The sequence below is a fragment of the Hoplias malabaricus genome, chromosome Y, assembly GCF_029633855.1.
Source record: "Hoplias malabaricus isolate fHopMal1 chromosome Y, fHopMal1.hap1, whole genome shotgun sequence".
In the NCBI taxonomy this organism is placed as follows: domain Eukaryota; kingdom Metazoa; phylum Chordata; class Actinopteri; order Characiformes; family Erythrinidae; genus Hoplias; species Hoplias malabaricus.
Genome location: NC_089820.1, coordinates 54748066 through 54890305, shown reverse-complemented (window position 1 = coordinate 54890305; position 142240 = coordinate 54748066). Strand labels below are relative to the sequence as shown.

General features: G+C 42.7%; 7 protein-coding genes across 18 annotated transcripts in view; 5 read left to right on the top strand and 2 right to left on the bottom strand.

Moving 5' to 3' along the window:
• LOC136678986 (zinc finger protein 280C-like) overlaps positions 1-18511 on the top strand; it is a 20521-nt gene extending 2010 nt beyond the window's left edge. Inside the window, exons 2-21 of one of the 3 annotated variants that reach the window (XM_066657215.1) lie at positions 262-423; positions 792-1045; positions 1234-1336; positions 3685-3966; positions 4213-4287; positions 4374-4456; positions 4673-4899; positions 6535-6692; positions 7758-7858; positions 9752-9898; positions 10660-10794; positions 11982-12178; positions 12381-12521; positions 12626-12688; positions 14086-14204; positions 14289-14310; positions 15694-15718; positions 16822-16890; positions 17157-17194; positions 17307-18511. In XM_066657215.1, the coding sequence (XP_066513312.1) occupies positions 270-423; positions 792-1045; positions 1234-1336; positions 3685-3966; positions 4213-4287; positions 4374-4456; positions 4673-4899; positions 6535-6692; positions 7758-7858; positions 9752-9898; positions 10660-10794; positions 11982-12178; positions 12381-12521; positions 12626-12688; positions 14086-14204; positions 14289-14310; positions 15694-15718; positions 16822-16890; positions 17157-17194; positions 17307-17796 (2883 nt within the window). In that variant the 5' untranslated portion in view covers positions 262-269 and the 3' untranslated portion in view covers positions 17797-18511. Of the gene's footprint in view, positions 1-261; positions 424-791; positions 1046-1233; positions 1337-3681; positions 3967-4212; positions 4288-4373; positions 4457-4672; positions 4900-6534; positions 6693-7757; positions 7859-9751; positions 9899-10659; positions 10795-11981; positions 12179-12380; positions 12522-12625; positions 12689-14085; positions 14205-14288; positions 14311-15693; positions 15719-16821; positions 16891-17156; positions 17195-17306 lie in introns of all 3 variants that reach the window. The other 2 variants (XM_066657214.1, XM_066657216.1) reach the window with 2 other exon arrangements.
• Positions 18512-23042: 4531 nt separating this feature from the next.
• On the top strand, positions 23043-27048 carry LOC136679325 (methionyl-tRNA formyltransferase, mitochondrial-like). The gene is made up of 9 exons (XM_066657777.1): positions 23043-23523; positions 24284-24478; positions 24582-24704; positions 24905-25007; positions 25255-25330; positions 25417-25508; positions 25595-25670; positions 26447-26520; positions 26685-27048. Exons 1-9 carry the CDS (start codon positions 23279-23281, stop codon positions 26883-26885), a joined length of 1185 nt encoding a protein of 394 aa, XP_066513874.1. The 5' UTR covers positions 23043-23278; the 3' UTR covers positions 26886-27048.
• Positions 27049-30033: 2985 nt separating this feature from the next.
• Positions 30034-84036, top strand: LOC136678643 (inositol hexakisphosphate and diphosphoinositol-pentakisphosphate kinase 2-like). Of its 4 annotated transcripts, XM_066656717.1 has the most exons (33): positions 30056-30073; positions 32276-32405; positions 33162-33622; positions 35450-35645; positions 36330-36420; positions 36517-36602; positions 37387-37541; positions 38188-38289; positions 38566-38727; positions 39969-40090; positions 40262-40363; positions 40530-40616; positions 42418-42493; positions 42655-42764; positions 43137-43222; positions 43329-43454; positions 44140-44261; positions 44386-44568; positions 45287-45428; positions 45777-46000; positions 46890-47017; positions 47288-47402; positions 47489-47596; positions 47913-48026; positions 48178-48309; positions 48514-48607; positions 49750-49875; positions 52260-52322; positions 57417-57554; positions 57719-57832; positions 58305-58843; positions 83156-83199; positions 83850-84036. In XM_066656717.1, exons 3-33 carry the CDS (start codon positions 33473-33475, stop codon positions 83923-83925), a joined length of 4113 nt encoding a protein of 1370 aa, XP_066512814.1. In that variant the 5' UTR covers positions 30056-30073; positions 32276-32405; positions 33162-33472; the 3' UTR covers positions 83926-84036. The 4 variants fall into 4 exon arrangements, with proteins under 4 accessions (XP_066512813.1, XP_066512815.1, XP_066512816.1 ...); XM_066656716.1 differs by lacking the exon at positions 32276-32405 and having other exon boundaries at positions 30034-30073; XM_066656718.1 differs by lacking the exons at positions 32276-32405; positions 52260-52322 and having other exon boundaries at positions 30034-30073.
• On the bottom strand, positions 65292-104465 carry LOC136678642 (microtubule-associated protein 1A-like). 2 transcript variants are annotated; one of them, XM_066656714.1, is made up of 7 exons: positions 104318-104465; positions 102769-102870; positions 79117-79199; positions 78845-78985; positions 70816-77809; positions 69561-69793; positions 65292-69232 (listed from the first exon to the last, which is right to left on the bottom strand). In XM_066656714.1, the coding sequence occupies exons 1-7, from the start codon at positions 104463-104465 to the stop codon at positions 69077-69079; spliced, it is 7857 nt and encodes a 2618-aa protein (XP_066512811.1). In that variant the 3' UTR covers positions 65292-69076. The 2 variants fall into 2 exon arrangements, with proteins under 2 accessions (XP_066512811.1, XP_066512812.1); XM_066656715.1 differs by lacking the exons at positions 102769-102870; positions 104318-104465 and adding an exon at positions 87369-87390.
• A 6600-nt stretch (positions 104466-111065) lies between these two features.
• Positions 111066-138122, top strand: LOC136679554 (TP53-binding protein 1-like). Of its 4 annotated transcripts, none has more exons than XM_066658153.1 (29): positions 111066-111186; positions 114535-114743; positions 115764-115827; positions 115917-115998; positions 116114-116175; positions 116397-116540; positions 117510-117564; positions 117663-117820; positions 119080-119206; positions 119376-119470; positions 120167-120366; positions 120754-122101; positions 122202-122318; positions 122515-122715; positions 123640-123706; positions 124480-124563; positions 125506-125821; positions 125915-125983; positions 126271-126420; positions 133403-133623; positions 134291-134431; positions 134907-135295; positions 135512-135703; positions 135822-135995; positions 136628-136816; positions 137095-137189; positions 137283-137479; positions 137564-137700; positions 137814-138122. In XM_066658153.1, exons 2-29 carry the CDS (start codon positions 114564-114566, stop codon positions 137996-137998), a joined length of 5439 nt encoding a protein of 1812 aa, XP_066514250.1. In that variant the 5' UTR covers positions 111066-111186; positions 114535-114563; the 3' UTR covers positions 137999-138122. The 4 variants fall into 4 exon arrangements, with proteins under 4 accessions (XP_066514250.1, XP_066514248.1, XP_066514251.1 ...); XM_066658151.1 differs by lacking the exon at positions 111066-111186 and adding an exon at positions 112607-112701; XM_066658152.1 differs by lacking the exon at positions 111066-111186 and adding an exon at positions 112649-112715.
• Positions 127603-130090, top strand: LOC136679556 (piggyBac transposable element-derived protein 4-like). Its single transcript, XM_066658159.1, has 2 exons — positions 127603-127792; positions 128082-130090. The coding sequence occupies exon 2, from the start codon at positions 128413-128415 to the stop codon at positions 129682-129684; it is 1272 nt and encodes a 423-aa protein (XP_066514256.1). The 5' UTR covers positions 127603-127792; positions 128082-128412; the 3' UTR covers positions 129685-130090.
• LOC136679555 (gamma-tubulin complex component 4) overlaps positions 138104-142240 on the bottom strand; it is an 11745-nt gene continuing 7608 nt past the window's right edge. For 2 of the 3 annotated variants that reach the window (XM_066658155.1, XM_066658157.1), the window contains 11 exons: positions 141668-141833; positions 141253-141377; positions 141107-141157; positions 140202-140307; positions 140010-140117; positions 139517-139661; positions 139166-139343; positions 138948-139082; positions 138727-138843; positions 138387-138526; positions 138105-138315 (listed from right to left, as the gene is read on the bottom strand). In XM_066658155.1, the coding sequence (XP_066514252.1) occupies positions 138303-138315; positions 138387-138526; positions 138727-138843; positions 138948-139082; positions 139166-139343; positions 139517-139661; positions 140010-140117; positions 140202-140307; positions 141107-141157; positions 141253-141377; positions 141668-141833 (1284 nt within the window). In that variant the 3' untranslated portion in view covers positions 138105-138302. Of the gene's footprint in view, positions 138316-138386; positions 138527-138726; positions 138844-138947; positions 139083-139165; positions 139344-139516; positions 139662-140009; positions 140118-140201; positions 140308-141106; positions 141158-141252; positions 141378-141667; positions 141834-142240 lie in introns of all 3 variants that reach the window. The other variant, XM_066658156.1, reaches the window with a different exon arrangement.

The window sequence follows — 142240 nt, the reverse complement described above, 5'->3', positions numbered from 1 at the left end:
CTAACCATCTAACATCAGCATAGGAACTCACTAACACTCGGCTTACAACCATGTTCCAATATATAGTCTTTACAGAAGAGTAGGGAAGTAGTGTCACTGCAGTGAAGGTGGAAAATTAACCCTGTAAACACTGGATGAGCAGGTGTCTACAAAAACATACAGACAGACCATCCTTAATAAACTCACTGTGGTGCTAGTCTTTTACTGCTGTCTGTAGAAGCTTAAACGAGAAGTGCATGTGTGGGGCTTTTCCCTTTCTAGGTCCAGCCATGTCTGAACTGTTTATGGAATGCGAGGAGGAAGAGTTAGAGCCATGGCAGAGAGCAATACCAGAAATCAGTTTGATTGAAGACGACGACGACGATGAGCCGATATTTGTGGGAGAAATCTGCAGCTCCAAGCCCACATCTAACAGCAGACCAAGTATGGACACTTTATAGAGTGTTGTAACAGAGAAGAGTTGCATATCGTCGTTGTCCAATGAATAAAATGTATTTAGAATATAGCAACTTTACTGGAGAAGAAGAAAAACACATTCTTAACCTTTTATGGAAGTCAGTGTTAAAACATTTAATTCGAAGTAAGTTTGAAGCATTTCTATTCGTCCGTTCGTTATGAAATATTCGTAAAATGTAAGAGAGAGCTGCCGTGTTCAAGTGATAAACTAAAAATGGAGATAGATCTTTTTATTTTATTGGACAGCGATGATATATATAATAATTTGCTGAACACTGTCAACACTCAAAACAGTTTTAACACCTTTTAATGTTTTAATTTTCTTTCTTTCCTAGATGTGGGCAACCAGACAAGTGCCACTTTTCAGAGGACTCCTGCAACTCCTGGACTCCTGACTTCACCGCAAAAGACTGGTCAGATACAGATTAACTCTGTCAAACCGCCCCCAGTTCCTCAACTCACGATCAGAGGTCCAACACCGTTGACTAGCAACTCTATCCTCATTCCTGTGAGCTCTGCATCGGGGCCATTGCAGGTACCCAGAACACTCAACACGGTTTCCCCTCAGCCTATCATCATCAACAAACAGGTACACACTGATTTAATTCTTTGTTTACGTCATTGCATCTCACCTTGAAGTTTTTAGTAGTGTTTTTAAAAGCCAAAATGTCAAACGACCATTTCACATATCAGGGAAATGTCGACCCCTGCTTACAAAGCCCCTCAGGCATGCCCTGATTTACCTTCTTGTTGAATCTCACTGCTGTGTCTTACTAGGGTTACATAGTGGCCTCACCACAGAACCTCAACAATAACTCCACCTTCATCACCTCGCTGGACTCGCAGTATCCTCCAGGCACATCCATCACTGTTCTGCCAGGTAGGCCTCAGTTCTGTTCTCAGTTCATCTTAAAAGACTGATAGATTTTCAATTTCCTGTGTTGTTAAAAAGCATCAATATTTGAACTGTAACTTTTGCAAAGTAAAGGCAACTCACTGAAAATAATAAATGAGGGTTTAGTAATCTTTTCTGTGATGGGAGACTGAATTGTAAGCATTTACATTAAAGACAAAACCAGTAAATATTGCCTTAAACACCTTATACTCTTATGCAAAATTGTTCTCTTGCTCTCTCTGGGTGGGTGGGATTCCCCAGTCCCTCCTCTTATTACACTGCATGCTGCCAGTCTGCACAGGCATCTGTCAGGTGATGTGACCGACCTGTGCGTAGGGCTGCCCAGTGGGATTGCATTAGTGGCAGAGCTGAAAGAGGCGGTGTTTGACATTATGTATGTTAGAGGAAGCAAGTGCTTGTCCTCACGCTGCCAGTGTTGGTGGCTTTGTGTTTGTGATGGGGGAGTTCAGTTAATAACTAACTGTTGAAGTAGATTTGGGCAAAAACCTGGGCATAAAGATATTTTAAAAAGATTATAATTTCTCTTGAAGGTGACGTTCACAATTGTTAGCTCTCCAGTCTGCACTCAGAACTAGTCTAATGTGTGTATGAAGTCCCAGTGTCTGTAAATGAGTTAAAAAAATAAAAATAAAAACTGCCTCGGTCCATTATGCTAGGCTTTACTTATCTGGAAATATTTTTTTAGACATAAGAGAGAACTCCAAACATTGAAAAGCACAAACTGAGATGAGGATATTGTCCTATTCCTGCACCATAGGAGCGTAATATTGAATTATTGCTGCTTTTGGAACACTTAAGGTGGAAATGTCTCCAAACTCGGGACACGGCTAACTGCATTAGCGACAATGCTACAAAACTAAACAACTCGAGCTACAAATGAGTTTTTGTGGTAATTCAAACTTATAGACAGGTTAGATTTCAGCCACGTACAAACAAGTCGTTATTCTCCCTCAAACATACCACTCCACCTTAAAAGAGGTGGAGCTTCTGAATGTAAACAACCAGTTCCCACAATCGTAGACGTTCTTAAATAACGAACAAGTGACTCTAATCTCAATACCAAAGAATGTCTGTATATCTGATATGAAACTCAAAGGAAAGCTACTGTTTGTGGGGGGATATTTATTGTATGTTCACCTCTTTCTCTCCGTAATTTCTGTTTTTCTGCTTTTTCATGCAAAAACTGACCTGCGCGACCTAGCAGATTCATGCTAAGCATTTAATAGAGGGGAGTGGAAGTGTTGAATGATGGGATTTTACAATGAGATGTTTGCATCCTGTTCCTCATTAGCTGCACAGCGAATTTGTATCCATCTGTTTAATGCCATACCTGTGTGGCGTGATATTTTGAATTTATGGGGATAACAGCTACACACTGTCGGCAGTACAGCAGAGTAGCAGTGGGGAAAAGCACCAATTTGGAGGCACTCTAGAAGGTATCCCGTTCATACAACGGTGTTAACAAGATAATCACACGAAACCATGGCAAAGACAAAGACGTTCGTGCAAACATCAATGGCTGTATGATGCCAATTCTACCCATCTGTGCTATTTTATTGTGTATCTTGTGTAAAATGACAATCGCGGTTCAGAGAAAAAAAACCCTGTGACTGCTCTGTCTGGAGGCTGTGTTGCCATGGTAATGTAAACATCATTCTGTTCTCCAGTGATAGAGAGCTGTGAGTCACGCATCATTAGTATTGGACCACGCCCACATCGTTCTCAGAGAGCTCAGAAGAGTGTTTTGGTCTTTTTTGAGGATTTATCATATTTCTGTTTTTTATTTAAACTTTGCTGAACATTTCACATAACACAGATGTTTAGAATTATACACAAACATGTTCAAAATTTTAAAATGGGTTCCCAGGGGCTTTAAATATGAATGGTTCTCCGTATACAATTTCCGTTATAAGAAAAGTGTCATATCTTAGGATTTGTAAGTGTTGAGGTGTAGGATTCAACAGGAATTTTGTTGTTGCAGGTAGGAAGAGTGTGGTGGGCCCTGTGTGAAGCTCTAATGGATTGGCATAGGATATTTTACTTCGTATCTTGTGTATGATTATAATTCCTGGACCTGGATTAATCCTTGTTTTTGGCTGAATTGCAATGCCAGTACTTGATTTGTGCAGTGCCACTGACAACGCATTTGTGTATGGAAAGATATAATCAGTGTTCGTTTGGACAGTTTTGGACCGGTTCACGTTGTGTGTACATCAAAAAAAAAAGGCATTAGAGATTTTCAAATGGGTTAAAAACAAAAGTATCAAGCCATATAATGCCAGCCATTATCTCTGTACCACAAAATAAAGCAGCAGGTCAGCAGATTATGCAGCAGGTTCCTGCTCCACCAAAGCCTGTGCCGGGCGTCATCCACAGACCCCAAGTGCAGCTCATCCAGAACAACATAGTGACCCTATCCAATGTCGAGGGGCCAGCTGATATCCCAGCTCAGTCTCATTCCACCTCCAACCTGCCGAGCATTCGGCAGAGTGTCCGACAGACCATGCGGCAGCCCGTGCCCCAGAGACCCAACCCCAGCATCATGGGACCTTCAAAACAGACCGCACCTACTCTACAAGTTGTGAACAATCGCGGTGAGTACGTACGTTTGGGTGTTGTTGAGAAATTTGGCATATTAACCACTAAACAGAAGCTGTGTTTCTTGGAATCATTTTGAAGACCAAGATTAAGCTTCACAGAACCAAGCAAATATAACAGCCATCTACTAATTTTATGACGACTGTTAATAACCTCTGCTAATGAACGTCGTTATAAGCAAAGTTGCTTTCTTTGTTCCCTCTGTGTTTCTCGCCGTCCCCCGTCCCGTCTGTTGCCCTCAGATAATGGCAAAATGAAAAGGACTATACTGCCCGACTCAAACAACAGCACCACCAAAAGAACCAGGATTGACACAGGTAAATATTTACTCACTGTGTAGTAATAGAGAACTTTTCTCCATCATTTATGATTTTACTCAGTGAGAGAATTTCATTTGATACAGAGAATGAGACCCCCTTCAGTAGGAAGTGTCCCAAATGTCACATTCATTTCAACTTTGTGGAGCCTTTAAAAAGTCACATGCGGGTAAGTTTGTCCTGACGCTGTGGCATTTTGATTTGAGATGATTTGTTTAGATGTTTGTTTATGTAGTGATAAGACACATGAGACGCCATGTCAGATCTCCTCAAATATAAATGCATTTTCTGTCAAGTCTATTGGTGAAATTTTGGTCATACTCCATCTGTATGAAGCAGAATGTACAGCACTCGAATAAGTTGTGCTTCCTCTTGCCTGATTCAGTCGTGCTGCCCACAATTATTGGACACTACTTTCCCATCAACCTCGAAGCCGGATAAAACTGCAGCTCCGGCACGAACAAACGACACCGAGCGAGGAAAGCTGATCATGCTGGTGACCGACTTCTACTATGGGAAAAGTGAGGGAGATCAGTCTGTCACTCGGGAACAGAAGTCCAACACCACCTTCAAGTGCAACAACTGCTTGAAAACGCTGAAAAACAACATCAGGTACTGTTTTGCTGTATTTATTAACACACTCCTATTGGACTCACTTGGACTGTGCTGGAGTACAGTGATATAAAGCATTTCAATAAGTTATAGGTATATTCATCTTGAGCGTCAGGACTGTTAGTGAAGAGCTGTGGATCCAGAGAATGTGAAAAGCTGTAGTAAAATAAGGAAAAGAAAGTGAGAGAGTGAAGGAGAAAGGAGGGGAGGTGTACTTTCTCGCTCTGAGCCCCCATCACAGTTTCCCCACTATAGATGGATGACATTATCAGCCCTCTCGCTCCCCCCTGGGTCCTGAAATGAATAATGGTTGGTAGTTTGGCTGGTGTAAGAACTGTTGGTGTGATTAAATAACTTCACTCTGCCACGGCGTGAGAAAAGCCTCGCTAAGCTCCTTTTAATGGGGAGACGCGTTTGCAGTGCACCCCGCGTTCTGGCAGCCGGGGTCACAGTTCAGCCGCATAAAAATCCCTATTAGGGGAGCTGAGGTAGCAGAACGGCGTGGCTGAAAAATAGGCTGTTGCACGTCAGGGCAGGATGGCAGGCAGAGGGAGAGGAGCTAGAGGAGCATCACACCATTAAGCGAAACAAAAAAAGCCCTGTATAATTGCCAGTATTATAATGGCTATTATACACACTTAGAAAGTGAGGCGTGAGGAGAACGATTGCTAATTTATCTTTGGAAAACCTCTGGGAGCCCGAACGCTGCTTTGATGCACATACAGGCCATGCGCTGTTTAAAAGTGTTTTTTAATGCGGCAAGTTCATAATTTGGTTTGTTATATTTAACGGTGTATGGCCTTTATTCCCAAATGGCATTAAAGGTTAGCTGGCTTCTGCTCTGTTTGCACTGCTTTTGTCCTGCTAGACAAGTTTGATTTATAGAGGATTAAACCCGTGTCTTTTAACGAACCGCAGTCACATCCAGCGACATGACCCGTTTTGAAAAATAGGACATGCTGGTTTGAACATCTGAAATTCTATAATTCACCAATCTCAGAGGATGCCATGTGTCTATTTTGAGCAAAGCTTTGTGGTGGAAAAGAAAGCTCTTGTTTTGAAAGAGCAGCCGCTTTGTAGTGGTTTACCTGTGTGAATGGGGCTCATCTGCATGACATTCACTTCCGCTCAGATCAAAGCCTTTCCTGTTTGGTTTAACATGCTGTCGTCAACGGCATCCCCTCATGCGCTCGGCACAGTTTTCCCTACACGCGCTCCGTCTGTGAATGCCGGCATTTACCTCACAGATTGGCATTAATGTCACAGGTTGCAGGTGTCCCTGATGGTGTAACTCTTGTGGGGTCTCTCCATCTGCTCTCTCTTTCTTCCTCGCTGACTTGTACTTTCACGGATTCCTTTTTTTAGTTTTGTTGGCATGCTAGTTTCCCAGCAGAGTTTTACACTTAATCTTGCATATAAATTCTCTGCTAAATTAATTAGAGCCCTGCTTATTAGTGAATTACCAAACCTTGATAGAAAGCACTGAAACCTGCACTACAATTTTGTTTATTTATTTATTTAATATCTGATCCAAAAAAAAGACTTTAATTGTACTAACATTGGGGCCATAATGTTTATAACTTATAAACTCATGACTGATGTTTGCTAAAGTCTGTCCCTTTCTATCTCTCATAGGTTTATGAACCATATGAAGCATCATCTAGAGCTGGAGAAGCAGAACAGCGAGAGTTGGGAGAGTCACACCACGTGTCAGCACTGTTATCGGCAGTACTCCACTCCTTTCCAGTTGCAGTGCCACATAGAGAGCGCCCACAGCCCCTACGAGTCCACCAGTATGCCAACACACCTCATGTAACCCAACACTGTCGCTCATAAAGCAGCTCACAAATGCCACCCTTGGGGTGATGCCGCAGACGATTCATTTTTGTTCTTTTAAAAAGCGTTCACTGGATGTTTTTAGGGAATGACTTTATTAATTGAGATGTGAGTGTGAGGACTCAATCAATGAATCCCTATTAATATTAAATGTCTATGACTATTATAGGTTTTTCTACATTTATTGTAATGTGCAAAAATCATAGGCACCTAAATATAGTGAATGTAAAGGGGCATCTGTGGCCTAGTAGTTTGAGGACCGGGCTAAGTACCAGAAGGTTGCTGGTTCCATCCCCATGAACATCGGTGGCTGAAGTGCCTTGAGCAGAGCACCATTAAAAAATGGCGGCCCGCTGCTCCAGGTGTGAGTGTTCATTGTCCCTAATCACTAATGTGTGGGGTCACTGCCACGGAGGGGTTAAATTTCATTCTATGGTCATACATTGATCATGTCTCTAATTCAGTACAATGTTTTATTGTTTTCTCTGAAATCTAATAAATGTGTTGGGAGCTAGTGTGAAGAACAAAGACAAACTTGATCGTATGGATTTATTAAATCAATAGCACACTTGATTTAACATAATGAAGTGTTTATTAACCGGTATGGCTCGCTATTGGATGATGACCTCAGATAATACTGGACAGCCACAAGGAGAGATATTAGGAAATACGTTGAAATTCAGAATATCAATGCGTACGGTAATAATAATATGTAAATAACGGTTTATATATCATTGTCTCAGGGGCCTTAAACTTTTGCACAGTACTGTATATGTCCAAGTAATGAACCAGTTAAGTGGCTTTTACTTTTATCAAGAGTGCACACTTGAGGTTTTTTTTTCCTGCTGATTCTACCTCCAATTTTATTTAACAATACACACTCTGTAATTAAGTGCAAAGAAAATTGTCCCAGGCATTACGTGTGAACTGAGATTATGCTACCAGATGGCTAGCGGTAATCTGATATGTCTTCACACCTATGTTTACACCTATGCTCCTCTCTTTCCTTTGTTTAATTTCAGCTAACTGTAAGATTTGTGAATTGGCCTTTGAGACGGAGCAAATCCTCCTGGAGCACATGAAGGATAATCACAAACCTGGAGAGATGCCATACAGCTGTCAGGTAGCTTCAGCTCCATTGTAGTGCGCTCCTTTCTTTTGTTGAAACTTTTTATTGTGGGATAGACAGTTAAATTCCTGGGATTTGGTGGACAATCTATCTGGACCCTTTAAAAGAGGTTTCTAAGGTTTAGTCATCTAGAATTGAAAGCAAGAAATGGTATTGCTTATTTTATTTATTATTATTATTATGTAGAGCTTATATTTTTTGGTGACTTTTATTTATTTATTTATTTTTTTATTTTATTTAGTTTTTTAAAAGTGTTGATTGTGTCCATTCATATGATGTGAAGTAAAATTATTAAATTTGTCACGCTAACTTATAGCGGTACGGTGGTGCAGCAGGTAGGTGTCGCAGTCACACAGCTCCAGGGACCTGGGGGTTGTGGGTTCGATTCCCGCTCCGGGTGACTGTCTGTGAGGAGTGTGGTGTGTTCTCCCCGTGTCTGCGTGGGTTTCCTCCGGGTGCTCCCACAGTCCAAAAACAGTAGGTGGATTGGCGACTCAAAAGTGTTCGTAGGTGTGAATGTGTGTGTGTCTGTGTTGCCCTGTGAAGGACTGGCGCCCCCTCCAGGGTGTATTCCTGCCTTGCGCCCAATGATTCCAGGTAGGCTCTGGACCCACCACGACCCTGAACTGGATAAGGGTTACAGACAATGAATGAATGAATGAACACTGACTTATATATACAGGAGGTCCTCGGGTTACGTCAGTCCCGAGTTACGATGTTTCATGGTTACGACACATCTCCCATTTACTGTATAAAGCCTTGTTTTGACTTAAGTGGTTTTGCGTCGTAAAGGTCGTAACGTGAACTTCGTGTTTGGTGTGGCGCGGCGCGGCGGAAGAATACACGGTTACGCGGCTCGGGACCGAGGAGGATAGGTGTTAGGATAGGATAAGTGCTTACAGTATGTTATTTACGTACAGTATGTACGTATGTTCTGACTTACACCGAAAATCGGTTTACGACGCGACGTAGGAACGGATCAACGTCGTAAGTCGAGGACCCCCTGTATGTGTGTGTGTGTATATATATATGTGTGTGTGTGTGTTAATTATTGGTACCACTTTAAAATAACACTACAGTTATAAAGGTTTGTTAATTGTTCAAAAATTCCTTAAAGGCCATTAATGATCATTTATAACACAGAGAAAGAAATGAAAACAGTGACCTTATTTTGTCTAATACTGAAAGTGTCAGGGAATTTACTTGAGAATGTGAATTTAGCCGTTTCACCACATCATCACTGATGTTTTAAAAGACTCTGTTGGTGGTTAATTCAGTAATTGGTTAAGTTTATTAACAAATATGTGAGGAAGCCAACAGGCTTTAATGCTGACTGAGAGAAGACAAGGTAAGGTCCGTATCTGGGAAGAACTGACTGTGTTGATGGATATGGGTTCACTATCTGGCAAACAACAGGTCACTGTTATAACTGGTTATTAATGACTTTTAATGTCCTTAATAACCTAATAAGATATTTTAAACCATTTTTATTTTTGCTCATAACAATGAGAGTTTACAAATCTCTACATTCGGCAAACAAAAATAAACAACAATGACTTATACTTCCTGATGGAATCTGTTTTTGCGATGTATAACCCACAACACCACCTGCAGTCCTGAAGCCACACACACCGACAGAGACAGCTGTCGCTCGGTTGTTTTGGGGACACTATGAAAAAAAGCAAAAACAAAGGCGGAAGGCAGAGACATGGGAATCGATGAGGGGCAGAGTCTGAAAACATGGAAGTGCGCTGTCAGTCGAGGAAGTTATCAGAATGATCTTTAATTGACTGGAAGAGGGCAGGGTGTATGAAACTTATGATGTTAGTGTAATAGTATTTACTGCCCCCAGTAGGACGTTCAACATTATGACCTCTCTCCTCACAGGTCTGTAACTACAGGTCCTCCTTCTTCTCGGACGTGGAGACACACTTCCGTACCGTCCACGAAAACACTAAAGATCTCCTCTGCCCTTTCTGCCTTAAAGTCCTGCGCAGTGGCCACATGTACATGCAGCATTACATGAAACACCAGGTGAGCCTTAAGGAGCTCTTTCTAGAATATAATTATTGGACAGAAGGAATGCATTGGTGGATCTGACTAATCTCCATTTAGTCCGTCTGATGCTCTGCATACTTTGTTTCCCCCCTTTCACCCTAATTTCCAATGGTCAGGACCCCTCAGGGTAGGTGATCTGTCTCAGTGCTGGTCATAATGTTATGGCTAGTTGGTGCAAGTCCTTTTCAAATATTCCTCTCAAACATTCAAAGCCTTGGAAGTGTTGAATTTGGAAGAAGGTCAGTTCCAGGAGGGTTCGGAACCTTGAACTGTGTCGAAATCCCTCATCTGTCCGTCTGTGGATTTGGCGCCCGAGGCTATGCTGATCTGAAGTCAGCAAAATGTGGAAGTCGCTTGTGAGCTGCCCTGTTGGCTCTCTCCTCGAGCTTGGATTGATTTGGTTGTCTGCTGAGCACCTTGGTGTAATACATAACAGTGTGACAGCAGAGGCAGACTCCCTTCACCTGCCTTAAGGGGTTCTACCTGGCAACAGGAAACCAGACCAACCAGGAGCCATTTCAGCCCCCAAAACAATATGAATCTAGTAACAATAAAATAATAACAATAAATGTGGTAATCTGGGTCAGAGTCTTGGGTTAAACTAACTTAAACCTGTACATTTAAAACAATGGGTATTGACTATGATTCAGTATGAACAGCACTGGACTGTGGAGAACTGCATTTGCTCCTAAATATTATCCTCCTAACATTTGCTTCTTTATTTGTTGGTTTAATAGAAAAAAGGAATTCAACGCTGTGGAAAATGCAGATTGAATTTTCTCACCTACAAGGAGAAAGTTGAGCACAAAACGCTCCATCATCGAACTTTTAAGAAACCAAAAAGCCTTGAAGGACTGCCTCCAGGAACTAAGGTTAGATCTGGCTCACTTCAGCTTTCAGCAAAAATGCATCAGAACTAAAAAAGAGTGATTGTAAAAATGTTATAATGATTGTGCTAATGTTACCTTTTGTCTGTGAATTTAAACACAACTTTTAGCGATCCATGGATTTTAATGCTCAGAATGGTCTGCTCTATTGATATATGGACATTGTATTATACATGGCATTTAAAATGTTGGAATATTGATATTAATGGATTAATGAACATGGGTTTGATGGTACAGTTACGTGAAAAGGTTTGGGTGTGTCAGGATCTGGACTGACGGAGGCGGAAGCACACGCTAAAACACAGTACTTCATTAACGAAATATAACAAAACAAAGAAACAAAACAAACACAAACGGACTTGAGAGCAAATACGAAGTGAGGAAACAACAAGACTAGGAATTTAAACAAAACGACATGACTTGGAATAGGAAGTAAACAACACGACACGACTAGGAATAAGAAAGAATCAACACGACATGACTAGGAAAGAGAAAGACACAAAACGACACGACTTGGACTTAGCATAGCAAAACAAAGAGACTTTTACAGAAAGACAACAAACAGGGAGCCAAGCAGGCTAAACTGGACACGGGGAGCTAACCAGGGCAAACGAGACAGACAGACTAAAGAGATAACCAGACTACAAAACGAAACAACGACAGAGGAAATGAAACGACAACGTGGAAAACAATGACGGAGAAACTGCAGAGACAGACAGACTTGATAACATTACAGACTTGATTACAGGGACCGAAACAGTACAAAGGAGAAATGTCCAACAAGAGGAAGTGAGAGAAGGGGACTTAAATACACACAAGGACACCCGAGACTAATAATGGACACTGACAAGGAGGAGGAAAGAAGGCGGGGCAAGGGCGGAGACATGGACAACAACAAACAGATCCATGTGCTGAGAGAGCACATGGCAGGGAAAACAGACATGACAGGAAGAGGGCGTGACAGGGTGCTGGATTTCATATTAGTTTTGTTAATTTTCTAAGAGAGAATAAGTGCTAATCAAAGTTTAATGCAGGTACTTTTTATCTGTTGAATACACTGGACAAAATAAAAGCTGGATGAGGGGTGTTATTCTTTTTGCATGTTACTGCATGTATAATATTTGTATTTGCACATTGTTCTATTGCACTATAAGCTTATTGTTTCTTTCCAGGTGACTATCCGAGCCTCTCTCTCTGGAGGGTCCAGTATGGCTCCTGAAGGTCAGTGCAAGTCGTTTGTGAACCTCGTTGCCGGGAGCCCCGAATCAGCCAAACCTGCTCATCAGAAATCCAACCTAGCAAGGGCAAAGATGAACCAAGCGGGTAGAAGTCGGATCTCCCCTCACAACCATGAGCTTAAAGGCTTGATGTGAGAACTTGTTTCTTGAAATTGTCGTCTGATCATTAGTATACTTGTAGTAACTGTTAATAACGATTTCTGAATATTAAGCTTGTGCCTAAACATTGTATTTTATTCCTTTATTTATTTACTATTTACAAATGTTTTCGTTTGATCAGATAAGTATGTATGTATGTAATATGCATGTTAAAGCATTTTTTGTCATTCACAGACTAACACCCGGCATTCACAAATGCATTGAATGCCAAAGCGAAGTTTCTGACCCATACGTCCACTATCCTCTATCACTGAAATGTTCTGTTTGCAAGTATCGGACAAGCTGTCAGAAGTCTTTTGGACAACATATGCTGAGGTAATAACAGTCCATACGTGAACTTGTATGACAGTGAATGTAAAACCTAATCTTATAAATGATCATAAAAATAATTATGAATGTTTGCTTTCTTTCACACCAAGGTTTCACAGCAGCTCCTCAAAACAGCGATTAAGCAAGGCCAAGAGGTTTCACCCTGGTGGGAAGTAAGTCCTTATACCTGCCTTTGTATGAACTTCCATTCATCTCTAGATTAACTTTCAAGTTGACTTTGGCTGATGCAGTGTCATGGAAATCATCAACAAATAAGAAGTGAGACTGAAAGTGGTCTTTGAGTAACCTTTATTGAGAGCAGCTAAAAGCATGCACTAACCTTCTACTCTGAGACAGAGAACAAAACACCTTCTTTCTTAGCTGAGCCAACTATCAGAGAGAAAGAGATAACAGTTTTTATATCGAAACAATGTTCCAGGAACCAGCTACATCCCATGCTCATTGAAACAAAAAACGTCCTTGATACCTATCATGCAGGAGTGTAACTCTTTCAAGCTGCACTCCTATGTACTCCCATCAAATTCCTTTTCTACTAAAGACTCAGTTGCCCTGTGAAGGACTGGCGCCCCCTCCAGGGTGTATTCCTGCCTTGCGCCCAATGATTCCAGGTAGGCTCTGGACCCACCGTGACCCTGAACTGGATAAGGGTTACAGATAATGAACGAATGAATAAAGACTCAGTTGGTGAAACTGTCTAAAGACAGAATAATGCAACATACATTTCATAAAGCAGCTCATCTATAAAACAAAGACTAATCATCAGTGATTACTATTAATTACTACTAAATACTAGTGATTACTACTAAATACTAGTGATTACTACTCAATACTAGTGACTACTACTTAATACTAATGATTACCACTAAATACTAGTGATTACTAAATAATAATGATTACTACTAAATACTAGTGATTACTACTCAATACTAGTGATTACTACTCAATACTAGTGATTACTACTAAATACTAATGATTACTACTAAATGCTAGTGATTACTAAATAGTAAAGATTACTACTAAATTCTAGTGATTACTTCTAAATACTAATGATTACTTCTAAATACTAGTGATTACTACTCAATACTAGTGATTACTACTCAATACTAGTGATTACTACTAAATACTAATGATTACTACTAAATGCTAGTGATTACTAAATAGTAAAGATTACTACTAAATTCTAGTGATTACTACTAAATACTAATGATTACTTCTAAATACTAGTGATTCAGTGAGCACATGTTTGTAAAAGAAACACACATTTAAAATGCTCCTTCACAGCAGTGAATGGATGTTGGTCAGAGTATTTTAATGTCTAATGAAGCAGGGCATTACCTGTTGTGTAATGTGATGTGTGAAAGACATTTGTGTACTTATGTGGTTATATGTTAAATGATTTCTAAAAATAGCCCTGCACCAGCCTCAATAAGGGATTGTCAGAAGTCTTGTCAAATACCTTTCAAACACTTGAACACAGAAGCGTGAATATCGTATTACAATTGCGTACACGAATCTCTGATATCAAAATATGTTCTCTGACTTCTTATAGGAGCCTGACTCTCGTTTGTCTGAACTGTGAATTCCTGGCAGACGCCTCTAATACCGACCGCATGTGTGAACATCTAATCAGCAGATCCAATCACACCTGCCAGCTCATTTTAGAGACAGGTACTGAAATCCTGCCGCACGTTTTACTCTTCTTTATACTCTGAAACAGAATTACATTTAGATCTTACTTCTTTATACTTGCAGCAGGGGAATCGGCAGAGAAGAGGTAAGTCAGTTCCTTTTTTTTTCTTCTGCTATGCTGTTATTTCTTGAAAGATGCAAGGTGTAATTAATCAATGTGTGCTTCCTTTATAAAAGCTGCACAGAGATTTAAGTGAAAAATCAACACAAGGGCTTAAGGCAGTAACAGAGAGTGAAGCCTCTTCTGTGTCTTTGTGTCTTTGTGGATGTGATGGAACTGATTGTCTTTAATGTTGTTGAAGATGGTGGTTTTTGTGGCACTTTGCCTCCTTTTTTTAAATCCTTTTAGCGAGTTTATTGTATGTAAAGTACTTTTATACATTGTCAGTTGTTTTTCAGTTTTAGTGCGTGTTAGAAATATGATTTTGGTGCATCACTGTTGATAATTTTATGTATTTTATTTTGTTTTGGAGGGATTCTCATGAACCATGTCACACTCAGCAGGGTTTTAATGTAAAAAAAACCTTAATTTTTGGTGCTAATTTTTGTAAACACTAGAATACACAATACACAAAAAAATAAACAAAAATATCCAAATGCATACGGACATGGCCCATATAACTCTGTTATTGCATCCTACAATGTTTTGGTCCACATTCTTCCTGTGTGTGTTTATTCATTATGAATTTTATCACTTTGTTATTGTTGCTCTAAACTGGTAAGACATTAGTAATACTTCTGAAGGTTGCTTGTACCTCTCCACCCTGCCTCTCACTGGAGCTACATGATGATGTATTGTGAGACAGTGACACCAGATGTTTGGTGCTTTTGTTGGACATAGAGGGTAACATAGTAAAGAAAAGAGGACCAAAATAGATGGTGGTGTTTCACATCCTCTGATTTAGATAAATTGCCCTTTCTGGTGAAATATGTGTGTAAATTTAAACTCCCTGACCCCTAAACGGTTTGAAAAAAAAATCATTCGTTCTGAAAACCCCGTGCCTAATTTCATTACTCTAATTCGGGTGCATGTTAAGTGCTTTGCAGACGGCATGTAAATTAGGATTGGAGTTGTGGCCTTAATTAAAGCAGAAGAACACATTATAATTAATGTGCACCAGAGACAGAGAGGTCCTTAGAAGTCACTGTAAAGTATTACATTAGGGAGGTGTAAGAAAACATGTACTGCTTACTCCTGTAGCCCACTTGGCTTGAGGTTTCCCAGGAGCCTGTGTCAGCAATGCACCTGAGAGCTATTGTTCTCTGATTCAAAACTCTTAAAATAAACTAAACTTTCCTTTGTCGTTTTTCTTAATTTGGTTATCTCTTGATGTGACTCGTGTTCACGAAGCTATTACAAAGGACTTGCTCTACTTTAACTTTCAAAATTTCACTGAAGTTACAGAGAAAAGAATGAGGAACAGCCTTAAAATAAAATGTATTTTTTTTTTTGGGTTAATTTATTTAGGCCTGTCATCCCGGACTCTGACAAGGTGAGTACTGTTCACAACATTTAAGAACACTAGCGTAATTACCCCAAATTCCAGCCACTTTAATTACAATATTGGAATTCTTAGCTAACTGTAAATAAATAGAAGTACTTTACTCACTCAAATCAACATTTTTCAGGGGTCAAATGTGTGTAGATTAATGTCCAAGACCTGTTTGACTTTGACAGTAAATGTTTTTATATAAAGATGTTTTTGTTTAAGTAGGCGCTAATACTGCTAAGATTACTAGCGCCCCCTAACTTCGGCCACCTCCCCTGCTTGTGACAGTCAAACGAGACAGTTACTACCACATTCAGTGGTTTTGAGAGGTTCACAATGAGATTACGTTTGTCCTGTGTTGGTATCCGTACTCTACATGTAAGGATTAAAATGGCGGTAGATTTTCCCCTCAGAAAAAAGGAAGCTAACCGCTAAGCTAACTTTTACACTGAGGTAAATATCTGTCGCGAAATGGAAATGTGTTGTGTTCCACATGCAGTTTTGCACACAAAGAATTACAACACTGTTAGAGATACTTAAATATAGTTAAAATAGGTGATTTTTTGCAAAACTGATGTTTAAAGGCCCTACTAAGGCTTGATCTTATGTTTTATTGTTTTACCCAATGCGATTAGCGAAGAGAGAGAGAGCGGAATTGCACCATATACGGCAGTGGCCGGAATTAGGGGACGGTCGGAAATAGCAGGAATACTGATAACTCCCAAATCGCCTTTTTATTTCTCTCTTTTCATTTGCACTAAAGCCTGACTGATGCGAATATTCCAACACAAATTTTGAATGGAACGTATGTTTAGTTTATATTTGGATTTAAATGACCACTAGTGGCTGTTATGGTTTGGTTTATTGGCAGTTTGGTGTATGATTCAAATTGAGTCTCAAATCACGAGTCAGATATTCATGAATAATTTATTAGGTATCTTATAAATATTCATATAATTTGACTCTTTAAAATGAGCTTTCTCTTCACAAAATAACACAAGCGAATGCAAAGCACTGCAGCATCGTTTTAAATTTGACGCTGCGGTGTCACTCAAGAGCTCAACATGCTTGGAGGAGAACACTAACTTCCAGTTTTGTTACATCAGTTAATAGATGCCTGCATTGGCATGAGGGAGATGGAAGACCACCCTCACCATCCAGATGGAGAGAGGATGGTAGGGCTGTGATGTGTTTATTTCCTTGTACATATCTCAATGCTGAATCACATCAATTTTGTGACGTTGCAGTGATTTTATTTCATTTATCTCTCCTCGACGAGTATCACGTTCCTGAAGGTGGTGTTTTATTTCAATTCTTTTAGGGATTTTGGGGCCAAAGTTGACACTCTCTTATTTAAACGTTGGGTTTAAAACATATATGTAATGATTAACTCCCACAGTTGCTAACTCCTACTCTATTTTTCGCTTATTTTTCCCTATAGACCCTAAGCCTGATTGAGTTTGTGAGACGTACTGACAGGTAAGACCTATTTCCTTTAGGTTGTGTTTAATATCTTTGTATGTAGCAGCTCCCATTAAGTCCATCATTCATCCTGTTGGGGGCATTTTTGTTTGTCTGTTTTACCCTTTAGTTCGGCTGAAACCAAAGATCCCTCCTCACAAATGTTGCCCGTGAGTTCAGAGCAAGAGGAAATGGAACCTCTCATCGCTGAAGTCTGGAGTGAAGAACCTGACTTTCAGATAAAGGAGAAGGATGTAGCAGAATGTGTCGATGATGATGATGATCCAGTAGAAAATGGAGAGAAACCAACTCAAGAAAGAGACACTGAGGCTGAAGAAAAGATGGAGGACGAGACAGCGGACAGTACGGTTGAGGAAAAATGTGCAGACGAGGATATCCGACCCGCTTCAGCCTCCAGTCCCTCTCACTCTGAAGCAGGAGGCGGCTCTGTGAGCGTGGAAGACTTCCTGAATAAATCGGAGAAAGCGGAGTCTGTGAGCGTTCGCTCGCCGCTGGAACCTCTTACACCGTCCAACATTTTAGAATGTGACGCAGGGGAAAACGTGCAGGAAACGGTGGAGGAGAGTGCACCCAGCCTTGAAACAAACCCGAAGGAGTAGCCCTCTGGACCCGAACGTCTTCAGGAACCGCCCGTTTCAGAGAGGAATCAAAGGAGGTTGTTCCCAAGAAACTCTATCTTTTTTTTACACATTGTCCCTATTTTTAACTTCGCTCTGGCTGTGAGGCTTCTCCAGAAATCTTGACTGATGATGCTTCTCATAAGACTTCATGTAATCTGGAAGAAACCAGTCTACTTTTAAAAAAATAAAATAAAATAAAACCAGTGAAACATGTCTGTGGTGATGAAACGACGCCTGACTGTGTTATTGTACTTGACTTCAATACAAAGAGAGTATTGCCTTTCATTAAGAATCATTCTCCCGAAGTGAACACGTGAACTGAGACTAGGACAACGTCAGTTGCTCAACACACACCTGTCTGCTTCCCACATTCAACAAAGGACAACTGGCACACAGAAAGGGAGAGGATTATAAGCTGTAACTTTGTATTTTTTATTTTTAGAATGTGACTTACTGAGATATTATACTATGTACACTGTATTGGAGTGACAAGAAAACTTCTCAAAAGGAAAACTGACATTAATTTTGCTTTCCTTGTAAGATATTCTTTTATATGCTTGTTTTCAGTAGGAATCCTTTACATTTCAGGTTGTTTCAAGCTGATATCTTGTTATAACCATTGTGGTATTCTCCAGTGGACAGAGGCTAAGTGGGTTTTAGAGGTAACACGCCGTATGATACACTAATTACTAAATAAACCATTTTAAATTTATATGCCCGTATGTGTCTTCATATTTTTATTTTAAAGATACCTGGAATTAGTATGTGACCTAGTCCTTAATGGCCTTGGCTGCTGATTTTAGTGGGGGGCAATTAAGCTCTTAGGGGTGGGCAGTGTTACACACAGAGGGTCGGTGTGGCTACTGGATTTTAGTCCATTTCACTCCTTTAATTACTTCATTCATTAATTCATTATCTGTAAGCACTTATCCAGTTCAGGGTCGTGGTTGGTCCAGAGCCTACCTGGTATCATTGGGCACCAGTCCTTCACAGGGCAACACACACTCACACATTCACACCTACGGACACTTTTGAGTCGCCAATCCACCTACCAACGTGTGGTTTTGGAGGAACCCCACGCAGACACAAGGAGAACACACCACACTCCTCACAGACAGTCACCTGGAGGAAACCCACGCGGACACAGGGAGAACACACCACACTCCTCACAGACAGTCACCTGGAGGAAACCCACGCGGACACAGGGAGAACACCACACTCCTCACAGACAGTCACCCGGAGAAAACCCACGCAGACACAGGGAGAACACACCACACTCCTCACAGACAGTCACCCGGAGGAAACCCACGCAGACACAGGGAGAACACACCACACTCCTCACAGACAGTCACCTGGAGGAAACCCACGCAGACACAGGGAGAACACACCACACTCCTCACAGACAGTCACCTGGAGGAAACCCACGCGGACACAGGGAGAACACACCACACTCCTTACAGACAGTCACCCGGAGGAAACCCACGCAGACACAGAGAGAACACACCACACTCCTCACAGACAGTCACCTGGAGGAAACCCACGCGGACACAGGGAGAACACACCACACTCCTCACAGACAGTCACCTGGAGGAAACCCACGCGGACACAGGGAGAACACACCACACTCCTCACAGACAGTCACCTGGAGGAAACCCATGCGGACACAGGGAGAACACCACACTCCTCACAGACAGTCACCTGGAGAAAACCCACGCAGACACAGGGAGAACACACCACACTCCTCACAGACAGTCACCCGGAGGAAACCCACGCGGACACGGGGAGAACACACCACACTCCTCACAGACAGTCACCTGGAGGAAACCCACGCAGACACAGGGCGAACACACCACACTCCTCACAGACAGTCACCCAGAGGAAACCCACGCAGACACAGGGAGAACACACCACACTCCTCACAGTCACCCGGAGGAAACCCACGCAGACACAGGGAGAACACACCACACTCCTCACAGACAGTCACCCGGAGGAAACCCACGCAGACACAGGGAGAACACACCACACTCCTCACAGACAGTCACCCGGAGGAAACCCACGCAGACACAGAGAGAACACACCACACTCCTCACAGACAGTCACCCGGAGGAAACCCACGCAGACACAGGGAGAACACACCACACTCCTCACAGACAGTCATCCGGAGCGGGAATCGAACCCACAACCTCCAGGTCCCTGGAACTGTGTGACTGCGACACCTACCTGCTGCGCCTCCTTTAATTAGTTGGTCTCAGTAAAACAACTGATCATGTGACCTCCTGGTTGGTTGAAACAAAAACCAGAAACCACACCGGCTTTAGTTGCCCAGTGAATCTGTGTAACGCGTCCTGGCCTTTTGTAATTTGATAAAAGACATATTCGGGAACTTCGAGAGAGTGTAGTTTCTCTGGACTTTATAATTCTGTGAAGCTGCGTGGGCACTTACAACAACTGTTAGGAGTTATAGACTCATATAAATTTGCCTTAGTGTCAAGAACTAAAGTCACCCTCGAAAGTAACAGAGTTTTGCTTCATTCCTGGAAATGAAATGTTTTATTGAGACGATTCTTCATACACACATTAAACCCTTTGCTTACTGTTGCTGGATGTTCCTGTTTGTCCTACTTTAAGGCCTCTGCTGTAATGGTCCTCGTATTAGAAGCTCAATGGCACCATCTAGTGGTTTCCTCTAAAAGTGCAACCTAAAACATTTCAACAGATTCATATATATCGCCTCCAAAAATGTATTTTTAAAAGCTGTTTTAGCCCAAAATATTTCCAGCTTCAGAGACAATATTTGTCCCTCTGTTTGTGAATGTAAATCCAGAGCAGCTCTGCATCACACACCTGACTCACACTCCAGACTCCTGACAAAAACGACCATTTCGAGTCTGCGAGTTTACTAAAGCAGCTTTTTGATATTGTATCACAGTGAGGTCACTTAAGTGTAAAGAAATCTGAAAGTGTGTGAAATTCTCCTTTAAAGGTTCAGTAGTAAATTAATGAAAATTATCATTTAAAAAAAATAGTGAACATGATTCAAAAATATTTTTACCAACGACTGCATTCTGGGACAGAGCCGCCTTTATTTCTTTTTTTTTTTTTGGTTCACCTGCTTGGCCACTGTAGGTACACTCATGCAGTGGCCTGGAAGTGGGTTGCACTACCTCTGGCCGCTCAGTAGGTGAACTACAATAACAAACACTCCACAGTGACTTCTTTGTGAATACCTTGTGCACCTAAAGGCTTTTTTTAAAGGCTGAGCACCACTTAATGGACCTCCATGAATATTTCACATTATTGTAGTTACTGACAGATATAAGTATGAATTAAAATGAAAATAGCTGCTTAATTTTCTTTAAAACTGACAATTTTATTAAATTGACGGAAAAACCCGAGCTCGCTACGGAAATTCTTGAACGCGACCGTGACGTCACTGGTGGACAACAGCTGAACAACGCCGCAGTAAAACACCGTTATGACTGACTGTTATGACAGTATCTAGCTAAATAACCAACATTATTCATGACAATAGCCTAGCAATAAGCTAAACTCAAATGTAGAGGTACCGTTATTCTTGTAAATGTGATCGAAGTCGAACTCGAATTCATCCGACACTATAAACCTCCGTAATGCAGCTACGTAGCCGAGTATAATCTGAGCCACCGAGTTTAGCGAGTCAAGCTAACGCTAACTAACACCAACTAAAACAGGCGAAGTAAGTGTCCTTACCCTGTTTACCTCCATGTTACAGAGGCTCTTGAACACCTTTCGTTGGTGTCCTTACATGCCCATATTGTTGGAAAAGCGCCAGTGAAATGAGCTACAGATAACGGAGTGAGCGGAGGGTCCTTTCCAAAGTGTCCGTTTAAAGTGGACAAATTTAGTCCATGTTCTGGATATTTTGGGATCTTTGGGCCGTTTGTGCACAGATGTCCCACTGTACATTGAATGATTGCAGCCAAAAACAACACACCTTTTCATCATTTTGCATTAAATTAAGTGCAGCTTCTAGAGTTGTTGTCCACCATCTACGTCACAGGCAAGACGCCTATTAGAGTTTCCCAACACCTTTGGGGGGGGGGGGGACCAACGGTCTTTTAAACCTTATTCCTTCAATTAGTAAGAAATAACATGTTTTCTGACTATCAATAAACACAAGTTAGGAACTCAAACTCCACTGTATTTGTTTGACACTTTCATAGAGCTGGTGCTTAGCGTTCAAGGCTTCTGTAGACATTATTAGACAATGTGGTAAAACCTCGAAAAGCGTCCTTTCTAGTGTCCTGCATATTAATTATAATATATATATATAGTGCACCAGTATGCAAGTAAACAATGTACAAAGCATATACACACTGAACTATCACTGAATTAGGAACACGTACCTTGTATCTACACTCATTGTCTATTTTATCAGCTCCACCGACAGTACAGGAGCACTTTATAGTTCTACAATTACAGACTTTAGTTCATCTGTTTTTCTCCATTCTTTCTTGTTCCCATTTCACCCTGCCCTTCAATGGTCAGGACCACCACAGGTCTGGTACGAGTGGATCAGACACAGTGGGGCTGCTAGAGTTTTTTGTAAAGCCGTCAATACCACTGCTGGACTGAAAAATTCCTCCACCCAACATTGTCCAGTAGGTGGCGTCCTATGTCCACTGATGGAGAACTAGAAGACGACCAAAGCAAACTGTGCAGTAAGAGTTGCGGTACTCTCTCTGATTTTATATCTACGAGGTGGACCCAGAGGTAGGTGTGTCATAGAGTGGACAGTGAGTGGACACAGTGTTTAAAATCTTGAGCAGATCCGCTGTGTCTGATCCACTCAGCACAACAACACATCACCACAGTTTGTAAGTAGAGTGTTGTCAGTGAAGCTGATGAAATTGGACAGTGAATGTACTGTAGATACAAGGTAGGTGTTCCTAATCCAGTGATAATTCAGTGTAAATAACTATAGAAATAGATGTAGACATTTTAAACAGCTGAGTGTGCGAGGCTTGGGTCCTTTATACAAATGTAGACAAACTGTGTAAACATATCTAACAAAACAGGAGTGTGTGATAAACCGAGTGCCTAAACCTCTAGGTGTGTGTAGTTCACAAGTTCATAACGCAGAGCACTATGTAGGGAGTGTGGATCCATTTGAGACTCAGCCCAATGCGCGTTCATGTTTTCACAGCTCGTTGCTGATTGGTCAGGCGCTTCGGTGGAAGTGACGCATTAGTTAAAGATGGCCCGGTGTGTTTGGTAAATGTGAAACTTACTGTGTTTAGAGTTTTTAAACTGTAGAATTCACTAATGCTTCGTTTACTGTAGAAACTTAGGGTCCCGTAAATACAGCAACATGGAAAACACGCGGTCTACAGAAGCTCGGACACTGGCGGTCAGTGTGAGATAGAGTAACAGTGTCGTGGTGTAAGGTCACTGCTCCCTGTAGTCAGCACTGAAGGTGTGGATGTTTGTAAATATGTGGACTGTGATGTGTATAAAAGTCCTCTCTGGTCGCTCAGTTCAGAGAGGACTCCGTGGGACGTTTCAGGGAAAGTCTGCAGTGAATGGGAATAAAACTCAAGCCTGTGTTTGTAGAAGCTCTTCATTTACACAAACGCACAGGACTGGCTCTGAGCCTCCTTGGAGGGTCCTGTTCTTTGGAAGCGATGATTTTGCTGTGGAATCATTAAAACGCCTTCATGCTTCTAGGTAAGACACTTGTTATTTAATATTCATATGAATTGTGTTGCGTATAATTGTGTATTAAACTGGTTCCAAGTGGGGGCGGCACGGTGGCGCAGAAGGTAGTGTGTCAGTCACACAGCTCCAGGGGCCTGGAGGTTGTGGGTTCGATTCCCGCTCCGGGTGACTGTCTGTGAGGAGTGTGGTGTGTTCTCTCTGTGTCTGCGTGGGTTTCCTTCGGGTGACTGTCTGTGAGGAGTGTGGTGTGTTCTCCCTGTGTCTGCGTGGGTTTCCTCCGGGTGACTGTCTGTGAGGAGTGTGGTGTGTTCTCCCTGTGTCTGTGTGGGTTTCCTCCAGGAGTGTGGTGTGTTCTCCCTGTGTCAGCGTGGGTTTCCTCCAGGTGACTGTCTGTGAGGAGTGTGGTGTGTTCTCCCTGTGTCAGCGTGGGTTTCCGGGTGCTCTGGTTTCCTCCCAGAGTCCAAAAACACACGTTGGTAGGTGGATTGGCGACTCAAAGTGTCCGTGTGTGTGTTGCCCTATGAAGGACTGGCGCCCCCTCCAGGGTGTATTCCTGCCTTGTGCCCAATGATTCCAGGTAGGCTCTGGACCCACTGCAACCCTGAACTGGATAAATGCTTACAGATAATAAATGAATGGTTCCAATTGTCCAAACTCAAGTCTAGTGTCCTCATGAAATTTAATTCCAGTCCTAATTTATACAAACTACAGTCGTGATTTTGAACATGATTATTATGTATTTTTAAAATGATTAATATTTACCTTCCAGTGGAGATGGAGCCGTGGTGGATTTGCTCGAGGTCGTGACACTGTCCAGTAGTGTTCCCATCCATAAATACGCACAACAGCACAAACTCAGAGTACACAGCTGGCCAGATGTGGACTTCAGTAGCCAGTTTGATGTTGGAGTTGTGGTGTCTTTTGGCTGCCTTCTTCAAGAGCGTGTTATCAACAAACTGCCATAGTAAGAAATAATTTTGCTTTCACAAGCGCTTCTGATTTCTGTTTCTGGGAACGTTTGCAAACGTTAGTTATGTCCACAAGCTCACAGGTTTTAATTTTAACAGTGGGATACTCAATGTCCATCCCAGTCTTCTGCCTCGCTGGCGAGGTCCAGCGCCAGTGTTTCACACAGTTCTACATGGAGATAAACTCACTGGAGTCAGCATCATGCAGATCAGGCCAAAGAGGTATTTCCATTTTTGTTTGGGAATAGTTTGGCAGCACTTCCTGTGAATCCTGTATTGATACATCTTTATAAATGCATTTTAAGGCGTTATGTGGCACATGTTATGTAATCAAAGCTTTGGCAGAAGCCTGTATTGTTGCTTTAAATAAAATGTAAATCACTATAATGTTATTTATTTAAGTACTTTTGATTTTCTTTTAGGTTTGATGTGGGTCCAATACTCAATCAGGAGCTTTTTCCGGTTCCTCACAAGGTCACAGCTGAGGAGCTGGGAGCTGCTTTGGCTGTCAAGGGAGCCGAGCTGGTAACCTACTTCTGAATATACAGAATTGATAACTGATCAGTTTTCATAAACTACATAAATCTGGAATAAGGCTGTTATATAGATGTACCACATTTGGTATAGATACAAAATTCTATTAGAACACAATAGATAAGAACAGATAAGTCCTTTACAGTCCCATGTAAGTACCATACATTTGAATGCATCCAGTAACGTGATTATGATAATGATATATGAATATGTTTAATAGTCAGATTTCATTTTACAGTTAATAAACACACTGAGAAACCTTCCAGAAAAAATAGCAAACAGAAGAGAGCAGAACAAAGACGGTGCGACGTTTGGTAAGAGAAGGAGTCTTCACAACACTCACAAGTACCAATTATAAACACGTAAAGAATAAAAAACACTAACGCTGTTTCATTTTCAGCTCCTAAAATCAGTTCCGCTTTGAGCTGGCTGGTTTGGGAGGAGCAGACGTGTGACGGGATTGATCGTCTGTATCGTGCTATTGGGTCAAGGGTAAGACTCTTTGAGCAGTTGATTGAATCCATAAATTGTTCATTATGACAAATACAACATTAAGATTTTTTTTTATAAATGAATAGATTCCTTTAAGAACTGTTTGGATGGGCAAGCAGATCAAACTTCTGGACTTTGTTGGTCAGTGCCACCCACATTTAGGTATGACACTGTTTCATTTTCCTCATACATAATTCATTCAATCATTATCTGTAAGCGCTTATCCAGAGCCTACCTGGAATCATTGGGCGCAAGGCAGGAATACACCCTGGAGGGGGCGCCAGTCCTTCACAGGGCAACACAGACACACACTCACACCTACGGACACTTTTGATTTGCCAGTCCACCTACCACCATGTGTTTTTGGACTGTGGGAGGAAACCCACGCGGACACAGAGAGAACACACCACACTCCTCACAGACAGTCACCCGGAGGAAACCCACGCAGACACAGGGAGAACACACCACACTCCTCACAGACAGTCACCCGGAGGAAACCCACGCAGACACAGGGAGAACACACCACACTCCTCACAGACAGTCACCCGGAGGAACCCCACGCAGACACAGGGAGAACACACCACACTCCTCACAGACAGTCACCTGGAGGAAACCCACGCAGACACAGGGAGAACACACCACACTCCTCACAGATACTCACCCGGAGCGGGAATCGAACCCACAACCTCCAGGTCCCTGGAGCTGTGTGACTGCGACACCTACCTGCTGCTCCACTGTGCCGCCCCTCTCATACATAATCAACATCTTAAATTAGAGATTATAATGTCATAATAAAATAAAGGCTAATAATCGCGTCATCATACTGTTATCTGTTAAGATCTGTTAGCTAGAAAATGTAAGCTTGATGCCAACAGAAATGCACTTGATAAATGTATATTTTTTCTTTCAATATTTGAATATTCTTTCTTCTGGAGCAGGTTCACTTTCCGCTGCAGTTCCAGGGTCCATCCGTTACCAAAAGGAATCAAACACGCTGCTAGTCCGTTGCAAGGTGAAATGCAGAGGCTTTGTCTTGTAAAATGTATTTAATGTTTCACACACAGCCATATTTGTTTTTGGTTTATTATATAAACAGTTTTAATTTATTTGCACCTCTATATTTTGATACTGAATACTATACAAAGTAAAATATTTACACTGCTTTTCTCCTTTCAGGACGGCTGGGTTGGGTTTAAATCTGTGAAGCTGAAGAAAAGTTTGTCAGCAGCAGATTTCTACAATGGATATCTTCACCAGAGCTTTCTGAAGAAATCCCTATCACAGAGCAGCTGCCGATTTCAGAGCTACAGAGAGACCACTCAGCACTGTTCTTTTGGAAATGATAAACCCTTACTCTTCAACACAGGAGTCCATTAAACTCCAGCTGTGAACACAGATGAAAAACTCAATGTTTTATAATGATTTTGCAAATCTTTGTCTGTTTTAAGACAATGGTATCCACTGCTTCTCTGTTGTAAAATACTAGTCCAATGTTGCAAAGATAAAGTCCAGTGTATGCTGATGAATGTGGATATTTTAAAGAAGAATTTATTTGAAAAGTGTGCAGTTTTATTATTGTTTACACACAGAAGTCTTGAAATTACGTTGATACGTAAATATACAAAAAATTACAAGCATTGTCCCATGGAGCTCTAAGCTTCTCTACTTTACAATGAACAAACAGAACATGCCTTTTGTGAAGATCAATTCAAAACTGATCCTATGTTTTATTAATTGTGAGTTCATTTGGTTTCCCAAATGACACTGTACACCTTAAATATACAAATACGTTAACAAATGAACATAACCTTCACGCTGTGCACACAACCACTCAGACAAGTTCAGGGAGAAGAAGAAAAAAAATATGTATTTATTAATGTACAGGGGTTGGACGATGAAAGTGAAACACCTGGTTTTAGACCACAGTAATTTATTAGTGTGGTGTAGGGCCTCCTTTTGCGGCCGATACAGCGTCAGTTCGTCTTGGGAATGACATACACAAGTCCTGCACAGTGGTCAGGGGGGTTTGAAGCCATTCTTCTTGCAGGATAGTGGCCAGGTCTCTACGTGATGCTGGTGGAGGAAAACGTTTCCTGACTCGCTCCTCCAAAACACCCCAAAGTGGCTCAATAATATTTAGATCTGGTGACTGTGCAGGCCATGGGAGATGTTCAACTTCACTTTCATGTTCATCAAACCAATCTCTCACCAGTCTTGCTGTGTGTATTGGTGCATTGTCGTCCTGATACACGGCACCGCCTTCAGGACACAGTGTTTGAACCATTGGATGCACATGGTCCTCCAGAATGGTTCGGTAGTCCTTGGCAGTGACGCGCACATCTAGCACAAGTATTGGACCATGATATGGCAGCCCAAACCATCACTGATCCACCACCATTTTTCACTCTGGGCATGCAACAGTCTGGATGTGGGGAAAACAGTAACGGTGGACTCATCAGAGAACAATACATGTTTCACATTATCCACAGCCCATTATTTGCGCTCCTTGCACCATTGAAGCCGATGTTTGGCATTGGCATGAGTGACCAAAGGTGTGGCTACAGCAGCCCGGCCGTGTGTATTGACCCCGTGGAGCTCCCGACGGACAGTTCTGGTGGAAACAGGAGAGTTGAGGTGCACATTTAATTCTGCCGTGATCTGGGCAGCCGTGGTTTTATGTTTTTTGGATACAATCCGGGTCAGCACCCGAACATCCCTTTCAGACAGCTCCTTCTTGCATCCACAGTTAATCCTGTTGGATATGTTTTGTTGCCCCCTCCAGGGTGTATTCCCGCCTTGCGCTCAATGATTCCAGGTAGGCTCTGGACCCACCGCGACCCTGAATTGGATAAGGGTTACAGATAATGAATGAATGAATGAATGATATGTTTTGTTCTTCTTGGTGGTACGCTGACATTACCCTGGATACCGTGGCTCTTGATCCATCACAAAGACTTCTTGGTCACAGATGCGCCAGCAAGACGTGCACCAACAATTTGTCCTCTTTTGAACTCTGGTATGTCACCCATAATGTTGTGTGCATTGCAATATTTTAAGAAAACTGTGCTCTTACCCTCTGCTAATTAACCCTTCACACTGCTCTTACTGGTGCAATGTGCAGTTAATGAAGATTGGACACCAGGCTGCTCCAATTTAGCCATGAATCCTCCCACACTACAATGACAGGTGTTTCAGGTTCATTGTCCAACCCCTGTATAACAAATATTTTCACTAGTATATTGTCTTTATTGATTTTTTATATATAGACTCCATAATGTATAATAAATAATCAGAGGCTGAAGTGTCAGTGTGCTGTTCAGTATTTTCTATACATTTGGCAAACATCAAAAGCCATTTTTGTTTATTTTCATCTTGAGTTTATGAATTATTCATTCATTATCTGTAAGCGCTTATCCAATTCAGGGCCGCGGTGGGTCCAGAGCCTACCTGGAATCATAGGGCGCAAGGTGGGAACACACCCTGGAGGGGGCGCCAGTCCTTCACAGGGCAACACAGACACACACACACTTTTTTGAGCCGCCAATCCATGTGTTTTTTGGACTGTGGGAGGAAACCGGAGCACCCGGAGGAAACCCACGCGGACACGCGGAGAACACACCACACTCCTCACAGACAGTCGGGAATCGAACCCACAACCTCCAAGCCCCTGGAGCTGTGTGACACTACCTGCTGCGCCACTGTGCCACCCCCACCTCTAAATTTGAGTTTAGCTTATTGCTAGGCTATTGTCATGAATAATGTTGGTTATTTAGCTAGATACTGTCATAACAGTCAGTCATAACGGTGTTTTACCGCGGCGTTATTCAGCTCTTGTCCAACAGTGACGTCACGGTTGCGTTCAAGAATTTCCGTAGCGAGCTCGAGTTTTTCCGTCAATTTAATAAAATTGTCAGTTTTAAAGCAAATTAAGCTGCTATTTTCATTTTAACTCATACTTATCCAATATGTTTAATTTTGCAAATAGGATAATTTCCTGTTCTCTGTGGAGAATATGTACTTTTTTTCACTTGAGATTTAACTAAGTATGTCAATCTTTTGGTGCCCCCACCAAACAAAGACTGTCACCCCTAGTCCTAACATAATTAACTCCTAAATATAGACTTTCTCTTCTCGTCCACCCTCAGGTATCAAGGGAATATCGTTTTGTTTTTTTGTTTTTTTCTAGTTAACACATCAGTGTGGTTGTGTTTACACAGTAGAAGACGTATGTTCAAAAAATTTGTCAATTCCATGGATGAGCGTTTAAACTTTGAAACTGCTGGGGCAGATTTATACAGCTACAGTTCCCTAGTTTTCGTTCCCTAAAGAGTCAGTCAATGAGGGGACGAGGCAAAAGGAGAAAAGGCCTCGATTTGAGACACACGCTGACAACTGGTTCCCTATTGGACAAAAATCCTTTGCGCACGTAGGTGAAGCCCCACCTACTTTGAATCCTGCTCTCCTATTGGCGGACGGATTTGTTTATTCCAGCGACTTTAGACAAGTTGGGTTTTACTCGGTGCCTGTCAGAGATCTGTCAGCTACGGAGCCTAGCGCCGCGGACTGTGAGTAAAACTCATTTAATCCAGCGGTACAGTGTTTGTGCTCGTATGAAGACAGATGTGATACTGTCAGGCTGTGGTTCAGTTTATTTGCGTAGTGTATGCTTCAGTTTTGTTATTTATTTCAGAGCTAGCAGACTCTTAGCGAATAAGCTAGTTTAGCTTTAGCTTCTCAGCTAACTGTGACTGTCATAAATGTACACAGTCAGACATGTCCTTATAAACCGTCATTTTCACAAATAGAGTTGAGTCTGTGCAGCTTCTTTAATTCTCATTTTCGTTATTATTATGAGGCTTCTGTTTCACAGGAAAGCTGCTTTGTTTTTTTCTCAGTGATGTATTATGTAAGTACATTTTAAATAAATTAATTCGTTTATATGTGCACTCTAATATTCTACGCTCATTGTAAATTTTATCTGCTCCGTTCCTATAGGAACGTTGTAGTTCTTTAATTATAGGCTGTATATTTTGTGTTCTGCATACATTATCACCTTGTTCTTCAATGGCCAGCACCACCACAGAGAAAGTATTGGCACTGCACTCACAATGGTGTGGTGGAGTGTGCCTTGCACTGGTCATAAGTGGATCAGACACAGCAGTGCTGCCTAAAATTTTTAAAACTTTATTGTCACTGCCATTCAGTGTCCTCTGAAGCACCGATGACCAACATGAGCAACTGTCTCTGACTTTGCCAATGCATGGACAGTAAGTAGACACAGATTTAAAAACTCCAACAGCACTGATGTGTCTGTTCCACGCTAACACTAACACACCACCACAACGAGCCGAGAATGATCCACTTCTCACGCTGTCGTTAGAGCTGATTAAAAAATGGAAAGTGATTGTATAAACACGGAGGATGATTTATGTTCTGGCTTATCAGTGCATAGCTGTTCGCTCCAGTGGCTCCTGTTCCATGGCTGACAGGTTCTATATAAATTTTTGTTAAGCTGCACAATAGCTAATAAAGAGATAGGAGCATTAGAGCAGTTAAATGACCCATGACTGGAGTAACATTTACAACTACAGTGAAAACCCACTCTCAGTTTCCACAGGGACCATATAAAGTGAATCTTTGGGCGTTTTGACCAGAAATCATATTGTGAAGGTTGACATTTTTTTGACTTTGAATAAATCAGCACATGTTCATTTGGAGAAATGCTGGAAAAAGCCTCGGATCACATGCATTCCTCTCTAGTAACACGAGCAGAACTAAGGTAACATTATCCTCTGGGTGCTGGTGTTTTGAATGAGAAAAAGCGATGTGTGAAACCTACAGGTGAGTTGACTCCCTGTACGAGATAAAAATCTTTCACGCAGCAGTTGTTGTGTTCAGTAGGAACTGGGAGACTTCACAAACAGGCTGGGAATATTAATTGGCTGGTACATGATATCTTAAGATAAGATAACAGTCAAACACTTTTCTTAAAGGTGCAAGGCAGAATGACAGGCTTTAGCTTTTTATTTTAGAGAGTAAAGATTTAGAAAACGAGAATTACAGTTCCGAACCATCTACTGTTCCTATAATGATAGAAGCTGGGTGTATTGAGTGGTTCCAAAGTTCCCAGTAACTCATTGCATGTCTTTGAATGCTTATGACATAGCAGTAGAGGAAAAAAAACATCTTCTTCTACTTCTTTTTGAGAACGGATTTAGGCTCTTTAACCCACTGCTGAGTGTGAACCTCTAGGATAAAGGAGGCTTTCCAGTACATGATGTAATACTCCGTGTAGGTGACGGCTAATCCTGTTATGTATAGAGCCAGGTTTAAAATCTTAGATGCAGCACATATCTCCGTAAACTGGATTATTGGAGTGTAGCCTTTTTTGTTTTAAAACATTATATTAAACCGATTGTTGGGTGTTTGTACATTTGGGCTACTTTTACTTTAAAAATCCTCCTGGCTGTGTAGTACCTTGCTGACTCAGTAGAAGGTAGATTAGGTATAATTATCACGCTCAAACATCTGCGTCAAGGAAAATGAGGCTTTCTGATGTAGGGCATGTTTTGCATTGATTTAGCCATGGGCTGCTCTCTCAGAGTTTAAATTTAGTATCTTGTGTGTCAAAGTTTGTTTTTCTCAGGTTGGTCTGTGGCATATAATAGGTATGAACAAATGCTAATGAATGTGCTCTTGCTGTGGTTGAGATGAGCTGGAACCCTGTGTTTATGACCAGTCTCTTAGGTCTGTTTCTGTTTTTGCAGTTTGTTGGATCTGCGCAGGTCAGGGCAGAAGTTACAGTGGATGCTTGAAATTTCCTCCATTCCAGAGAGACCACCCCAGGTGTGGGTGACTAACTGGACCTGACGTGTGTCCTGCGCGGTTTCTTTTCTGGTCTGTTTCACTACCTTTATGCTACAGGGGTTGGACCGTGAAACTGAAACCCCTGTCATTGTAGTGTGGGAGGCTTCACGGCTGAATTGGAGCAGCCTGGTGGACAATCTTCATTCATTACACATTGCACCAGTAAGACCATGTGCATCCAATGGTTCAAACACTGTGTCCTGAAGGCGGTGCCGTGTATCAGGACGACAACGCACCAATACACACAGCAAGACTGGTGAAAGACTGGTTTGATGAACATGAAAGTGAAGTTGAACATCTCCCATGGCCTGCACACTCACCAGATCTAAATATAATTGAGCCACTTTGGGGTGTTGTGGAGGAGCGAGTCAGGACACGTTTTCCTCCACCAGCATCACGTAGAGACCTGGCCACTATCCTGCAAGAAGAATGGCGTAAAATCCCTCTGACCACTGTGCAGGACTTGTGTATGTCATTCCCAAGACAAACTGACGCTGTATTGGCCGCAAAAAGAGGCCCTACACCATACTAATAAATTACTGTGGTCTAAAACCAGGTGTTTCACTTTCATTGTCCAACCCCTGTACAGCTGCACAAATGACATTGTGTCTTAATTGTTATTGTGAGGTTGACTTTTTGACTTTTACAGAGCCGCTTAAACATCACAATGGTTTTATGCAGTTTTACCTAAATGCAGTTATGGTTTTACCAAAGGAAGTGAGTTTATAGAGAAAGGAACTGTAGTACCTCTGCCATATATTGTATGTTTTGTCTTGTTGTTTGCAGGTACCAAGTTGTTGCTCTTCTTTGTGAGATGAGGCTACTCTTGTAGTTCGGAGTCCTGGAATGATTCATCCCAAAGCGTGTCCTTGGACAGCACCTTATCAAGCCCCCAAATCACCTCCCTCAGCTTCGTCGCCTGCGTCCACTCCAGCTCATCTTCTTCCAGACCCCTTTTGTTGCCCCTCTGGCTGCCTGCTCGGTTTGGGGAGAGCTGTGTCTGGGCTTGGATCCCCTCCACCCTGAGTGGTGGTCCTCGCAAAGTGTTGGCGTGCGATGGCGCGGTGGGACGCTGAGGCTTGCAGCTGTGGGCTGTGATGTCAGAGCCCGGCAGCCCCCGTGAGAGCCAGCGCGGCGCTCCCAGATTCTTCGTGGGCTGCGAGGAGGATGAGAGCGAGGGCCTTGACCCCTACAGCAGCATGAGGACAGACATGGAGCCGTATGATGATTTCCAGGATGCTGAATCGGTAAGGTGCTTCAAAGGTGGGGCATGGAGAAGTTGGAGCAGTAATGTTAAAAAAAACAAAACAAGACATTTAAGCTTTAGTCATTTTTAGTCATTTTCTCCTAATATAATATAGTCCCTTAAAGTTAGAAATCCACAATATAACATTAGTAAATTGCACTCACTTTTAAAGTTTGTTTAAAAATATTAATATCAACAAAAGGGGGCACAATTGCGCAGCAGGTAGGTGTCGCAGTCACACAGCTCCAGGGGCCTGGAGATTGTGGGTTCGATTCCCGCTCCGGGTGACTGTCTGTGAGGAGTGTGGTGTGTTCTCCGTGTGTCTGCGTGGGTTTGCTCCGGGTGACTGTCTGTGAGGAGTGTGGTGTGTTCTCCCTGTGTCTGCGTGGGTTTCCTCCGGGTGACTGTCTGTGAGGAGTGTGGTGTGTTCTCCGTGTCTGCGTGGGTTTGCTCCGGGTGACTGTCTGTGAGGAGTGTGGTGTGTTCTCCCTGTGTCTGCGTGGGTTTCCTCCGAGTGACTGTCTGTGAGGAGTGTGGTGTGTTCTCCCTGTGTCTGCGTGGGTTTCCTCCGGGTGACTGTCTGTGAGGAGTGTGGTGTGTTCTCCCTGTGTCTGCGTGGGTTTCCTCCAGGTCACTGTCTGTGAGGAGTGTGGTGTGTTCTCCCTGTGTCTGCGTGGGTTTCCTCCGGGTGACTGTCTGTGAGGAGTGTTCTGTGTTCTCCCTGTGTCTGCGTGGGTTTCCTCCGGGTGACTGTCTGTGAGGAGTGTGGTGTGTTCTCCCTGTGTCTGCGTGGGTTTCCTCCAGGTCACTGTCTGTGAGGAGTGTGGTGTGTTCTCCCTGTGTCTGCGTGGGTTTCCTCCGGGTCACTGTCTGTGAGGAGTGTGGTGTGTTCTCCCTGTGTCTGTGTGGGTTTACTCCAGGTGCTCCGGTTTCCTCCCACAGTCCAAAAACACACGTTGGTAGGTGGATTGGCGACTCAAAAGTGTCCGTAGGTGTGAGTGTGTGAGTGAATGTATGTGTGTGTGTGTGTTGCCTTGTGAAGGACTGGCGTCCCCTCCAGGGTGTATTCCCGCCTTGCGCCCAATGATTCCAGGTAGACTCTGGACCCACTGTGACTCTGGATGTGAACTGGATAAGGATTACAGATAATGAATGAATGAATATCAACAAAGCTAAGAGGTTTTTGATTGATGGTGATGTCATGTTGTTTCAGTTTTTGCCGGTTTTTCTGTGTGTTTTTTTTATTGTTTATATCGATATCGGAATTTATCGTATTAACCAACATTAAGAAATATATTGTGATATAAATTTTGGCCGTAGCGTCCAGCTCTAAATAAGGCAAGTTAGTTATAACAGATAGAGCTTTAATTTTTTTTAGTTTGATTACACTATTTAATTGTACCTCGGCGGGAGGGGGGCTCACTTACAGGGTACTTCTAATAGTTCAACCGTACATTGGTTTTAATGTTTTTTAATTTGACTTATTGTCATTTTCTTGTTTAATTCATAAACATTTTATTATTACTACTACTACTACTGTTATTAATAATGATTATTATTACTATATGAAAATTGTAACACTAATAATATATGAATCTTTTCTTACAATATTAATAAATGCTGCACCTGACCAGAAATGATACGTTTACATTTTAAAAGTTCAGAAACTACTTTCTGGAGAGTTGTTTTTGCTGACCTCAATGTCATAAACCAACCTGCTCAGCTTCTTACCTGTAAGGGTGGTGATGACATAGTAATGACCATTTTGGTTTGTAATGTTAATGCTGACGGCTGTGCTCTCCACCCTTTTCATTGTGACTCTCCGTAGCCTCCTGAGCGTCAGATTGTGGTGGGGATCTGCTGTATGATGAAGAAGTCCAAGTCCAAACCCATGACTCAGATCCTAGAGCGGCTCTGTAAGTTTGAGTACATCACTGTGGTCATCTTCCCTGAAGACGTCATACTCAACGAGCCAGTCGAGAAATGGCCACTGTGTGACTGCCTCATCTCCTTTCACTCCAAAGGTGACTGCTTTTTTTTTTTCAGAGCCAGAGGGGGACAAATAAGATGTCATTTACAGGCAGTTTGCTTTAATAATAGTCCACACTGAGACAAACATAGTAACAATTAATTAAAGAAAATAGAACAGTGGTTCTAGTCCCCTAGAGAGTGGATGGCAATCAGTGTTCTTAAGGGCTTGGTTCAAGATAGCAGGGGCTGGAAGTGGAGCAACATTCAGGTCCTGGTTTAAGTACTGGTGCGTACATATGTTTAGTTATATATACATTTTATTCCAGGGGATGACATTAGTAGAAAAATATAGAGGTAGCGGCCCTCACCCACTACAACTTCAGAAGCTTTTGCACGGTCTACAAGAGACTACTATTCAAAATCTGCTATACTTTGCATACACTACAGACACTGATTTCATATGCACCCTTAAAGGGGCAACACAGGTTTCTCTAGACGATGATTTAGAACGTGTCAACAGCTCAACAGAGTCATAACATGTCATACAAGAGCCAACTGTGCAGTAGTTAATCTGTTATCAGTAATTTATGAGCCGCTATATATTTGTAAAAACACTTAAATTTTGAAGTTTCACAGTGTCTACAGATTTCCAACTTCTTCAATTCAAGTCTCATTTACCAAATCAGCTGTTTTCACATTTGATTTGTACTCACACCACATCTCTTGTTCACTGACAGGTTTTCCGTTGGATAAGGCAGTGAGTTACGCAAAACTCCGTAACCCACTGCTCATTAATGACCTTAACATGCAGTACTACATACAGGACAGGTACGGCACGTCAGCACACAATCAAATAACCAGTGACCTATTCAGCTACACTGTAAACACTGTTTAAAGCGGAACTGTTCTAATGTGTTATTTTAGGAGGGAGGTATATCGGATCCTACAGGAAGAGGGGATTGACCTGCCACGCTACGCCATTCTGAACCGAGACCCGGACAAGCCTGATGGTATATCACATGGATGAACCTCAGAGTTTCTGAGCATTCAGTAGTCACCAAGGAGAGGAGAATGAATAGACCTCTAGGGCAGCTGAACATCCTGTTCTTTGTTTTCACGCTGCTTTATTTGAGACCTTGTGTGTATAAATAGCCACTAATGTAGAGCAGTTAGAAGAGTGCATTGCTTTGAGGGATCCATTAAGCATCCATTAACCACAGGGGTGCCAAGTCCATATCTTCAGTGCAGACAGTCCAAGTAATCTGAGCTTTCAAGCACAACTGGACACTGGGCTTAGGAATACACAAATACACAGATCGTGAATCTCTGGCAGTTTTCTTGGATTCCCTGGTTTAGCGAGTATATGTGGATAAATATTTTACTGATATAAAGAAATATGGTAATTTACAATGGAAGCATTTTCTGTTCTAAATCAGTGCCAGTGTAGCGTGTAATACATTAAAATGTCCTTATCAATTTAATAACTCTATAATGAGTAATGAATAAATATAGAAGCAGAAAGCTGTTGTGCATGAAAGGTTTGTCTATAGATCTGAGGGTTTATGTGTGTTTGTATGTGTGTCTAGTTTACCAATATGTTAAAATTCATCTAAGTGCTTCACCCTGATCAGTGTTGCTGTGAGTCTAGAGCCTCTCTGAAATGGATGGATTCGAAATAAAAAAACACCCGGGAATTGGGCCTAGTCCATCACAAGCCTCGGTTTCGGTCCAGTGTTGGAGAACCCTACTGCAACTAATTTGTTGAGTCAACGGTGTCTGTTTTCTGTTTTCCAGAGTGCAACTTAGTGGAGGGGGAAGACCACGTAGAAGTGAATGGTGAGATCTTTCCTAAACCCTTTGTAGAGAAGCCTGTCTCTGCAGAAGATCACAATGTTTACATCTACTACCCTACGTCAGCTGGAGGAGGCAGTCAGCGGCTCTTCAGAAAGGTTTGAATTATTTTTTTCCTGTGAACAGTCTTTCCATGTGCTCAGCTTCTCCAAAGTGTTCTAACAGACACCGTGTCTTTAATGGACAGCCAGAGAAGCTCATCCAGAAATAGAGCAGACTCATCGCTTTGTGAGATGCCAGAAAACCCAAAGTACAAACTGACATTTGGATTCACTGTCACCAATTGGCCACTAGTCACTTATATCTCCAACAGCACCTGTTAGCACGAAGAAAACAATAAGAGGTGGTGGGGGTGGGCAGGTTTTTGCCGTGTTATATCTGAAGGATGACACAGCACTGTGGAATTAGTGATGCATCATGATGTGTCAGATGAGTGTCTTGTCTCATTTCCATTCCCAAGTGCATGTTTAAGTTTAATCAGTTAACCCTTAAGCTGTAGAATTATTATTAGTTATAAACCACCTGAAATGTACAGTATGTCATAAATATATTTATTGCTAGATGTTTTCTTTAGTGGGCCCAGCATATACAATAAAAGACAGTAAATACTGTGAAACGACTAGTTACTGTATATCTACGCTGTTATGTGTGCAGTTACAAGAGAGGAATTGCCTGGAGCAGTCTGCAATGAGACATTTATACTCATTAATGCAAACATTTACGAATCTTTCCTTCCTCCTCTAGATTGGAAGCCGGAGCAGTGTTTATTCTCCAGAGAGCAGTGTGAGAAAGACTGGGTCCTATATATATGAAGAATTCATGCCCACGGATGGCACAGATGTGAAGGTATGTATAGTTTAGCACTGTTATCTGAGACTCTTCAGCTGTGCAGTGTGCATATGGCAGAATACATATTCATCTAATGATGTGGCCTTGTTCCTTCCCTGGAGGAATGACACGGCAAAAGTTCTCACACCAGCTACTATACAGATATTTGTTTTATAGATTAAAACAGGCTGTGCTGGAAAGAAGCCCTTCAGGAGCTTTGCACATTAATCTCTGTGGAAATGTTGATAAGCACTGTTTCAGCACTTTCTGTTCGTGTGTGGTTTTGTTTCTCAGGTTTACACAGTAGGACCTGATTATGCCCACGCTGAGGCGCGCAAATCTCCTGCACTGGACGGCAAGGTTGAACGAGACAGTGAGGGAAAAGAAATCCGTTATCCAGTAATGCTGACTGCCATGGAGAAACTGGTGGCACGCAAAGTGTGTCTGGCTTTTAAGGTTAGTATTTGGGCCAGTGCTGTGCCGTCTGAGATCAAAAATTCTGCCTAACTTTATTGCTTAAACACAGTCGGGTCGAGAGGTATTTGGACAGTGACACAGGTTTTCGTAATTTTGTTTATGTACACCAACCAAATTATTTTGAATCAAAGGAACAAATATATGATTGAAGTGTAGCTTTTCAGTTTTACTTCAAGGGGTTTAGCAAGAATTTCATTCCATTCTATTATCTGTAAGCACTTATCCAATTCAGGGTCACGGTGGCTCCAGAGCCTACCTGGAATCACTGGGCGCAAGGCGGGAATACACCCTGGAGGGGGCACCAGTCCTTCACAGGACAACACAGATACACACACCTACGGACACTTTTGAGTCGCCAATCCACCTACCAACGTGTGTTTTTGGACTGTGGGAGGAAACCGGAGCACCCGGAGGAAACCCACGCAGACACAGGGAGAACACACCACACTCCTCACAGACAGTCACCCGGAGGAAACCCACGCAGACACAGGGAGAACACACCACACTCCTCACAGACAGTCGCCCGGAGGAAACCCACGCAGACACAGGGAGAACACACCACACTCCTCACAGGTTTAGCAAGAATATTACATAAAATGTTTAGGAATAGCCACCATGTTAATATAGTACCTCCATTTTTGCAGGCCCAACATAATTGGAGAATTCATTGAGAGGCAGTTTCATAGCCAGATGTGGCCTGTTTCTACAATATTTCATGACAAATTAATGAGCTGAAATGTCTTACAAAAGCATTTAATGGGAGGAAACTCGGCATTGTGTGGTATATAGGGGTTCCAGACTTCAGGCAGTCATTGGCTGCAAAGGACAGTATTAAAATGACCCTTATAATTAAAATGGTTAATTTCTTCATTTAATTTTCGGGGGGCGGAAAAAGAACTATGTACAAATGCCTCTGATGAAAGTCTACACTTCAATCACAAATTGATTTCTTTCCCATCCAGTTGGTTGTGTAGAGAAGTTACAAATCTAAAACTGTGTTACTTTCCAAATACTTCTGGATCTGACTATGTATACTGTCATAAATAGTGACCACGCAGATAATCAGAATTGTTTAGAGTTTCTGATAGGAATTCATACTTCACCTGAAGTTTTAGATGCCTTTAGAAGCTCCCAAACAGAAAACTATTCAGAGTCAAAACTGTTGTTCTACAATGCACCATTTCATATCAAACCACAAAACACTAGCATCTTTACTGCAGCAAACGGTCTGTGGGTTTGACCTCCTCCGTGCCAACGGACATTCATACGTGTGTGACGTGAATGGATTCAGCTTTGTGAAGAACTCTATGAAATATTACGATGACTGTGCAAAGATACTTGGGTGAGTCAGTTTAATATTCTACACTTAAAAGAGAGTTTGTTGAAAGTAGAACACTTACAGTGCAGTGATATTTGTTGTTTTGTCATTTTTCACTGCCAATACATTTGCAGGACGCTTAAATTTGTTAGTACAGTGATGGTGAGAGTTTTACAGTGTTCTCTGTGGATATAGGAACATTGTGATGAGGGAGCTGGCTCCCCAGTTCCAAATTCCCTGGTCCATCCCCACTGAGGCCGAAGACATACCCATAGTCCCCACCACATCCGGCACAATGTGAGTGCACGCTCTCTGCAGCATTCGCTGGGTCCCTCACTGAGATTACTGGTTTATTGTGATCTTAATTAAATAAACCTTTTCCATATGCACATTGTTTAATTTGTACAGAAAAACAGATGGGACTGGTTTGCATCGATGAGTGAAAGATTGTTGTCTTCCGCAGGATGGAGCTACGCTGTGTGATCGCAGTGATCCGTCATGGAGACCGCACACCAAAGCAGAAGATGAAGATGGAAGTCAGGAATCCCATGTGAGCTCATGTGACTCATGGCACGATTCTTTCGTGGCACAACCTTTAGACCCTTTGGTGTTGAGGGATTAACCCTTCTGTAAAACAAATGTGCTTGGTAAAAACACAAGTAAAGGAAATTTCAGTGGCAACAAGGTGGCCCTTTATTTTAAGCGGATTTCAATGACTACGTGAGTGACAAAAGAACTACATAAAGTGCAAAGCTAAGATAATTACAAATTCAGTAAACAAATACAGAAATAAGTCCATAAGAATCTAAATCTTACTTTTTTTTAAATAACTCATCCTTTAAAGGCTGAGCACCACTGAATGGACCTCCATAAATATTCCACATTATTGTAGTTACTGACAGATATAAGTATGAATTAAAATGAAAATAGCTGCTTAATTTGCTTTAAAACTGACAATTTTATTAAATTGACGGAAAAACCCGAGCTCGCTACGGAAATTCTTGAACGTGAACGTGACGTCACTGGTGGACAACAGCTGAACAACGCCGCGGTAAAACACCGTTATGACTGACTGTTATGACAGTATCTAGCTAAATAACCAACATTATTCATGACAATAGCCTAGCAATAAGCTAAACTCAAATGTAGAGGTACCGTTATTCTTGTAAATGTGATCGAAGTCGAACTCGAATTCATCCGACACTATAAACCTCCGTAATGCAGCTACGTAGCCGAGTATAATCTGAGACACCGAGTTTAGCGAGTCAAGCTAACGTTAACTAACACCAACTAAAACAGGCGAAGTGAGTGTCCTTACCCTGTTTACCTCCATGTTACAGAGGCTCTTGAACACCTTTCGTTGGTGTCCTTACATGCCCATATTGTTGGAAAAGCGCCAGTGAAATGAGCTACAGATAACGGAGTGAGCGGATGGTCCTTTCCAAAGTGCCCGTTTAAAGTGGACAAATTTTAGTCCATTTTCTTTGGGCCATTTGTTCACAGATGTCCCACTGTACATTGAATGATTGCAGCCAAAAACAACACACCTTTTCGTCATTTCGCATTAAATTAAGCGCAACTTCTAGAGTTGTTGTCCACCATCTACGTCACAGGCAAGACGCCTATTAGAGTTTCCGAACACCTTTGGGGGGGGGGGGGACCAACGGTCTTTTAAACCTTATTCCTTCAATTAGTAAGAAATAACATGTTTTCTGACTATCAATAAACACAAGTTAGGAACTCAAACTCTACTGTATTTATTTATTTGACACTTTCATATCGCTGCTGCTTAGCCTTTAACAAAGGAATCAATGATCAAAGCATCATCAGAACAAATAGCCTTTCCAAACAGACTACGTAATCAAACTCACTGGCAGAGTGGGTCTATTATATACAGGTTTGCTGATCATTCAATTCCATTCAAGTAAATAGGAAAGGGGAAGGCCTATTTCGCTATTTTTGCTCAGCAACAGACAAGGAGTGTCTCTACAGCTCTATGAAAAATATTATCTAGTCTTTGTGCCTTTTAACTCTTCAGTGTTTGCCCCAGAGTGCATTTGCATGTCCAAATTGGCAATTCTAAAATGGTGTGAAAGTACAGCTGTGTATGTGTTGCAATGTAGTCTATCACCACGTACAAGAAGCTCTATGCTGCCGTTATTGTTGGGTGCACTGTGGTATTTTATAAAATGCTTTTGACTGATTTGTTTAAATAGTAAAAAAGAGGCATGAGTTACATGTGTGGTTTTGTATCCCCCACCAATCATGTTCTTATAGGAGATGAGTAGAATTAAAAAAAAGGAAACAGGGTCTTTTTTGAGGAAGTTAAAGGGTTTGTATTTTTTTCTCAGGTTTTTTGAGCTGTTTGAAAAATATGGTGGTTACAAAACTGGGAAGTTGAAGTTGAAGAAACCCAAACAACTGCAGGTAATGGATTACATTTGCATGATTAAAGCACCCGATACCAAACGATGGTTTCTGGGGCCCAATGACGCTGGAATAAATTTCTGTGTTTGTTTCACATCCTTATTTCTTTTACAGTCAATAAACGAGACACTCCAAAAACATTTTGCTGTTTTACCCTTTAGGAAGTGCTGGACATTACCAGGCAGCTGTTGGCAGATCTGGGACAGCACAATGACTGTGAGATCGAGGAGAAAAAGTCGAAACTGGAGCAGCTAAAGACTGTTCTGGAGATGTGAGTGAGATGTTTAGAACTGGGCCACTTGAACTGGCACACAGTCTCCCACAGGAATGTCAAGAGCATCTGAATGAAATACGTTTAAGGACTGTTTCAAAAGACAACTGCAGTGGAAACTGTACATTGCGTCGCATCAGTGAGGCGTACACTTTGTTAAGTGTAGGATAAGAATCATTGAATGTGACTTATTATCCACCATTCCCCATGACAAATATTGGAAGCATATCAGCAGTTTCACAATTGAATACACATGGCACCTCTTTGAAATACGGTGCCTTCAGGGCTGTCCACTAGTGAATCGGATAAAAGCGCTATCTCTGAAGTCATTAGGAGTTCACTCAGTCCTTTGTGGGTTTTCTTTGTTGTCAGGTATGGGCATTTCTCCGGGATCAATAGGAAAGTGCAGTTGACTTATCTTCCCTATGGACGGCCTAGGACTTCCAGTGAAGATGAAGGTAGGTGATGAATCAGCTCAGTTATTATCCCAGTTTACGTTGCTATACGTTTCAAGAAAAGTTGTGTAGGGTTTGTAGCATTCGCTCTTGTTTATTTTATGTGTAGACACACGTAAGGATGGTCCATCTTTGCTGCTGGTGCTGAAATGGGGGGGTGAGTTGACTCCTGCAGGTCGTGTCCAGGCAGAGGAACTGGGACGAGCTTTTCGCTGCATGTACCCTGGAGGACAAGGTACCGACTCTGAGCTTCCTGGAGTTCATCATTTCTTTTCTTACTTTGGGCTGTTTCCTGTTTGTCTCTTCTTTCTTTTCTCTGCTTCCCCCTCTGCATCGTCTTTCCTCTAATTTTCCCTTATGCCATTACCACTCACGTTTCTCTTGTGTCCTGCTGAAGTCCCTCTGCTCATTGTTCTCATCTCTCTCTCAAACCACAGAGCTGTAATATCTTTCCAGGAATGGCCAAGCTCAGGTTTACTTACAAAGGGAGGAGAGTGCTTCAGGCTAATACTTCCTGCTTTATATTTACTTTTCCAGTACAATTAATATCTCATATCTCTCCTGTTATAGAGTAAATATAGTGTTGTTTAATACTGTACTCAGGCATATTCCATTAGCTGAAAATGTCTTAACTTTCCAGCCTCCATCTTCTCACATTAATACAAGCCCCAGTTTCTTCTCGGCAGTCTATAGATGCTGTGTTCGTTGGCCAACATGAATTTTCTTTGTCAAATGACTTTATCAAGTGTTTCTGATACCTGCTGAACGCCAAGGTCCACAGACGTCCTGCTGGCATTTGTATTTATTTGTTTGTTTGTTTTTTTGTGGTTCACCTTGATGCCCTATTAAATAGATGGGGCTTATGCTTGTCAGTTTCTTTCATGAACATGTGACCATGATGTTCTCATTTTTATGTGTAGGAGACTACGCTGGGTTCCCTGGCTGTGGCCTGCTTCGTCTCCACAGCACCTATCGACACGACCTCAAAATCTATGCCTCTGATGAGGGCAGGGTGCAAATGACTGCAGCTGCTTTTGCCAAGGTACCATTGAAATACCTATTTAGATAAACTTAGCTGGAATGCTGTGTGTGTATATGGGTGTGTTTTGTGTATATGCAGAGTTAACAGAGGTCTTGGTAACAGAGTGTTGTGATGTTCCTGGCAGGGTTTGTTGGCGCTAGAGGGTGAGCTGACACCCATCCTGGTGCAGATGGTAAAGAGCGCCAACATGAACGGCCTGCTGGATAACGACATAGATTCACTGAGTGGCTGCCAGCATCGTGTCAAGGCCAGGCTTCACGAGATCATGCAGAAGGATCAGCCCTTCAGTGAGGAAGACTATGAGAAGGTGAACCCTGCTGACAGCCGCTTCAGTTCACTTGTTTTAAACAGCAGCCCATAATATACTACACTCCCAGTCAATATTAATATCAATTTAATATATTTAATGACATGCTGCTAGGAGTGTGGTGTGTTCTCCCTGTGTCTGCGTGGGGTTCCTCTGGAGGCTCCGGTTTCTTTCCACAGTCCAAAAACACACATTGGTAGGTGGATTGGCGACTCAAAAGTGTCCGTAGGTGTGTGTGAGTGTGTGTGAGTGTGTGTGAGAGGTCCTGTGAAGGACTGGCGCCCCTTCCAGGGTGTATTCCCACCTTGCGCACAACGATTCCAGGTAGGCTCTGGACCCACCGCGACCCTGAACTGGATAAGGGTTACAGATAATGAATGAATGACATGCTGCTAGTTTGTATATAACACATGAATACAACATTTACCTGTTTAATCATTAACCATGGTCATTTTTAAACTGCCATCAAAATAGAAACACCAGTTGTAACCTAAAGACTATCCACACTGATGCTATGAATCCCGTCTGTGCAACTCTTAAATAAATACCTCTTATAATTGTTAGTTTCCATTATTTGATCCCTTGCTAAAATACAACTTTGACCGGAAATGTACCTATGCACAAATATGTAAATAATTTCATTTCTGAGTTATGTTTAGTGTGTTGTTAAATAGATTAACGGCATGTATAAGTTAATTGACTTTATTTTCCTGCTCAGCTGGCCCCAACACATGGCACTTCTGTGGTGAACTCTATGAGCGCAGTAGAGAATCCAGTCAGCACGTGTGATCAAGTCTACAGCCTCGTCCAGAGCCTGACTTCACAAATCCGCAAGAGATTAGAAGATCCAAAGTCTGCAGGTTGCTGCCCTGAGTGATTCTGATTTGGATATATTTCTTTAATAACAACATGTTTTATAATATGTTTACCATATATAAATGTACAATAACAATGTAAACAATACACGTTAAATTTTGTGCGTTAAACATTTCTGACCTGAGCCAGCTGTGATGTTTGTGATCATGGACAATAAGATATTTAGTATGAAGTTTTGTTTAAACCTGTTTCCTTCTCTGACGATAAAGTAGAGTCCAGTTCAGTTGACATCAGTTCACTTCAGGTTGGTTCAGTCCAGTCCTGTGTAGTGCAGAGCTGTGCAATTAATATACTGCAGTTCATTGCAAAGTGTGCCTTGTTTTTACTTTCAGATTTGCAGCTCTACCACAGTGAGACTCTGGAGCTGATGCTGCAGCGCTGGTCCAAACTGGAGAGAGACTTCCACATGAAGAACGGCCGATATGACATCAGCAAAATCCCCGACATTTACGACTGTGTGAAATATGATGTTCAGCACAACAGCTCGCTGGGCCTGGAGAACACATTGGAGCTCTTCACGCTGTCCAGAGCACTGGCTGACATTGTCATTCCACAGGTATACAAACATATCCGGACCACAATGACTTTGCTTATGCAATGGAGGCCTCATACTTTAAAGTGTAGTACCATTATGACTAATACACTTTAAAACATTATAAAACTTGAAAATAGTCCGGAGTTTTAATTGCTTATTTTTTTAGCATTTTTAAACTTGCTGCACCAACATGCAAATCACAACAATGCAAAGTATATATCTGCTTTGATATATACATATAGAGTTTGGACTTTGTGGTTGATGGTATAGCTACTCCCCACTGAATTTAATATTTTTGATGACTGTACTGGGCATGGGCAGCACGGTGGTGCAGCAGGTAGGTGTCGCAGTCACACAGCTCCAGGGACCTGGAGGTTGTGGGTTCGATTCTCGCTCCGGGTGACTGTCTGTGAGGAGTGTGGTGTGTTCTCCCTGTGTCTGCGTGGGTTTCCTCCGGGTGACTGTCTGTGAGGAGTGTGGTGTGTTCTCCTTGTGTCTGCGTGGGTTTCCTCCGGGTGCTCCGGTTTCCTCCAACAGTCCAAAAACACACGTTAGTAGGTGGATTGGCGACTCAAAAAAGTGTCCGTAGGTGTGAGTGTGTGAGTGAATGTGAGTGTGTGTCTGTGTTGCCCTGTGAAGGACTGGCGCCCCCTCCAGGGTGTATTCCCGCCTTGCGCCCAATGATTCCAGGTAGGCTCTGGACCCACCGCGACCCTGAATTGGATAAGCAGTTACAGAGAATGAATGAATGAATGTACTGGGCATCATTTACTTTGATGGACCCTTGCAGGTCATCTACAGGTGTTAGAAAAACGTTTCATAAAAATGCTAACTATAATTTAGAATGTATTTACACTGTAATAATGTTTTGTTTCATATTCTGCTAAATATGTGCCTTTTTTCTGTGTAGGAATATGGCATTAGCAAGGTGGAGAAGTTAGACATAGCATATGCCTACTGCCTGCCCCTGATCAAGAAGATCCAGCTGGACCTGCAAAGAACCCATGAGGATGAGTCTGTAAACAAACTCCATCCATTGTGAGCATGTCTCCTTCTCTCTCTTTCTCTTTCTCTCTCTCTCTTTCTCTCTCTCTCTTTCTCTCTCTCTTTCTCTTTCTCTCTCTCTCTTTCTTTCTCTCTCTCTCTCTTTCTTTCTCTCTCTCTCTCTCTTTCTTTCTCTCTCTCTCTCTCTTTCTCTCTCTCTCTCTCTCTCTCTCTCTCTCTCAGTAGTGTGAATTCTGTTTGCCAGTATATTGTTTCTCTAATGGTCCTGTGTGTGTATTATTGTTTTTGTTACTCATGTCTCAGGTATTCCCGTGGCGTGCTGTCCCCTGGCAGACACGTTCGGACGCGGCTGTACTTCACCAGCGAGAGTCACGTCCACTCCCTGCTCAGCATCTTTCGATATGGAGGCCTGCTTGATGTAAGCTTTTGGAGCCCTCCTGAAGCAAGCCTAGACTGCATGCTTACATGGCCAGCTAATTGACTTGAGTATTCGCTCTGTTGCAGGAGGAGAAGGATCAGCAGTGGAAAAGGGCCATGGACTATTTGAGTGCAGTCTCTGAGCTCAACTACATGACTCAGATAGTCATCATGCTGTATGAGGACAACAACAAGGTATGTGGTGTTTTCTCTACACATTGGGTATCCAACACAAAGCACAACTGATCATCTGTGTGGCAATCAAATCTTTCTCCTACCTCAAAATGTAATCAGTCTTAAGATTGAAGTCTGTTTGCACTGAAGCTGAATTGTGTAACGAGTAGTAGAAGTGCTTTGCCACAGGTTTTGCATAGTTCAAAATGCATGCAAATATATACTGGCCACAAATAAGCGCACGTCATGTTGACTAGTCTCGTTGATGTGGTTTCTGACCCTGTATGACTTTAGTTATCAAGAAAAGTGTGCAGAAATATTGTTCTTTCTTTTGGAGGACCCTTCATCAGAAGAGCGCTTTCATGTGGAGCTGCATTTCAGCCCAGGGGTTAAAGTGTGTGAGGAGGAGAATGCACCGATGGGCTTTGGCTTTCGTCCTGCTTCCTCTGAAGTAAGTCGTTCCTGCAGGGTTACTGTCAAATTTATATAAAGTGACCTTGTATAGTGTGTTGAAGCATGTTGATTTTTCTGTATTATTATTGTTACTACATTTTTGGTACATAACAGCATGTGTGTTTGTGTATTTTATTTAAAATGACCAGAAACAGTCAGACCCTGGCAGCTTAGAGAACCTTGTGCGGGATGAGCCAGACCGTGCCTTGCCTCTCTCTGAAACAGTCAGCACTCAGCGCAGGTCCCCTCTGATCCGGAACCGGAAGACTGGCTCCATGGAGGTGAGGCACAGCCGCACCATGCAAATCCACCCTTATCTGCACTGCTAAATACACTGCCCCAATATGTTTATACTGACTGTGATAGTGTTGCACTGCAACTGCTGTAACACTGAACTTTGAGCAGATACCAAACTATATGATGTCAGGACTAAATTAGGTTTGGTTTAACATGTCTGTGTCTGTGGTTGCCGTGCTTCGCTGCAGGTCCTGTCAGAAAGCGCCTCCTCTAAAGCAGGCAGCCACCGCCTCTTCCCCTCCTGCTCACGTCAGTCTCCAGAGATGAAGCAGAGTGGATTAGGTGGGTATCAAGTGTCTTGTTGTTTGCCTTAACCATCCACATTGGCTTGCGTCCCTCTCCCTTCTGTCAGGAAAAAAAAAATACTTAAATCCAAACCCGTAGTGAATCCCTTACTGACGTAAACCAAGTGGAAATGTGATCGGCTGAAACCCCCAATGGTTTACAGTGTGTCAGTTAAGACGTGATTTCAGACTCAACGACTGACTGGGAGATGCAGGTTATTTTTGTCTTTGGTGTACCCTTGAATCTCTGGAGAGTTCAGTGAGTCTGAGTTGTGTTCAGGGCTGCTGCAGTTGTGTTATAACTTTGCACAAAAACTGTACAATGTACAAACAAAAGTTTGGATACTCCTTTAATATGTTTAAAAAAGGTGTCCATTTAAAGGACACCAAACATAAATAATGTCATTATTGCTATGTCAGATGGGAACACAAAATGCCTACAGTGGAGCTATGCCAGTCTCTAAAGTGACTAAAAAATTGCCTTCTAATGATGTATTTTGAAGGTAAGTAGGAGGACATTTTGAAAAATCATTGGCTTCTCTAGAAATTCATTGTTTTGGATGGATTTTCTTCAGGAAATGTACGTTAGAAAGCTGAACATTTTACCTAGCTATGTTGACGCTTTATTTCAGTTTTACACCCTTATTGCTAATCCATTAGCTCTAATCCGTGATGGCTGACGTAATGTACACGTAGAAAATACAGTTAACAATGAAAAATAAGCTTAGAATTAACCACTATATGAGAAATACCAAATCTAACATCGTGGCTCTTAATACTGACCCAAAGTAATAGCATGTATGCATTTAATAACAAATGCTTCTTTTGTCTTCACATACACAGAATGTTATTGTGATTAATGTGACGATGGCTAATATTTTTAGGTTTGGTTATAAATAATATTCCATTGTGATTTTGTAGGCTGATGAATACAGTTAGCAATTTGAGAGAATGTTCACTTTTATATGATTTATCTTTACAACTTTCTGACCAAGTGTTGATTGCTGTTACTCGTTACGTTTAATGAAGAGCTCAATTTTACTGTGGTAGTAAGTGATGCTTTCTGAATCTGAAGCTAAATCTGAATAACAGCATGTGTTTGTAGTGAAGGCTAATATCATGCTCTAACCACTTCCACAGGCTCTCAATGTGCAGGGCTCTTCAGCACCACTGTCCTTGGGGGGTCCTCTAGCGCCCCCAACCTGCAGGACTACGCCCGCACACACCGCAAAAAATTCTCCTCGGGCAGTTTGACCTATAAAGACGGTATGTGCTCGGACAAGCTATTCTGTTTTACTTTAAGAGTCAGTGGAAGAGTGCTGGGATTAAAGACGTATAGGTCAGGGCACTTCCATCTTCAGTCTTCCCAGTCATGCTTGCTAATGTTGCTAACAGTGAAATTAAGCTGGTAGCCACTAATGAGTATGATGTCATTTTATTAATGCTAATTGATGGTTATTCAATTTTGTTCTTTGTTAGAAGCATCAGCACGGGCTAAAACAAAATAACTCCAAAGGGTTATTTTGAGTGGGACATGTTTCTTCATCTTGTAACTGTCACTTTAAAGTCCTAAATCTCTATTCCTATGAAACCTGTAACTTTTTAAATTAATCTTCTCATCAGTCTCTTCATTGCTGTCCTTTGTTTTGTAGGAGCTCATGGAGTGTGTACATTCATTGTGTATTGACGTGTTTGTGTTTTCTGAGTGCATTGTTTTAGTGTTGTTGTCGCTTGTGCGTCAGTCGTTAAAACCTGCAGTTATAGGTGAATTATTTAATTGTGTATTGTGACGTCACAATCACTTTGTTTGATTAACTGTGAGTAACTACAAACAATAATATCGTTTTTTGTCGTTTGTCAGTCCAAGATAATACCAATACACTGGTTGCTTAACTGAATTTTAGTAGATATATAGCCTAGTTAAAGGGAACATTTCAGTGTTAACTCGATTTACTGCGTCTTTAGATCATAAAATAATAATTTCTAATTGCTCAGTTCAAAGGACATGCCCATTGCTCTCCATTAGATCTGTGTTTTGAATCAACGGAGTTCCTGTTCTTTCACTAAGTACAGGGGAAAGTGTGGAAGTTACTGTTTGTAGCAGTTGACCATATGTTGTAGATATGGCAAATAGAAAGTGGTTTTAAAAAAGGGTATTATTTAATGTTGTTTTTGTATGTTATAGATAGAAAGATAGACACGTATTTCCATTCTGGAGTCAGTGTCTTCTGGAAGACCAATCCTTCCAGAATGTTCCTAGTCTGCCCATTGTGGAAAGCATGATAGACCACAAGGTGGCACTGTGATACTGTGAAGGGCCTTTTCTCTTTTCACTGTCATTTTTCAAACGTTTTGTGTGCTGTAGTTTTACTGCAACTATGTCTGTACTCTCACAACATTCACATATCCACCTATCTGACGTTCATTCAAATCTGAGGTGAATCTCTTTATTGTGAATCACAGTATTGTGTTTTAACTGATGATTTTTTAGTCCCCTAATTATCACTACTGTCTGTACAGCTCTATAAGCATCTCCTGTTGCTCTTATTGCTCTTTATCAGTGTTATGGTGTCTGTTGAGTTGAATATGTGTGTGTGTGTGTGTGTGTGTGTGTGTGTGGGTGAAGAGAAAAATTATTAATCTCACTTTTAGGATGTTGTTCAAGTCCATCCTCCATTTTGTTCTCAGAAAGAAATGCCATCTCATAAGATGGTGTCTGACAGTACCATAGGGAAGTGCCCTGAGGCTGAATTTTAGGAAATACAGCCAGCTTTTCTTATTTCTTCCATGTTTTATTAGTCACAGTGAGGAGAATGAAGACTGCAGCAGAGAGATAGCTGGACCATTCCGCCAAATGAGTGGCTTTTTTTTTTTGTCCCTTTCCAAAAATACATGCACAGCTATTTTAAAGAATGTAACAATTGTTTAAGTTAAAGCCACATGTCTTATTTTACATGTTTTACATGTCGTGTAGGGTATATATGCCTTGAATTTCATTAATACAATTTAAATTGCAAAATTGTAAAATTTTGATAATGTTTTGTTATGAATAATTGTCATTTCCTGTGTTTTTTTACCCCCTTGTAAACACAACATTTTGCACTATTAGAGGCCACTCTTTGGTTTATTCTTTAGTGGACTCTGACTTATAGAAAAATGCAATAATGAGTTTTATGTATAAATATTTAAATATTCTGTGCATTTATTCTTTAAAAAATGGAAAGTGGGACAAAAAAAAAGTACTCTGTTGGTAGAATATCAACATTCCTTTTTAACTTCACTATTACCTATTATCTTTACAGGCTAGCTATGTAAAGCTTTTAGATTCATATATAAAAACTACTGAAAGACATTCAGTCAACTAAACAGTGTATTGATTGCAGGGGAATTTGTAAACCAGCTGTAAACTTTTTAGCTTGTAATCACTCTGCTAAATGCTGCTTTTCTTGCTTACTCCCAAAGTCCCTCTAACCATATCTTGCTGTAGGTAAAACAGCAGCATAGAAACCCCCAATAAACTCCAGCACTGTCCTCTCTAATGCCCCTGAATGTCTTTCACCTTGTCTCCCGTCCAAATAAAACAGCTCCCCCATCCTCTACAGGTGCACTGCGAAAGATGGTAACACCAGTGACCTTTTTTATTTCCTCAGAGTTGTTGTCTATGCCGGCAGTAAAGCGATTTTCTGTGTCGTTTGCAAAGCATCCGACTAATGGTACGTCTGCTTCTCTTCAAGTATATTTCCACTTCCTTCCACCTCTTTTGTCTTGCATGTCTTTTTTTAAAAAAAAAATCATCTTTTTAATTTCTCTAGTGTTCACGTTTCTCTCAGTTTTCAGTTTAACATGGTCACTGCCATGTTTCCTTTAATCCTTCAACCTACACCAGTTTTATTCCGTTCCTGTCTGCCCATTCATCTGGACGATAGCACTAACACCACTCTCACATTCTGTTCTGTAACTTCCTGCGTAAGACCGTCACTCTCACCTAATGATTCAATGTTGACACGTTTCTGTTTTAAGGTTTTTTTTTTAAAGACACCAGTATTTATATTATATTCCTCAGGATGTGTGAGAATGTCTGGATATGCTTTGTGTGTGTGTGTGTGTGTGTGTTGGTCAGAGCATGCATACACGTGTTTGAAGGGGTGATGGGAGGTTTGTTGCGATGTAAATGGTTTGTGATGATGTGACTGGTCTATACATAGTCTGTTATGTTTTTATATTTAGCAGCTGCTTTTTAAATTGTTTATTGTTGTTTTTAAAAGGCTGATTTGCATAGATACTGAATTTTAGGGCCCAGACAGTTATATGATTAAAGTAAAGTAAATTAATTATATAATATATTTGCAGCTCTAAATATTAAATTATACATTGAGTCTGCTATTATAGACTGTTTATGGCTTTAGAAGAAGTACATGTTTCATACTGATAACGGATTAGTAGATAATAAATTATATTGTTAATCTATATGTAATTTTCATTAAATTAATAATGCACAGTTTTATATTTGTAGTATGTCAGACTGAGCTTAAAGATGGAGGCTTTTCCTCCTACACACACACACACACACACACACAAAGCTATACTGTCTCTCTAAAGTAGGCTGTAAGCCCACACAAGAAACCCACCACATGTTACTAACCAATGCCTTCCTTTAAGCATCCACTACAACCTTCATGCTGCTACTTTTTGACCAACCAAGACTGCTTTAATTTAAAGAAAGTACAGATAATAATGTACAGATAATTACTGTATAGAGATATGCACTGATACAGTGTCCATTCACTTCAAGACTGATGTGAATTTGTTAGAGGAATAGTTTATTTGTGAGGGTTTGATATGGAACTGTGCGTTGCAGAAATTCTTTCTGTGGTTGTTATGGAAACCACTGATAATACAGCTGTAGTGCAAATGTAGACATTTTATGTGGTATGTGAAATGATGAGACCCTAAACGTCTTCTAAGAAATTGTTTCTATTTAAATAGTATTTTACAGTAGAAAATCATAATCAATACATAATAAATAATCTATAATAAAGATTTTTCCTTTTTTGCTGTATTTTAGGCCAAAAGCTTATCTCAAGACTGTTGTAAATCAGTGCCTTTTTCGATGCAACTATTTCATGTAACCGATCGGAGTATGGGAGCTTTCATTTGACTTCTGGTTTCTATTACTATTACTGTTAACTGTTTTATGAAGTAAAATACAGCATTAAAACACATGAAAACATTTTTAATTAATTTAGATGCTTAACAATGCAATAAAGCAGCCATTTTGCAAAAACAGGACAGGTCATTTTTAAGGTTTTCTCATACTAACAGGGATTAACCCAGAACTACAAAGATTGCAGGCAGTAGATTGTAAGCTGTATTAAGTAAATAGATTATGATTATGATTATATTAAATAATAAAGAATCTCTATTTGTTTCCAGTTATTATTGACTATTGGTAACCTTTATAAGCATTTTATAAAATTAGCTATTTATTATGTTATCTGTTGTTGTTACAGTTGTTGTTGTTGTTGTTGTTGTTGCTGTTTAATCCCCTAAATTATTGATCTTACCTTGTGGTAATTAATTCCAACACAACAGCTTGTTTGGTTCTTCTGTTTTCATAATTTCGTCCCTGCCAGGTGGGCTCTCACAGTTCATTCAGGTCAGCATCTGTTATACTTATTAGGGCGCACTTTTGGCATCAACATGCGAGAACTTGTGTTCACTTATGAGCCACATAATGAAGCCTCTTCTGCTGATATTATGCTGGTTCTTTGATAGCTTGTCTCAGATAACGGGGGATATTTATTATGATGCTGCAACTGATTTGCAAGTCAGTTGCTTGGATGAATCAGATTAATAAGCATCGTGAGCTCATTCAGAGAAATGACACTGTGACGATGCTTTACACTGGAGCTACAATGCTAATGTAGCTAAGAAGATGTGGAAGCTTAGATGCATCAAATAGCATTTTGTATGCTGTGTCAGAATCATCAAACTGCTTGGAGTTGCTCTGAAATAGACTTGCTTCTGTGGTGTCTGACACTGTATGACAAAGTGGTATCTATAAAGACAATTAGAAATAGTCAAAAAGCTAAAAACACTAGCTTCAGCAACCTTCAAGTGGTACTTTTGCTTTAAGAGGTTCTGATGTTAAATATGGGCTGTGGCCTACACTGGAACGTAGGGCTTCATTAGTGTGCTCTATAAGCAGTGGCAATGTGAAGAGCTAGAAGGCCTTCTGTGGGAAGTGCCCTTTCAGGCCGCATGTACAGTCTTAAGACTAGCAGTGTGACATCTTGCACTCTATAAATCCCTTGCAGTGACATCATCAAGCCACTCCCCTCTCCGTCCTCTCTCTTCCACACTCTGCCTCTTCTTCCTCAGACCCTCTGGAGGAGCACCAGGTAGCCCAGCTGCTAAGGCGCTTCTCCACTGACCCTAGTATCGACCACTCAGTCTTTCTGGACAGTGCTCTGGCCCACCACCTCCACCAGTGCTCCTACCACCTGCGCCTCTTTCGCAACTGGTTAATCTCCGGCCAGGACCCCCTAGAATATCTCTACGGTCAGCCAGCCCTGCTGCTACAGCGCCCCCTACTGTGTAGGGCTGCACGATAAAGGCTAAAAGGGTAATTGTGATTTGTATTGCTCAGTGTTGAAATCACAATTATTAACCCCTTTAATTATTATCATTATTATTAAGCAAATTTAGGCTAAAATCTTTTTGGATTATGGACAAAGATTATGGCTAGTTCTGAACTACTAGACAGACTTAAGCTTGGTTTGAACTTTATGACTATATACTCTATACACACACACACACACACACACACATATATATATATATATAAGCTTCAGAATAAATTAATACGCAAATGGGAAGGCATATTTGCATTAGTTGACATAGTTAAAGACACTCAAGCCTTAATTAAGCCTAATCAGTCAGTCATTCTGATATATTTAATATTTTAACAAAGCTTAAAATTATGATCACAGTTATATAATATGAATTGTGCAGCCCTACTGGTGTGCCCCGCCCTTCCCTGCCATGCCCTGGCCTGTCTTGCCCTGTGTTGCTCTGTGCTGTGCTTGCAGTGAAGTGCAGCCTCGTGTCACAGCTCTCTCGGCTTGTGTGGAGCATGAACTGCTTGAGTTTTTCTTTTTCAGACTATGGCTAATGCAGCTGGTTTGAGATGTAGATTTGAAAAGCAACATTTATTGTTGTGTTTGACTGAGCTTTCAAAACTAGACGGTGTTTGGTTTGGATGTGAATTTGCTGTTGCATGTTGATGGCATTTGAATGCTCACTGAGTTACATTGAAAAAGATGCCAGTTTACACTTCAGTGTTTGAGCTGGATCACATGCTGCCAGAGGTTTAATATTGAACCACAGCAGGTGCACTTAGTTATTCAGCTTGGGGTCATGCAGCAGCACATTTGTGTTAACATTTTTTAATGTGGGCAGTAAATAAGCCTTAGGAAAATACACATAGCCATGTTAGATGTTCGATAATATGCGAATACACAAGATACTTTGTGGTGTTCAATGAAATATTGGTGTTACTTTTATTTAGAAGCATTTCATTTAAAGTCTTAAGGTTTCACAAGGTCAAGTATTGCAGGTATTATGCAAATATTATAATGATATTCATATTTTAAATGAAATGTCAAGCAACAGACCAATCAGAAAACGGCTCAAGATTTCACCTAAAATGATTGAGTACCCTAGATATGACGTTTATTGAGCAGTAGAATGGCATCAGACAAAACCAGTGTGTCACCTCGTGTACTGATGCTCACAGCTGGTGTAGAAGGCTGTATTGATTATTAAGGGAAAGTTCAGTGTTACACATCGTCGTTCACTTGTGTCTGAAGGTAGGGGATGGTGCTACACTGTGTTGATTACGTCCGCTGACAAAGATCTGAGATCTTGCTTTATTTTTGCATTCTAATACGACTTTGCTCTTTCTGCTGCACTAAAGTCTGACACAAATTTGTCACCAGACAAAATTGTTAAGTAGTGTTTAATGAAACTTAACAAGTGTGTGTGTGTGTGTGTGTGTGTGTGTGTGTGTGTGGATTGTGTCAAATGCACATTCAGAACACAGTGTCATTGTTAATATGGACTAGGTCTGCCACAATTCCTCGGATAATGAAGAAATCAATGAACTTTGCCTTGTCAGTGAATTAAAAAATTAATAGTTGGCGGTTGAGATGATGGTCATGCAGGATTTTTTATGTCACTGGACATACACATGGTATTCTAGGTTATATTCATATTTTTACTATTTGTTTTGTGTGTTTATTTATGCATGTGGTTTTATACATTCTTTATTTTTTTTGTTAAAATATTTAACAATTTTATAAAGTCACTTTATTAAGTCTCAATTTGTTGAGACTTGTATTATTTAAAAAATTGATTACTACACACTCTTAAATATAATTGGCTGATAACATGGCATTAGAATAATCAGCGTAACCTTTATTAAGAGCCTTTAAAAGAGGTATTTATTTGGGTTGTGACACTGCCGTGACATTGCTTGGTTTCAGGTAGAATTACAAAGCTAGCCTCTTTGGTGATGATTTGAAGTGTGTGTGTGTTTGTGTGTGTGTGTGTGTGTGTGTGTGTATTCTGACCTTGCCTGTGGTCTGTAGTTCTCTCACTAACCAGGATGTGGTGGAATGTCTCATGTCTCTGCTCCATGGTGGTATATGTGTGGGTTTGTAGTCTAGCCCCTCACTCTGCTGCAGCGCAAACTGACAGCAGGGTGGGACCACTGTCTGCTCTTGTGTCTCTTCTCTTCTGTGTAGGGTTTGAAGGCTGCTCCATGGTGCCCTCTATCTACCCGCTGGAGACACTGCACAACTCCCTCTCTCTCAAACAGGTGGACAAATTCCTGACCTCAGTGTGTGAGAACGCAGGGGACTCACACAGCAGGACCACCAGAGGTAAGACCCTCATCAAAGCATCAGTCCGTTGTCCACTCATTCTACATCGGGCTCTGATTAGTATATTGATCAGATGAGATGAGCACTTACCTTACTGGCCGCATCTGTTGATGCACACTTTATCAGTTCAGTGATTTCTAGTTGTGTCTGTTTATGCCCTGCAGCTTTTTCAGCCATGTTTGACTGTCAGAACCAGCCCTCGGTGGACTCGTACATCCCACAGAGAGTGCTCTCTTCTTCTGTTTCTCTGCGCCAGCGCTCTGATCGCCCACCGTGGTGTGAGTACTACGCTCCTTAGTGCAAATCCATTCCCTGGATGCTCTTAAAACAATAGAAGAGGAGTGACCTGTTTGCATTTATATAATGGCGGTGTATTACCTATAATTACCGGAAAAGCCCCTGGTACTGTGTGAAAATGCTAGGGCTAACAAAACACTTATTAAGAACTGTTTATCTGGGGAAAGAATGTGTTTTAACTTGGCTAAGCAAAGCATAAAAAAATAATTAAGCAATATATTAATGTATTCTTACATTATATAAATCTGAATTTATATAATTCAATATAAAGCTGAATTTAATAGAAAATGAAACAGATGTTTGCTGAAGGACCACAGCAGGTGCCTGTATTTCTGCCTTATTCTAAAGCTAGGGGAGATCTTCAGCTTTAAGTATAGTTTTCTATAATACATATGCACAGTAGGTTTTTGCACTACGTTTGTCAGTGAAGGTGTGTGTTTTCTGTAAATGCAGACAGCAGTGGTCCTTCCAGCACAGTGTCCAGCGCCGGACCTTCGTCCCCCACCACGGCCGACACATCCCCTCGTTTCAGCTTCAGTGAGAAGGCAGCTCTTACCCCTCAGAGCAGTGAGGAGATTCACTCCTCATGCCCTCCATCAGGCCTGTCTGCTGCAGCCTCCTCCCTACCTGGGAGCCCACCCACCGATCCTGAATCTCCCAGTGCCCCTCAACCCACTGGGAATTCTCAGCTCCCAGGTTCAGAGAGTACCAGTGACCTGGCTGTGGACCTGGATGGGCCGAAGCACGAGACGGACCCCAGCCTCCCCTGCTCTGCAGTGGAAGAACTTAGCCTGCATATGGAGACAATCTGCTGCCTGCCAGGCTCTCTGCCTGTGCTCCTCGAGCTCCGGGAGAGCAGCTCAGAGGCCGGATCCAGCGCCCAGACACCTCTGACCCCAGAGGAGCCAGATGAGTTCTTCGACACCCAAGAGACAATGGAGATATGGAGGAGCAGCCCTAGAAACTTGCCTCACCCTGGTACTCCTCTAGAGGTGGGATCTCCACATGCATCTGAGCCCTAAAAGACCTGGAGCAGCTTTATTTCACACAGTAGATGCCGGGTCCAGTTACAGGGCCGCGTTTTTGAGTTTTCCCTTACCTAGTTTCTGCTCAGTTTTCACCGGTCTACACATTTCTTTTTAAAAATCCACTCTGTCCTTACTTTTCCAAAGTTAGCTAAAGGTTGTTCTAATTGGGGTGATCTACATTTTCAGGGTTAGGCTGGTAACATGTTCTAAAAATATATGCACCATTACAGACATGCATGAATGATATGACATTGGAGAGAAATCCTAAAACCATTACTACACCCTTTTGCATCTAGAACACATGACTGAACTGGTTAGCATATTAGCAAGATCTTCGGGTACTGGGTCTTAGACACTACTGGAGCTGGATTAAGTTGTACCAAAAGCCCAAATTACCCCAGATTTCGTAGACAGAGACAGTGTGTGTGTACTCTAATTTTCTCAACAAATCTTACATGCAGTAACAATAAAAAAACACCCCACGTAACAACTTACGTTAGCAAGTTAAGGCAAGTTGGATTGGAACAGGTCTAATATAACTGAGGGTGATTACATAGATTCATACGGCATTAAAAACAAGGATCTCTAATCTAAAGTTAATTTTTCCTAACTGTGAAAACACAAAAATGTACAAAGCATGGGGTCCCCTGTATTGGGACTGAGATTCACAGCCTCTAATATATAAATGTGTGTCCTGTGCCCCTGCAGTGCTGATCCATGCTCTTGTATTAGTGCCTCTGTGATGTCTAGCTAAGTCCCATACAACCCATTCATGGCCCTAAAGGCAGACGGAAAACCCAGTACCAGCCAATAAGCAGAATGGTCAGATGAAGACGTTCTAAAATGAAAGCTTTTTCTGTTCGTGACCTGTTCCTGTATCTGTGTTTCGCTTCAGTATGAGGTCCTGGTGCACAAAAATACTCAAACAACAGGTGTTCAATGTGAGAATAAACTGTGCCGCTGTCGTAACAAAACTTCAAATGCTGTAACATTTTACTAAAGGCCAGCTTTCACAAGGCCACTCGAGACCATAACATGCCTGACACAATTAAAACTGACATCTGTTTGACTGGGGTGCCACGGTGGAGCAGTAGGTAGGTGTCGCGGGCACACAGCTCCAGGGACCTGGAGGTTGTGGGTTTGAGTCCCGCTCCGGGTGACTGTCTGTGAGGAGTGTGGTGTGTTCTCCCTGTGTTCGCGTGGGTTTCCTCCGGGTGACTGTCTGTGAGGAGTGTGGTGTGTTCTCCCTGTGTCTGCGTGGGTTTCCTCCGGGTGACTGTCTGTAAGGAGTGTGGTGTGTTCTCCCTGTGTCTGTATGGGTTTCCTCCTGGTGACTGTCTGTGAGGAGTGTGGTGTGTTCTCCCTGTGTCTGCGTGGGTTTCCTCGGGTGACTGTGTGAGGAGTGTGGTGTGTTCTCCCTGTGTCTGCGTGGGTTTCCTCGGGTGACTGTCTGTAAGGAGTGTGGTGTGTTCTCCCTGTGTCTGCGTGGGTTTCCTCGGGTGACTGTCTGTAAGGAGTGTGGTGTGTTCTCCCTGTGTCTGCGTGGGTTTCCTCGGGTGACTGTGTGAGGAGTGTGGTGTGTTCTCCCTGTGTCTGCGTGGGTTTTCTCGGGTGACTGTCTGTGAGGAGTGTGGTGTGTTCTCCCTGTGTCTGTGTGGGTTTCCTCCAGGTGCTCCGGTTTCCTCCCACAGTCCAAAAACACACGTTGGTAGGTGGATTAGTGAGTCAAAAGGACTCAAAACAGGAGAGAGTTTGATGGAAACGATGCAGATTGAGGTAGAGTACCTAACTAAAGGTGAGTGACTGTGACAAGCCCAATCTGTAAGGTGCTTCTTTTCTAAAAAACTGTCAAAATGGAAAAACCGAGTTAGAAGGGTTTGTTACGACAGTGACGATGATCATTTACACATGCTCTGCTTGCGAGTGTCAAATCTGTTACTGTTGCTACAAGTGCAGTAGTTTAATGGCCAGTGATCAAAGCTGTAAGTTGCACTGAAAATGTATGCGGTTCAATATAATTGTCTTTCTCTTTTTTGTGAAGATACTGCCTACATATTTCCACCTAAAAATATCCACCTCTCTTTTCTTTTTGGCTGATTTTGGTACTTGAGGTTTTTTCTTTTGAGAAACAATACTAAAGTATATTTTCGTACAGCACATCATCAGGTCCTGATATTCTTCACGAATCCTCTTTTGATGTCGTTTGCTGCCATTTTCATGCATTTGGCTGATGACTTCACTGCAGATTCCCTTCCCTCGCTGTACAGTGTGGATGGAGGAATTAAACCTAGTACATAACCTACTGAAAACATAATTCCTTTTATTGATTATTTTGTTTGTCTGTTTGCCAAAGCTTCCAATACCACTCTCATAACTTATTTAATACGTCACCTGCATATCTGTGTTCTATAAATATTTATCAGCTAATGCAAAGCATATTTTAATATAGAGACATAAATAGTCTCTTCTTTTTTCAATTTTATATTTTTGTAAAACATAGTATTACCACGGTTTTATTGAGCGAATAAGCTCCTTATTTACATCATGGCAATTTCTGATTCACTCGCTCTGGCTTCGTGGAGTCCAGCTCGGTCAAATCCGGTGTGATTAGCTTAACTCTACATGTGCACAGAGGGTGTTGCATTTCGAAGTAAGATTCTGTTCTTACTTACTTTTTATTGTTTTTACTGTACAGTCAAAAGCTTACAAATGGGGAAAGGTTATTATTTAATCAGTGAAGTAAGCTGCTTCCCCGAGGTTTACACTGTAAAATGCTTTGATGTCTTGTGACATGCACAGATGATTCGTCTACATTAAGGGAAGATAAATGATTATTTACACTTACCTTTAACCTGTACCTGAACTCTAGACTCTAGCGGGCATTAGTACTGTGAGTGGAGGTTGCTATTTCGCTGATCTATGACCAGCCTTTCATACTTCTTTAACCCTTAAATAAAACTAGAAAGGAGTGACACAATGTTTGTTTGCTGAACTGACAGACTACATTTCATAGTAAATTTACAACAGTCTTTTACGGAATTTCACCAAAACTTGAGCATTGCAGTGAAGCTTGGAGATGATCCATATAAATGTTTAATTGACTCAATCACTGACACTGAAGCCCTTTTGGATCCCACCTCAAAGACATAGTGCTGCTGGTTCTCTGTACGCAGTCTGTGCAGTTGTATAGAAGTGGTATATTTTCAGTGTCCCAACTGTAATGGCGTTGTTTGTCTACACAAAATGTTATAAATAAAAGTGGATGTGAGTTGTTTTGTGCGAGTTTAATTCCTGAATGGTTTTAACATGAAATGTCAGATATGCTGTAAGTAACCCCTCCTTTAGTAGTAGCAGCCAACTGACTGTAGATGATCAAATATTAATATCATAATAAATAATAGATACAGAAACGCTGATCACATTTTGGGGCGGCATGGTGGAGCAGCAGGTAGGTGTCGAAGTCACGCAGCTCCAGGGACCTGGAGGTTGTGGGTTTGATTCCCGCTCTGGGTGACTGACTGTGAGGAGTGTGGTGTGTTCTCCCTGTGTCTGCGTGGGTTTCCTCCGGGTGACTGTCTGTGAGAAGTGTGGTGTGTTCTCCCTTTGTCTGCGTGGGTTTCCTCCGGGTGACTGTCTGTGAGGAGTGTGGTGTGTTCTCCCTGTGTCTGCGTGGGTTTCCTCCGGGTGACTGTCTGTGAGGAGTGTGGTGTGTTCTCCCTGTGTCTGCGTGGGTTTCCTCCGGGTGACTGTGAGGAGTGTGGTGTGTTCTCCCTTTGTCTGCGTGGGTTTCCTCCGGGTGACTGTCTGTGAGGAGTGTGGTGTGTTCTCCCTGTGTCTGCGTGGGTTTCCTCCGGGTGACTGTCTGTGAGGAGTGTGGTGTGTTCTCCCTGTGTCTGCGTGGGTTTCCTCCGGGTGCTCCGGTTTCCCCCCACAGTCCAAAAACACATGTTGGTAGGTGGATTGGCAACTTAAAAGTGTCTGTAGGTGTGAGTAAACGTGTGTGTGTTGCCCTGTGAAGGACTGGCGCCCTCTCCAGGGTGTGTTCCTGCCTTGCGTCCAATGATTCCAGGTAGGCTCTGGACCCACCGCGACCCTGAACTGGATAAGGGTTACAGAGAATGATCACATTTGCTTAGAGGTCATTTATTATTAAAGTTTTACACAATCATTTGTGTCCTTTTAAAAAACAGACTGTTTGTGTTTAAGACTGATGTGAGTAAATGACCTCTCTTCTGATTGGCTAAACAGAAATGTGGTGTCACAAATCAGTGAATTTCAAACACAGACGTTTTGCAGCTGAATTTCCACTAATATCTGAAATAAACTTAGTTCAAAAAGTGATAATGACCTTCAGGTTTTGTCTTAATGTTAAGCTTAGACTTTCTAGAAGACTGGCCCTGTTTCATGTTTGTAGTGGAGCCTACATAGCGTCTTACTATCACACGCTACAAGGTGAAACTGGGAATGTGTGCAATACAGTCTCAGTATCATTGGTATCAGCAACGGCCACCCAAAAACCCGTTCTTCCATTTACTGGGCATCAGAAACAGTGGGGCCTTGTGACTGGCATTGACCCTGAACCCGACACAGACACAAGACCTTTGTTCGTCTCCATTCATGTAGCTGGATAAAAGGTGACCAGGGCGGTGATGTCATGGCCATATTTATTCATGTTTTGCCAGCCCAGTTTCTATAGGTGGAGGGCAACCTCCCAAATTTCAGGACTGGGACTCCTCACATGTTGATATAATGGTTCCATGAGTGTGGCCTGATTTTGAATGAAGTTGTTCTGAATCACAGTTCCACTGGGTTGCACTGCCCTATAGCCTCCACAGTCCTGGGGAACTTTATACCCCATTAGCTAACTCTTGGCAGAGGGCATGGAGACCTTAGAATCACATGTTGCTGTCCAGAGTGACCCTTCCCGGTAAATTCCTTTCTGTGGAGATTATACAAGCTGCGTCCGCAGTGTGAAGTAAAGCAGCTGAATTCACTAGTTATAAGAAGTGCTCACAAACTCTGGAAACTAGGTTGTAAGTGAGTACCATGATTTAAAGTGTGGTGTATAAGACGCTCCTCAGTGTAGTCTGGGTTTTGTGTCCAAACTACAATGAATCTGCTGTGCCTCGGTGACCTCACACATCCGTATAAAAATGTAAAAGCTTTGGCACTAACACTTCAAAAAAGGAGAGAACGATAGAGGAACGCCAACCATTTCATTCTGGGTAAGGATTATTAAATTATACAACGCAAGTAACACAGTTAAAGCCACTTATCAGATTACAAAGCCATTGTCCAAAGGATACATTTCCTGTCTGCCTCCTTAACACAGTCTGTTCACTTACTGCTTCTCTACTTTAGTAATGGTTGCTTTATATTAGGGCAGCAGTTAGTGACACAGTCATACGGCTCCAGGGACCTGGAGGTTGTGGGTTCGAAACCCGCTCCGGGTGACTGTCTGTGAGGAGTGTGGTGTGTTCTCCCTGTGTCTCCGTGGGTTTCCTCCGGGTGACTGTCTGTGAGGAGTGTGGTGTGTTCTCCCTGTGTCTGTGTGGGTTTCCTCCGGGTGACTGTCTGTGAGGAGTGTGGTGTGTTCTCCCTGTGTCTGTGTGGGTTTCCTCCGGGTGACTGTCTGTGAGGAGTGTGGTGTGTTCTCCCTGTGTCCTCGTGGGTTTTCTCCGGGTGCTCCGGTTTCCTCCCACAGTCCAAAAACACACATTGGTAGGTGGATTGGTGACTCAAAAGTGTCCGTAGGTGTGTGTGTGTGTGTGTGTGTGTGTTGCCCTGTGAAGGACTGGCGCCCCCTCCAGGGTGTATTCCCACCTTGTGCCCAATGATTCCAGGTAGGCTCTGGACCCACCGCGACCCTGAACTGGATAAGGATTACAGATAATGAATGAATGCTTTATACTAGTTTTCGATTATTTTGAACTACAGTTTGTACTTCGTTGCCAAAAACTGTGTCACTTACCCCAGCCCTTATAGCAGTGAGAGAGCCTGGAATATCTGCATTATTCTACTGCACTGACCTGGGAGGAGATGCAGAGATAATTTAGGTCTCTGTCTCACTTTCATCCAAGCAGCATTGCGTAACTGTTGATCTACCCCATTTGAGACCCCACTGGGGATTAGTCTCTCTCTCTTCCTCTCGTTCTCCCTTGCTGTCCTCTAACACGCTGTGGACAACATACAGAAAGCTTAGACTTAGTTCGTTAGTTATATATTACTGCGTTCTCTTAGTTTTGCACAGAGCTGTAGGCATTTTATCTTCATTGAAATGTGGGTTTGAGTATCTTTTTTATAAGTGCAGATGTACTAAGGAAGGACCTTCGTTTTTAAGAGTGTAAGAGAATTAAAAATCTCACGTGTGTGTGTCATTACACCGTCACAGAAAACCAAAAGCTGTGCAGTCTTTTCAATGACTCTATTTTATTGTTGATCACCAGGTTTACTCTTTAACAACAAATCGGTAGATATCCTACGTTAAGAGAAAATTGTAAAGAAAGATACAGGATATTGCACATAAAAATAACCGAAAATAAACAGAAGCACAGAGCAAAAATAACTTCAAAAAAAAGAGAAGAAGAGAAGGAAAATATGAGAACAAAAAGAGTACACAGTTTCTTCTTTAAAACACCGCACAGACAAAATGACAGCGCGGCTGGGTTATAGGTGCCATCGAGACCATTGAGACACTTAGCATTTAAATATATATCTTTAAAATAGTACTTCATTTAATATCGTTATTAACTAGAACATACATTTTTCAAATTGAAGATCACATGCAGAAACTAGCTAGGCTGAATGGAATGCATTAACTGAATGGTTGGAGTCGAGTAATGATGCGGAGAACTGAAGGATGCCTTGCACAGCACACGGGTGATTTCTCTTTTTAGTTTCTTTTTGTATATTTTAGGTTGTTTATTTTCTCTCAAAAACAGACACTTATAAACCTTGGATAGAAAAGACGATCAGTGGTTTGGTCACTGGATCTGGCAGTCAGGTGCACGTTGGTGTGTTTGAATAGTTTGTTTTGGTCTGCTGAAGTTGCTGTAGCCTTTGTTAAGTTGAACGGATGAAGCTGTGACTTACGGTCCATGGAGACTCAAGAGGACATTAAGGACAATGTGCTCTGTATGTTAGCGGCAAGCATCTCCTCTTAGCACTTTAAAAATATCACCGGTGTCCAATTAAAATCACGTCTCTCCGTCTTCGCCGACTGTTATTTTATACACCGTTTGAACCCAGCGGCTATCCTTCACGGTGTCATTTCATGATGACCATTAGAAAGGCTCCAAAATGACTTTGAATTAAATCGTTTTTACATTGTCTTCTATTGAAAGTACATAAGTTTTTATCCTTCTGTTACTATTTTGGGAGATACATGTTTTTAATTGGACAGCGATGTTATGCAGCAGATCAAAAGTTACAGCTCACAGTAAACAACTAAGGAACATTCGTCCAGACACATTTCTGTCAGCTAGAAGTTAATGGCCCATAATAAACAGCTGGACATGCTCCGTAGTCCTTTCTGGAAATAAATGTGCGATACAGAATAAAGTAGCACTATTGCCTTTTCAAATGAACCACTTTTGCAGTTAAATTAACCCACTGGTGTGTTTTATTTTGGTCCATAAAAATGCAAATGCAAATCTGCATTTAAAAATGAGTGCAAATCTGAAGAAAACAGAGCCAGCCATGTGGCTTAAAAGTGTTTTTTTTTTGTCATTTACTAGGGTGACCAGACGTCCTCTTTTACCCGGACATGTCCTCTTTTTTAGACTTAAAAAAACGTCCGGGCGGAATTTCACAAACGTCCATTTTGTTTTTCTAGAGCTTACATAGAACTTTGAGAAGTTTCGTTCACAAACTAGTCCCGCCCTCCCCTACTCCGATTGGTTCGCTTGAGTGAGAAGGGGGCGTGGTGAAGTAGCCTAAAATCTCCTGATTGGACGGTCTGCCTCTAGAGCTACCGTTATTGGTCGATAACCTTCTCTGTAAACATTTAATTGGTCAGTCTGCACGTCAGTAGTCCTTGTTTACGTCAGGCAAAGCTTGTATACCTACCACCCCCACCTCCGAGACGCATGTCCTCTTTTTCACCATCTCAGATCTGGTCACCCTACATTTATCTTATTTATTAATTTAGTCAGAAAGGAACTTATAAAATTACAAGAAAAGGGAAAGGGAAAGGGTTTGAAAATGTATGAACAAATTCCACTGGGCACTGTTAGACGTTCATCCATGATATGACTAACCCATTCAGATCGAGCTCTGTGGCCTCATTTGTTCCCTTCGTACTGGACATAAATAGGCTACAATCACATCATTTGTCCCTGGCCCAGAGGGAAATGGAAAGGTACATATCTTGAGTGAGAGCTGTGACATGCCAAATCTAGGGAAGGGAAAGGACAACAGAAGGCTGTTGTAATTTATCAGTTCAATAAATCAAAGCATATTCATCAGCCATTTTTTTTTCATCATGGACTCTTGGCAATATACACACATGCATTTCATACAGCTGTGTTTTCTATTGTTAGTACGTCTTAAGGAGAAAAAGAGTCCCTTCAAAGTCATTCAGATCCACCCCATTTCATATCCACCGTCTCTCATTTGATTCACATTATCTACACATGGTTTTGTAAATATGCAAATGAGCAGTTCTTCCAGTCTTTGTAATATTTGGAAGACATTTGGGGAAAGGGTCTTTTCATTTCTGGCCGTTTCATTAAAGTCAATGATGATGATATAAATTAAGCAACGCAGCTCTAACAGAAAATGCCAACACCACTGTAATTTACTTCCAAATGTTCCAAATATACAGTAAATCCTCAATCAGTACTGAACTGAACAGTAATCCAAGACAAACACAAGCCCTGGCAGTGACCATTAAGATGTTGGTAGGTGCCACAATGTGCTTTTTCATCGCCCCAAACAAACTCAATAAAATCCTGTAAATTCTTGCTGTCTTTCTATGACTCGTCGCACACAATGCAACCTTATGCTAGTTTTACACCACACACGCTTTCTTTACCAACATCCGAGTTTAAAAACGCTCTGCATTCAGTCGTTTAGCTCGCAGTCACTCTATTGCAGTTCCTTTGGCTTTAAACCACCTCGGTCTCACTCTTTTCCCCACCTTTTGTCAGCCTTATTTACAACGCACTGAGTAAAATGAAAGGAATTAAAGTGCAGTTGACTTTAATGAGAATATTTCGCAAATAGAGAAACACTTAAAATACAATGTAATAAAATAACAATTACAAGACCCCTTTTGTCCTTCAATAAAATCTAAAAATAATAATTAGCTCTGTTAGTGTACATCTCTTACAGCACAGGTTATTATGCATCAGTAAACACTGACTTAGCCTAACCGCACACCTAAACCTATTTCTTCACTTTTACATTAAGACAGAAAACAGTAGAGTAGACACGTTTTTGCCTCGTTTTATTTGATTCTCTGCGTGTGAGGTCCTCTCTGTTTGATTAAAGGTACGAAGGCAGAAACTAACAGTATACAGTATTGTTACCACACCACAGTCAGTCTGTGTGTTGGTTTTAAGAGCTAAATAAGCCACTGAGCACATCCCCAGAATAAGCTTCTCAAAGCACTGAAAGCATGACATCTACACAGTGGTCAATGCATCTATTACTGCTGCTGTAATCAGAGAGTTAACGTGATTAAAACATGATTGCCTCTGTAGTGTGTGTGTATGTGTGCGCGAAAGAGCAGATAGGTGTGCAGCAGAGTGATGTATCAACCACACAGGAATAAATAAAAGATCATTCAGTTTTACCAGGGGCTGCTGTAAATTGAAGAACTGTAAACTGTTTTCTTGTGCTTTTTAAAAGTAGGAATTGTGAATAAGACATTTAGATGGACCAAAAGAAAGATTTGGAAGATTGCCTTTGTATTTTATACCAACCCAGGCTTAAAGGGAGATAATAACATTGAAAATTCAAAAGTTAAAGGCACATCCTCCTAGTGTTTTATAATAATAATAATAATAATAATCATAATATTTATTTAAGTTAGGGACTCATTGGAGTCAGCATCAGTTTTGGACAAACAGAGACTATGGAGGACTTTCACTGGTCTGACTTTTATGAATTTAGAGCTTAATACTCTGAATAAACCACAGATAAGGCTGTAAGGGACCATTCGAGAAAAGTGTGAACCTGGGAGCCGTGGCAGGTTTAAAACTCAATCTTGCAGGCGGGGAAAGACTCGTCCTGCATCACCACAGTGCTGCTGCTGGCCAGAACCATGATGTTCAGCTCCTGCTGCTTCTCGTGTGTCTGCTGATACCATTCCCTCATCACCTCGGTGTCATGGGTGGGGATCAACGTCACCTAAAGCAGGACAGAGGGATACGTTCATTATGTTCTTTGCTAGTGTTTGGTTAAAAGTAACTACCTTTTTATTTCTTTTATTGCTTAAAAATGACACTTTTAATGTTAGTACATAGTATATGCTTTATAGTATTGGTGTGTAGTACACGATTAGGCGATTAGGACGTGCTAACGCCATAAACTAGCATTTAGCATCTTAGCATTTGGTCATGTAAAAGCCCGATTGTCTGGTACGTTCCTTTATCATGGTTAACAAAGTAACAGATGAACGGGCACCTTGTTCTAGATCCTTCGCTGAACAAACATCATGCCTTGTGTAATGCTGTACCTGTAAATTAGATCCCCACTGTGATTTTCCCTCCAGCAAAGCGTCCAGGACCACGCGGCTAGGCTCCCCACTGCTGGAGTCGTTCCCGCTCACTACGTAATAAGCAGAGCGCACACGTTTGAAGAACTCCTGGTCAACGTTTTTAGCACTGCAGTGGTTGGGAATGTAGGCCAGGTCCACGTAGATGGGAGCACCAGGGGGAGCAGCGGAACTGGATTTCGCAGCGTTTGAAACTGTTGATAAAAATGCTTTGCTTTAATTAGAGTTCACAATGCCACATAAACAGTGATAAATCACAAGTAAGTTGATCCTTACCAACAGTCATTAGAGGCTGGAAAAACCTTAGAAATCTACAGTCACCTCAGGGTTATGTGCCTTGTTTATGGGTCCTTCGGTGATGAATGTTAAGGGAGGATAAAAAACTCTTAGTTCACTCCCCACACCTGATTTTTCTTCATGTTCTCGAGATTGAGCTGGTGACATTTCCACAGCTCTAACAGCCTGGATTACTATTGACCTACAGCCGTTATTATAAATAATTTTGTCTAATATTTTTATACATTATAAATAAATTCTAAAATTCAACACATTTTTAACCACACATTTTTTTACACACTACAGGGGGTCCTCGACTTACGGCGTTGATCCGTTCCTACGTCGCGTCGTAAACCGATTTTCGGTGTAAGTCGGAACATACGTACATACTGTATGTAAATAACATACTGTAAACACTTATCCTATCCTAACACCTATCCTCCTCGGCCCCGAGGCGCGTAACCGTGTATTCTTCCGCATCGCACACCAAACACGAAGTTTTCTTTACGACGTTTACGACGCAAAACCACTTAAGTCGAAACAAGGCTTTATACAGTAAATGGGAGATGTGTCGTAACCACGAAACATCGTAACTCGGGACTGACGTAACCCGAGGACCTCCTGTATTTACTGCACATCAAATATGCATACCAAATGCAATCAGGGGGTGTTATCCTATCTAACACTTGCAATGCAAATATGTGACAATATGCAGTGACAATGTATAAAACAGAATGTTAATTTAGATATTTGCAACAGTTGTACTGTTTCAACACCAAGTGTTTTCAAACAACCCCCACCAATCAACACACACTAGGTCAGCACACCTAGCTGTTATCCCTTAGTGACTGATTATGCCACAAATACAGATGTTAATTGTGTTTTGATCAAATCTGATTTCATAAAACAGGTGTCTTGAATTACTCGTCCAAACACATACCTGACATGCTTTTAATCCCATTGACTAGTCCTCTGCCTGTGTTGTGACTGGACCTGGACACATCATCGTCAATGTCCTTCTTCTTCAGGGATGTGGTGCGAGGAGAAGTGTCCTTTGATGGGGATCTTTTACTTCTGGCGTCCGCCTTCCTGCCAGGAGACTTTGACTTTGACTTACGCAGGCCTTTCGCCTTAGGATCTTTCTTGAGGGGTTTGTCTGTAAGACTGGAGAGTGCCTCTGGGTCTACCATGCATACGTCGGGGTGAGGCGGAAAGGGGGCTGGATCCCTCATGGGCGAGGGCAGTGGATCGTGGTTTTTCTCTGAAGACCTAGATGAGTAATGTTTTCCACCGTAAGCTCCGGATGACTTATCTACAGGGAGGTAATCTGCATCCTCATCTGATTCTACGTTTCCCTCCGCCGTGATGGAAGGGCACTCTTCGGTTCCCGGCGGAACATCGGAATCTGTCTGCGAGGGCAGGGATTCGCTGACAGACGTCGGGGGCGTGTCCTCTCCCGCTAGACCGATCCCTGCAGCCGCGGCTCCAGAAAGGTGCTGTGATTCGCTGTCCTCCCTGTGTGAATGATGGTGAGGTTGGGTGTGATATCTTGTCTTGCCTGCAGGCTGCTGCTGGTCAAAATCCTGGCTGTGCTCATCCTCATCCTCCTCATCACTGGACAGCTGGCAGAGGTTTGGGTTGATAAACGAGGGAGAGGTGTCTCCTTTCCTTTGCTTGTACTCTGAGGACGAGTAACCTGGCGATGCCGAAGAGGAGAAGGGGCTGGCACCCATACACACGTCAGGAGGGTGATCTGAGTCATCTTGCCTGCCTGAGTCTTCTTTATAATAAGAGGACTGGAAGGACTGGTCAGCGGATGCAAGGGAAAGAGGACGGGGTGGATGCTCCGGTTCCATTTCTTCTTCTTCTTCATACTCATCCTCATGACGATAGTGAGGTGGTGAAGCCCCTGGGTAAATGCCTCTTTGCTGCATCATTTCCCATTCGAAAGGATTCCTAATCTTGCCAGCTTCATATTCCTCACTTTTCACTTCACTTTTCAACAGGCTTGCTGTTGTTGTCTTGCTAGCTCCACCAAAGCCGTCTGGTGCTACCATGCTCATTTCTGCAGGACCGTTTGCAGTCTCTGGCTTTGAAGAACTATAGGTAAGCACATCTGGCAGTGTGCCTACCTTACTGGCAGTCGTGTCCATAGTTAACTGTTCCGTCAAGGAAAAAGGGTTATCTTTCTTGTCTGCTTGGACAGCTGTGAATGGAGATCTTTCACACATGTAATCATCTTCTTCTTCACTACTCTCTGTGTCTTCATAATACTGTTTCTCAGTGGCATCACCACGAGGCGTTAAAGAAGCAGCAAACAGATCTTTTGTCAAGGGGTCCTTATCAACAGACTGGGATGGAGGACTGTAAGGCCCAGTAGCTCCATATTCAGCCTGCAAATTCGTATCATCCCCCCATTCTGGCTTGTAAAAGCATGCACCCTGGGGACCCTTGTCCAAAGTACCACTGGCAGAGCTGGCGACTTCTTCTCTCTTATCATCTGTAGAGGGGACTGAGTGAGTAGGGAAGGGTTTTATCTCCTCAAACGGTGACAATGGAGAAAACCTCGCAAGGCTAGAAGTCGACTCTGCCGTTGTAGTGGCGGGCGTCAGCTTCTCAGACACTTCTAAATACTCATCTTTAACCAGTCCACTGGAACTGGAGAATGGGGAATCCATCACGAGTGAATGCTCATCTTTAAAGGATGAATATTCATAGCCGCCACTTGCCGGAGTCTCTAGTTCGTCTCCAAACTGGCGGCTGGTGGAGAGAGAAGCAGAGGCAGAAGAAGAGTGGCTGTAGGAGGAGGAGGAGGAATACGCAGTGGCGGTTGTTGTTGCATAATTGAAACCTGGTGAGACTGAGTCTCCTGGCTTTTTAGCTACAACATCTGGTGTTTTTTGCTTCTCAAATTCAACATCTTTCTCATCATGAAATTTATCCTCACTTGACTTTGTAGAGAGGGGTAAGTAAGACTTGTCAAAGCTGTCTTCGGTTTGGACCTTCCCCTCAAACTGGTTAGATGGGAATGCATCTTTCTCCTCACCATAAGAATATTCATATCCTGATGTGTATGTTGTCATGTGGCTGCTGGACAGTAGTGAGGAGGCTTCATCTTTAGTCACGCTGAAAGCTTCCTCAGGACTTTTGTGACTTACAGTGGATTCAAAAGGAGCAGGGGCGGGGGGTTTGCCAAAACTCTCTGTGCTCAGGCCAAAGTCTTGGAAGGTGTCCTTCTTTCCCTCCTTAAATGGAGGAGACACTGTGCTGGAGACACCACTAAATGGATTGAATTCTTTCTCTGATCTGTCTTTGGCACCTTTCTCCTGGTCACTATCACTAACACGTCTTCCGTACATTTCATCATCGTCTTCATCTTCGTCATCGTCCTCCTCATCCTCCTCTTCGTCATCATCATCCTCTCCATGTGCAAGCATCTTCATGTCTTTTGCAATCGCTCCCTGTGCACTGCTTAAAGACTGAGCTGGACCGCTACTTTTTGCAGAAAAGCCAGAAGCAGTGAAGTCATCTAGAAAATCATTGGATGCTGGGGCACTGACTTCTGTCTTTCCGATGACAGTGGGCTCATCAAATTTAACAGAAAAGGGGTCTCTTACTGGCGAGAAGGAACGTGGGGATTTTTCAGCTGTCTCCGGTTCAACTTTAGCCAGCTGTTCTGTAGATTTTCCCTCTGAAACGTCACTCATATACGATGCCCCATACATGGTTTTAGTTTCACTGTACGAAGCTGACGACACTTCCTTTAGAGATTGCTCAAAAGGTGAGTCATTTGTCATTTCGAATGAACTGGTACTATATGTGGAATCTTTTTTGTCTGCCTCCTTCTCAATGCTTTCATTCTCATCAAATTTGTCCATGAAGTCCTTTGTTAATTTGGGAGAGTATGAACTATCCACTGAACTAGATTTGCTGTCATACGTATCAGAGTAGGTAAAAGTCTTCCCTACATAAGGTGTATCTTGCCTTACTTCCCGCATATACTCATCCTTAGGACCCTTTTCGCGTTCAGGGAAGGAGTACAAGTTGAAGTGTACGCTTTTATCGGCGTCTTTGGAGGTTGCTGTTGTGTCATCTCCCTCTGAATATAACACATCTTTTTTGCCTTGGCCTACTGACACTGAGTCTAACTTGCCCTGAGACCCTTTCACAGTCGAGTAAGTGCAATCCTCAGTTTCACTATCTTCCTCCTCCTCAAAGCCAAGCATCTGGACTTTGCGTTCTTTCTCCAAGTGCGTCATGTCTTGTGGTTTATCTTCCTTCTCCGTTTCCTCTTTCTCTTTTCCAGACAGCTTCTCCTCTTTTAGAGACTGAGGCTCACATGTGAATTCCTCATCAAGGAATGTGCTCTCCCTCTCTTCCTTGTATTTAGTTTTACCGCAAGTCTTCAAACCTTCCTCCTTATAATAATCATTTTCCTCTGCTTCTTCATCTTCCTCCACCTCCTCTTCCTCCTCCTCCTCATCTTCTTCTTCACCTGAATCATCAAAAGTTGCCCGAGTGCTTGAGAAGCCCTTTTTGAATGGGTCACATTCGTCCTCTGTAATTTTCACAGAAGTCTTTTCATTAGCATCAATTAAGGGGACTGTTTCATGTTTTGTGTCCTTGTCCATTTGGTCCTCTTTCTCCATGGTTATTGACTTCTGTGCCTTTTCCTCGGTAGGCGAATAGCCACTGCTGGTAGGACCTGACTGTGTAGGTGAAGCCATTCTCATAGTGCTTTCATCTGGACTCAGACATCTCCCTTCTGGTTCTGAAGTAGCACTTGTTTCCGGTGTGCTGGAGAAATTGGTTGCAGAAGGTAGAGGTTTTTCAGCAACTTCTGCCTTAGTGGGCTCAACCTGAGAAAGACAGGTCATTTTATCATCCTTTACTTGTGAGAAAGGTGAGGAAAGAGGTGCCATTGAGGAGGGAGACTTATCAAATCCTTGTTCTTGGTCTTGCATTGCAGCAGACGCATAGCCTTCATGCAACTTTCCAAGAGGCACATCGATATTGGGCGTCTGGTCCTCATCCTCCTCTTCATCTTCTTCATCTTCTTCATGTACCTGAGTGGTAGGCTTCGAAAGAGCCTCCAGTTCAGGAACAACGGGCTGGTATTCTTCGGATGGAGGTGACTTGAAGCACTTGTCTTCCTCTAAAGATGACGTTGGAGAGATTGTGCCAGCTGAGTGTAAATATTCCTTTCCTTCAGTGCGGCTGGATGACGGTATACTGTTGATGGTATCCAAAAGTAAGGAGTTTTTCCCTGCGTCCTCAGTTGGAGGCGCTGTCACAGATGCAATAGACTGATCCTCAGTGACAGATGTTGCGAATGAAGATAACTTATCATACTCTGTAATGGAAGTGGCAGAAGATATATGTTCCTCTTCTGCCAGCGGTGCTGCAATAATATTTGAGGCAAATGCAGATAAAGCTGGCTCTTGGCCCACGCTACTTCCTTTTACAGTGAGATCAGACGCAACCGATATTGTTGGTGGTTTCATCTCTTTTACACCATGGATGGTGTCAAAGCAGCCAGTCTCACTAGGGACAGAAATGTCATATGAGCCGACATCGTAACGGAGATGTGGGATCCTATCTTCTGCATCGTCATGGATCTCCTCATCAGAAATGGTCTGTTCAGTCTCGGAATATCCAGGAATGGTCTCGTCTTGGATAAACGAAATATGCTCGGCAGCCACGACAGGTTTGGCCGATTTTGTTTCACTCTGTTTGGAGTCCCAGTCCTTGTCAAGTTTTTCTTTCTTAGCCGCCTCAGATTTGTATTTCAGCTCATCCTCATGAACTATATCCTCTGCTTCCTCCAACTCTGCCTTCTCAATAACATCCTCTTCCTCCTCACTTTCACTCTTTTTTGTGGTCTTTCCGAAATCCACTTGTTTGTCCGTCATGTCTGGCCATTTCTTCTCATCTGCCTTGCCAATGACATGTGAAACTTCTGCTGTCTTGGTCTCTGTGTTGTACTCCTCATTGTCATCCTCCATACCAGCACCTTCATCCTCAAATTTCTCATCACTCTTTGTTGGGGATTTACTTGTCTTTGCTGAATACAGCTGCTTTTCCTCATGAGGGGATTCGGTTTCGACATCAGTAGTGGTTATTCCTTCGTCGGGGGACTCGATATGAGGGACTTTTGTGTCGTTGAAAGTTGAAGATTGAATATTTGGTAGCAATTTGCTCTTGGACATCTCTTCTTGTCTCAGTGCTTCAAAATCCTTGGTAAGGTCCTCTGGGGATGAAACCAAGGATCTGTCGTTTTCCTGTTTCTTCTTAGCAACCTGTTGCGCAGCAGGTCTGTTCTCTTGCTCCTTGGCTGCTTTTGTTTTTTCCATCTTTGGCTTTGTTTGAACCTTTGCTTTGTTCAGGGTCTTCCTGACTTCAGGTGTGAAAGGCTTCAGGTCAGGTTTAGTGATTTTCCTTAACTCTGGTTTACTTGAATCTGTCTTCTTTTCTTCTTTCAATTTGGATTCTTTGTTGTCATCTTTTTTCACAGATTTCACCTCCCTCTTTTCCTTCTTAATCTCTTTCTTTTCTTTGTCTTTCTTTTCCTCCATTTTGGCCACCTTATCTTTGTCCTGCTTTTTAGGAGATTTTTCTCTCAACAATTTCTTTTTCTCTGCCTTCACTGTGTCTGTACGGGCTTTCACGGGTTTGGGACTTGAAACACTCTCCTTCAACTTCTTCGGCTTCTTTTCAACTTTGTTCTCCTTTATGGAGTCACTCTTGGATTCGATGTCTTCATTTGCCTCTTTTTTGCTTGCTTTAGTGGTGGCATGCATTTTGGGTGAGGATTTGAGGCTTTCCTTGCTATCGGTCCTCGGTTTCAGTTTTGTTTGTTTTATGACTGGAGGGGGAGCTCCGGCCAATATGTCTTTCTGAGTTGCCACTGGATAGCGCAAAAAGTCAAGATGCCTCAGCTTTTCCAGGCCCTCAAAAATTTTGTTCTGTGGGGCATTTCCTGGAAACAGCACCCTCACAATCTTCTCAGTGGGGCTGGCAGGAACCCAGACAACAAGGGCTGTTACTGATGTGAGGTAAGGAACAGATATTTCCCCCTCTTTTCCATTTGCCAAGATGATACCGGTTTTCGCCTTGCTGTTACCTGCCCACTTCTGCATAAAGAACTGCATTTCCTTACTGTCCTTGACAGGGTTAAGGATGTACATGTCTAACTTGCCAACCCCCAGTTTGTGAAAAAGTGTGACGGGCTCGATTGTGTTGCTAACAACTCGACAGAGAGGCTCCGGCCTGATACCAAGTTTGCTGAGGTACTGCAAAGTCAAAGAGGCCTCTTCTATGCTCCTTTTCACTTTCAGCGTTGGTTCTGACATCTTTAGCTTTTCTGGAACGTTAAAGAACACCACACCAAGCTCAGGTGAGATCAGGTTTTTCATCCATTCTCCGTAGGCATTGGAGCCTTGGGATGGTTCCTCCTCCTGCTCCGCAATTTTCCTCTGCAACAGTCCATTAATTCCAGCAAGATTGTCTGCTCCAATGTGGGTAAGGAGAACAGAATCTATCCGATCCAAGTGTCGCACCAGCTTCCAGAAACAGGACTTGCGATCTGAGCCGCCATCAATCAAAATATTGAAGCCATTGACTGCAAACAGGGCGGAATCGCCCCTTCCTCCAGGGAAGATGTAGCAGCATGGCTTGGACAATTTCAGAAACCCTCCTGAGGTGGGAGGCTCCAGCAGCTCAAAAGGAGAGGGGACGTCCACCGTCTCTGAGACGTACTCCGTAAACTCTGTCACGCCCTCCATCTCAGGCAGCACAGGGTCAGGGTTCAGTCGAATGTCCAGCAGATACTGCTCCGGATTGAGCTCCAGGGAGCTCCAGGCTCCCTCCGCTGCACAGCACACAGTCAGACACGCTGGTTCTCCTGGAGCTGACTGGCCCAGGAAGTCTTTAATCTACAAAATAAAAGGGAAAATCAAAAAGGTTGAATCAATTACACTTTTGACTATTTTGTAATTAGATGACACTTAGATACAGTGTTAAAATGATACATTTTTAATGAACAAAAAGTTACAAAGTTACACTTTTCTTTTACTAAAAGCAAATCAAAGTGGGAATTAATGAGTTAATGACGAATTAATAATGAATTAACTTTGAGTGTATATATATATATATATATATATATATACACACACACAAAATTAATTCATTATTAATTCGTATATTAATTCGTATATATATATATATATACATACAGCAGTACTGTGCAAAAGTTATAGGAACCAGAGATTATGACATTTAAAAAGCTATTTATCTGAACAGTAAGTGTTTATTTGCTAAAAAACAAACAAACAAACAACAAATAACACCCAACAATAGAATAAAACCCAATAACATTATTCCAGTGTGATCCTCTGTGTGTGAAATTGTTGTTTAACTTTTTCCAAATCTCTCCTCTTGGACTCCGTATTATTTGAGGTTATCATCCATTACCTAGTTTTAGCGGTGAATAAATAATGATTTTAAATAATGTGGGGGCGGCACGGTGGCGCAGCAGGTAGTCTGTGTTGCCCTGTGAAGGACTGGCGCCCCCTCCAGGGTGAATTCCCGCCTCGCGCCCAATGATTCCAGGTAGGCTCTGGACCCACCGCGACCCTGAATTGGATAAGCGCTTACAGATAATGAATGAATGAATGAATGAATAATGTGTGCTGTGGATTTAACAAATTCATGCAAATCAAGGAGCATTTGAACAAAACATTGTTCTTCAAACTCACTCTCACCCACTACTTTATGGAAACCTAATGATCTAATATTTCTTATATGTTTTATATTATAATTTTGTTGTATTTACTGTGATTATATATAACTTTATGTAAGGACCACGCTTACTCATGTAGGTGCCTAAGATTTCTGCACAGTACTCTATATATATCCAGTCATTCAGGGTTTAAGGAGTTCAAAATTTGTGTAAAAGCATACATGCTTACTCTTTGACTTGTGATGATATCAGAAAAGTTCTTCCAGCCAAAGACACCACTTTGAAGGATGATGTCACCACCTTGGTCAGAGCTCTGACCACATAGAACCAATAGCTTGTGTCTGGCGGAGTCACAGAGCAGGGTTCTGATCTGTTAGAGAGGATAAAAACGATGACTGCAGTTTTAAGCATTTATTATTTAAAGGCCTGCGACTCAGCAATATAAACATTTTAACTCTGTACTCGCCAAGACTGAAGCTGTATATGAACCACTTCTATTACCTCTATTGCGATATTGTTCTCAGATGGATTCACCAACACAACTGTCTCAAGGACATCACTCTTGTATTGCAGAAGTCTTTGTCCTGCAGATGGGAGAAGGGAGTTGTTATAACTGTAAAATAAATATCACAGAGATTATATGGGTACATGGCTTGTGTTGAACACACAATTGATGCAAGACCGCAAAGACACACGAAACCTAGAAAGATATATATTCAAACTACGTCATATAACAAGCTTGTAGTCGAATTTTTAATGATAAAGATTACAGTAAGATCTGTACGCAAACATCACTCCTACAGACTTCATTTCTATTGTGAATCACACTTGGTATTTATTGCAGCGCCAATGTGCAAGACCTCCTTAATCTCCCAGGCCTGTTAAATTCCAAGCAACCAAAACAATTTTGCAAAGCTGCTGCATGCAAATCTATTGGCTGTTGCCATGGAGATGGCGAGCGAGCAACTGCCGCCAGCCGCGTTACACTGACCCAGTCTTGGAGCTGCGCGACGCATTGCAGCATTTCTGTGTGAGGGATGGGGGAGGGAAGAAAAAACGGCCCTCCCCTCCACTGCATATGAAAATGCAAGGCATTGCAAGAGAGCAGGAGCATCACGCAGAGATATCCAGGTGCAGCATCATGCTATATTAAGCAGTCATCTCTCATTGGCTGCGTAAAAGCTACAGACACATGGCAGCTTTTTCCATAGGGTGTGGGTAATTTCCACTGCAGTCAGGGAGGAGCATGGCCACTGGGTCTTAAATAAAAGGCAGATGATTTGCTAGGGCTTTTCTCACTCCCGCAGGAGCTTAACATACATGAGCTTGTAAAACCTCACATAATTAGCATTTCAGAGCAGTGTGTGTTGCTGGGTAAAATAGAACAGGGTATGAGTGGTTTAGATGAAGTTAGTTTACTCAAGATAAAACATCCCAAGATATATATTTGAAATAGTCCGGTCATCAAGTGCAATTAATTCACATCAGTGAAGACAAGAGGCACTCTGTCATATCACAGTTAGTACTTCAGTGCACTACTGAAAATGTGAAAGACAGCGTCCTTTGAGTACTGCCAACAGATAAGCATTTAATTGCTTCATTTCTGTTGGGTGTACTTTCCCAAAAGAGAAGTCCCCTTGAGGGAGAATGGTACATAAGTTCCACATTAATCTGACATTTCACTAAGCTCACGTGCATATCAGCCTCAAAAATGACCAGATTTAGAGGCCACTTTATTAACCTTACAATTAAAAAAGTAATAATAAAATAACTTAAAAAATGCTGTGTTCTGAGGCTGTGGAAATGTTGATATGACCTTCACGTGTGCTTTGGAGGAGAAATGGGGAGTAGATAATGGATAATGGTATAAGGGGTCAAAAGAGACAAGAGAGTCCCCAATGACATTGCACATTCAGGCTGAGGCCTAACACCAGCCAAAGTCACCTTACAGCAGATCAGCACGTGATTACACACAGAACAACATAAGAATCAGGATGGTTTATAGGATGCATTACTTCCAGCCTTGCTTCCCCCTGAACAATTAAATGGTGATTTAATGGTAACCTTATCTATAATTCTTACATAAATATGACCCATGTCCTGGTTGGTTACCCTGCCTTGTACCACACTATAATAGTCATTCTGGGCTAAAGTATGGGCTAATCACACTCTGTATGATTTCAACCTGAACGAGCAAGGATACAACAGTTAAGAATAAAATAACATTCATTCATTCATTATCTGTAAGCACACAGTAAGAACACACCACACTCCTCACAGACAGTCACCTGGAGGAAACCCACGCAGACACAGGGAGAACACACCACACTCCTCACAGACAGTCACCCGGAGAAAACCCACGCAGACACAGGGAGAACACACCACACTCCTCACAGACAGTCACCCGGAGGAAACCCACGCAGACACAGGGAGAACACACCACACTCCTCACAGACAGTCACCCGGAGGAAACCCACGCAGACACAGGGAGAACACACCACACTCCTCACAGACAGTCACCCGGAGGAAACCCACGCAGACACAGGGAGAACACACCACAGTCCTCACAGACAGTCACCCGGAGGAAACCCACGCGGACACAGGGAGAACACACCACACTCCGTACAGACAGTCACCCGGAGGAAACCCACGCAGACACAGGGAGAACACACCACACTCCTCACAGACAGTCGCCCGGAGGAAACCCACGCAGACACAGGGAGAACACACCACACTCCTCACAGACAGTCACCCGGAGGAAACCCACGCATACACAGGGAGAACACACCACACTCCTCACAGACAGTCACCCGGAGGAAGCCCACGCAGACACAGGGAGAACACACCACAGTCCTCACAGACAGTCACCCGGAGGAAACCCACGCGGACACAGGGAGAACACACCACATTCCTCACAGACAGTCACCCGGAGGAAACCCACGCGGACACAGGGAGAACACACCACACTCCTCACAGACAGTCGCCCGGAGGAAACCCACGCCGACACAGGGAGAACACACCACACTCCTCACAGACAGTCACCCGGAGGAAACCCACGCAGACACAGGGAGAACACACCACACTCCTCACAGACAGTCACCCGGAGAAAACCCACACAGACACAGGGAGAACACACCACACTCCTCACAGACAGTCACCCGGAGGAAACCCACGCCTACATATCATCGATGCCCAGTTAAAAACATGCATCTCTATTTTTGTGGAGTTTTAATTAAATACATAATTTGAACACAATATTTCATGATGAATAGACCAATAGACATGTCTTGGAATTAAATTTCCATTGAAAGTTAAGAAGGTTTTGTCCTTCTCGTGCTTTTAATTGGACAACGATGTTATAATGTGCTCCAAAAAGCACATTAACATAATTTATCACTGCAATGACAAACATCACCATAATGTGTATAAAAAACACATACAGCACGGTTCAGTTGTTTGCGTACACACATTACTTTAAATATAGATTCCTGTCTCCAGAGAAGCCATGTAGACCTAAAGACCCACATTAGCATGTGACCATGCTGACAATGCAACCAAAACACATTACAGCACACGGCTCTTCCCTTCTGCACAGAGGATTACACTCCTCCCGCAGGCGTACTGTACTGAAGCTGACAGTTAACCTGGAGCTCGGGTCATTTAAACTTCTGCTCCACTGCACGTTTTTCCCCAGTGGATTAGAACAGATGAAAAAAAAGATTGATTTTTACTGGCAAAGCTGTGGGTTGTGATAGGACAAAGGAACATGCACTTCAACTAAGCTCAAGTTTGTGCTGGATTTTCACTGAAAGTGTAACGGAAGGACTGTATGTCTTGGTTAAACATGGAGAGGGATTTAGGCCACAGGGCCTGGGGTAGATGAACGAATGAATGAATGAATCTCAGATCGTAGTCTTAGCAGACAGTGCCATTTGGATTTTAATTATATGCCAAAGAGGGCAAACCTGAGACAGTTGACAGTCCTCCCTTTTTACTGAGCCTTGATGGAGTCTGTTCCACAGATAAAACACTCTGGAAATATTCTACATCTGTTTGATAAAAACAGCTCAATGCCCTTCACAGAAACCTGATTCTGTGCTGAATATTCTAGAGAGCAAATTGCTGAAGAGAAAGGAATGAAGAAACTGTGTTGGCTGTGAGTGGAAAAGTAAACCACAAATGCAGGGCTAAATCCAACTCAGTCTGCCAATAGCAGTAGTCTCACAGTTGTTAAGATTGGACTTCAAAAAGCTTCGCAATCGATTACAGTGACTTTATACACATAATTTAGTGAAAATATAGGAAGAGATTTTTCAAATGTTGCATAGTTACATAACTAAGATATATGCAAAATGACTCCCACTGTTTTGATGTGAAATTCCTAATTGTAGAAAAACAACTTAAACAAATAATGGTGAGAGTAACCAACTTCCTGAAGTGTCCTTAAAGCCTCCCCACAGAAATGTATTACATAAAATATGTATATGTAGGTATATTTATGCCATTCATTCATTTTCTCTAACCAATTCATTCTGTTCAGGATCGTGGTGGGATTGGAGCCCACCTGGAATCATTGGGAACAAGGTAAGAACACACCCTGGACAAGGTATCACACACTCAAGTCACTCAAACACTCACACATATATACAGTGAAGCACAACCAATCCACCTACCAACATGTGCTTTTAGCTTGTGGAAACCCACACAGGCACAGGGAGAACATACCACGCCTTTCACGGGCTTTTAACCATATTTTCTCAGCTCAAACTCAACTTTAAGCTTACTTAAAATTACACTTTTTGCACTGTAACAATCACAACCCTTGGTCTCTACCAACACCAGTGTAAAGAAATCTGACAAGTAACTTACTCTTCAATTAACCATTTTCATCAAGACCACTCACAAAGGCTTTAATTAAATTTCAAACACTTAATCACAAAAATCTCTACGAGTTCCCCTTTAAAACACTAAGAATCATTAAGACATCTGATGATAATTAAGAGTACTTATTCATTATTATTTTGTGGCTATCATAAATGATTTGCTAATAACGTCTATGAAGTTCTGTAATTGTAAATGTGAGCAATTTATTTCTGGAACAATTCACAGCTCCTTGGAGATTTAGAGCTAACTCAAGTGTGGACTTGGTTGGTATTGCACTGGAGCTTTGAGGCTAACATTGCTAACATGCAGTGTAAGCTCTCTTAGCTAATTGTTTTTTTCTCCCCACACAGGCAGCAGACATCTTTTCTTTTTGTGGATGGAGGTACCAAAGGCCACATTACTGTAATCTACACACTGCATATATGACATTATTTAAAGACAGAAGTTCAGAGGTTACGTCCTGAGAATATGCACGTTTGCTAATTTTAGCGCAATATTGTTCAGGAAACTGGAAAATAATCTTGTAAAAACATCTTATTAAACTTGCACTTGAGTCAAACTAGGTTGTTAACTCATTCTAATGACAGAAATACATGCACACACTGATATTCTATATAGAGAATGCTTTAGTTTGAACAATATTTCTTCAGAAGAAATGTACTTTAAGGACATTGTTACACTGCCAACATAAATGTTTAACGGTAATGGTTTTGGTCTTTTACCGCTACAAACTATGAGTTGAAACCTGTCTTAATTTAGTGATCTCTCTCAAAACTGAATGTATTTAATAAACTATTACTTTAACATGGGGTAATGACTTTGATGGTATTTGGAAGCTAACGGACATTAGCTTCTTTACACAATGTTCTCTCTCTTAATGCAATAGGCTTTTAGGCTTTTTATATCAATTCATTTGCTTCCTGTCCATCACCACAGCTCAAGAAAAAAAAAACTTGCATGAAGATAAAAAAAACAAGATAAGAGCTGGAGGAAACGTGTGAGCGAGTGTGTCCCACTCTTACACAGTTATCTAAAGCCGGTTCTTTAGTAAGCAGTGGGGGCTTCTTTCTTTAATCCTGTTAAGGCCTTATAATCGCATCCGTACCAATGTAATTCTGACCACCACTCAGGAACCATCTTCAGCTCACTTCCAAACACTTTGTGATGACTTTAGGTTGATCAAATTGCTTGTTAACAAGCAGGAGTGATGCAGGGGACAGAACACATGACGAAAGACAAACAGGACTGTTGGCTATGCTCTTTTTCCATTGCAATGGATCTATTAGAGCCAACAGCTGAAGCAAATGAATGCTGAACGCTGGCTAGAATTGTACTAATGTTCTTTCAGGCACGGTAAATAAGTAACAAGAGGAAGCAGAAGTGGGCACTGACTGGGATATGATATGCCCACACTTGAGCCTCTTTGTAATAACTAACAACAGACAATTTTCATAGACTTCAAGGACAGAGGGACACACAAATCACACTGGGACACACACTGGGGAGGCTTTTCAGACAAATTTGTTATTTGGCATTTCACTGCCCTATTTTAATAAAATGAAACAAAAAGTTGTGATGTAATATATTTCAATCTTTTCAAAGTTATAAACTATAAAGGTTTATGTCTAGCAACACATTCTTTGTTTATTTTAACTAGCGATGAACAATGACATCAGAAGCATTTCAATATTCATCATAGATTTGTTTAAAAAATATATTAATATTGGACTGATGTTTGGATTAGATTTATAAATTGAACCAATATTTTTTATGTACTTTAGAAGAGCAGAATGCAAAGTTTGTAAACCTAGTTTGTAAACCTATAGAAGAATACTATATACCTCATATTCATTATTATGTGAGCAATAATAGTTTTATAACCCTCGTGAACATTCCCACAGATGAATGCTCAGTATACTCAGCTGAGCATGGAGGAGTTTTTATGAAACAGCTTGTGCTCATCTGGGGGTCGGTCATTCTTCTGAGGTGTTCAGCTGAGGTAAGCAAACCAAGCTTATGAGTTAATTTGCTTAACATGTCCAAGACATGTGCAGCAGGTAGGTGTCGCAGTCACACAGCTCCATGGACCGGGAGATTGTGGGTTCGATTCCCGCTCCGAGTGACTGTCTGTGAGGAGTGTGGTGTGTTCTCCCTCTGTCTGCGTGGGTTTCCTCCGGGTGACTGTCTGTGAGGAGTGTGGTGTGTTCTCCCTGTGTCTGCGTGGGTTTCCTCCGGGTGACTGTCTGTGAGGAGTGTGGTGTGTTCTCCCTGTGTCTGCGTGGGTTTCCTCCGGGTGACTGTCTCTGAGGAGTTGGTGTGTTCTCCCTGTGTCTGCGTGGGTTTCCTCTGGGTGACTGTCTGTGAGGAGTGTGGTGTGTTCTCCCTGTGTCTGCGTGGGTTTCCTCCGAGTGACTGTCTGTGAGGAGTGTGGTGTGTTCTCCCCGTGTACGCGTGGGTTTCCTCCGGGTGCTCCGGTTTCCTCCCATGGTCCAAAAACACACGGTGGTAGGTGGATTGGCGACTCAAAAGTGTCCGTAGGTGTGAGTGTGTGAGTGAATGTGTGCGTGTGTGTCGCCCTGAGAAGGACTGGCGCCCCCTCCAGGGTGTATTCCCGCCTTGCGCCCAATGATTCCAGGTAGGCTCTGGACCCACCGCGACCCTGAACTGGATAAGGGTTACAGACAATGAATAGGTGCATGGATGGATGTCCAAGACATATCCAAAACCAAGCTCAGCGCGGAGGACATATTACCTATAATGGAGTCATATGATGAAATCCCAACATAGCATAATGAGGTTAAAGCCTTATAAACAGGTCACAAATGAAGTAGCGGTGTTAGGTCATTTACTGGGAATTCTAGATACACTCTCAGAAAAAAAGGTACAGCAGAAGTCACTAAAGGTACAACAGTGGTGTACCTTTTATGGTGTACTAAAAATATAACAATGTTAAGACCAAAATGCTCATGAAAAAATTTTAATCTACCAATTTTTGCATATAATCACCTATCAGGAAATATTTCAGTATCTTGCACCTCACCCTAGGCCTGAAAATGAGCTGAGAGAGCTGATGTACTCAGCTCTGATGTCTTCAAAGAAGGGATAAAAAAGTGGGTCAGCTGGGCAATGCCCAATATACTTCCGCTGTATTATACGACAAGAGTGTGCAGATTTGAATGAAGCCACAAAGCACAGGTAAATGATCTGAGTTACAGTTCAACCACAAAACAAACCCTGCAACCCGTAACGAACTCAAAGGCAGCTCCGTCTCAGCCTGTGTTTACAACTCATGCCATCCATGCATTGCAAATATCCCCAACCCTTAGAAACCTGCACTGGCAGTAGAGTGTCTTCAGGATGAGGGAGTACACACGTGCCATATGCATTTGCATTTATATTTTTTATTTTAATTGACTCCATTACCTCACTGCTTTAGTTCTTCTGAACTGATTGTAAAATATTAATGAAAACGTGCAAACATGCCACTCAGCCCTGGGAAAGTGAAAGTAGTGAACCTTTAAAACCTACTTAAACCAGTCAGAGTCAATGTAAGAGGTTAAGGCCATTGTTGGACATCTTTTTTTTCTTTTAAATCACAGGCATTTCTCAGCACCAGCTTTTACAGCATGCAACAAATCGCCTCTCTTCTGGACACACATGCACAAGACTCGACATTCTGTGCACACTGTCATCATGCAGCCTGTTTCACATCAGCTCGCGTTAATTTAAACCTCCACTCTGTCTGACGTGAATATCCCTGACCAACACACAACGCTGACAGAGACACCGTCTCCAGATATACATCGTCGTGTTACCCCCAGATCAAAATAAGAATCGCTTCATTATCAGAAATAACACAAGAGACTCACCTCGGATGAGGATGTGGAGGGCGCGTGCATGTGTGTGTGTGTGAAGCCCAGCGCGCTCACGGGCAGCCAGGACACGCGCGCGCGTGCACGAGAGGGGCAGTGGGTGGGCGGGACGTGTGTGTGTATGTGTGGTATGTGAGAGAAATAGCGATAGAGAAAAAAGGCGGGGGTGGGGGGGCGTGGTTTGTACACAGTCGACTAGATTGGCACGTATTACACATATTATTACAAATAGTGTTGATAGAACACAAATAATCACATGTAGGGATGTCACAATATATTGGGTTGAATTAATATAATGAATAGAATATTACCTTTACAGAAGTTGACTACTTTGGCTGACTTGAAGATCCCCTCTGCTGTAAATGAAGTTTATTCATTTTGTTTATCCACATTTTGTTTCTTCATTCATTCATTCATTCATTCATTCATTATCTGTAACCCTTATCCAGTTCAGGGTCGCGGTGGGTCCAGAGCCTACCTGGAATCACTGGGCTCAAGGCACACACCCTGGAGGGGGCGCCAGTCCTTCACGGGGCAACACAGACAGACACATTCACTCACACCTATGGACACTTTTTTTGAGTCACCAATCCACCTACCAACGTGTGTTTTTGGACTGTGGGAGGAAACCGGAGCACCCGGAGGAAACCCACGCAGACACAGGGAGAACACACCACACTCCTCACAGACAGTCACCCGGAGGAAACCCATGCAGACACAGGGAGAACACACCACACTCCTCACAGACAGTCACCCGGAGGAAACCCACGCAGACACAGGGAGAACACACCACACTCCTCACAGACAGTCACCCGGAAGAAACCCACGTGGACACAGAGAGAACACACCAACTCCTCACAGACAGTCACCCGGAGGAAACCCACGCGGACACAGAGAGAACACACCACCTCCTCACAGACAGTCGCCCGGAGGAAACCCACGCGGACACAGAGAGAACACACCACACTCCTCACAGACAGTCACCTGGAGGAAACCCACGCGGACACAGGGAGAACACACCACACTCCTCACAGACAATCACCCGGAGGAAACCCACGCGGACACAGGGAGAACACACCACACTCCTCACAGACAGTCACCCGGAGGAAACCCATGCAGACACAGGGAGAACACACCACACTCCTCACAGACAGTCACCTGGAGGAAACCCATGCGGACACAGGGAGAACACACCACACTCCTCACAGACAGTCACCCGGAGGAAACCCATGCAGACACAGGGAGAACACACCACACTCCTCACAGACAGTCACCTGGAGGAAACCCATGCGGACACAGGGAGAACACACCACACTCCTCACAGACAGTCACCCGGAGGAAACCCATGCAGACACAGGGAGAACACACCACACTCCGTACAGACAGTCACCCGGAGGAAACCCATGCGGACACAGGGAGAACACACCACACTCCTCACAGACAGTCACCTGGAGGAAACCCATGCGGACACAGGGAGAACACACCACACTCCTCACAGACAGTCACCCGGAGGAAACCCATGCAGACACAGGGAGAACACACCACACTCCTCACAGACAGTCACCTGGAGGAAACCCATGCGGACACAGGGAGAACACACCACACTCCTCACAGACAGTCAACCAGAGGAAACCCACGTGGACACAGGGAGAACACACCACACTAATCACAGACAGTCACCCAGAGCAGGAATCGAACCCACAGCCTCCAGGTCCCTGGAGATGTGTGACTGCGACACCTACCTGCTGCGGCACCGTGTCGCCCCGGAAGTTCAGAATATTTGTATTTAATATTTTACTGCACACCATTAAGCACATTAAGCACTGCACATCAGTTTTGTTACTCCTGAAGGTATCTAGAATTTGCTTATGAAGAGTAATCATGACATTGCTTGTTGTCATTTCAACACCACACTAGAGCACCCTCACCAGACATGCACAGTGATTTGTAAATAATGGGAAGTAAATTTGGATATTAGCAGCAGATGCAGCTGGAGGCTTGTCATTAGAGGATGAAATAGCTGAAGTAACTGAGGAGGGGGATATGGCCTGTCTGGCAGTGCGGGTGTGGCACTCAGTCTGCTGCTTCAAACAGTTGTCTGGGATGCTATTTATAACCCTATGATAATACCATTTTGGGTGAGATCTAACAGATGCAAGCACTTGAGAAGCACCCGCTTGAAAACGAGGTGTATTTTTGTCCGTGCTAATTTTGGGTATCTTTTTGAACTCCTGCGGGTTCTTAAATTGAATAGTATCAGGACCGTGACATGTTTTGAATCTACAATGACTGTCTATTTGTCATGTCAAGAATAAGCTACGTTCAGTTAGCATGAATCTAATGTGATTGTCCTCATCTGTCTGTGTGTGAGACTGGGGCTATGAAGGAATACTGATGGAGTTTGGTTACTGGGTCAGATTTGGTCAGCCCCACCCTACAGCTGCCGGGCTAGACTCAGATGTCCGTAGGGGTGCATTAAAACCCACCCAGCCTCGCCTGTCTTTCCTCTATCAATATTGGAGAAGACTATAATGATATTTACTTGGTCCACATTCCAGGACATTGCATTGCATTGAGTGGCCAGATTATTAGAACACCTACTCTGTACATTTGTTAGAAACCTCTACCATTTCAGTGTGGGGCAGTCAAACAATTCTTCTGACAGCTCCACATCCTTTCAGACCCACTGAGTCGTGTTATAGTGGAATGAGGAGCAGAAACACCCGTGTAGCTACTCAGATCTGATTCGAGTGTTCAGTATCATTTTCTCCTGTATCTTAAAGACCCAACTGATGATGATTTCATACTTGTAATCATACCTGTAATTGTTTTGAACTCCTGATCTATCATTTCATATCTAATCTCCCCAGAAGCATCTCCTAATGAAGGATATTTATATTTAAAATCCATTTTAACTGTAAAAGTGAAGGTAGCAGTTACTTCTGCTGCGTGAGTAAGCATCTTTATTGGCTGAGCTCCAAAAGCATCAGCTGAGATGTTAATATTAAAGTATTGCTCAGTGGAGGAGAACATACTCAGCTCCGGGCTTCTGCTTCTCCTCCTCTCGATCAATCAATCGATAAGAAGTGTGTGGTTTCACCATCGGGGTTTGGGATATGATTTCACATTAAAGGAAGGGGGAACCAGGGGAAGAAACAGTTGAAAGGGATGGCGCCTGAGGGCACTCATCCCCTTCAATCTGGCGCTTGCATGCTCCAGTAACGACAGGAGACTTGAGAGAGGTTCTTCAAATGAATCACAAGAAGGACCCCACCTGCTCCCCCATCTTTAATCAACCTCTTTGACTCTATTGACCATGAAGGGGACACACACACATACACACACACACACACACAAACACAAAGGTATCTCTCTCAGTCAGCAGAGGTTATTGTCTGCTATGTGTGTTAAGAAAGACAATTTTTTTATGTGATAGGCCTGACACAATTATTACATTGTCACTGGATCACAATCACTTATTCTGGCTGCAAAAACATTTTTTTACAAACGTTAGTATTTCAATCCAGTTTATAGCATGCACAGTAAATTCACCAGTGTTAAATCAACATTAAAACACTGTTAATTAACAGCAATTTAATTCCAGATTTAGCCACTTGAATAACATCTAAGCACCAACCCAAGAGGGCAGCAGTGAGCAATGTTTGTTTATTTGAGCAGGAGTTTTATCTGCGATAACTTTCTTTAACTGGGAACTGAGACACAAACGTGTGGCATGTAGGCACAGAGGATACGTAGCTGGAAGGATTCGTACCTTAGGTTTGTGATGTAACAATCGATGTCTTTATAAATCCACACATTTGAGATGGTCTTATGAACACTGAAGTTTCAAAGAGGAAATGTTCAGTCATGGCGTGAACTGTACATTTCACTCTGATATGTTTTTGGAGTAGAGGAAACACAACGTAGGACGGCACGGTGGTGCAGCAGGTAGGTGTCGCGGTCACACAGCTCCAGAGACCTGGAGGGTGTGGGTTCGATTCCCGCTCCAGGTGACTGTCTGTGAGGAGTGCGGTGTGTTCTCTCTGTGTCTGTGTGGGTTTCCTCCAGGCGACTGTCTGTGAGGAGTGTGGTGTGTTCTCTCTGTGTCTGCGTGGGTTTCCTCCAGGCGACTTTCTGTGAGGAGTGTGGTGTGTTCTCTCTGTGTCTGCGTGGGGTTTCCTCCCGGTGACTGTCTGTGAGGAGTGTGGTGTGTTCTCCGTGTTTCTTCCGGGTGCTCCGGTTTCCTCCCACAGTCCAAAAACACACGTTGGTAGGTGGATTGGCGACTCAAAAGTGTCTGAGTGAATGTGTGAGTGTGTGTGTCGCCCTGTGAGGGACTGGCGCCCCCTCCAGGGTGTATTCCCGCCTTGAGCCCAATGATTCCAGGTAGGCTCTGGACCCACCGCGACCCTGTACTGGATACAGATAATGAATAAATGAATGAATAAACTTCCCTTGGGAAGGATGTTTATGCCTTTTATTTTTTTTCAAACATGGTACTGATAGAACAAGTTCAATCAAGCATTAGAAACACACAGTATATTCACAAGTATACTGTGTCGTACATGTCTTGAGCTTAGATACTGTGTTGTTACTGAGCCTGGATGTTTAGAGTGCTGCTAATTTGACGATCCATTTGTCCCTGAGCTGTAAGTTTGTACCATTTAGAGCTTAAGTTTTCAACCCTGTCCCCAGTGTTACCCGGGTTTATTTGTGTTTTCCTGGTTAAACTCACCCTCTACAGCCGAGTAGAGGCTTATTAATGAGCTGATTAGTGGGATCAGGTGTGTTGGGAGCAAGGAGAATAACAAAATGAGCAGGACAGACTGTATTCTGGGACTACGGTTTGGAGCCACAGCTGCAGATGGGTGCAAACTTGGTTTCCTCACTTTGTGGGATTGCCTTCAGAATTCTTTCTTTGGTGTTAGCATCGGTTAACCTTGCCCTTGTCAGCAGGAGGGAGACTGTTTTCCGCACACTACAACAATACTCTGCGTGTGCATGTCCAGTAGGCTGGTGCTGGGGTGTGGGCTCAAGTTTCAGCACATGTGTATATGAGTGTGCGTAGCTGCTGTAGTGTAGGACCCTGCCCCAAGATCAATGGCACCATCAGCAGGCCAGCGACGCCCAGCCTTCTGCTGACACTGTTCACATCCAGACTGCAGAGACATAAAGGACCAGGGATCAATAACTTGCTCTGAATTATTGATAATCTCTTAAAAAACAAACACACACACACACACCAGACCCTTGTGAAAGATCACACAGACGACTGCTTCATCCTCACGGTGAGAAAGATCTGCGCTCTGCTGGTGTCTTTGCGTTTCATGTTAGTGGTAATTTTAAGGTGAGATGTTCACAGGTCTACAGCTCCACTTCATACAGCACCACTTCCTCTTACTTGTGAAACTGAGAATGCACACCTTAAGATTTAGCAGCTTAGAAAATATCGCTCAAACACCTATAGTAACTACAATAAATATATGCAGAAATGTAGCAGAGGCCACTGTTCTGTGCAGTGTTTACTTTACTAATATTACTAACAAAAGCACAGCAAAGCTACATATGTTTCTTGAATGTGTATTTACTCATGGAAGGGTGTGCAAGATCTACAAGGGTCATTATTCATCTCCGAGCCCTGTCAATTCCCTCTTATTGACTGACTCTATTAAGTGCTGCATGCTCCCAGAGCAGCCTGACAGTGTGAATACCACACTGGAGACTGAAACACAGGAACTGGTACAGGAACAATATGACGACAGGGACTATTTCAGCCAGAAACAGTAGCATTGCCGGGAGAGTGGTCACTGCGGTGAGTAATGGTGGTGGTCATTAGGTTGTGGCGAGGTGCTAAAGGAATGTAATTAATTGAACAATGGCACAGGCAGCTGAGCACACAGAGGCCATAACCGTGTCCCTTGGCCATTCTCTGGGAGCTAAAGAGATGTGTATGATGGTCCAGTAGCGCGTACATCTGTGTAAGGCAGAGATGACCACAGAGAGATTCAATACTCACATGATCATCTGCAGTATTTTCATAGCATTTGATGCACTGAATGTATGTGAATCAAATGTGTAGATGTAGCTACTGATGAGACAAAGTGGAATGATGAATTTTATGCATCTCTAATTAGCTGTTTGTTTATAATGCATCAATTATTCTGGAGTAAATATTCCCATTGGAGGCCTGAGGTCGGAGTGTTATTGGATCTCTGTGAGTATCCTTCCTGACCTTTTCTGTCATTGTGCTGCAGCGCTCTGTCGGTCTCTCGACTCTGACATCATCGAGCGGCCTGTCGCCACAGCTCACCCTCACCTTCCTCCCCATACTGCGCTTTTCTTTCTGCTCAGTGTAAGGGCTCAGAGAGACAGAGAGAGAGAGAGCGAGAGAGAGAGACACATCTGCTGCTCCACACCGCGACCACACTGGCTTTCTTTCACAACACATGTTCTTTGTCTGATGGTCTGACAGCAGTTTCACAACGCGCACAGTGTTCACTCGAAAGACAAAAATACGGCTGCATGCTTTACACTGGATCTGCACACTATTTAAAGTCATAAACTCAAAAGCAAACCTGATTTAATGCATTATAATTTATTTATGTTTTATCCTTCTCAGCGCTGTAGTGACACTGACATGGTGGTAGTGTGTGTGGTGCTGGTATGAACCGATCAGACACAGCAGTGCTGCTGGATTTTATAAACCCTTCTGTGTCACTGCACACGTGTGTAAAGGCATTACTCAGAATAGTTCTGGAAGCAGCAGGCAGGGATGAATATGATTGGTTAAAGCAGATTGGGAGGAGATTTTCAAAAACTGAGCCATAAATCAGTAAATCTGCTTCATAAAGGGGGGGCACAGTGGCGCAGCAGGTAGTGTCGCAGTCACACAGCTCCAGGGACCTGGAGGTTGTAGGTTCGAGTCCCGCTCCGGGTGACTGTCTGTGAGGAGTGTGGTGTGTTCTCCCTGTGTCTGCGTGGGTTTCCTCCGGGTGACTGTCTGTGAGGAGTGTGGTGTGTTCTCCCTGTGTCTGCGTGGGTTTCCTCCGGGTGACTGTGAGGAGTGTGGTGTGTTCTCCCTGTGTCTGCGTGGGTTTCCTCCGGGTGACTGTCTGTGAGGAGTGTGGTGTGTTCTCCCTGTGTCTGCGTGGGTTTCCTCCGGGTGACTGTCTGTGAGGAGTGTGGTGTGTTCTGCCTGTGTCTGCATGGGTTTCCTCCGGGTGACTGTCTGTGAGGAGTGTGGTGTGTTCTCCCTGTGTCTGCGTGGGTTTCCTCCGGGTGACTGTCTGTGAGGAGTGTGGTGTGTTCTCCCTGTGTCTGCGTGGGTTTCCTCCGGGTGACTGTCTGTGAGGAGTGTGGTGTGTTCTCCCTGTGTCTGCGTGGGTTTCCTCCGGGAGACTGTCTGTGAGGAGTGTGGTGTGTTCTCTCTGTGTCCGCGTGGGTTTCCTCCGGGTGCTCCGGTTTCCTCCCACAGTCCAAAAACACACGTTGGTAGGTGGATTGGCGACTCAAAAGTGTCCGTTTGTGTAAATGTGTGAATGTGTGTCGCCCTGTGAAGGACTGGCGCCCCCTCTAGGGTGTATTCCTGCCTTGTGCCCAATGATTCCAGGTAGGCTCTGGACCCACCGCGACCCTGAACTGGATAAGCGCTTACAGATAATGAATGAATGAATGAATATTTCATAAAGTGTTGCAAAAATCTGTTTTTTAGTTTTATTATCCTTCATTCAAATAGAACAGAATACTGAGGTTTTGTAGCACTTTCAGCAAATTATAAAACAGAACTAAGTCTACAGCAGCAAAAATGAAAGTTATACTGCACATTTATTCTTCCAGAGTCAATTCTGACTGTCAGAACAGGCAAACATCAGGGCCTAGGAGGAGCTTGAGTAATTTATGACGTATTTGAAAATCTCCTCCCAATCCATTTGAACAAATTACATTCCTCCCGCCTGTTTCCTGGGAACCAATTACATGTTTATGGCATGTTTCAGACAGTAACCAGTAATTAACACAAAAGGGTATTTTTGCATAATATTTGCATAATAATTGGTAACCATTTGTTTATGCTCATTGCCTTTTCAATCTGAAATGTTTCTTGCCAACAGCAGCCTGATAGCTTTTCTCTACTCTGATCCACTTAGGATCCAGTCAGCCATGATGACACTGCACTCAGAGACCTGATCAGTATTCTGGACAAGAGGCACTACTGAGCATGCTCACAACTCCTGCCTCACCGTCCTCAACTCCCTGAGACACAGACTGTGATTTTCCTAAAGAGCAGCAGAGCATGTTTCCTGTTCAAGGACATGGATGGTGAGAGAGAGAGAGAGAGAGAGAGAGAGAGAGAGAGAGAAAGAGAGAGAGAGAATACTGTTTTTTTCTGTAAGTGAACGGATGCTCTCTCTCGTTCTCGCTCTTTTTCTCTCTCTCCCAGTCTCTCTCTTTTTCATTCTCAATTTATATTCTCTAACTTATCATCACCTTTTATCTCTCTGTCTCCATCCCTCCCTTTTCTCTGTTCCCCCACTTCTCCCATTTTCTCCTAACATCCGTTCATCCCCTTCTATCTGTTTCTAATCCTGTAATCTCTCTTCACATTCTCTCCTTCCATTCTTCCTCACTCTATCCATGTTGCTTCTCCCTCATTTTTTCTTTCCATAACCTTCCATCCCCCCTCTCTCCTCCTATTATCTGTCTTTATCTCTCCCTATTCTGCCTCTCCTACTTCTTCTATTCTCTCTCTCGCGCCATCTACACCCCCCCCCCACCCCCCACCACCCCAAACACACACACACACCCCACCCATCATTCCCCATGGGCTCATTTTAAAATAACAGGCTGCCAATCTGCCTTGGTGATGTGTTTATTACTGAAGCTGGGTGACAGCCTCCATCTTGATGGCAGTGTTAATACACTGTGTCTTTCTGCTTTAGTTTCCTCTGCTGTCAGTTACTCAGGCATTCGCTATAATCTGGAAACGCTGTATATTTTTGTCAGGAATGCGAAGTATAATGAGCAAGATTTCCCATATAAAAGGAAAAGATAATATTCAGTGCCTGCCGTAAAAATCAATCTCTGACTGGTGTTAATTGTGACTAATTGCTCTGTCAGTTTGACCTACAGTTCCCACTGTTTGATCTACTGTACTACAGCCTCACACTGTTACATAAGTGGGATGGACGTTCCAATCATGATCAATGACAGAATAGAAAAAAGCTTCAGCCAAAAACCCTTAGCTGATTACTGAAAAATGACAACATCATGTGGTCGCTTAGCTGTTCCTGCGTCTTGTTTGGTTTTCAGTATATTATTAAACACTATCATGGTAATTCAGAGTGGTTTAAAAGTAAGCTATTATGACCCAATAAGCTAGTCACGACTCATCCATCTTCATTCATTCATTACGGACACTTTTGAGCCGCCAATCCACCTACCAACATGTGTTTATGGACTGTGGGAGGAAACCAGAGCACCCGGAGGAAACCCACACAAACACAGGGAGAACACACCACACTCCTCACAGACTGTGTGACTGAGCTGTGTGACTGCGACACTCCCTGCTGCGCCACCGTGCCGCCATCTCATCCATCTTGTCTCAAATAAATAGAAATGCTTGTGCAAATGGAGCAAAGCAAAATGAACACCTTTGTATTTGCGGATGTTCAGAGCCAGTGAATGGGCTCCTGTTGAGGTGTATTAGTTTGAACAGCGGGAGGACAGGAAAGGACGCTGTGGTGCTGAGCTATATTTCAGAAAAGTGATGGAAAACATCAGTGAATCAGAAGGGAAAGAGCAGTGACCTGTGCTCGGTTTATCACATTCCTTTAGTACGTGTGTACCTGTCCATGGAAGCTCTAAAGGTAGAGCAGCATTTGAGGCAGGACGTCTTATTCGGTTACCAGCAAAGGCGGGTGATTTTCAAATTCCGCGCCATAAAGATTCACCTACACCCTGTGTTTTCCTGCTCTGACCTGCAGAAATATCTTTGGAAGAAATAAGTGTGCGTTACAATTACCTTATTTTATGTACACTTAGTTCTGTTTCATAATTTGTTGGAAGTGCTGCAAAAATCTCGGAGGAATCTGCATAATGTTATAATGCTGTGTTGCCTCTGAGGCAGATGCTGAACTAGTATTTTGCTGCACATTTGAGTTATAACTGCTGCCTCTGAAGGAGCTACAGAATGTTGTAGAATAATGCTCTGCTAACTCTGAGGCAGAGGCTAAGACAAAGTGAAATAGCACACAATTGCTGCCTCTGAGGAAGTAGAGCATTACGGTATGTCTTTCTATAGCTTCCTCTGAAGCAGCAATTATAACACAAATGTGAACAAATGTGAACTCAATTTTCTGACCGAATCTTGATTCTTTTTTTCTGAATTGAAAATCAAGTATTAACTTTAGATGTGATATGACATTCTATCAGAAACATTACAAAGCCTGAATTCTTTGAACCACCTCACGCGCGGTGCCCCTGTGGGATGTAAGCACACTGAAAGTCAGTAGCATGTGAAATCATAGTGACCTGAATTATCTGACATCGTCAGTGATCACAGCTGAGATAAGCAGTGCTGTTTGTGTCAAACATGTCTCGTGATGATTGAGAGCTGTTTGAGTGATACATATATTTACTTCTAGAGTAGGACTTTTGTGGTGGTCTCGGTTTTCTTCTTAGCTCATTAGCTACAAAGCTAATGAGGCTAACATATTTACAGCTATCAATTATCACTGTGTAGGTGCTGTAAGCATCACATACTCGCCTCAAAACTGTGTAATTAATGTCATTTTAACACAGCAGCTGCCCTTAACACTGTGTGAACATTTTTGGAGTCACATGTTTTTCACTGGACAGCCATGATTTGTTTTTGAGGGCTCTAGCACTGTATAGCATCGTGTATTGCTAAAACATTCAGCTAACATCAGTAGTAGCCGACTGGTGACTTACAAATTACTTTGTATCATTAACTTTCAGTTAAATTAGCTGTGTATTCCTGAAAATTAGACTTCAGACACTATGTCCTGGCTAATCAACTCCTTTTGGAATAAGGAAGAAACTGTGTAAATGCTATATATTTGGCTGAACTTTAATAGTTTGATTTTGATTTAGCTGATCAGCTAGTTGCTGTTGGAACAAAATTATATAAAACAGAATAGTATTATGTTATTTTACAATAAAAGCTAATAAGCTAATTTTTCCCTTCTCCTGGGGTATGAGGTTTTGACACAACAGTGATGATATGCTGGCTGTGCTGTTTTTTTTTTAGCTGGAAAAAGCTGGCAGTGGCTGCCAAGGAATAAGTTACTCATCTTTGAGCTATTTGAAGTCTGGTCAACCAGTTTTGCCCTTAGAACCAGGCCTTTTGATGTCAGCTGGTGCACTGAGATCAGTAGAATGATGGTAATTGTCTGGTTCTCCAGGGCTCCACCATTTCAGCTACAAAGCCAGTGCTGTGTATGGGTAAAGAGCATCTCTGTGGCTTCAAAGCCTCTAAGCACTCACTCACTCCTTGTGGTGCATTATGTGTCTTTATCTCTTATTCCCTTATTATCTACCAGTTAATTGCATTCTTCACTGAAATATGTTTTGCAGAGTGGAGTGTTACTGGAAGCATCAGCAGAACAATGGAGACTGTTGCTATGATGGTTTGTAGCTGTTACTCATAACCTGCATCTATTTGTGCAAATCGCTGTGAGACCTTCCACACAGAGTCCACCCACACATCCAAACGCTTGTTTGTTTACTAATATCTTTAATTCCTGCCTTTAAAGGATCAAAGGTGTTCTCTTTATGTAAAATCAGAAATGTTTGACAACAGCTGTTTGAATATTCAGTAATTTAATTTTACTACATCAGTGCTAGTTTGTGTATTAGGACACTGGCAAAAATCACCAGATCATAACATATATTAGACAGTTAATTACCTCACTTTCATGTGTGTCTGGTTTTCATTATCTACAATAACAAAGTCCGTCCTGACAGCTTAGCATTTTTACTGGAAAATCAGTGCTACAATATGTAAAAATCAGTATCTGAGAAAATATTCCGTCATACCATATACTGGACATTTTTTCATTTATTAATTTATTCATTAGTTCATTGTATGTAAGCACTTATCCAGTTCAGGGTCACGGTGGGTCCAGAGCCTAGCCAGAACCACTGGGCACAAGGCAGGAACATACCCTGGAGGGGGAGCCAGTCTTTCACAGGGCAGCACACACTCACACATTCACTCCCACACTCACACCTACGTACACTTTTGCGTCACCAATCCACCAATATGTATTTCTAAGTTGTAGGAGGAAACCCACGCAGACACAGGGAAAACACACCACACTCCTCACAGACAGTCACCCGGAGGAAACCCACACAGACACAGGGAGAACACACCACACTCCTCACAGACAGTCACCCGGAGCGGGGCTCGAACCCACAACCTCCAGGTCCCTGGAGCTGTGTGACAGCAGCACTACTTTCAGTGACATTAATTTATTCATTTATTCATTGTCTGTAAGCACTTATTTAGTTCAGGGTCACGGTGGGTCCAGAGCCTACCCAGAATCACTGGGCACAAGGCAGGAACATACCCTGCAGGGGGTGCCACTCAATCCCAGGGCACCACACACTCACAATTTCACTCACACCTGTGAGTAGCTAATCCATCTACCGGCATGTGATTTTAGACTGTGGGAGTCAACCGGAGCTTTACTGAATTTATAATTAAAACTTAAATGTTATGAAAGTCTTTAAAAATAGTTAGTAACAAATTAAATTTAGCAAAAGCTGCATATAACTACTCTGAACTAAAGCCTACATTGAGTAGTGCTAGCTGATATTCTCTAAAGCATGTCAATATTGCAGCACCGGTTGGACATGCACTTTATTGGATTAAAATATTATTGTTTGCAGGCTTCAAAAGACATACAACATCAAAAAAAAAAAAAGACCATCCAGAGCCAGAGCCTCCGGGCTATTTCAAGACCTCCAACAGAGACACTGTGATTGATTTCTGCTCCAGCAAAGCTGACGGCCTACTGACTCCACATATTGATGGAGCTTCACCCAGGCTTCGTTAATACAGAAAGCGAGAGATAGAGAGAGTCAGAGAGGGTAATGGAGGGAGAGACAAGGTGGAAAAGAAAGAGTGGGAGATAGAGGACCCGTTTGCAGATGGTAAGGTTGAGAAAAAGAGCCTGTCGCTATTGTAATTTATGGGGGAGGTTTAATTGGAGATGGGATGGATGTGTATTATTCATTGGCGATGGAAGGCCATCAGCGCAGAGTACACTAAAGGGGGCGCGGTTTATTAACCCTTTGGGTACAACTGTGTGTCCACATATTAGTTCCTCACACTCCCCTCTACATGAATTGAACATAAGTGTCAGTTATTATGTAATAGACATTTGATTAACAATGGAATAATACGCTTTTAGTTGTGTGTGTGTGTGTGTGTGTTTCCCTGTGCATGTGTGAAAATCTGTGTTGGTATCGTCAGGTCACACTGAATTCAGATTTACAGCTTTGTTCCCTCCAGCCTCCTCTGTGCTGATGGTGCAGTGTTGGGAGCCGTGAGGGTTACTGCTGCTGCTGCAGAGTCAGGGTTATGAGCTCAGTAACTAATGAAGATAAGAGCAGATGTTGACAGGTAGATCTGCACATGGCACAGAGTAGAGTAAATGCTAAAGAGGGCATGTTAACAGAAGGCTGAGTATAGATTCTGAACGGAGGACTCTGAAAGAGTAATCACACTGATTTCTTCAAACATTTATTCATTCATTCATTATCTGTCATATCCTTATCCAGTTCAGGGTCGCGGGGGGTCCAGAGCCTACCTGGAATCATTGGGCGCAAGGCGGGAATAGACCCTGGAGGGGGCGCCAGTCCTTCACAGGGCAACACACACACTCACACATTCACTCACACACTCACACCTACGGACACATTTGAGTCACCAATCCACCTACCAACGTGTGTTTTTGGACTGTGGGAGGAAACCCACGTGGACACGTGGAAAACACACCACACTCCTCACAGACAGTCACCCGGAGGAAACCCACGCAGACACAGGGAGAACACACCACACTCCTCACAGACAGTCAATATACCTGAAATATAAACCCACTGAACTGAACTGAATAAGCTTCTAAACTTAAATGGCTTTTGGATAATTATACAGACACTTACATAAGAGACCTTCAGCAGCAAGAGAGAGAAGAAGGACGTGAGCACTAAAGGCTTGCAATTTAAAATAGCTAAAATGTTATTGATAAAGCACTGCAAATGTTATATAAATTTAAAGAACAAAAAAAAATTTCCACCATGACTTGGTGGCACTTTTAGTTTATGAACATACAGTAAATCTGTAAACATGTAAATAAAAAAAGAATCATAAAATAAAATCACTTTATCATTTTCAAAACATTATTATTAACCAACCAGCTTTAGAGCCTGAATAATTAATTCACTATATAAAAGATCTAATGCAAACACATCAATCCATCAGTGTTACTGCCCCAGTACAGTGCAGATTAAAGAACCGAACAAATACAGACTCCCGATGTAAACAAACACAGTTTACAGTGAGATCTACACAGTCACATGCTGCTCTGGATGAAGAGACGTCTTAGTACGACTAACAAAAAGACAATCGGCTCCTTTCTCCTGCTGCCCTTCAGCTGCCAGGCATTCACACATACTCACTATTAGCCATCAAGGCAGAGATTGCACACACACACACACACACACACACACAAATGTACAGGCACACACCCACACCATAGTACTCTAGGGTTTTTACAGCAATAACAGAAACTCAACTATGTTACAAAAGAAGTTAATTTTAGAGTTTATATAAAATACAACAACAACTGACTGTACTCACTTCATAACAAGGAACTATAAATACATATAAACCTAGAGCTTAAAGTCAGCTTCCATCAGAGAGACAGAGAGGCAGAGAGAGAGCAAGCAATAGAGAGAGAGAGAGAGAGAGAGAGAGAGAGAGAGAGAGAGAGACAGAGAGAAAGAGAGAGATAGAGAGAGAGAGAGAGAGAGAGAGAGAGAGAGAGACAAAGAGAAAGAGAGAGAGAGACACAGAGAAAGAGAGATAGAGAGAGACAGAGAAAGAGAGAGAGAGAGAGACAGAGAGAGACAGAGAGAAAGAGAGAGAGACAGAGAGATAGAGAGAGACAGAGAAAGAGAGAGAGAGAGACAAAGAGAAAGAGAGAGAGAGACAGAGAGAAAGAGAGAGAGAGAGAGAGAGAGAGAGAAACTGTGTATTTGTTATAAAATATTTCCACAGCATCAGTATCATCAGACCTTTAAAAATGTGAAGCTGGAAGGTATTGACAGAACAGGGAGATTTTCCTTAATATCACACTTGTCCAGTGGGACTGACCTTTGACTTCTGAGGAGAAGTGGGCTGAGTGCTTGGTCTCGAAGAGCTGCAGCTCCCGGTTGAGGTCACAGATGTTCAGATCTACGGCCCAAGAGAGGAACCCTGACAGGAAAAGAAGGTACAGGGGCGTCACATGAATATCAGCATCATTCACATAAGATCTATAGTCTCCTATGTCCCATATGAGGTGTAACAGATCAGGTGTTACAGTGTAGTAAAGGCGATGGTGCACAGAAAGGAAGGTGGAGCAATGTTGTTTTAGCTCAATGCACGGTCACACTGTTATAAAACTCCATTGCGTGCGTCTCTCTCTCTATCTCTCGCTCTCTCTCTCTCTCTCTCTCTCACTCACACACACACCCACACACACACCCCACACACAGAGAGAGAGAGAGAGAGAAAGACTAAACACAGAGAATGACTGCAAGTCAAATGAGCAAGAAAGAGACTAAAAGAGTACAAAAATGCACAAGAAAAGTATCACTACAAGCGAACACAGTTATTCATTCGTCTGTAACCCCTTAACCAGTTCAGGGTCGCGGTGGGTCCGGAGCCTACCCGGAATCACTAGACTCAAGGCAGGAACACACCCTGGAGGGGGCGCCAGTCCTTCACAGGGCACAGTTGTTCAGCATTAGTAAACTCAGCAGTGGTGATGCAGCTTGTTATGATTTAACAAACACTCACATGAGACCACGGAGTATACGTTTTATTAATGATTTTGTCTGCAATGTTTTATTAAGCACAGCGATGAATATACAGTTTTAGTCTACAACTAATCACAAGAAATATTTAACGTAACACACAGTCGTGTAAAAGCTTCTACGGTGTTAAGTGACCAAACGTTACAAACGTGTGCCCGAGCTCTTTATGATGTTTATAAACATTAAAAATATTCAGATTCATAAAAACACATAGAGTTGCGATAGTTTACAGTGCACAGCACATTCACCCGTGTTAAATCAACACTATTAATGTTGTTAGTGGAATAATTTAACACTCTCAGTGTTAACACTAATAGTGTTGATTTAACACTGGTGAATTTGCTGTGGTTGTGATGGGAACCAGACGTCAAACGTATTTTTAAAATCAGTTAGTGACTGATATCCGTGTATGGCACAGTAACCCTCAAAGAAACCCCATTTTTTAGATGTGTCGGTATTTTGCAATGACAGACATTACATTAAAATTCAGAAACATGTACAGGTTCACTGTGTGTGGATAGAAAATAAAGACAGTAGACATGGAAACCCCTGGCTCCTAACACCACCACAGTAAAGAACAAGAGTCTGGACATTCATCTGCAATGAAAAATAAATCATATTAAACCCCTATGAATGTTTTGTTCACACGTCAGTGAAGGAATTATGCAGGAAATACTACAAATCCTTAAGGTTCTCCTGTAAGGACTGGAAGAGGTGAATGTGGGATGGTAATAGCTGAGATAGAATGACACTGCAGAGCTGGGGCCCTGTAGGATCGGTATCCTCCCGAGTCCGCCATAAAACACAACACATGCTACAGAAGCTGAACAGTGAGCTGAACTCACCCTGCTTTATTCGCTTTTTCACCTTCTCCAGCTGGTGCTCTGCTGAAAGCTCTCCGATCACGATGAGCGCGTAGCGATGCTCAGCTGAGGGAACAGCAGCTCCTGCCGCCGTCTCCATGGCAACCGCACGAGCCTCTTCTATCTCCATGACAACTGCATCCCCCCCAGCTCCCAGAGCAAGATGGGCAGGACTGAGGAGGTGGGGCTAGAAAAAAGGGTTCTATTGATTGGCTCTCGGGCCATATGGCTATTTGACATCAGCAGGCATTTACATGGGCCTTCTCTGAATAATCAATAGCTGTGGATCAATAATCAGTTTACTTGCGTTGGTTGCCTATAACAACATAACACACTTCATACACACATACAGGACAGTGCAAAAGACAGAGACCTCACTTTATTTATTTAATATCCTGATTGATAATGCACAGTTTATTACAGATAAATACAAAACAATACATAGGTATTATACCACATTTTTATGTGGGAAAAAAAACTATATATAAGTGACAGTCTGCATACTTTGAAGCAGGAAGTTCAAATCTATGGGCCTAAATATATCTGTAGATAAATATACAAAAACAAATGTTATAAAGCGGATCATATATTAAAGTCAGCTGACTCGCTGAGATGTTTTAGGCCTGTCTGTGCCAGGAGACGATTTCACAGCTGCCCGTGTGTCCCTCTCTGGGATCTGATCCTCAACAGAGCTCTTTGTTTGTGACAACTTCTGCTGCAATGAGCAATGGGATTAAAACTGTTTATCTCACCGAGTTATTTAAATACTTTAAATAGATGGTCAAGGTGCTTCTGTCTATAAATACATCAAAACAGCTGCGGGGGCAGAACGGGATGATTTATTAATGGATATTAGATATTAAGCTTTTTTAAGCTGCAGTTTGGCACAAAAAGGTTCAGATAAAACAAGGCTTAAAGGGAAATTTCACCAAATATTGGAAATTCCAATAATATTATGTTGGTAGTGATAGAAACAAGGGGTTGATAGATATATTGCGATTGTGAGCATTTTATTTACAATCCAAAATGGCCTTTTTTATGTAATTAAAAATGATGAATGATGGTAGAGTAGTGGTTTTCTCGGCTAATAATCTGCCTTACAAAACCTCACATGTGCCTTAATTAGCATAATAGCAGGATTTTAAAACAGTAATTAAGACTTATCTTAGGGCGGCATGGTGGCGCAATAGGTGGTGCAGTCACGCAGCTCCAGGGACCTGGAGGTTGTGGGTTCGATTCCCGCTCCAGGTGACTGTCTGTGAGGAGTGTGGTGTGTTCTCCCTGTGTCTGCGTGGGCTTCCTCCGGGTGACTGTCTGTGAGGAGTGTGGTGTGTTCTCCCTGTGTCTATGTGGGTTTCCTCCGGGTGACTGTCTGTGAGGAGTGTGGTGTGTTCTCCCTGTGTCTGCGTGGGTTTCCTCCGGGTGACTGTCTGTGAGGAGTGTGATGTGTTCTCCCTGTGTCTGCGTGGGTTTCCTCCAGGTGACTGTCTGTGAGAAGTGTGGTGTGTTCTCTCTGTGTCTGCATGGGTTTCCTCCGGGTGACTGTCTGTGAGGAGTGTGGTGTGTTCTCCCTGTGTCTGCGTGGGTTTCCTCCGGGTGACTGTCTGTGAGGAGTGTGGTGTGTTCTCCCTGTGTCTGCGTGGGTTTCCTCCGGGTGACTGTCTGTGAGGAGTGTGGTGTGTTCTCCCTGTGTCCGCTTGGGTTTCCTCCAGGTGCTCCAGTTTCCTCTCACAGTCCAAAAACACACATCAGTAGGTTGATTGGCGACTCAAAAGTGACTTTAGGTGCGAGTGTGTGAGTGTGTGTGTGTTGCCCTGTAAAGGACTGGCGCCCCCTCCAGGGCATATTCCCACCTTGCACCCAATGACTCCAGGTAGGCTCTGGACCCACCGTGATCCTGAATTGGATAAGCGCTTACAGATAATGGATAGATGGATGGACTTATCTTAGAGCTGTACTTGTTATGAATGTCTGTGAGGGAGATTCCAGAGGTTTTAACAATTTTAGACGCCTGGTTACTATCACCAACACTGTAAAGCATTTCTGACTCAGCAAGAATCTCAGCAATGAACAAATTCACAACCACTCAGAATAAATTTGCTTATGTCTTAATTATTCAGTGAATTTGGAAATAGGTGTGATTCCTTCTTCTTCAAAGTTTCAGCTTAAACCACAGGCCAAGCTTCATAACGATTCCTGCTGCTTGAAGGCTAAGCATGTATATTCTCTTCATAAATATGAACGATGTCTTATTTATTAAAGTCGGCTAGAACGGAATAGCACCGTAGAGATCTAATCTCAGACACCTCTGATGAGTTATGCCTTGAATTACACACCGACAGTCTGTTATAACTCAACACTGAGGGGCCTGGTTCTGGACCTGTTCACTCTGAGGGTCTGAGACAACCCTGCATGAATCAGCATCCTCGCATGTACAGAGCAACATCATCTACTGCCCCCTGCTGGACTTCTCAAGACGCAACTCCATTTTTCACTATTACTGTTGGTCCCACATATGCTCAGGGGTCATTCTCCTAGGCCCAGGATCTAGGGGTCAACATAAAATTGGGGTCAAACATTACTGGCTATGTATGTTCACAACCTTTTTTAGTAGAACAAAGGACACACATTCCTATCACACACTCATAACTTAGATTGTGCAGAGTTATATATTTTAGAATAAAATACTGAGGGCACTCAGCACTGGCAAAAAAGGGATATCTGTATCTGTAACCCTTATCCAATTCAGGGTCATGGTGGGTCCAGAGCCTACCTGGAATCATTGGGCACAAGGCAGGAATACACCCTGGAGGGTGCGCCAGACCTTCACAGGGCAAGACAGACACACACACACAATCACTCACACCTACGGACACTTTTGAGTCGCCGATCCACCTACCAACGTGTGTATTTGGACTGTGGGAGGAAATCGGAGCACCCAGAGGAAACCCAAGCGGACACAGGGAGAACACACCAACTCCTCACAGACAGTCACCTGGAGCAGGAATCGAACCCACAACCTCCAGGTCCCTTGAGCTGTGTGACTGCGATGCTACCTGCTGCGCCACCGTGGCGCCCTGAACCAATACTCACTGTAGCTTTATTCACGTAGTTCATTTCTACAATGGAGTGCTCGGGCTAATAAATCAAATTAGTCAGACATAGTCACTCACTCAATTCAGTGAGATCAGAGCTACAGCTGGAAACTGAAGTGTCTGATTTGCATCTCTTCGTGGACATTTGTTAAGGAGAATGACATCATTGATAATGACATCATCTTTGCTTTTTTGATAAACAAAATTGTATTGTAGTATGTAAATACTGATAAGATTCTGATTCTGCTTGTCATTGTACACAATCACAGCCTATATACACTGATCAGCCATTACATTACTACCACCTCCTGTCTTCTATATTCACTGTCCAGGGACTTTATATATGCACTTTGTATTTTTTCTACAGAACGGATTCCAAAAAAGTTGGGACCCTAAACAAATTGTGAATAAAAACTGAATGCAATGATGTGGAGACGGCAAATGTCAATATTTTATTCGTAATAGAACATAGATGACAGATCAAACGTTTAATCTGAGTAAATGTAGCATTTTAAAGGAAAAATATGTTGATTCAAAATTTCACAGTGTCAACAAATCCCAAAAAAGTTGGGACAAGTAGCAATAAGTGGCTGGAAAAAGGAAATTGAGCATATAACGAACAGCTGGAAGACCAATTAACACTAATTAGGTCAATTGACAACATGATTGGGTATAAAAAGAGCTTCTCAGAGTGTCAGTGTCTCTCTGAAGCCAAGATGGTAAGAGGATCACCAATTCCACCATTGTTGCGCAGAAAGACAGTGCAGCAATACCAGAATGGTGTTACCCAGCGTAAAATAGCAAAGACTTTTTAGTTGTCATCATCAACCGTGAATAACTTCATCAAAAGATTCAGAGAATCTGGAACAATTGCTGTGCGTAAGGGTCAAGGCCGTAAAACTCTACTGGATGCTCGTGATCTCCGGGCCCTTAAACATTACTGCACCTCAAACAGGAACGCCACTGTCAAGGAAATAACAGAATGGGCTCAGGAATACTTCCAGAAAGCATTGTCAGTGAACACAATCCACCGTGCCATCCGCCGTCGCCAGCTGAAACTCTACAGTGCAAAGAGGAAGCCATTTCTAAGCAAGCTCCACAAGCTCAGACGTTTGCACTGGGCCAGGGGTCTTTTAAAATGGAGTGTGGCAAAATGGAAAACTGTTCTGTGGTCAGATGAGTCACGATTTGAAGTTCTTTATGGAACACTGGGACGCCATGTCATCCGGACCAGAGAGGACAAGGATAACCCAAGTTGTTATCAACGCTCCGTTCAGAAGCCTGCATCACTGATGGTATGGGGTTGCATGAGTGCTTGTGGCATGGGCAGCTTGCATGTCTGGAAAGGCACCATTAATGCAGAGAAATATGTTCAGGTTCTAGAACAACATATGCTCCCATCTAGACGTCATCTCTTTCAGGGAAAACCCTGCATTTTTCAACAAGATAATGCCAGACCACATTCTGCAGCAATCACAACATCATGGCTACGTAGGAGAAGGATCCGGGTACTGAAATGGCCAGCCTGCAGTCCAGATCTTTCACCTGTAGAGAACATTTGGTGCATCATAAAGAGGAAGGTGCGACAAAGAAGGCCCAAGACGATTGAACAGTTAGAGGCCTGTATTAGACATGAATAGGAGAGCATTCCTATTTCTAAACTTGAGAAACTGGTCTCTGTCCCCAGACGTCTGTGGAGTGTTGTAAGAAGAAGGGGGGATGCCACACAGTGGTAAAAAATGGCCTTGTCCCAACTTTTTTGGCATTTGTTGATGCCATGAAATTTTGAAACAACATATTTTTTCCTTTAAAATGATACATTCTCTCAGTTTAAACTTTTGATCTGTGATTTGTGTCCTATTCTGAATAAAATATTAGATGTTGGAACCTCCACATCATTGCATTCAGTTTTTATTCACAATTTGTTTAGTGTCCCAACTTTTTTGGAATCCGGTTTGTACAATTACAGACTGTAGTCCATCAGTTGCTTTGCCTCATTCTTCAATGGTCAGGATCCCCACAGGACCACCACAGACTGGATGCTCTTTGGGTAGTGGATATTTTTGGTTGGTGAATTATTCTCATTCCTGTCTGTAATTGAAGCACTACAAAGTTCTCATGTATGGTCAGTGAAGCTGAGAGAGCGGTCAGTGAGTTTAGACAAAAAGGAGGTGGTAGTTATGTTATGGCTGATTGTTGTACTTCTATCTGTGCAGTGTGTGAATCGTTGCATGACCCTTGACTTCATTCATACATTATCTGCGCTTATCCAGTTCAAGGTCACGGTGGGTCCATAGCCTACCCAGAATCATTGGGCACAAGGCGGGAATACACCCTGGAGGGGGCGCCAGTCCTTCACAGGGCAACACACACACATTCACTCACACACTCACACCTACGAACACTTTTGAGTTGCCAATCCACCTACCAACGTGTGTTTTTGGACTGTGGGAGGAAACCAGAGCACCCGGAGGAAACCCACGCCGACACAGGGAGAACACACCACACTCCTCACAGACAGTCACCCGGAGGAAACCCACGCCGACACAGAGAGAACACACCACACTCCTCACAGACAGTCACCCGGAGGAAACCCAAGCAGACACAGGGAGAACACACCACACTCCTCACAGACAGTCACCCGGAGGAAACCCACGCAGACACAGGGAGAACACACCACACTCCTCACAGACAGTCACCCGGAGGAAACCCACGCCGACACAGAGAGAACACACCACACTCCTCACAGACAGTCACCCGGCGCAGCATTCAAACCCACAACCTCCAGGTCCCTGGGGCTGTGTGACTGCAACACTACCTGCTTCGCCATGGAGATGGTTTTCTAACATCTAATATATCTAAATAATACTAAGTGCACATCCTCCACCTGATAACAAATATTTGCACATTATTGCAGTATTATTGCTAATTTGATTAACTTAACATTTTGGAGGAAAAAGAAAATTACTGAAAACAAAACGTAAATGATGACTTGTAAAAAAAAAAGATTTCTCAGCCAACAAACCCATGTGGGCCCCATATCTACAGCTCAGTACTGATATATATTATATATATATATATATATATATATATATATATAAAGTTAGTGGGCTACCCACATTTACCTGATGAGCCCAGCAGATAGCCCATGTACCCCAGCCCACCCAGAGCCCATATTTCATCTTGAACCCAGGTAGCCATAAAGATCTGTGGGTTGGGTTTCCCCCTCTATGTTAAAGTCAGCAAATACATAGAACCTCTGCATGGATGATTGCACCAAGAAAAATATGCGTCATTAAATTTATGACACGTAGTATATGGCTTATGCAAATGTTATGGCACGTTTTATAACTGTTATTAGCTTTTATTTCCAATGTTAATCTTGGCAAGTTATTAGAAACTCTGTGCTGTCCACAATACTGAGGTTTGTTCCCCATTAAATACTCTATAGAGGACGTATTTTACTTAGAACCTCAACCCTTTGACCAGAGGTGTGCAAACCAAACGACAATTAATTAAATAAATAAATAAATAAATAAAATTAAGTCAATGCATCTTTAAGTGGCTTCCATGCAGCCTGTCCCACACCCCTTCATCATCATCATCATCATCATCCTCATCATCATCCGGAGAGGAAGAGGGCAACGGAAGCCACAGTCGGTTGCGTCCGTGCAATCTGCTTCTGCGAGGATTTACAGAAACGAGAAAGAGAAAGAAGCGGCGTTTCTCGGCGCGGGGGGGATCTCAGCTTCTCAGGTAAAGGTCCGGTTCTGATTCTGGGGGGTGGTTTGTTTTCAGCGTCGCTTTGCTCTCGCGTGGATGACACTGTGTTTCAGGGCGGACTGAAAACGCTGAGGTTTCTGTGCTGCGTGATGCTTGAACCTGAGCCTGAGCTGATGTGCTTTTACAGCCTGCGCCTTTGTGAGACGAAACGTGCTTTCATTAGGTTAAGAAAGAGACCGGGGTTAAGGTGGTCGGTTCTTTTTGTGTTCTATAAAATATTAAGCACCGTTTGGGGATAATACGTCTGGAATATTGCAAAAAAATATATATTCATTTCAGATAATAAACAGGCATCCATTAATATACATAAGACAACGACATGCATTGATCTGCTGCCATCATCACCATTATGACGTAATCTTAGCACCTAGAATTAGCTCAATATATTTGCATTTGGCTATAAGGCCATTATAATATATGAATATTCCATTTATTTTCCATCCAAATTAGCATTTTTAACACGTGTCAGGTTCCATTATAAACAAATTAAACTTATACTTAATGAAAAATATAGAATATTTTAATTTTATTTTTCACATCATGGAAAATAACATTTCTTAAATTGCTTCTCAAATGAAAATGTTATAAACAGATGCAAACTTTCAAAATACTTCAAACACCATGGAATTCATATGTGAAAACGAAGGTAATTTATAAAGTAATTCACTCATTCACGCACTAACTCGCCAGTCAGTTCATTCACTCACTCGCTCACATATGCAGTCACTTACTCGAACTCACTCACAGTTAGGTGTTCCAACACAAGGGGCGCTATTTCTTCCCAAACCGTGCATTGCACTTTCTGGGAAGATATTACAATAGAAACTGGAACGAGAGATTAATTCTGAATCACAGACACCACTCCAACTCATTGTAAATATTCTTGATTGTTGTGGACTGTCTGTAAATTCTGAATTGTGTGTATTATTCTGAATCTCAAATGGGTAGCTATGTAAGGCGCAATAGCAGTTCTATACATACTACTGCGTTAAATGTCCAGTAAAAAAGAATTAACGTAATTTAGCTTTGTGCTGCACTGTTTTGATGTAGAAGCCATAGTTGGAGTTAAGTTACATCTGTACCACAGCAGTCAAGATGTAGAGGGACCCGCCCACACGTGTTTAAACCACGCAAAACAGTGGGTTCTGTAGGCCTAAATTGGTCTCTAAATGTTCATAAACTTTCTAATCCATAACATCTAATCAAATACCCACTTTCTGAGTGTTTCTAACCAACATTGAACTTGATACAGGCTTTCAACCTAAACATCGGCTCTTAGAGAGGAGTTTCTGACCAATCAGTGACTTGCTGAGGAAGTCCTAACCAATCAGCGGACTCGTAAAAGATTCCTGACCAATCAGCGGCCTCCTTTTTCGCTGTTTTCCCGCGAAGTGCTGGTGGCAGGGCAGCAGTGCTGCCGAAGTTGTGGCGTGTTTTGCGGCAGGACAAAGATCAAGGAAATGGAGTGAAAGTCAAACGAAGAGAGCAGTAAGACCATAGCTGTGTGTTCTCCATTTAAACGATGAATATATGTGTGTGTTTTGAGGTCTGTTTGCGCTGTGGTTTGGCGCTAAGAGGGTTATTAGCTCTCAGTGCTAACCGGCTGTAGCGTTAGCTCGCTGTGCTGCAGTGGTGTGCTTGTCCGGGGGGTTGGGCTTTGTCTTTTAAAGTAAGAACCTAATGACTGTCCCTTGGTCCTTTACACACAGTAGGATAAACGATTAGTGGGTTATACACTTGTCGTAAGACCTGTTCTGTAGTCTCAGGTTGTTTAGTTTATATTGAGCAAATACGTACTAAGGTATTAAAGGTTCAGTGTTAATAATATCATCTAACGGGCCTCCTCTTTTGTACACAACACCACAGTAACTTCCTGTGAACTTTGTGTAGCAGGGCATGATCAATACTGTAGCCTTTAGGAAGCTTGGGAATCGTAGGGTGTTACTCTAATATTTTACTGCAGCTATTTTTACAACTTCAGCACGCTGCAGTTATTCCCTGGAATCTTCTTCAGATTAATTTATATATAAGGTAACTTGCAATGGGACTGATAATAACTGAGGGCAGTTTCTATTTAATGTATATTTCTAAGTGGTAAAAGACTCTCTGAACTGTGCAAATGCATTTCAGCAAAGAAAACATAAAAAAAATTGTTTTTCTGATTTTCGTATTTGTTTACATAGAGTTTAGCCAAAAATAACAAAGTGATCAGTGAACTCCTTTGTTTTTGAAATGATGCCATTTTGTTTTTTTGAGTCTGAGGTCAAAAGATATACTTTTGATCCTAAAACTATTTGAAAAAATAATTTCAAATGTTTCTCATTCATTCATTCATTCATTATGTGTAAGCGCTTATCCAGTTCAGGGTCGCTGTGGGTCCAGAGCCTACCTGGAATCATTGGGCACAAGGCAGGAATACACCCTGGAGGGGGCGCCAGTCCTTCACAGGGCAACACACACTCACACCTACGGACACTTTTGAGTCGCCAATCCACCTACCAACGTGTGTTTTTGGACTGTGGGAGGAAACCGGAACACCCGGAGGACACCCACGCAGACACAGGGAGAACACGCCACACTCCTCACAGACAATCACCCGGAGGAAACCCACACAGACACAGGGAGAACACACCACACTCCTCACAGACAGTCACCCGGAGGAAACCCACGCAGACACAGGGAGAACACACCACACTCCTCACAGACAGTCACCCGGAGGAAACCCACGCAGACACAGGGAGAACACACCACACTCCTCACAGACAGTCACCCGGAGGAAACCCACGCAGACACAGGGAGAACACACCACACTCCTCACAGACAGTCACCCCCTGGAGCTGTGTGACTGCGACACTACCTGCTGCGTCACCGTGCCGCCCACAACACGTTTCTCTAGGATACAATTCCAAAATGCAAGGCCTCTGATGATGCCCTATGGTCGTGTCCCGTTAAATACATAATATGCACGACTAACTGGGAGGAGGCCCAGGGCTTGGTTTGAGGGATAATATCTACCAGCTGGTGTGTGACCGCCTGGGGATCTCAGGAGAAGCTGGAGGAAGCCAGCCGGGGTCAGGAATGCCTGGGCTTTCTCCTTGCCATGTTGCCACCTTGACTGTAAATCACAGTTCCAAATAATTCCACATTTTTATGGGAAAGTTGAAAAGACTTTATAAGTGTGCACATTTACTCCCAGTCTCTGGTGTTAAATTTGTTGATCCAAAAGTATGTACAAGCAGAAAAGAGCCAGTTTTTCCACTGTATGTAAACAAGGTGACTGAGCCATGTACCACTCCCACTTTGCTGCTTTTCCTGCTGCAGGTCTAGACTCCTAACCCTGATGCCTCCTTATGGATCCTGGCGCAAGTGATTTGGAGTCAAGTCTGCCTCAGGCTGAGAACCCCTGCCTCATCGTTGAAGACTCTCAGCCAGACAGCGTGGCCCTGGAAGACGACCCAGACAGCAGCTACAGAGCCCTGCTGGCCCGCCGCCTCTCCAACCTCCAGCCACCCTCCCATAGTCCTGTCCTGGTGAAGTTCGCATTCTTAAAATTACCCTTTTAAAATGCGTTGATAAATTACAAATATTTACCTATTTTACCAAGAGCAAACTGACTGTATTTAAGAAACAGTCCATGGGTTTCAATAACCTGCCAATGTCCATATTTAAATTTCGGCAATAGGCATTAATATATGTCCCCAAGCATAGCACAAATAAACAAAAATATATAGATATTTTATACCGTTTAATAAAAATGTAATTACTTTTCAATCTGTTTATTCATTCATTCATTCATTATCTGTAACCGCTTATCCAGTTCAGGGTCGCGGTGGGTCCAGAGCCTACCTGGAATCATTGGGCGCAAGGCAGGAATACACCCTGGAGGGGGCGCCAGTCCTTCACAGTGCAACACAGACACACACACACACACACACCCCTACGGACGCTTTTGAGGCGCTAATCCACCTACCAACGTGTGTTTGGACGTGGAAGGAAACCGGAGCACCCGGAGGAAACCCACGCGGACACAGGGAGAACACACCACACTTCTCTCAGACAGTCACCCGGAGGAAACCCAAGCAGACACAGGGAGAACACACCACACTCCTCTCAGACAGTCACCCGGAGGAAACCCACGCAGACACAGGGAGAACACACCACACTCCTCTCAGACAGTCACCCGGAGGAAAGCCACGCAGACACAGGGAGAACACACCACACTCCTCACAGACAGTCACCCTGGAGGAAAGCCACGCAGACACAGGGAGAACACACCACACTCCTCACAGACAGTCACCCAGAGCGGGAGCTGTGTGACTGCGACACCTACCTGCAGCACTGCCATGCAACCCTCAATCTGTTTAGTTTTTAATATTATTCTCAATTTTAATTTAATAAAGAGTATTGTTCAGGAATCTCTAGCCCTAATATCACTCACAGTCTGCTCAGTTATGAAGGAATAGAGATGTGTCTGTTTTTCTGAAAGATGCTATTCCCAGCACGTTCGGTCAGGTAAGAGTTAATTAGTTGACCTGCTTTGTTTCTTTCAGGAGCTGATCTCCTCCCCCTCCAAAAGCAGATGCTCTCAAAGTGACAGCCAGACAGAGAAGGCTGGTATGATTGTGTTTATACGTTCTGTAATCTATGATGCTAATTATAATTCCAGTGATCTAAAAATGTCAACAGGTTTTTGTATGTTTTAGAAAATTCACAGCCCAATCAGAGCTCAACAGCTGCAGAGCAAAGTCAAGTGTTTGAAGTTTGTTCTTATTCCAAGTCCAAAAGGTATTTAAACAGTTGTAACGGGTAACAGTGTGGCTATACCCATAATGTTTGGGCAGGCAATTTAAAAGCTCCCTTCTAATCCAATGCAAAAATGTATTGTTTTTTTCCTTTTTAGACGTGACCAAGACGACATGGAAGCGGGAGCTGACTCCACTACCCATTGTGCTCAAACAGAAGGTGAGGCAAGAAATGTATCTTTTAAGTTGAGGACTGACCAAGCATCTTTTCCCCTTGGAATGAACTATCTTTGTGTTTACATCTGAACTGTAAAATCCTGCTTTGTGAAACACACACCTGAAGGATGTTTGAGAAGCGCTTCTGTATTTGAATGTATTTTTTGCAGTGTTTTGTATTTAAATGTTCTGAGCAATGCCCTGTATTTATTTCTATTTTCTTAGAGGGCATGTCGCAGTTTGGTCTCTTGGAGCTGTCAGAGAGTCAGGGTGTGTTCGACGAAGCACAAAACAGAGACAGTGGTGATGAAGTGGAGGGTACACCTGCCAACCTCCTGCCAACAGAGAGCCAGAAAGCAACTCCTCAAAGTAAATCATAATTCCAGTGCTTTTAAAGAGCACATACAGTGTAAAATTGGCCTCAAGAATTTCATGTGATATATAAATATTGCCACTATTTTGAAATGTAATACTCACTCCCCCCGAGGAGTGTTTTTTTTGCTTGGACTGCTTTTGAATGGGTCACAACACAGAGGAAACCAATCAAAAAGGAACATTAACAAAACCAGAAATTTTAGGGGCTGTGGACAGGTTACAGAAAGGTCATGTAAAAGGAAACGTAGTTGTCCTTGTTGCATTGAACTGTACAAACATAACTGGACATCAAACAAATGATAAAACACAAGAAGATTAAGAAAAATGACAAAATAATGCAGATAATTATATGCAGAAGGTGTTCAGAGCTCTAAATTTACATTCATATAGCATCACAAGCAAATTATCAAATTAAATAATATTAAATAAAATGTTTCCCGCTCCGGGTGACTGTCTGTGAGGAGTGTGGTGTGTTCTCTCTGTGTCTGCGTGGGTTTCCTCCGGGTGACTGTCTGTGAGGAGTTGGTGTGTTCTCCCTGTGTCTGCGTGGGTTTCCTCCGGGTGACTGTCTGTGAGGAGTGTGGTGTGTTCTCCCTGTGTCTGTGTGGGTTTCCTCCGGGTGACTGTCTGTGAGGAGTGTGGTGTGTTCTCCCTGTGTCTGTGTGGGTTTCCTCCGGGTGCTCCGGTTTCCTCCCACAGTCCAAAAACACACGTTGGTAGGTGGATTGGCGACTCAAAAAGTGTCCGTAGGTGTGAGTGTGTGAGTGAATGTCTGTGTTGCCCTTTGAGGGACTGGCGCCCCCTCCAGGGTGTATTCCCGCCTTGCGCCCAATGATTCCAGGTAGGCTCTGGACCCACCGCGACCCTGAATTGGATAAGGGTTACAGATAATGAATGAATGAATAAATAAAATGTGATACAATCACCAACATTTAAGTGTAATAACCTTTCTGTTGTCTTCAGCTGGACTTAAAAGTTCCTTCAGGCCATCAGAGGTCCAGGATGGCGTATCTAGGAGGTATGATGTCCTTTTAAGGCATAACATCATTTAGTTTGTTTTAGTTTTTATGTCTAACCTGTCCTATGTGTCATGTAAAATCCTCCGTCTCACTTTAGGGCAGAGGTGAGCTCCAGCAGCCCAGATCCTCAGAGGAAAGAGGGCAGGCAGCTGAGTGTCCGGGCCATTCTGCACTCTCAGGCCACTGAGTCTATAGAGGCTGAAGATGAAGAGGTCATTTCCTCTCAGGATGATCTGTTTGATGGAGAAAAGAATGGTAAGAATGGCTTGGATCGGCTCTCAACTTCTTATAGAACGTGGTACCTTACTACTGACTCAATCTACTGGTCAATATGTTGTAATGAAATTAACCTGTCCATGCTCTGTCCACAAATGTGCTCTTTCAAAGCAGCTGTTGCTGTGTTGGACAGGGTTTACAGAGCATTGACCATTCACTGGAAAGTGTAGTACACTTCTTGGAAGTCTAAATACAAGCATTAAACATAAGTATTATTAACTTCCAGTCATATTTATTTATGGTTTGCACCACATATGTCAATATTTTAAGGTCACAGTGTGTATTTTGTTTTGTATTGTGGATGCACTGTAGTTGGTATGATGTCAAAATTTGTATTACTGGTTAATCAGTTATTGTGGTAGCACTTTTGATTAGGTGCATAATTTTTGAGCTCCATAACCTAGTGTATAAAGGGTGCAGCAGGTAGGTGTCACAGTCACACAGCTCCAGGGACCTGGAGGTTGTGGGATCGATTCCCACTCTGGGTGACTATCTGTTAGGAGTGTGGTGTGTTCTCCCTGTGTCTGCGTGGGTTTCCTCCGGGTGACTGTCTGTGAGGAGTGTGGTGTGTTCTCCTTGTGTCTGTGTGGGTTTCCTCCTGGTGACTGTCTGTGAGGAGTGTGGTGTGTTCTGCCTGTGTCTGCGTGGGTTTCCTCCGGGTGACTGTCTGTGAGGAGTGTGGTGTGTTCTGCCTGTGTCTGCGTGGGTTTCCTCCGGGTGACTGTCTGTGAGGAGTGTGGTGTGTTCTCCTTGTGTCTGCGTGGGTTTCCTCCGGGTGACTGTCTGTGAGGAGTGTGGTGTTTTCTCCCTGTGTCTGCGTGGGTTTCCTCCGGGTGACTGTCTGTGAGGAAAAACACGTTGGTAGGTGGGTTGGCAACTCAAAAAACGTGTCAGTTGGTGTGAGTGTGTGTGTGTTTCCCTGTGAAGGACTGGCGCCCCCTCCAGGGTTTTTTCCTGATTTGTGCCCAATGTGCACCGCATAAGCGCTTACAGATAATGAATGAACCTAGTCTGTGTGTGTGTGTGTGTGTGTGTATATTTTTGGTATTTTGATGTGTACAAATATTCTCATTGGGTTAAATGGGAATTTTGCCAGTGATAATGTGCCTATGTTAGTGATTGTAGACTTATTGGGTTTACTTTTAAACTTGTCCTCATTTTAGTCCTGACTGCTCCATACTTGTGTGTGTGTGTGTGTGTTGTGGCTAACTAATATTAATTGTATTTTTCCTGCCCAGGCTCTAATGTGGACAGCACAGTGAAGGAGCCAGAAAATCAGCAGCAACCAACGTCCACACCTGCTCATAGTCTCCGTCTGCTCCATCTGTCCGGTCAGGGAACTCTGGTGCAGGAAAGCCTTTCACAGTAAGATGCCTGAAAACAAATTGAACACAAACTCTTCACTCTGATGCAAATGACTTCATGCAAATCTGTGGATGCTAGCTTCCAGTCACTATTAGATTACTGATTTCTGTAAAATTAAATCCTGATTTGGGGACAACAGCCTCTAATGTTTATTGTTCTGTTCCAACAGGCAGTCTGTTGACTTTGTAGCAGCCACCCAGGACAATTTAAATCAAACACCCATCATTGTCCCCAACTCACCCACGGAACAGGACAATGAGCAAGGTACCACTCCTAGATATGTAAATAGATTTTCGGAAAGCCAGTGCTCTAATGGTGCCTTTCCACTGCATGAGTCCGGCTCCACTTGACTCGGCACGGCTCGGCTCGCTTAAAGCTTGCCACTTTTCCACTAGCGCAGCTACCCTACGAAATGGAACTGTGACGTCGTAAAACATCGTCTCGCAGGCTTTAAAATCCACAACAATGAAGGTGGTAAATTTAGGTGCTGTTTACTCATTGTGTATTAATGTATTGCTTTTAGGACTGAATATGGCTCAGAGACCTAGTTCTCACAGATCAGTTTTCCTTGTGGCACATTTAGCATTCGCTGGAAATTGGGCCATCGGCCCAAGGAGCATTTAAACTTCTTTAAAACACCTCAGTGTAAAGTTACAAGCTGCCATTGTTAGTCTGATAAAAATAAATGTGAAAGCTGCTGTAACTTAAGAGATTTTACAAGCTGGACTTGAATGAGCTCTGCATTTCATGGTGATGCACATCTCTCGGGCCAGTCGGTGTTCTGTAGGGTTAACATGTCACGGTTTAGTACCTGCTCGGCACGTTTTGAATCAGGCGTGAGCAGGGACTGAAAAAGTACCCGGTCCCCGATTTGGCCAGTGGAAAAGCAAAAGAGCAGTGCAGAGTCGTGTATGTTCCATGCAGTGGAAAAGCACCACAACTGCTCTCCTTGATCCTCAGATTCAGATTGTAATGAGGCTGCAGAATCCCCAATGGACACCTCGGGCCCCCCAGAGGACCAGGCACAAAGGAAGGAAGAAGAACCAATGGACACAGACCCTGTCTCCAAGCCCACAGCTTCAACCCCTGTTTCACAGAATTCCCCCGGTTTTACTTTGGAGAAGAGTCTTTCTTTGCCATCACAGCCTGAGTTTTCACATGTGAGACTTTTTTACATTTCCTTCTTTCCTTTTATTCTTAGTTTGATGATTGTTCACAAGGTTGAGATGTTACAGATTTAAATAATACATAAATTAGTTACTTTTATAGTGATCCTAGTAATCAGTTTGCTGGTTTTGTTGCAATCTGGAGTGGATCTGAAATGTAATTTCACTAGTAGCTAGTAGAAGCTATTAGTGTTCAATTGCTATTATGTACATCACTGAAGAGAGGAAACCCACACCAACAGGAGCTCATAAATGTGTATGTTTGTAGTTATGATTTTATTCAAACACTAATCGCTAAAATAATTGCAAGATTTACTTGGGTTATTATTGTAATCACTTCTACCTGCTAACACACCTTTTTTCTCTTTTAATTCAAAACAGGATGTTTTCGTCCCCACTCCAAGCCTAGAGTCTAAGGACTGCAGTGAGGGTCCAGATACGTCTAAGAGGAAAGAACTACAGAAAGAAAGCACATCTACATCACTAGATGTGGCTCCAAAAAATCCTTCTGAGAGCCAGCCTTCAGAGGTGGCTGCGTCTTTCCAGTTGGGGCTTGATAACAGCGAAAATTGTGTTTTTGAAAAGAAGACTCAAATGTTCATAGTTGAAGATGACAGTCAGGCCACACAGATTGAGGAAGCCGAAGGGAGTTTTGGAGCACGTAAGAGCGAGACTGGCCCGGCTCCCTCCAATGAGAAGGCAGGAAAGGTTGATACGGACTTGGGCCTTAATAAAATTGCTGGTTCACAACAGGTTTCCCAGGGGGTTGACCTTAAAAGTACACAGACTTTAAGTGAACAAAATGAGGGAAACCCTTCTTTGCAAAAGCCCCTCTTACATTCTCCAAATGAACAGAATTTGAATGTAAGCAACAATGTGGCGGACTCTCCGCAGTCTAAGGAGGCTCAGTTCATTCCCAACACCCCGCTGTCCCAGCAGATGGGTAAAGAGACATTAGGTAAAAGCCTGACTGCCGACAGCTGTTCACAGAGTGTAGCACCAGCTGGAGCACCAACTATCTCTGCTGCTTTAAGTGTGCCATCACAGTCCCTGTCTCAGTCTGTAATCTCTTCTGTTAAGGATGCTGCAAATGAAGGAGAACAAGGAGTCTCCAGCCAGCAAAGGCATAGCCAGCCATTATCTCAGAGCCTTGACCTTGAAAGTATTAGGAAAAGGGAAAACGAACAAAATCTGAGCCCGAAACACAAGGTTGACAGCATTAAGAACACCGAAAACGAGCAAAGGCTCAGCCAGCCCACGTCTCAAAGCCACAAGCGTGACACTAATAGGGAAGCTGAAGATGTAGCTGATGAGGAGGATCAGAAGATGGATGAAGGTGAGATTCAAAGCACCAGTAAGACAGAAGGTTCCTTCCTCGGGCTGGCGCTTTCGCAAAGCCAGGTTTGCTCTCCAGAGCCTATGGAGGAGGAACCTACGGCGAGCAAATGTGACGAAAGCATCAGCATCATGGTAGTGGAGGAAAGCCCGAGAGTTTCTCAGGAGATTAAAGACAGGTCGCATCCGTTTAAAAGTGCCTCTCAACCTGTGAGAGGCTCCCCGAAAGAGAAATTTGAGTCTGGCGTCAAGGTCACCAGCTCGCAGCCAGGCACTTCAGACCAGATATCTGGACAGCAGGACACTAAGACCACTGATGCCAGACCGAGCGGAGGGTCGCAGGGTCCGGATATGGACAATGCGGCCAACAAAAGCCTGAGTGACAGTTCTGGAGGTAGGATTAGAGGTCGAAATGAATGACCTATTATCTCAACTGTTGCATAATGGGTTTCTGGTAACCAGCCTGGCATATTGGGTTACTTTTTCTTTTGCAGATATTCCGTTCCACTTCACACTGCCCAGAGAGGGGGAGCTGATCAGGGCTGCTGTGAACACCACTCCCCCGCACATCAGACAGCTGAAAAACACACCACTCCACAGCACTCCTATTGGTGGGCATACTTGTTGTACAGTGTTCTGATATCAGCCTGCTAATGTAAGAGAAGGCAAAGGAATACAGTGTACCCTCACACATGCGCACACACACACACACACATGCCCCCTCCTTTAGCCTCCAGCCTCACTTCTCTATTCCTGGCTGTTGATTTTTTTTTTTATTTCTTTATTTATTTATTCATAATTTTGCAGAAATGAGTTCTTTCCACGAGCCGTCGGAGAGCGACGTTACCAGGGAGACTACGATGGCGGACAGCAAGATCTCTGTGGAGGACAGCAGAGAGGGAGAGGAGCCGGCTTCCGAGGTGGGTGATGGGAAACTGAGTCTCAGGATGAAGGTGATTAGCCCTGCGGAGGAGGGCAGCTCTGGATCGGACCACTTTAGCCTACAGAGTAAGAGATTACTCTCTTCTGTCCTTTTTTTTTTTATTTTATTTTATTCTCTCTCTCACACACACACACAGTCTCAGGCTCTCTCTCTCTCACACACACACACAGTCTCCGGCTCACTCTGTCTCTCAGTCTCTCTCTCTCTCTCACTTTCACACACAGAGTCTCTGTCTCTCTTACACACACACACATTCTCAGGCTCTCGCTCTCACAGTCTCTCTCTCTCTCGCGCGCGTGCGCTCTCTCTCTCTCTCTTGCTCTCTGTCTCTCTCTCTCTCTCTTATACACACAGGCTCTCTCACACGCTCTCTCTTGCTGTCTGTCTCTCTCTCTTTTACACACTCACACAGTCTCTCTCTTGCTGTCTTGCCATTTCCCTTACACACACACACACACACACACACAGTCTGTCTGTCTCTCTGTCTCTCTCACTCGTTCTCTCACACAGTCTCTCTCTCTCTCTCTCGTTCTTACTGTTTTTTTCACCTTTGTCCCCAATTACCCTTGTCCATTTCAATCCTGAATTATTTCTCTCTTCTAGCTTTAGCTCTGTGTCTCTCTCCCTCTTTGTTTTTCTTCCTATATCTTTGTTTACACTCCCTCATTTTGTTCCAGTGTACACCCTCACATGGTTTCCTCTCTCTCTCTCCCATGTATATCCCTCGAATCTCTTTTCATGATCTCCCTCTCTCATATTCTTCTATGTTTTGTTTCCCCCCCCTCATTGAATCTTTTTCCTGCCAGTATGAAACAACATAAGAAGGACATGAGCCATTTTCGGTTATTTTCTGTAAAAATGAGACATGCATTTCACAGTAATGGTGTAAATTTTATTTTCCTAATGATCCTTTTGTTGTTTCTCTGAAAGTGTAGTTAATGACTGATGAGCGCTTTCTGCTCTAATATTTTTTTTTAATGCCTCTTCAGAACCACCATTATCAGGCGAGGAAAGCTCTGTCTCCAAGGCTACCACTGTTGCCAAGGCTGTATCCAGGTAACGTGGATTGGTTGCTATGCAAGAAAGCTCATTTGTGTGAGTGTGGGCTCTTAGTCCCTTTTTACTCCGCTCTCTCACAGCTGCTGATTCATCGCAGCTTTAGCTCATTCCTGAAATAAAGAGCAGCTCATTACTGCAGTGACATTCTTGCCTCAGAGTCAAAATTTTAAAAAGGAAAAATGTTGACTTATTAAATATATTGGTATTGTACTTGTGAGCATTGAACGCGCACACACACACACACACACGTTCACCAATCAGCCGTAATTTTTACCACCTCATTTCGACACGTACTGTCCAGTTTATGAACTCCACTGACCATGTAGGTGCAGTTTTAGTTCTGAAAATACAGACGGTTGTCCATCTGTTGCTCAGCATCCTTTGCCCCTATTTCACCCTGTTATTTTATGGTGAAGACCCCACACAATGCCACCACAGTGTAGTTATGGTTTGGATGGTGGATCATTCTCAGTGCTGGAGTGACCCTGACATGATTGTGGAGTGTTAGTATGCGCTGCATTGGTACGAGTGGATCAGACACAGCAGTGCTGCTTGAGTTGTGAACACTGTTCACTCGCTGTGCACTCCTTTGGAAACTTCTAAACTCATGGTCCACATTTTACAGGTAAATTCAGAGACAGAAGCTCACCTGATGCTGCACAGTTTGTGTTAGTGCTTCGTCAGCGGGCACAGGACACTGTTGGTTGGAAATAATTGGGGGGGGATTGTATATTTATTTATTTATTTTATTTTTTTGTGTGTGTATACAGTAGTCCAACTGTCTTCAGCAGAGTGCGAGAGGTTAACAGACAGAGGCAAACAGAGGAGGAAGAGTCCAGCGATCTCCCCATCAGGTGCTTATCTTATTTAAGAAATCTCAGTACAGATCCTTTATAGCATCACTACTGAGAGCACGGTGCAATGGTCACATTTCACATTTATGACAGAATTTATTGATGTTTTATATTTATTCTACTTGGTGGTTGCTTTTATCAGGACTTCAGTTAATAATAATTTTGTACACGACCATTTGCCAGCTTCTCTCTCTTTCTTTCTCTCTCTCTCTCTTTCTCTCTTTCTTTCTCTCTCTCTCTCTCTTTCTCTCTTTCTTTCTCTCTCTCTCTCTCTCTTTTAAAATCATCAAAAAAACAATAAATAATGGCCTTTTTTGCTGTGTAGTGTCAGTTGAAGAGACTGCATTAACTGGGAAATGTAAATAATTTGTGGATATTGCTTCTGTGCATTTATGCTTTAACATAAAAATCTACAGAGCTACTTACAGATTTCCTCAAATGTGCCTGACCTTGAAAGGGTTTTTTAAAGCTATAAATAAAGCTCCCTCAGTAGAAGGTATTTTGGGAAGGCTTTAAGTGGGTTTGCTGGTGACCTGTTTGCTTGTGCAGAGTAGTAGTGTGCCCTACTTCCACCACCAAAGGTGCTCATCAGGGGGCTATTCTGGGTCAGAGCCAGCAGCCCACTGAGAGAATGGGAAGGGGGGAGCCATGCAGCTTATTATAGGCTGATATAAAGCTTTTATAGTAAGGTCTCCTTCAAGGCTTTCTCCGATGCACTGCTCATGTTTTAGGCAAAAGGAAAAGCCTGCAAACCCTTCATTGATTTTATTTTTTTTAAAGAGATGACTTTTTTAAACCATGGTATATGGTATATAACCTATATATCCTGTACTTAATGACAGTAATCTGTTTTATTTTCTTTACAAACTGTTTTCAAATATCTGACCTTGCTTTTTGTCCCCCCCCCCCTCCCCCTCTCTCTCTTACTTCTCTGTCCACTAGATGTCAGAGTCAGACTGTCCACAGTATCCCAAGCAGCAGTGTGGACCCTGAATGTTCTCCAAAGCGCCCCCTGGAGGCAGTGCGTAATGGTACAGAGGGACTCTGTGAGGCTGCTCACCAGCCATCTCACCCCAACGGCACAGCAGCTCTGAGCACTCCCACAACCCCTCTGACCGAAGTGCAACCCCTTGTGATAAACGAGCAGGAGACCCCCAGCACTTCCGGACAGGTGCAGCCCAGAACACCTACACGCCAAAAGGCTGTATCTCAGCAAACCAGCTTTGACTTTACAGCAACACCCAGCCCTCCCAGCAAAGTAAGATATTTCAAGGCAAAGTAAAGGTTCTGAATCTTTATGAGGGAAGAAATGATGAATTGTATACTTCAGGTTTGCTGTTCTCGCTTTTAGGCCAAAAAGAAAGCTGTGTCCCAGCAGACTAGCATCGATGCTCCTGGACCGCGAGGACTGTCAGGAGGGGTAAGAGAGGCCTTGATACATCACTGAATAAAGACTTAGGTTTCCTCTCCACTGCTTACTTTAGAGATGTGAAAGATAATGATGATAATAGTACTTACATGCTATTTTTGCTACCTAAACCCACACAAATATTAACAATTAACCTGTCATAGGCGGGAAAATGGAGTCAACGCAAGGTTATGTATTTTTAATTACTTTAATCCACAAAGTAAGCATTTTAAAATGGTCCTAGTACTTGAACTACAGTGTATGGTGTGACACTAGTGTCTACTGTTTCTCTTTTAAAGGTAGAGTCAGTCACTCCGACCCGTTCTCAGACAGGACCTTCTCACCACAGACATGTCCGCACCATTCAAGAGGTGCGCACGACCGTCACCCGCGTTATCACTGATGTATACTATGAAGATGGCAAGGAGGTGGGCCGCAAGGTTGTTGAGGTAAGGAACATATGCAGCATGCTTCAGACATTCAGTAGAGTTTTGAGAGGGGAGACATAACTGAGTTAAGGTCTGTATTTAGCACATTTTAGAAAGGGTTAATTTGGACAGGTTGTGTCTGAGAACGTTATATTGTAACATTCTTATACACTGTATTAAATCTGTTGTAAGGTTAGTTGTATGACATGGTTATATATGACTGGACGATATGGCCAATATTTATATCACGATACCTTTCTTAATTTCTGTTGATAAGATATATTTCCGATACTGATATGAACAATAAAAAAAATCCACTGAAAAACTGCCAAAACAAATAAGAAACATTACACCACCTTCAGAATTTGTAAACATTAATATTTTTAAACTCGCTTTAAATGTGAGTGCCATGAACTGACAGCAGCACCCTGAATAATAAATAATTAATTAAAAGTAAATAATGTATACTGAAATATTAAAGAATATTATATCATTGTTATCGAAACATTTTATATTGCGGTATATACTGATATTGAATTATTGTCCAGCCCTAACTTTATTTTAACCCTCTGCCCGGATAAATCAGAACTTGCAACAAAACACTTGCGCAACTCATTGAATTTTTGTCCTAGAAACATAATAAACATAGCACCTAAACCTTAAAGGGTCTATTTTTCAAATGCAGGGGGGTCCTCGACTTACGACGTTAATCCGTTCCTACGTCGCGTCGTAAACCGATTTTCGGTGTAAGTCGGAACATACGTACATACTGTACGTAAATAACATACTGTAAGCACTTATCCTATCCTAACACCTATCCTCCTCGGTCCCGAGCCGCGTAACCGTGTATTCTTCCGCCGCGCCGCACACACCAAACACGAAGTTCGCGTTACGACGTTTACGATGCAAAACCACTTAAGTCGAAACAAGGCTTTATACAGTAAATGGGAGATGTGTCGTAACCACGAAACATCGTAACTCGGGACTGACGTAACCAGAGGACCTCCTGTATATAGAGGTTGAAAGGAAATGTTTTTTCACTTGTTCTGGAAAGATAAGTACCAAGAGGCACGTTTCCGTCTGAGAGTTACAGCGCGAGCTTTGATGGCCCACCCATTCATAATCTGGGCGCTCTTATTGGAGGATTACGACTGCAACACAACACACAATTTAGTCATATAAACAGAAGCACATGGCTGTGATTTCACACTAAGCGTGGGGCTTCAAGATGGCAGTCACGCTTTTCAGCTGCCGATACCTTGCAGCAGATCCCGGAGAGCCGTGCCGTGAAGAGTGAAGAAGACTGCAGTTCCTCAGATGAAAGCAGCGAAGACAGTGACGAGGAATGGCTTCATTTTGAGCAACGTCTTGATCCCAAAGAAGACTGGGATGAGTAAGTGAAATATGTTTGGCGAATTTTTCTGCAGCATGTTTGGTGCTGATTATTTTCTGCGCTAGGTAGATCAGTAGTATATTCCAGCGAGGGAATATGTGAAGATGACGGTAAATGTTTTGGAATTGTGCAGAGGCACGGAGCTCAATGGCTTGTAGTAAAGTTTGGATGCTCTCTGCTGCTTTCAACCACTGAACCTCATATTTATGACTTGGTTGCTCCATAGCAGTCTGAAATACATTAAAACGTGTCGTTGCTGCTGACGCTTATACTCTTTATTATTTTACAGAAAATTTGAGACTCTTGTCTCGCCTGTACGGAAAAAAGCACGCTGTCAGCTAATTCTGCAACAACCGTCATGGAGGACAGAAACTAGTGTTGATACCACTCCACCAACACTGCGTTTTTTACCGGCAAGGGAACCTGGTGTGCAGCTGTGCCCAGGGGAAAGACACACTCCCCTTGAGCTCTTTAAGCTGTTCATTACAGAAGATGCTGTGAAAACCCTCTGCAGGAACACCAACAAGCAGGCCGCCAAGACCAAAGCCAGAGGTGCAAAATACAAATGGACGGATGTTGGAGTTGATGAATTTTACAAGCACATTGGACTGACCTTCTACATGGCCATGATCAAGTTGGATCACATCAGTGACTACTGGCGGAAAAACAGCATCTTTTCCATCCTTTTCCCACCTCAAGTGATGTCAAGAGACAGATACCGGTCAATCTCATGGAACATACACATGAGTGACCCAGATGAGGACAGGCTGAATGACGCCAAGAAGGGAACACCAGAGCATGACAAGCTGTTCCGGATCAAACCTTTGATGCACACAGTTCAGGACGCCTGCAAGTCTTTCTTCCATCCACGCAGGAATCTTGCTGTGGATGAACGTATGGTACCTTGCAGAGTACATACTAGCATGACGCAGTACATGAAAGCCAAACCAACCAAGTGGGGTTTCAAGTTGTTTGTGCTTGCAGACTCCAGCAATGGGTACACTGTTGACTTTTCGGTGTACACTGGAAAGAACGAGTTTGCCACAGGCCAAGGACTCTCTTATGATGCTGTCATGTCCCTGATTGACCGAAGGTATTTGGGGTCAGGGTATCATGTGTACATGGACAACTTCTACACAAGCCCAAAGCTTTTCAAGGACTTGTTGGCTTCCAGGTTTGGTGCTTGTGGAACATACAGAGAGGCCAGGAAGGAATGCCCAAGCAGTACTATCAATGCCCTGACAAAGAATTCGCCTAGAGGATCAATCCGCTGGATTAGAGATGGCCCTCTTCTCTTTGTGAAGTGGATGGATACGCGGGAGGTGTCTGTCTGCTCCACCATTCATTCAGCCTTCACTGGGGATGTGGTACAGAGAAGAGTGAAATCCGAACAGGGGGTTTGGACCACAGAATCCTTTCCGTGCCCATCACCGGTCATGCAATACAACAAGCACATGGGAGGTGTGGATTTGTCCGACCAACTGATCCAGTACTACACGACGCAGCACAAATCGTTGAAGTGGTACAGGAAACTCTTTCTGCACTTCTTGGACATTGCTGCGACCAATGCCTACATTCTCCACAAAGAACTGTTGAAACAGGACAGCATGACCCACAAGGCTTTCATGGAGGAGCTGGCTGCTCAGCTGTGTGTTGTGACGCAGAAGAGCCCTGTGAAGAAATCCGGTGGTGTTCATATGCCAGTGCCTGGAGCTGATATGGTCACTGACAAGAGTTTGAAGGCCTCTATTGGCCGCAGGACCTGTACGCATTGCAGGGTGCGTAGGGGAAAGACGATAAAAACCCCTTGGAAGTGTGAAAAGTGTGATGTCTTCCTTTGTCTACAACCAGACAGAAACTGTTTTAAAGATTGGCATCATGAACAGGACTGACAATTATTTTGAATATTCATGCCTACCTGATGACCCCAGTGAAGAGCTAGTGGTGCAGGGGGTGGTATAGATACTCGTGCTGGGCTCAGTGAAGAACTTTTTGATATTTTACCCATTTATTGCATGCTCTTGTACCCATTTGTTTTTCAATAAACTAAAAAAAATCTTTTATGGCCTCTTATCTCTTCTTACACATTCTAAACTGATAGGGGCGGGGTTGCTAATGGGTCATTATCTTTTGAAACTATTCCACTGCATGGAACCTACACGACTTAGCTCGGCTCTTTTGCTTTTCTACTGGCCAGTCCCTGCTTGCACCGGTTCCAACCGTGCCAAGTAGGTACTAAATCGTGTAACCACTGCACAGCGCAGATTGGGTAGAGCTCATTCAAATTTAACACAAACATGCTGCTTGTAAAATCTCAAGTTACAGAGGAAGATGAACATGCAACAGGAAAAACCGATCTGTGGGAACTGGGGCGCAGAGCCAGGTTCAGTCCAAAAAACAAAAACGGTATGTGAATACACAATGAGTAAACGGTGCCTGACTTTATTGCCGACGTCACCGGTTCAATTTCACAGGGGAGCTGTGCTAGTGGAAAAGCGACAATCTTTAAGAAAACCGAGTGGAGTCAGGTAGAGCTGGACCCATGCGGTGGAAAAGCACAATTAGACAGCAGGGAGGGGATTTCTCACCTGTGTTTTCACACCTATCTCATGAATAGTCAGTGTGTAAGCCACATGTATTTAGAAACAAGAGCAAAGAGAAACTAGGCAAGCCTAGTTTTGCCGGACCGCAATTAGCCCTAATACGTTTCTGATATTGTATTACCAGGTGTTTCTGGTATTTCAAAAACAGGAAAGCCCAAAATACATACCCTTGTCATTGAAAGGGCTGGAGAAGCTTTGGTGCTTCATATCAATGTCTTTGTTTAAATGTGGTTTTCATTACATGATGTACAGAAAATATGGAGGGCAGGACTAATAAATGCAGAAATGTAAAAGGAGCACAAAGTTTTGTTCATAAAATATAACAATCATTGTTGTTCATTTTATTTAAAAATAAATACTAGACGATCTACCACTGAAAAGGAGAAAGAACATTTTGTTGATTTTAAGAATTACAGTTACTTATTTAATCAGTGTAACAACAGGTTAAAGCATGTGAAGTTTAATGTGGTTGTGCGCAGCTCTATGGAGTTTTATAAACACAAACACCACATCCAACACTTCCTTTTACAATATTTCAGGCATAGATTCATGTGAAATAAGTCAAATTCAGCAGTCCTCCCCTCTCTATGAGATATAATACCTGTGTAAATGTTGCTGAGTTCCAAGCGTCCTGCTGAGGCTCTGGCCAACGTGCATGGTGTCGTGCCAAACACATCCCCAGAAACACACACAAACAGATTCTGTTCCTGTCTTATTTCCTATTATTCAGCCACAGTTCGTGCTGAAGAACCTACTGTTCTTTGGTTCCAGCTGGGAACAAACTTTTTTGGTTCAAGAGCCAGTTTATCAACTACCAACAGATGGTGTAATAGCGCCACCTTAGGTTATCTCTGTGAAATACAGCTGAACTAACAGTGAAAAAACACATTGAACATTTGAACTATGTATCAGTGTAATATTTTTGGGAAGTCCATGTTTAGAGTTAAAAAAATAAATAAAACCGATGAATGCCATACATACATCTCTCTCATTATTGTTGCTGTGTTTGTGCTGAATGTGTAGCTTTTTGGGAACAAACATTTTTAGTTGGGTGAAATTTGTAAAAATGTCAAGGCGAGGCAGATTACCTCAGACATGGCTGAAAGGCCTCAGTCTCCAGAGGGTTAAATAATTTCATTACTCCCTCTTGTGCACAGTGGTACTTTGTACCATTTTGTAACATGCATTTCAACATTTTGTTCATGAAATTGGATCAGAATGGGTTGTAACTAAAATGCACTGCCTGGCCAAAAAAAAAAAAAAACATTGCACACGCTAATATTTAGTTGGACAACCATTAGCTTTGATTATAGCATGCATTCACTGTGGCATTGTTTCCACAAGCTTCTGCAATGTCACAACATTTATTTCTGTCCCGTGTTGCATTAATCTTGTATTGATGATGGGAGATTTGGACCGGTGCTTCTCCAGTTCATCCCAAAGATTCTCAATGGGGTTCAGGTCTGGACCCTTTGGTGGCCAATCTATGTGTTAACATGATGTCTCATGCTCTCTGAACCACTCTTTCACAATTTGAGCCCAATGAATCCAGCCATTGTCATCTTAGAATATGCCCATGCCATCAGTGAAGAAAAAATCCATTGGAGTTACCTGGAATAACCTGGTTGTTCAGTATATTCAGGTAGTCAGCTGACCTCTATCTTTGGGCACATAACGTTCCTGAACCTAGACCTGACCAACTGCAGCAACCCCAGATAATAGCACTGTCCCCACAGGCTTCCTCGGGGCACCCATCACTCTGGGACAGGGTAAATCAGGACTCATCAGACCACATCACCGTCTTCCATGACTGCAGAGTCCAATCTTTATACTTGTTTACAAATTGTAGCCTTTTTGCTGGTTAGCCTCACTGATAAGTGGTTCTCTTAAAGCTACACAGCTGTTTATTCCCAATCCCTTGAGTTCCTTTCGCATTGTGCATGTGGAAATGCATTTACTTTCACTTTAAATATATCCCTGAGTTAGTTCTACTGTTGTTGTTTTTTCTACAATTTGATTTCACCTAATGTTTAAGAGATCGCCGATCATGATCTTTTTATTTAATTTTTCTGACCATATTCCTTCCTCGAAGATGTTTCCCCACTGTCCTTCCACTTTTTACTAATGCGTTGAACATTTCTTAATTTTATTTATTTCAGCAATCTCCTTAGATGTTTCCTCTGCTTGATGTATGCCAATAATATCACCCTTCTGAAACAGATTAACATTTTTTCCACGACCACAGGATGTGTCTCTCGACATCGTTGTTTAAAAAATTAAAAGCTACGCACTGCATCAGTTAGGGTTAATAACTTGTTGCCAGCTGAAACACAATCACCCATGCAGTATTTATACAGTGGGAGGCTCTTACCTATTTGCTTAGTTAAATGACCTGTTTTTTTTCTGGCCAGGCAGTGGATATCAGTTTTTAAAAATGATGGAACACACCCCAGTAAACATTTAGCCGTTGATTCAACGTTGAAATAACGTAATGACTGCCATCTGATCAACGTTCTCTTAAGATTGAAAATGAAAGTTGAAAATACGTCCAAACACAGACATTGAAAAGATGACTATTAGATGTATTTTGAACGTCCATTGACATTATTAATTGGTCCCGAAATAAAGTACTTGTATAAAACGCATTTTGGACGTCCACTGACGTTATCGATTGGTCACCACTTAACTAACTTATTAAGATGGATTTTGGACGTCCATTAATGTTTAAAATATGTCCTTGACGGACAGACTACTTTTAGACCTATTTTGAACATCCAGGGACATTCCTTGTTTACTGAGACCTTTTTTATAGAAACAAATATACGGTCTTTATGTACTCACCAAGCACAGCATTATTCTTTAAATGAGGTCACGTGTACACAGATTCACAAATTATTGTGTGACTTTATAAAGGGCTATTGACACATCACCATGGGCTTTTTAATTGCAATAGGGATTAAGAAATGATCTATTGCAATCCGGTATTGTTGCTAATTTCTTTTGTCAGGAATCCGAGGAGCCGGTAGTGGATCGCTGTGTTGTGGACAGTGACATCTCCCCATCCCGAACAATAAGCTCTCTGACCTCAGGAGACCTGGCAGACATCAGCTCACTCTCATCTAAAGCCTCGTCCCACCACAGCTCTAGCGGGACCAGCAGCGCAGCCCTGGGCTCTGGCAGGATTCCTGACTTTGTCATTCCTTCCAGCCGCGGAGCCAAATTTGGCAGGTGAGCCCTCGTGGAGCTTTCTGGCATTTCCTGACTTCTGCATGACCTCTCCTTAATATTAACTCTTCACCCTGATTAGTATTCACTCTCTCTGCTGAAGTTTGCATAAACACAGACAAGTGACCTGAAAGGGGTCATGGGTATTATGGTTTCTGAATGACCAGAAAAATAGGTATTTGGAAGGAACAGTGAATTTGTGGTTGTTGTATCTGTTACTGGATTCTGCAGCTTAAGGTTTTTCAGTCCCAGAGATTGATGCAGTTCAAAAACACGTTGATGGGTTGATTGACTATTCAAAAGTGTCCACAGGTGTCAGAGTGTTGAGTGTGTGACGCCCTGGGATCCTGTCTTGCGTCCAATGATTGTGGACAGGTTCTGGACGCGCCTCCACCCTGAACGGGATGAAGCGGGTTACAGAGAATGAACTGAGATGAATGATATTCCAATATCACTGCACTTTATTATTATTAGTAGTAAACGATGAAACGCACGCCCCTGTGTTTTCGCAAGCTTCTGTGTCTGTGGGTGCCCTTTTCTCATCTACTCGCACATTTGCAAATTGACCTAAGTGGCACATGGTCTTGGCCCCCTGCTGCTACTGCTGCTGTTGTCCACTGGCTTGGGTGCGTGTCCTCTGACCGCTCTCTGTACATTTGTGTGTCCTCAGCCCCAGGAGAGGGGGCAGGCAACAGCTCAAGGCCAGTGCGGCTGTGGGGTCAGAGCTCCAGGTGGCGTGGGGGTCTCCGTTGGTCGCTATGAGCCCTCGGGGTCACGGTCGGCGTGGACGGCCTCCCTCTCGCAGCCCCAGGTGAGGGAGCTCTGTCAGCAGGGTCCTCACTCTCAACACAGTCACAGTCGTACTTATCATCTCAGTAAAAATCTTTTCCTTCTTGCACGATAGAGATAGTACCCTCTATTTAAAACAACTAGAGACACTTGTTTTACCTGCATCTCTCTTTTAAAGGAAAATGTATGCTACCTGTCATCAGTTTGGGGTTGAAATAGGCACTTTCTTATCTTTATTTACTTCAGTTAAACAACTGCAAAGTTTTCAGTTGGTTACTAAATGTTGTAAAAAAAGCACACAAACACTTAATTTTCAGGTTTTAAGACATTTTAAACGTTTTGACAAATCTGCATGACCCCAATTAAAACCTAAATGATGACTCCTAGTTTTATCAATGTTAGCCTTTATTGCCCCCAAACTATTGACAGGCAGTTTATATTCCTAACAGTTTCCACTGCCATTTTCTTGCTAATTCTGATCTGCTGGTCTCTCTCAGAGGGGGACGGGTGGGTCAGAGAGGTGGAGCTCATGTTCAGGCTGTGTCCTCTTCCGAGGAGGAGCACGTTCACCGCTCGAACCCTCGTGTCCTGGGAAGTCCACAATCCCGCAGCATCACGAGCCGCTCGGACTCCCTCAACACCACTCCCTCGGAGATCAGCAGTGGGGGCAGCAGTTTCGTGGGGTTGCGAGTGATGGCCAAGTGGTCATCCAATTCTTTCTTCTACTCTGGGACCATTACTCGAGACCTGGGGGAGAACCGCTTCAGAATGCTGTTTGATGACAACCAGGAGTGTGAGGTTCAGGGCAAGGACATCCTGCTGTGTGACCCCATCCCCATGGAGACGGAGGTCACGGCATTGACAGAGGAGGAGTTCTTCAACACAGGTACCGGGCTGGGATTGTCTGTGGCGTGAATATGCATTAGTGGCTGGTGTAGAGTTTATCACCCCTCCATAGTTAATCAATAAGTGTCCCTGGGCAGGACTCCTTATGCTGCTTTTGTATTTTTATTATCTGTAACATTTTTAAAATTGAGTCATTTCTTTTTTTCTATTAGAATTAATTTGACAGTTCATTATTGTGGTTGTGTTGGTGCCGCAGGTCTAGTCAAGGGCCATAAGTTTCAAGACTCCGAGTTAATGTACTGTGTGGAGAAGGATGGTCAGAGTACATGGTACAGCAGGACTGCTGTGATCCTCACTATGGAGCAAGGAAACAGACTGAGGGAACAGTTTGGTCTCGGGCCTTTCGAACCCTCCACTCCCCAAACCATGGCCTCAGATATCAGCCTCGGTAAGTGACCCAGACACATTTCCAGAGCTCTACATTTAAAGAGAGGACACTGGATACTCTCTAATACAGGAAAATATTAGTATTAACATTGTATACTAACTGATTCTGCTCAAATTAGATAACCTAGTGGAAGGAAAGCGGAGGCGCCGAGGCAATGGGGCTGACCCAGGAACTCCCACTCGCAGTGCCACCAACAGTCCAAGAACCCCGGGCAAACGGAAACTTGGCAGCTCCACAGAGGACGAGAAGACTCCTGCAAAGAGAGGACGCCGAGGAGGCGGAGCCAGAGGGGGTACAGAGACCGTGCTCCGTGGGGACAGAGATTAATGATGCAGACTTTCAGGAGATCAGTCTGACGTTTAAAAACATGTTTTAGAGCTTTTATATGATTTACAGGACTTTTTAAACAATTTTATAATGTTTTAACCTGAACATACTTTTTAATTAACTGTTTTTGGAGCTAGTTATATCATTTAGTACCTCCTGGTTCGTTATTTGTGTAGGTTTCACTGTGTAAAGTACAATGTTTTTGTGTATTATGACATTCAATAGCTGTTTTACAAGTGGGTATTAAAGTTCTAATTGCTGTGTTATAGCCAGAACCTGAACGATGTTTGAGAAAATGTGCGGTGGGCAGTGTATTCTCCAGCCTCTCGTTTTGTATTTTGTAAATGGTGAAATTGAAAGTATGAATCACGTTCATTTACTTAAAATTAGCTGCAGGTCTGGTTCTCTTATGGATAATGGTATGTTACTGATTTGTTTACCTTTTGGGAGCACTTGGTAAGGCAGGTGTGGTTGGTGTTATCCTCACATGGTGGTGGTTACTTATAATCTGCATCCTCTGATATTCAGCATGGTTTCTGTGTTTTTTATTAAAGCCTCAGCTGGATTATGTCCTCACTTGTTTCTCCGTTCATTCAGGCTCACGGTTTGCTTTGTGTAACACCTCTGGGAGCGGAGCCGAGATGCCCTCTGACCCTAATGACCTGCTGGTGACCCATGGTCCGCTTCCTGAGAGCAGCGATCTCTTCATGGGGTTCGTTTTCATGCTGACTGCGTCCTCTGAGAATGACAGAGAATCCAACCAGCTGACCAGTGATGACGAGGAAGGTGAGAGGACGGAGACCTCATAACATCTGTTTCTACACCCTTCAAGGGCTCCATGTTTTGTGTGACGTGCAGTCAGTATCAATACAAATGAGAGTCCAGAGTAGGGATTAAAAGAGGCTTGGCCTGGTTTCCCAGTTTAAAAGAATATGTAGTCCAGGACAGGGTCAGTCTTTGGGAAACCAACCTTGAAGGACAGTTGTGTGTGATACTTATCAGCACCTTCCCCTGTGTTAAATGGTCTGACTTCAGCCTAAAACGCATTTCTCCTTTATAATTAGAATATGTGCCGACCGCGCCGTATAACAAAGGCTACACCCAGCAACAGCTAGAGGCCGGAGGAGGAATGATTCTGCCCGCGTTTAATGAAGAGCAGGTAAAAATATTCATTTAAATGACCACCTCCTATAAAATATTCCCGCAGCCTATGAAGGAGCTTAAAAACTACGACGGCTGTGTTTCTTTACAGTGTAAAGCAGCGTATCAGAGCCTGCTGATAGCGGACCAGCATTGCCGCACCAGGACGTACCTTCTGTGCGTGGCAGGAGGAGTTCCCTGTGTCTCTCAGGTCTGGGTAAGAGACTGCTGTCAGGAGAAGAAGCTGATGAACTACAGGAACTACCTGCTGCCCGCTGGCCTGGGGCCCGAGAAACGAGTGGTAGAATGGTAAAGAATAAATATTGTGATTAACTTTCCTGTGCTTTCCTACTGCTTTCTGTAGAAACATCATTATGTTTCTGTTGCTGACAGGCATCCACGCTGCAGCCCTTTTAAAGCATTGAAAGTCCTGCTGATTTCTGAAGATCGTGTGGATTTGTGGACATCCATGCTTACCATGTGTGGAAGCACAAAGGTCCATCAACATAAAACAAACGGCAACAGTTCCGGTAGGTGGTGTATTGTTCATCCTACACTTGAAGAGTGTTTCTCTCTGTCTGTGTCCTAAAATAAATAATAACAGATATTGGGTTCTCAATCTGTCTTTTGTGCTTATTGGCAGATGTTCCAGCTGAAAAATTCGATGTGGTGGTGTGTGCACACTCATGTCCTCCGGAGATTCTGAAGTCTGCCCCCAGTGCCTCCACCGCAGTGGTGTCTCTGGAGTGGCTGATTCAGAGCGTCATCTGCGGAGAACGTCTGGCCTTTGACGGTCAGCCAGAATACCGTCACGACTTCTCTCCTTAAGCACCGTCCACTCATCCCCTTCTTTTCTGTCTTTTAAATGTCCTCGTCTGTTTTAGTGCATGCTGGCCTTTTACTGTATATAGTTTTAAGCTCTGTTTTTATGAAGTAATAAAGTGTGTCCTTTTTCCAACTGGTTTTATTTTACAAGTGATGAAGGAATACATGCACAGTATTTACAAGTATAATACATGTTCCAATCAGAAATCTCACAGAAGCCAAGCCGTAAATGAACAGTTTCAGCTTTTGCATATTACACTTTCATGTATCAAAGCAGATTTACGTGGTGCTTAACTTTACTTCAGGCTTAGAGCCCAAAACTGCAAGAGAAAGGGGAAACATTAACATTTACACGAATGAAATACACTCTTTCCACTTAGCCTTGCCTTACCTTCCCAGAGTGCCTCCTGACTGTGTGTAGTATTTGTTGTAATCTAGACGCAGCAGCAGTTGAGCCAGATCTGAATTAATTTGGTGGTTACGCACACTGGACAGGATCTTAAAGAGCAGAAAGGACTGGCGACTGAACCCCTGCGAATGAAGTGTTTAACACTTGTTACAGCGTCAGGTGAAGACCAGAGGAGTGTAAACCTTTTAACAGAAGAACTTGAGTCTTTCAAATCATTTAAATGCATCAAAGTTGAAGTCCAAGAAAGGGTTAGACACTTAACTATGATTCAAATTGAGAAGGTTCCACAAATTTATTGTCCTCTAAAAGTTAGTCTGCTCACCTTCACCATAATGTCCAGCTGAGCTGCTCCTCTCTCATCCAGAGGCCCCAGATTCTGACTCACAAGTGAACAGAAGTTGTGACAGAGATCCAGAATCTCGTTCAAACAGTGAAACACCTAGGAGGGGGGGGGGGGTATAAAAAAACATCGCACTGAACTGCATACATAAATATAGAAGTATTTCTAAAGCTGGACTTTTGAGGTCTTTTTTTTATTCTTACTGGTTTGAGGAGGATGAAGGACTGAGCTAGGAGATTACTGAGGAAATGGTCGTGAGCCAGACGAATGCTCTCAAAGTCTCGAGTTGCGTTGATCTGCTGCAAGAGCTGGGAGAACTGGGACTCCAGTACATCCACCTGATTCGGAATTCAATTTTCAAAATGAATGTGGTAAATATAATAAAACTAATGAAAGGTTTGTCCCAGGTGTAAAGTAATACCTGTAGGTAGTACTGCAGGTTATCCACCAGGAAGGCCATGTGGTTGCGCAGTCTCCATTTGACTGCGTCTGTCTGGTTGGACTTTAAGTGTTTGCGCTGCATCTGCAGGGCCCAGCAGTGCTGAAGCTCCGACTGAACTCGACGCACACTGAGCAGGTAACGAAACACGACATTGTACCTACAGAGGGGCACGACCGCACAAAACATAGCGCCTTATTGAAAGAACAGTTATTGTATTGTATTAACCCTTCTAGCTAAAGTGCACCCATTCAAACACGTTCAATAGTGCGGTTTCTACAGTCTCGATAGACGAACACTCAGGAGAATGGGATGAGTTCCTCCTCCACTTACTTTTCTAACACAGCAGGAGTAAAGAGAATGTGCAGTGGCCACTGGACCTTGTAGGCCAGGCCCAGAGCCACCCAGCCTGTGGATGGAGCCTCACGAGGAGAAGATTCCTGAGGGGGCGTGGTGCCCTCTCGGTTCCCAGAAGGCTCTATAAAGATACAATAGTCAGTACGGCTACAGGGGGGAAAAAAAATCTATACCAAGCACTTGTTTCATTCATTCATAAGTTTTGTGATGACTAGCTTGAGTTAGCTTTGCATTAATGTATTGTCTTTTATTTTGTATTTATATTTACATTACATTTTTTAAATAGAAAAAACCCATACATAATAACTGCTTACATAAGAGATTCAAATAATAAGAGAATTCTGACTGTGACCACTAAGTGGTGCTATGTGCCTTTCATCTAATATAATGTCTTAATCATTTCACCATAACATATGAAATACAGTGGGCTACATACACAAAGTAAGAACAGTTCACTGTGGGGACTCACCTTTAGTATCTTTCCCTTGATATTCAATGGTGAGATGCAAGAGAGGTAACAGGTTATCATCATCAAGCAGAACTTTGTGAGCAGCTTGCTGGAAGGCCACATTAACATCTGCAGAAAAAAAGGACAAAATATTACACTTCCTATTTTATTAGAACTTATTGATTTATTTATTTTAATATCAAAATAAACTACCATGTTCAGTCACGGCTGATGGAGGCGTCTTGAGCATCTGCTGGGCGAGGTCAATGAAGACTTGGTACAGTTCTCCACGGCCCAGCAAGTAAAAATCCTTTATGATCTATTAAGGGACAATACAAGTTCAATCAAAAAATGATCTCATTTATAACTCAATTTCCATAAAAGTAACTTTTGTAAAATGCTACATTTATGTAAAATTAAACATGAATCTGTGAGTTCTTAATTCTCTTTATTTGTCTGATATATTTATCTTGTATAAAAGCTTCCAATGCATTTACTGACATATTTCATGTGATTTGTAGTCATAAAAATATTTTTAATGAAAGAAAATTTTTTATATATATATATATATATATATATATATATATATATATATATAGAGTGCGGCTCAGTGGTGCAGCAGGTAGGTGTCTCAGCCACACAGCTCCAGGGACCTGGAGGTTTTGGGTTCTATTCCCGCTCCGGTAGACTGTCTGTGAGGAGTGTGGTGTGTTCTCCCTGTGTCTGCGTGGGTCTCCTCTGGGTGACTGTCTATGAGGAGTGTGGTGTGTTCTCCCTGTGTCTGCATGGGTCTCCTCCGGGTGACTGTCTGTGAGGAGTGTGGTGTGTTCTCCCTGTGTCTGCGTGGGTCTCCTCCGGGTGACTGTCTGTGAGGAGTGTGGTGTGTTCTCCCTGTGTCTGCGTGGGTCTCCTCCGGGTGCTCCGGTTTCTTCCCACAGTCCAAAAACACACGTTGGTAGGTGTGAGTGAGTGTGTGAGTGAATGTGTGTGTCTGCATTGTATATATATTTACACAAATTAGGAAAAAATAAGTGTGAAAAGTTTCATGTTTTAGTGCATTTAAAAAAAAAAATTGTTCCAAGTTTTCTGGATAAAGGGTCTATATTTTTGTTGTTTACCTTGAGTTGTCCTAAAAGATCAGACTCCTCAACCATCAAAGTCCAGAGATGCTATTAGAAGAGAGAAGTAAAAAGGTTAATTATGTAGGAGTGTGAGTATACACACACTACACACACACTCAAAACCCAGTTGCCTCATAACGAACCTCAGCGACCGTGCTACGAATCCCATCTATCACATTCTCAAAGTCCACAAGGCTGAAGAGCGGCTGCTGTTTGAGTCTGTGGAGCTCTGCAGCGAACGTGTCCTCCTGGTGTTTTAGTATGGAGCCTGTGTCAGATCAGAACAAGACAGGCCTTAACAAATATGATCACGTTCAAGACCAACCGTTGTGTTCTACTTCACAGTCCTCAGCCCTGTCTGCCTCAAAGCCCACCTATATGTGACTAGAACACATGAATCCCATATTTTATTTCAAATTTTCAACAGTGTGTGTATTGTGGAAGCAGACTCCCAAATATCAAACTGTGGGCTATTGTTTCTTCAGCCACTGGCTTCTGCTCATTTAAGAAACCCTGATCTACATGTACTTCTGTGTGACATTAATTAAAGACACTAACCAGCTCTCGATGGACTCTGGTTGTGGTTCTCAAACATCTGGACAGACTCCCCGACGAACAGGATTTTCTCAGCCACACGGACAGGAATGTATGAGGGAAGCATCTCTACACGCAAAGAGAACTGCTGCAGAGAAGGAGCGAGCATGTTCTCCTCTTCTATCAGCCTCTACAGAGGAGAAAAAACAATAAATACGCCAGATAATTTGACTTATTACAATATGCAAGTCTTGAAGGATCCAGAGATCTAAGTCTCTGAAAAAATATAAAACATATTCAAGTATTAGAAAGCCATATCAATAATATTATGGCACAAACATACAAACCGGTTTCCAAAAAAGTTGGGACACTAAACAAATTGTGAATGAAAACTGAATGCAATGATGTGGAGGTGCCAACTGTCAGTTTTTTATTCAGAATAGAACACAAATCACAGATCAAAAGTTTAAACAGAGAATGTATCATTTTAAGGAAAAAATATGTTGTTTCAAAATTTCATGGCGTCAACAAATCCCAAAAAAAATGGGACAAGGCCATTTTTTACCACTGTGAGGCATCCCCCCTTCTTCTTACAAC

Bases quoted from the DNA above. Each gene is read 5' to 3' on its own strand.
- LOC136678643 (XM_066656716.1), top strand. From the start codon at position 33,473: ATGTCAGAGCCCGGCAGCCCCCGTGAGAGCCAGCGCGGCGCTCCCAGA. The intron at 36,603-37,386 runs GTATATCACATG...TCTGTTTTCCAG, and splicing joins AGACCCGGACAAGCCTGATG to AGTGCAACTTAGTGGAGGGG. The intron at 38,290-38,565 runs GTATGTATAGTT...TTTGTTTCTCAG, and splicing joins CGGATGGCACAGATGTGAAG to GTTTACACAGTAGGACCTGA.
- LOC136679325 (XM_066657777.1), top strand. From the start codon at position 23,279: ATGTTTGTAAATATGTGGACTGTGATGTGTATAAAAGTCCTCTCTGGT. The intron at 25,331-25,416 runs GTAAGAGAAGGA...TTTCATTTTCAG, and splicing joins CAAAGACGGTGCGACGTTTG to CTCCTAAAATCAGTTCCGCT. The intron at 25,671-26,446 runs GTATGACACTGT...CTTCTGGAGCAG, and splicing joins TCAGTGCCACCCACATTTAG to GTTCACTTTCCGCTGCAGTT.
- LOC136679554 (XM_066658153.1), top strand. From the start codon at position 114,564: ATGGATCCTGGCGCAAGTGATTTGGAGTCAAGTCTGCCTCAGGCTGAG. The intron at 116,176-116,396 runs GTGAGGCAAGAA...CTATTTTCTTAG, and splicing joins CCATTGTGCTCAAACAGAAG to AGGGCATGTCGCAGTTTGGT. The intron at 137,701-137,813 runs GTAGGTGGTGTA...GCTTATTGGCAG, and splicing joins AACAAACGGCAACAGTTCCG to ATGTTCCAGCTGAAAAATTC.
- LOC136678642 (XM_066656714.1), bottom strand. From the start codon at position 104,465: ATGGAGATAGAAGAGGCTCGTGCGGTTGCCATGGAGACGGCGGCAGGA. The intron at 102,871-104,317 runs GTGAGTTCAGCT...TTTTCCTGTCAG, and splicing joins GAAAAAGCGAATAAAGCAGG to GGTTCCTCTCTTGGGCCGTA. The intron at 77,810-78,844 runs GTAAGCATGTAT...TTTATTTTGTAG, and splicing joins ATATCATCACAAGTCAAAGA to ATTAAAGACTTCCTGGGCCA.
- LOC136679556 (XM_066658159.1), top strand. From the start codon at position 128,413: ATGGCCATGATCAAGTTGGATCACATCAGTGACTACTGGCGGAAAAAC.